The sequence below is a fragment of the Lagopus leucura genome, unplaced genomic scaffold, assembly GCF_019238085.1.
Source record: "Lagopus leucura isolate 7727_CA_CO unplaced genomic scaffold, USGS_WTPT01 Super-Scaffold_702, whole genome shotgun sequence".
Classification (NCBI taxonomy): Eukaryota; Metazoa; Chordata; class Aves; order Galliformes; family Phasianidae; genus Lagopus; species Lagopus leucura.
In genome coordinates this window covers 8,479,020-8,621,800 of record NW_024962254.1, presented here as the reverse complement: position 1 = coordinate 8,621,800, position 142,781 = coordinate 8,479,020, and the positions used below count along the sequence as shown (strand labels likewise).

Sequence of the window (142,781 nt, the reverse complement as noted above, 5' to 3'; positions counted from 1 at the left end):
TACGCATCCCTTCCAACTCAAGATATTCTATGATTCTATGATATCCTAGTTTATTTTTTTTATAAAAGGCAGATTGTAACCTTCATTTAAAAATGCACAGTATAGCTATGTTGGCATGGTTTTCATACCTGTGTGGCAAGAATTCACTTATTACAGCTTATTACACTTATTACTTATTCCTAGCCAAGTTTTATTCTCCCTCAATTTCAATCTTGCCTTTGCACAGGGCTTGAACCACGCCTGACCCTGTGATGGTGCAGAGCCATCTCATGAGGTTGGTCTCAGCTTGGAATCCCATTTGACTCCTTGGAGAGGAGAGCGGGCAACAGGAGGTGTACAGCCCCATAGATCTGCACAATGACCAGTGTCACCTAACTGTACTGCTGCAGGGTAACTGGACATCTCCTGCTCCATTCTGACTCCAGACATCAAGGGAAAAATTAGTTTCTTAATGTGCAGAGACAAAATGATCCAGAGATGTCCAGGTCCTGCACAGAGGCAGTATGCTACACTAAATTATAAAGCACAGGGAACAACTGTTTTTGTTTGTTTTTATGAGAAAACAGTTTGAGGTTATGGGAATTCTGTAAGGGACAATGTCCCACAGTAGTAAAAGATTATAAAACTGAATTACAGTTCAGACCAGTAAGTGCTACATTATGCACGGAGACACAGAGACTGTGAAGCTTAACAATACACCAAAGTCTCCAGCACGAGAGCAAGGCGAAGGGCTTCCTTTAGAAATCTGGTTTAACAGTGCCTGACACAGAATGACTAATAATGTTAAGCAACACAGAATGGACCATAAAACACTGCTATACCCCACAGTTATTATCCTATGTGCTAATCTTCATACTGCACTATTTCCTCAAATAATCCTGATATTGTTCAGGCAGCCCCTTCACTGGATCGCATCCCTTCTCAGACTCACTTCCTTCACAAGGACTGTGGCTCACTCCAGTAATGCTCTCCATGTCCCAAAGCAGCGTGCTCCTATGCACCCGGAGCATGGGAAGCCTTTTTTGGGCCATCAGATTTGTCCTTTCCTTTCACTGCTTCAGTTTTCTCCTTCACAAAATTATGAAGTGGTAGGAGAGATTTTCATGGAACAGCACAGAGAAATCTCTCATTATCTCAAGTCATTCCAGCACTGACCACTTCTCTGTTTTCTCCCCATTTACGTTTTTCTCCTTGTTCTCACTTCCCATCATAGAATCACAGAATGGCTTGGGTTGAAAAGGACCACAAAGATCAACACTTTTCAACCCCCTGCTATGTGCAGGGTCACCAACCAGCAGACCAGGCTGCCCAGAGCCACATCCAGCCTGGCCTTGAATGCCTGCAGGCATGGGGCATCCACAGCCTCCTTGGGCAGCCTGTTCCAGTGCATCACCATCCTCTGTGTGAAGCACTTCCTCCTACTATCTAACCTAAACCTCCCCTGTCTCCGTTTAAAACCATTCCCCTTGTCCTATCACTATCCACCCTCATAAACAGCCATTAACTCCATCAGACAGGTTCCTGAGTTTGCATCTCTCTTGGTGCAGGCTCTGCTCTAACACTGTTCAACATGTACCTGCTGATACCTGTCAGCTTTTACCTTCTACAAATAATAATAAAAAAAGCTTCTTGTCATTATTTTGCCACACTTTCAGCTTCTCCCAAGTAACTAATTCACAACAATAAACCTCTGGTTGCCATTAAAGGCAAGCAGCCAAGCAGTTTAGATGCAATCTTACGTTGTTTTCATAAAGGTTTCCCAAAACCTAATGTGAATAGACTTGGGCTTTGTGACTTAAAGCAAAACATTTGCTTAATTTTATATTCAAAATATTACTACCCAAAGCTGGAAATGTGAATGTAATGACTTGAGGCTCCTATGCCAGCACAAACAAACTTCTTGTGCAGTTCATACAGAGACCCAAGAGTCTTTTAGCCTGCGTGGAATTTATTGAAACAACATCACCTCACTCTTTCTTTGCATCTCTCTATCTTCCCATGTGTGTCCCCTACCATCTGGACTTACATTTCAATGCTTGGCACTGGATCTGGGCATTTTTTGGTAATCTTCACAGGACCTAGCACAACGTCAAGGGAAGGCAAACAATGTGAATTTGGCATTTGAGATCACAGTGGGTACGTGCATCTTCCCTATGGCCTGTGTGTGGTGAAGATATTGCTCCTGCTGCACAGAACGTAAAGCCCTGGAGAGAAGGGTGGGATGAGGGTGATGAGACAGAGGGATGAGGATCAAGACTCATGTGATGTCCCCACTGGGCTGAGGGTGACAAAGCGATTTGGGGCAACATCTGCACAGTGTGCAACCTGCATTTTGAAAAGCTTCATTTTGGTGAGTTCAGAGTGGGCAAAAACATTCCTCACATTTTCCTGCACTCTTGTTTATGGCTTCCATCACAACACCATCCTCCTGACCAAGACGGAATGGCTTTCATGAGACTTTTCTTCCTCTTGTGTTTTTCCCAATTCACTGACACATGGATGCCCATTCTATCCATCTAATGACAAAGCTCTGTGAGTCTTTGCAGATCTCATGCAAGAAATGTGGCAGCCATTAACTTTCTCTCCTTTTGGGCACTTCAGAAGATAAAAATCACCCCTTTCTACTGTAAATTTCTGCTATAAATCCACAGATGAAATTGCACGCAATCTAATTCCTGGCTCCTGGGCCCACATTCATCCTTGTCCAACCATTCCTCTTGACTGAGCTGATTAAATTACAGACAAGGGCAGGCTCTCCAAATGCAAGGTCATGTAGCTTAAATTAAATCTAAAGGAGCTGCAGTAATATACGTAATAGAACTTGTACATCTGTACTATTCAAGATGTGGAAAAAGGGTGCTCAGCTGGCTCCATTCTGGGGTCAATTGGCTTTGAGAAGCGTAGCATGGCTTGGTCCTCCTGTAGAAGCCCTCAGGGACTTGGTTCCCAGATATGGTCATACTCTGTTCCCAGAAACCAGGTTTCTGGAGCCATTTGTTGTTCCTAAAGATAACCTGCAGGCAACAAGTGCTGTCCCCATTACTGTCTTTGGCCATCGGAACAGGAGGTAATGGGATGGACATCAAAAGAGCTGTCTGCCATGGTGTCTGCCATCAAAATACTGTCTGCCATGGTGACTGCTGTGAGAACTGCTCTTCCTGCAGCTGACTCGGCAGCACATCTGGACTGCAGGGTATAGCATCCTGGATGCAGAATGAGTAAACTTGGATCAAAATCCAGATGGTTCTTTCTTTCACACACAGAGGTTCTTGCCTGTTGCAGGGATGTTAAAAGGCTTGCTATCCTGGTGTATTACACAGTTATTTCATCTCACAAACAAAGCAGCTTGCAATTTTCTGGCTATAGTTTTTTTGTTATATTTTTTCTTTTGGAACAAATGGTTGATGGAGTTACACAGTATGTGACACACACTGCTTATTTACCAGGAACATAAAAGGTCTCAATTTCCCAACACACAGGGAGAACTGAACATGTTTCTATGCTCAGTTCCCAGCCTTGGTGTGACCATCAGCCTGAGCACCTCCTGGCCACTGTTCTCCAACTCCTCCTTGGCACAGGTAGTTCTGCTCCTTCGCCCACCACACTCAGCTTGACCCCATAATGCATTTTCACTGTGAGCCCATCTATATTGTCATTGTTAATTAACACTAGAAACAAAAAACTGAGATTTCATTTATGGCAATTAGAATGAGAATAAAGTGATTTGGCAGAACTAGAACAGTTTGAACTGAAGAGTCGACCTACCAAAGCAATGAGAACAAGGCAAGAGTGGCATGGAAAGGATAGCTAAGCCACATTTGTCTAATCTGATCTATCCAAAGCACCAGGAGAAACAGTTCATAAAGGAGAGCAAATGCTGAATGCTCATGCATTTCTGAAACACACCATCATTAGCTCACAGCTCAAAAAAACACTGTTCTGGGTATTTAACCAGAAGCAACCAAAATTCTAGAGCAGGATGTAGGAAATCATGCAGCATGAGAGTTGGGCTGCTGCATAAGGAGTAGAGTTGGAGCTGTAGCTATGTTTTCACTAACATACATGGATGGCCCAGTGCAGGAAGGATGTGGAGTTATTGGAGCTAGTCCTGAAGAGGCCGTGAAGATGATCAGTGTGCTGGAGCACCTCTCCTATAAACAGGTTGAGGGAGTTGGGCTTGTTAACTTAGAAAAGAGAAAGTTCCAGGAAGACCTCACTGCAGCCTTCCAGAACTTGAAGGGTGCTTATAGTCAGGGGGGCACTAACTTTTTGCATGGTCTGATAGTGACAGGACATGGGGGAATGGCTTTAAACTAAAAGAGAGAAGATTTAGGTTAGACGCTAGGAAGAAATGTTTTACTCGGAGGGTGGTCAGGCACTGGAATGGGTTGCCCAGGGGGATAGCTGAGTCACTGTCCCTGGAGGTGTTCAAGAAATGCTCAGATGTTGTACTGAGGGACGCAGTTTAGTGGAGAAATATTGGTGGTGTGTGGATGGTTGGACTGGATGATCTTTGAGGTCTTTTCCAATCTTGGTGATGCTATGATTCCATGTTTCTATGTTGTGGATGTCCTGTTCCTGGAAGGATTCAAGGCCAGGTTGGATAGGACCTTGGGCAGTCTGATCTAACAGCTGGCAACCCTGCCTACGGCAGAGATGTTGGAACGAGATGATCTTTAAGGTCCCCTCCAACCTAAGCCATTCTATAATTCCATGATATGATTCTATGATGTTGCCCCATCCCTGGAGACACTCAAAGTCAGGCTGGATGGGACTCTGAGCAACCTGATCTAGCTGTAGATATCCCCGTTCATTGGAGGGAAGTTGAACTGGGTGACCTTTAAAGGTTCCTTCCAAATCAAATGATTCTATGATTCTATGATTATAAAGTCACAAAACTTACAGAGGAATGTGTCTTGGTTGTCCTTCCAACTCTCATCAGCCCCACCACTGAAAACCCTGAGCAAAAGCCATAATTTCATTTGCCCCGTGTGTAAAGGTCAGGGAGATAGCATGACACATGCTGCCAAAAGGAGAGACAGATTCAACCCAAGTGGTTCACACACAAGTGGCTTTTCAAATTATTATTTATCCCCTTTATGGCATAAAATGAAGATGAACATCTTGGGAACAGCTGATGGCTGCTGCATTGCTTAATGCCATGTCTCTACTACCACATCTTGCTAGCTCCAGCCCAGCCAGCTTGACACCCACCACACAGATGCAATTTAAAACAGCAACAAAATCCTTCACCAGAAATGCTCTGTGTGACCCATTTCATTTTTGAGAATGCTAAATGTTCATCCAACATATGCCTTCTATCAGCCACCAAATCTATTCCTGTGACTGCTGGGAGCACTCGCTTGCAGGAGCAGGACTGCTGGCATACACATGAATATAGGGTCACAGAATCAGGGAATGGATGGATGAGGCTGGCAAGGACCTCTGGGTCCAACCCCTGCTCCAGCAGGGACACCCAGAGCAGGGTGCCAAGGGGCACGTCCAGACAGCAGTGACAGAGATGCCCCTGTTCAGGACTCATTGGCTAATCTTTATGTCCATATAACACGATCTGTGTTGTGAAATCCTTAGTTCCATGTCTGACAGAATATTCGCAAAAAACCTTGAGCATAAAAAACTGAATCAGCCACTGGTATAATTAACGAAAAGGACAGAAGGTCTCCCTGCAATCATCAGCTGTTTCCATCAACAGGTAGAATTTCAGATGCTTCACCACACAGAATCACAGAATGGCTTGGGTTGGAAAGGGTCTCAAAGCCCACCCACATTCAACACCTGCCATGGGATGGTTGACCCCACCAGCTCAAGCTGCCAGGTCCCATCCAGCCTGGCCTTGAGCACCTCCAGGGATGGGGCACCGCAGCTCTCTCAGCACCCTCTCAGTGAAAATTTTTGCCCTGACATCTAATCTAGATCTCCTTTCTTTTAGTTTCAAATCATTCCCCTTGTCCTATCACTGTCTACCCATGTAAAAAGTTGATTTCTCTTTGGAGCCTGTGCCCATGTCTGTTGCAGGTTATCCCTGCAGTGGGGAGTGGAAGAGCCCAAGCTCCTCTTTTGGGGCCTTTGCTCTGTTAAAATGTGCAGAGCTTCATGCCAACTGAAAGGAAGAGAACGGTGAGTGCAAGCATCAGCAGAGATACCTTGGTGCTGCTCTGGGGCAGGTTCTGCAAACCTCCTTGGGAAACCCAGCTGGTCTTCAAGAGAAGAGGCTGGGGACAAGGGATGGCACCAAGCACCAAAGTACCAGAGTTTCCTGGTACTGTGTTCAGTTTTGGATGCCTCACTTCAACATGCTGAGCTCCTGAGTGAGTCCAGAGAAGGACAACAAAACTGTCAAGGGGTCTTAAGCACAAGTCTTATGAGGACCAGCTGAGGGAACTGGGAGCATTCAATCTGGAGAAGAAGAGGCTCAGGGGAAACTTTATCGCTCTCTACCACTGCCTGAACGGAAATTGAGGTGAGATGGAGGTGGACCTCTTCTCCCAGGTAATAGCAATAGGATGGAAGGTAATGGCTTCAAGTTGCGCCGGGATAGATTCAGGTTGGATATCAGGAAAAATTTCTTCTCAGAAAGAGTAGTGAGGCACTGACACAGGCTGCCCAGGATGGTGGTGGAGACACTGTCCCTGGAGATGTTCAAGAAGTGTTGAGATGTGACACTGAAGGATGTGGTGAGAGGACATGGTGGGGGTGGCTTGGTGGTTGGAGTAGATGATCTTAAAGGACTTTTCCAACTTTAATGATTCTATGATTCTAAAGCACCGAGCTCCCCAGTCTCTTTGAAATCCATGTCCTACAGGCTGTGTGTGCATGTTCCTGTCTGGGAAATCCCAAGCTGCAGTCTGACAGCCCAAGCCACCAGCCTTGCTCAGGCACTCTGCACGCAGCTCGCATGATTTGATGAAACACAGCTCAGTTCGTCACGACCCTTTCCTGCTGAGAGTGGGATGATGGAAACAGGCTTGGAAACATTCCTGTCTGCAGCCCCAAGTTCCCCATTGGCTGCAAAGCCAACAGTTTGCTCTCTCGCACCAAGCAGCCCCTGTCATGCTGAGGCTCCTCCTGTTTCAGCCACCCCCCAGCACCCACCCAGCTTGATTCAGGTTAAGGCTGGTGGGAAATGACAGGTCTTTTGCACATAAATCTTAGCCCTGGCTTGAGTCTGACGAGAAACGGTGGTGATTTATAGGGGGATTAACAGATCAGAGTGGAGGAATGTAAAGAGGTTTAGGCTCACTAAGTGGGACGCTTAGAGCTGGGTCACGGAGAATTTGATTCAGATTCAGGACATGGTGTGCAATAAAAAGGAGAAATGGGAAGAAGCCTTTCACATGCCCTTTATCGCATGGGAAAATATTCTCCTGTGATATAATATAGAGAAAAATACTTAGGCAAGCTTCTGTGTGACGCTCTTTCTTGGCTCCTAAAGGCTAGCACAAATAGAACTCTAAAGGTGCACTTATTTTTATTTATTTTTATTCTAAAAGTAGGTGTAGGGATAGGACAATGGGAAGGATAACAGGCAGCGAGTTTCCATGAGATCATTAGACTTTAAAGGTAAGGCAGTCAAGTAAGGGTTAACATCTCCTTTGTATGAGAAAGGAAACGGAGTCTCCTTGTCTCCCCTCAAAAAAAAAAAAAAAAAAAAAAAAAAAAAAAAAAAAAGTAGGAAAGTGCCTTTTTCACTCTGGGAAAGCGAGCATCGACCCTTTGTGCCCCACTTTGATTTTTTCTCATTTGCAATTGCGATTCCTCTGGTGCTCCTTGGAGCATGACGCTTGCCAAAGCCCGGAGCTTAACTCCAAATCCCCGTGCTCAGAAAGCTGCGGCTCCTCACCACGCTGCCCAGCAGCTGCCTCCTGCTGCCAGCTGGGCCCGGAGCCCAGGCACGTTGCAGCCCGGTGCATCACACCCACAGGGCCGCATCCGGACGGGAGAGAACAGGCGCAGGATCCCAGCCCTGCTGCAAAGCGCTTGGGCTCAGGAGGCCACGTGTATGATCACCAACAGGCCAGCTCTGCAAAACTCCTTGCGACGCAGGTTGGTGCAAAGTCATATCGGTGCCAGAAGCCCTGACGGAAGCAGAGGTTTTACTGCCATCATTCACGTGAATTACGTTACGCTGAACCGGACCCCTCTGATTGCGTAGTGTTTATGTATTTTGCTGCCCTGTTTTACAATGATCTATTTATCAAACTGGCGTTTTGCATTTCTGGCGTGTTTTGCAATAAACCTTCAGAACACTGACACGCAATTCTCTTACAGAATTACCTTTTTTTTTTTCTTTCTTGTTTTGTTTTTGCATAAGGCCAAAATTCCCTTTAATTTTGCCAACTACAATACAGAAGAAGAGTAATTAAGTTCAACTATACAAACTTTTTAATGTGGTTTTAGGGGATTCTTTAATGTTTGCAAGTTAGCAGATAAGCCACGCATCCACCCATCCACTTAATTATAGGCCTACTACCTCCAGTCACTCTGTTTTTTAATTTAATTTGCTGCCCAGTTAAAATCTGGAGGAACCTTTGCCGTAACACGTCTACCATCTGCATCTTCCAACTCTTTAACTGCAAACTTCCAGAATGAGCAGTTCTTTACCACTGCCAGACACCGGGAAGGTTTATTTTACAGCTCTTCATCCTTTGTCCTTATCAAGAAATAGCATTTCTGTATCCTGAACTCAGATCAGTGACATGTATCATGTCACTGCTCTGAGATGACGTGTCAGAAGGTTAAATGACTGCCCATCCCCTCCATTCAATATAGCCAAAAGCGACCTCACCTGGCTTTGCCTCCAGGTGTACAACGCAAGGCCCTTTCAGGCGATGGAGTCCTTGAGGCTGGGGCGTTACCAAGGAGCCCTGAACATCTCAACTTGCTCATAATCATCTGAAAACAGGGAGTAATGAAGGAGAACAAGGAGACATGGAAAAGCTAAGTAGAAAAATCCACCTTCTAGGTAGAAGTCCCCATGGGTGGTTGGACAGGGCAGAGCTTCTCTTTCGAGCTGCTCTGAATATTAATTGCAAATAGTTCAGAAAGGCTTTATGGCCAGTGGCATTTCAAGCCATCTTTCAGAGACAGAGCAATGTGCATTCAAATAATAATCTTCCACTCACCATGGACTTTGACTGAGCAAGGTTTCGTAAGTGGATGTCAGCAAAAGCTTGAAGCTGGTGTAATGGGGTGACACATTCATCACCGAGATGTGAAGATCTGTCACTGCAGTGTGGCTATTCGTGCCAACTACAAGAAGACATCCACCACGAGGATACTTAAAAAGACACAGACTCAATTAACACGTGACTCCTCTGGTCACACACAGTGTCACTGCAAAAACTGTCAAAAATTCACACATATGATCCAGAGAGCAGCAGACACAACTTGTTAAAACGTATTTCGCTTTCCCCCAAAAAAAGATGATTAATGCTAGTGGAAGTCATTAAAGAGTGACAGGGTTGGAATGAGGTGTCTGAAAGAAGCTCAGCAATGGGCTCACAGCAATTATATCTCTTACAGAAAACTGCATTTCTACCAGTGCACGGGGAATTTCTGCTATTTGACACCAACGCCAGCAGACCCAGCGTAAAGATGAGAAATTGGTCTCCGAATATTTGGCTGCCAAAGATCTGTGCTGAGAGGCAGTTGTGAGGGGTTTTTGTCCTTCTCTGTATCAGCAGTTCCTGGGGTACTAGTGCAAACTTCATCTAATGAAATGCAAATCCCATACAAGGGAATTCGTACAACTTGGTCATTCAGACCTCAAGTCTGCACTACCAGTGGTAGCCATACAAATCTTGAAGCAGGTCACTGAAGCTTGTACTTGGTCCACTGGGATGGCTGTAGTTCAAGAAGGATTAGGTACTGGATCCAGTGAACAGCAAGGTAAATTCCAGTTCGGCTGAAGTAGGGATGAGACGTGAGGTGCTGCCAGCCCTGTGAGGTGCTACTATAATAAACTTCAGCAAGTGCCACTGCTGGGGAATGTGGAAGGGTCTTGGGGAAGGACCATTGTGCCCTCACTGGTCACACTCTGCCTAGAAGACACCTCGTTACTAGGGCCTGGAATGGGAGAGGGGAAAGTCCTTCAAACAGTTGAGGCATGGCCCTGTATCCCAGGGCACTGTATTCCAGATACAGCAAAGAGGTGCTTTGCATTAATTTTAAAAAGTGCATGGTAAAAGCAGTATGAGCACAGGTAGAGTAGTCCTAATCTTGGCTCTTTTGCTGACGCTGAAAAATCATAAAATCACAGAATATCCCAAGTTGGAAGGGATCCACAAAGATCACTGAGTCCAACTCTTGGCTCCGTACATGACCACCCCAAATTCAAATGATATTTTTGAGATTCCTGTCCAAATGCTTCTTAAACTCTGGCATCTTGGTGCCATACCACTGTCCCAGGCATCATGTTCCCATTCACCTTTCTGACCCTCCCAGACATGTCTTCATGCTGTTGCAAGTCAACAGGGTGTGTTTCCAACAGAGTGGCATCAGGGCCTGACCACCGAGAGGCAAAGCCACCCATGTGCCTGTCACCAGCATGCAGAGGGTCTTACATGCCCAGCAAAGGATGAGATGATCAGAGCCAGCCAGCCAGCCAAGTGCTACCTATCAGGACTATACCCTCTGGTTGGCCTCACTGGGAATGTAGTCAGGGACCTCAAACCGTATTAATTGCAGTTTCCATGTGCCTGAAACATCTTCGCTTTCAGACCTTCCCTATCACTGAACACGTCAGGCTTTAGTACATTTTTCCTTTTTACCCAGGCTGTGAAAGGGGCAATGATGATATTCCCCTCCAGAGATGACTATGTAAATTAAGGCTCAGATTTCATGGATATTCAGATGCCCAGCACCAGACTATGCAAAGTCACATAAAAAACACAGAGTGAGACACGTATGGGGACTCAGAGCAGCACCAGCCAGACCCCAGGTCAGTGCCACCCTGACCAGCCCACCTACTGTTCTATAGGCTGACCCTGCTAACAAATGCAACTGTTGCAGGGTTTAATTAATTGCTATTTATAAAGATCCTTGGAAGAAAGTGTCTCTAGATGCAGATAGTCCCAGATTGGTCCCATAGTTGCTCGTCAGGACAAGAACTACAGTAACATAAGTGTGTTTGCACTGCACTTCGTCAACAGAGCCTTGGCTGCGGCTTGGGATCAGGGTTCTACTGCAATGTAAATACAGAAAAGTAATGATTACCAGGAGAGGGGCTCTTGAAAGACTCCATCCCTCACCGCAGAGATGTCTGACAGCCAGTGACTCAATGTTCTGTCTTTCATAACCGTAATGACTTACAGCCCTAGGATAGAGAATGAGCGAGACAGGGAGTACTATTGTTCAGAGCCCATCAAAATAAGCAAGGTCATTTTCAGCATTCAAAAGAAAATGACAAACCATTGGATTAGTTTGTGGGTGAAAAAAAATGCACAGGGAAAAAAAATAGGACAAGTAAATCTTTAGAGATTAAAGTTCAGAAGGAGATGTAAACTTGTATCTTGTAACCACAAGCAAGACAGAGCAGGAGCTTGACTTCGATAACATTTGCTCTGCTATAAATCAAGATTAACCCCACGTGTATTTATAAAGGGGTAGGTCTGGCATAAAACAAGAGAAGGATCATGCTTAGAGTGCTAAATGCATCTGGGTACCTTCTGCATTGCCTGACACTGCTAGGATCAGAGTGAATGTTCCCCACCACCACGCAGTCTTACAACTTAGAGACACGTCTTAAGATAAGTAAATGATCTCTGTACATGTCGGAAGGATGGCTTAAACACAGGGTGTAACTAGCGTCAGCTGTAACACTCCCTAGAGCATATCCCAAGCAATCTGCAGCTACTAGAATCAGATTGCAAGGTTAAAGTTGAGACAGCTGAAGTGATGCCATTTGGGAGTTGTATTTAAAAACAATGTGTGTAATGACTTGTGTATCAGCTCTAGATGAGAAGCTGGAGACAAACCTTTCACTGGCATGCGGTGGTGTAAAGCCACAGATTTCCAGTTTACCTTAGCTGAGGACACAGAGCGTAGCCTCCTCTAGACCACAGCCAACTCAAGGCCTTGGCTTCCATAAGGTAGTGAGCACTATGCTAGCTGCTGAGCAAGTAAGCTGTGATTTTTAATGCATTCCTACAATGGCAACTCACTTGGCCAAGTGGACAACTTCCTAGAAGGGCTGAGTATGGACCAGGAGGTCACAGGGGACTTGGTTATGGGAGAGTCTTATCATTCAAAGGATGGTGTTAGAGATTAGGCCTTCTTCATTAGGGTCATTTCTGGAATTCTCACCTGATGGGCAAGTTTTCTAAAGTTCTAAAGTTCCCAGAAAAGACGTTTTACTCATGAATGTTCCATATAAAATCACTCACCCCTTTCTACTGCAGTGTTTCTGCGCACCATTTGGTTTCTGCCTTTCAGAGAATAAGTTGCACCAGAATGGGTAAATGACCCATCTCAGCTGATTGACAAGTGGACAATGTTTGTCTCCTTCCTAGAGGACATGTGATACCACCTCCCCATCAGGGAACTCATTCCAGAAGGCATTTCAGCCGAAGGCATCACCAGATAAGTTTACCAGATCACAGCAAAGCTGTTCCCTCATGTTGGTGTCATGTGGCCTGATTCTGCTAGCCTTGCTAAGGCAAAATACCACTGATGTATACTTCACAGGGTTTGAGCTCACCAGGGAGAAGGGAATGCTTTGGAGTGAGATGACAAATACCGAGGGGCACATGCCAGGTATAGTTTCCCAGTTTGGTTAGGAGAGAAAATACAGCCCAGCGTGCCCCAGAGGACTTTGTAATTCTGTGACAGGCAGCTCCCACCAAGGCCTCGGCCATTGCAGAAGCCTTGTTGAACCTCTTACTTATTCTGATACCTCAGAGACGAGGCTAGAAAAAAAAGTGAAACTATTTTACATGGTCACTGATTGAGCTTGATGCCTTTTAGTGTCCCCTGGTGCTGCTGTGGAACAATGAGCCCTGCGCACTGCCCTTTGGAAGAGGAAATAGCACCTACAGATTTTAAACAAGAGGAACGAGGGATAAGTTCGACATTTGATTCCTGGTGATAGGCACTAGCTAGGCAAATATTTGTAAAAGATAGCTCTGGCTCTTTGAACAAGGGAAGCGGAGGGGCAGGCATTGGCCCAAGGTCAGCCAGACAATCTTCAGCAGACCTAGAGACCCTGGGGACCCAGCCTGGCCCCCTCGCTCTAGACAGTGCCAAGATGCCCTCATTTGAATGTGTTATGTTTTCCTTTTTCTCTTTCCTTAGGCCTTGCTTTGAAAACCTGGACGTTCTCCCAATTTCCTGAGGCGTTTCTAATTTCTTTTTATTGTAGTGAGAAATGCTTTTGGGTGTAGTTGCCTGGTATGCTGACACCAAAGCATTTGAGATCTAGGAATAAAGTCTGCCTTCAAAATGTCCAATCAGCAAGTCTTCCCTCTAGACAATCACAATGCTGTAAAGCTGGTAAGGTCCTTTTCTATGGGCAGCTTGAAGTCCTCATTTATCCATAAAGACTGTCATACAAAGAACCATTTTGTGAAAGCCAAAAGTTGTTTCTCCATGACATATGGAGTAGCTCACTGGGATTTCTGAGACGTGGTGCTATACCCACAGCATAAAAAGTGGGTCAATTTCATACCTGGGAACAGCGTTGACTTAAGTTTGCTACTCGCCAGAACTGAGTAGGAAGCAAACTGACGTTTGGGTGATGGAGAACGCAAGCCGTACTTTTCCCACGTATAAGTTATGGTTATAGGTCTAATGTGACTTGACACAATGTTTACTGAAAGTAAAGGATTTTCCTTTGAATTCTCTGGACTTTGGATTAGGCATGTATTCTGGAAGGACAAAATGGTACCAGCATGAATCACAGAATCACAGAATGGCCCGGGTTGAAAAGGACCACAAAGATCATCTAGTTTCAACCCCCTGTCATGGGCAGGGTTGCCAACCACTAGACCAGGCTGCCAGAGCCACATCCAGCCTTGCTTTCAATGTCTCCAGGGATGGAGCCTCACATAAACACTTCAAAACTCCACTGCAAAGATTTTACTTCTGCTTTTTCCTTTAATAGTTTTTCATTAGTGGGAATCAGGTGCTCCAGTAACAGTACATAAACTTCATATAATCCCACATCAAGCCTTGCTAATTTAAATACCAAAACCTGTGCCTGCTCTGCAAAACCTTGTGATCGACATCTTACCTGCATCCTGTAGATAATGTGCTAAGATGCTCTCAGCAATGTGCACCAGCCGCCCACTTCTCCTGCCCACTCTCCAGCACACAGGAGTAGTGATCAGCAGAGAAGAGGAAGAGTTCACTTCTGCAGAGAGGAACCTCCAGAAACAATTCTTTCTCTGCAGAAATAATTGCTGATCAACACAGCTCTCCTTTTCCCCACATTTTTCCTTAGAGCTCTCTTTATTTCCAATCTGACATGCAGAACATCATAATCATGGAATCATTAAGGTTGGAAAAGACTTCTAAGATCACCTAGCTCAACCATCAACCCACCCCCACCATGCCCACTGATCACATCCCTCCGTGCCACATCTCCACGGTTCCTGAACACCTCCAGGGACGGTGACTGCACCACCTCCCTGCACAGGCTGTGCCAGTGCCTCACCACTCTTTCCAAGGAGAATTTTTTTCTGATATCCAAACTGAATCTCCCCTGATGTAACTTGAGGCCATTCTCATCCTATCACTGATACCTGAGAGAAGAGATCACCCCACTTCATCACAACCTCCTTTCAAGCAGTTGTAGAGAGCAATAACATATCCCTTGAGTCTCCTCTACTCCAGGAAACAATCCCATTGATGCTGAGGCAACCGATGATCATTGGGCCATAGAAAATCCTGAACTGGAAAGGACCCACAAGGATCATCGACTCCAACTTGGTTTCTTCATATTTAGACCTTTAAGCTGCTGACATCTGACAGTCTTCCACTTGAAATCAATAAGCGTAATTGACATGACGCTTCCAGTATTTCCGCTCTTCCAAGAGGGAAATTTCAGTTCAGATACTGGAAAGAACTTCTTCACAGAAAGAGTAGTTGGGCACAGGTACAGGATGCCAAGGGAGGTGGTGGAGTCATCGTCCCTGGAGGTGTGCAGGAACCTGGAGATGTGGCACTGAGGGACACGGTGAGTGGGCAGTATTGGTGATAGGTGGATGGTTGGATGGTCGGATGGATGCATTGCTGGTGGCCTGCTGCTATCTGTCATCTGGAACGAGCCATAAAGCCACTGCTGATAAGGCCTGTGGGTGCTCCCAGTACAGGCAGAATGGTGAATAAGGAGACCATTACCCAAAGCAATCAGGATCCAGTAAAAAAAAAGATGTGTTAATAAAATCTGATTTCTGCCTGCCCAAGCTGGGATGATTTAGGGCCAGATCTGAGGAACATCCTTCCAAGATAGCAAAAGGGATCACACAACATTTGGATATTTTTAGAGTATAAATAATAAATAAACATTTACAATATTTATTGCAACAAAGAAGGTAATTTTACCTCTTCATATGGATTTGATGAATTCAATACCATAAAACTGTATAAATTTCAGCTTTTTAAAAGGGCTTTTGGAAAATCATAGAGGCAGCAGAAAATACTCAAATAAACAATGCAAGGGTAAGTAAGTGGCCCTCTCTGTAAGGAGCCTCAGTATGGTAGCAGTGAGGTGATTACTCATCAGCCTGGGACACGCAGCAGAACAGACAATTTTAAAAAAATGCTAGACAGGTTTTAAGGCCAATTAGCTAACCTTCACCTCCAAACCTGCCGTCAGGGATTTCCTCATGCAGTGACAGATGTTGCTGCACAGAGTGGGGTCTGGACGTGGCCAAGAGGAAAAGCAGCCCATAGCACTCCTCCTCTAGTCTTTCTTGTCTTGTAAACACCAACAGCAAAGCTGGGGAAGCAATGAGCAAAGCTTATTTTCTTTTTTTCTTGCCAAACAGTAATGAATATGTTTTAAATCAAGTAGTTGAAGATGTTGTTTACCTGGTAAGGGGTTGTGTTTTGCTGCAGTAAAAAGTGTCTTTGTGGGAAGTATGGGATCTTGACTTCACTGGTATGCATTACATGTTCTTCTTCCAATGAAACTCCAATGAAACTACTGGGCAGCAATATGCACCCAAGTGTAGATAGGGCTTTCAGCATGACCTGAGTTGTACAAACGAGAGCTCAGAGCTTGGCAACCTTCAACTGAAGAAAAATTGATTCTGAGCTAGAACCCTGCGTCTCCAATGGGTGTTATAACCCAAAGCTGAAAGCAGCTCTGACATCAGCTTGGAGAGGCCTTTCACACTGAGATTTTGCTGTGCACTCCTGTATATAACTTCACACAGTCAACATGGGCCACAAAAGTGCAGTCCAAGTACTTGTACAGGTGACAAGATTGGCTACCCAGGCAAAGGGACACCTGATGGCCCAAAGCCTCTTCTTGCATTGGCAGCCACCTGGGCTACATCCCATAGACTGCCATGTCAGCTCCTGTGCTTCTTGGCTGATGGTACTTCACCTCTGTCCTGAGGCATCAGCAAAGAGCTTATGGGGGACCCAAGAGAACAGTGGCCAGCAGAGACTGTAGAATGAGAGGTGAGGCCCTGGCACAGCTGCCCAGAGAGCTGTGGTGCCCCATCCCTGGAGGTGCTCAAGGCCAGGTTGGATGGGCCCTGGGCAGCCTGAGCTGGTGGGGGGCAACCAGCCCATGGTTGGGGCTGGGTGGGCTGTGAGGTCTCCTCCAAACCAAGCCATTCTATGATTCTATGATGAAGCACCCAGATACCTGCAGAAGAATATTAAAGTAGTCATTCCCCAAAGACCTCATCTTTATGGTACTCCCCACCACGCTGCTGGACCACTACGTGTTCATCCCACATAGAGGAAGAATGCACCAACCTCAAACCATATCCCAAACATTCTACCAATTAAATAGCTTTAAAAGCAGCAGTAATAGTGAAGCACTAAGCACCAGATCCTCTGTGACGATTTAACCAAATACCAGACATGTAACAGGATCTCTAACTGCAGTCTACAAAAACATTGGCAGTATTTGCTGAGATCTTCAGTTTATGTTCTCAGGTTGCCATAACACAACAAACTCTTTTTTTTTTTTTTTTTTTTTTTTTTTTTTCAGTAGCACGGAGATAAACCTTGTTTGTGGGAGTTGTTATTCCTGTTCAGCTTTGCACACTGGTGATACAGCCAAGTGGGAAAGCAGAGGGCTGCAGACAGCCTTAATTTCTTGAGCCAAACCTGAGCTCTGTAAAATCAGACTTGAACTGGCAGTGTTTATATAGGACAGCATGTGGTCCTTCTACTCTGGTATGTGAGGTAAGCATCAAGATTTCTCAGCTCTGCAGAGAGGAAATAGGAAATACTTTAAATGTATGCATCTTTGCTTTCATTTCCTTTATTTTTGGGAGCATTATAGGTAGCCACAAATCATTACCTCTGTTACAGCAGAGGCAAAGTCTGTAATGCTCTCGGAAAATTTCTTGACATTTTTTGTTCTTCTAATGTTTCTTTCTTCTTGCAGGCAAAATCTCATCACAACTCTGCAGTGGCTTCATGCATCCTCAGAACTGCATCTTGCCTTCCATCCCTGTCTCACTCAGCCCCACAACTGTAATGCTAGGGTAAATACCACGAGGTCAGCACGGTTAATTACTTTTGGTAGAACTGGGATCAGTATCTGTCCTTCATATACACTTTCCACTCTCTGTTGAAGAGTTCTTTGTGGGCTGCCAGGGTCTCTTCGCTGGTGGGCTGGCTTTAGAATGTTTCTCTTCTTGGTAGTAAACTGCCTTTTCCAATGTTTGTTCTGGTAATATCTAGATTTTGTAGGCCACCTCCATAGGTGGTCTAATTTAGGCCAGATGTGCGCACTTGTTAATGTGTCCATAGTGATATATAAAAGCTCTACATTTAGAAATGTCTAATAGGTTATTTCAGTAGTAAAAATTAAAAAGAAAAAAAAAAGAAAAGTAAATCTCTGTTATTCGAGAACACGTGACACCAGTAAAAGATTAACTCAGAAAAATGTGGTGGCTGCTGAAACCAGCATTGTATCTTTGGTGCAACAAGCCAGTGGGAAGTGATCCTGAGAGTAAAGAGCCTCAAACACTGATGCTCACTTCAGCTCTGTAGGAGATCAGAGAAGCTTTAAGCTGAGATCCAGGCTCATAAAGTCACCCAAGGCAGGTTTGGTTGCTGTGTTTAATGGGTAAGTATTGCAGGAGGCATAGGGAATCAGACTGGTGAATCCCATTGAAGCACTCCAGTTGTGTTCTTAAAGTTCTCTTTCAGACAAGCCATTGCTGGTCACAGGAAAATACTGAAGCTGCTGAAAATGCAGTATTCTTGTTGAATCTACATCCACTAGAGGTCTGGTCCAAGCCTGGCCTCATTATCGGGGAGGAGAATGTGAGCCTGGGCTTATAGAATCACAGATTCATAAATGCTTAGGTTGGAATGGACCTTAAAGATCACCTCATTCACACAGCACTCACACAGCACTCCTGCTGTGGACAGGTTGCAAGCTCAATTTTTGTACCTGTTGAGCTTAGCTACCTAAAGAGATTCATCCTATGTCAGTGGCAATAGGTACGAAATCAAATCAGTGGCATATTTCAGCAAAGTTTTGTTCTGGGTTTTACTGCTGTAAACCTAGAATGTGTCTACAGTGCTTGTGTAACCCAGACCGACTGCAATGAATGGGATATGACTCTTCAAGGAAAAAATGGATATCATTGAAAACATCAGTAGATGTCTACCTGTTTTCTTCATAATGCCCTCAGTGTGTATTAAGCAGGGAGATACTGTGGAGTTTATGTCCTATTTGCAGAGCACAGAAAGTCAGGAGGGTCCCTACATTATTTCAGGTTAATCTGTGACAAGAGTTTTCCTCCTCTGAGGTGGCTCCTCCTCAGCTGATTCACAAGATGGGATTTATTCAGTTTGCAAGAACCACCTCCATTCCTCACCCAGCAGATGTAGCAGTTGTCTCTGGAAGTCCATTAATGTAAAACCCCTCCCTGGTGCATGAAAATCATCTGCAATCCTGACTGAGAAGCACTGCCGTAGGCTTTCAGAGACATCCATCTGGCTCCTGAAGACTGCAGAACAATCCTACCTGCTGCATCTCTTCTGCAAAGATGCTCTTGCGGTTGCAAGGAGGAGTGGGGAACAGCTGCTCACAAATGCATCTAACTCCTGAAATAGCAAACACTTCCCAATGTACAGCTACCTAAGCCCCCACCACACATACGTTGGATGAGATGCCAGAACTCAGAGATTCCCCAACACTATCTTCAAGTCTTGGAAAATCAGAGCTGCCCTCGATAGACGTACTGGTGAGTGCATTTGGGAAAAAGGTGGACAAAAGGAAGAACGTGGGATCTCAGCCCACTTTAGCATTTTAATGATATTCCCGTAAAGACAAATTGACTGCAAAACAAACTCCAGGTAAGAAGTCCAAGGGTTTGCAATAGCTGAAATTCCTGAAAACTTTGGCAATTACTTCTTTCTTCCTAAAGCCAGGAAGACAACTTAAAGCCTCAGACTCACCCTTTCTAACCCCACCTAAGCTCAGATGGCGGAGTCCAAACTTATACCTGGAACACAGCTAGTAATTGGTTTACAAGTCCAACTTCTTTCTTGCCATTGATCTATCAATACTGGCGGGGAGCTGGAAATGAAAACAGAATAAAACCAAGAACCTCATTTCATTTTCTCAGCTAAACTAATCCAAAGGGTGAACTCTCAGCCCATTATTTTTTGCCTTGAAGTGGTCTTAAGTTGCTGTAGTTGGTATAGCACTATCCTAATTTACCCCAGATGGAGATCTCCCTTTTATTTCCTTACTCCCTTCCCTTCACCACAAATCTTAACCCAGCCCAGACTCCAAGAGCCTCTGGCACCATTCCTGTAAGCCTGCAGAATTTACAGTATTCAGAAGCTGCAGTAAACACAACCTGAAGATAGCGATGTTTGCTGCTGATCCAGGAAGGACCCACAGTTACAGTGGGAGCCTTATGATAAAAGCATGTGAGCAGAAGCAGATGACTGTAATGACACCACATCACTACACTGTTTTCTCACATTCAGACTATGATCTGTGAAATACCCAGCTACCCAGCTGGCTCACAGGACCAAAAACAGTCAAAAATACACTTTTAGGATTTTAAAGCAAACTATGCATCATCTACATGATTTTTATCTTTCTCGTTGTTATCGTTGTTTTTCTGTACACATTACATTCAATTGCACTAATATTCCATGTATTTCCTCTTTTACACTGACATTTTACCTCTCTTAGCAATTTACTGCACACGTAGTAAAGGCTGTTTTTTTCTGTTTTGTTTTAAGTCTATCCTCTGTCAGGTTAATCTTGGTATCACTGCCTCAGCTTTAGTGATTTTGCTGGCTGAGAGTTGAGATGACATAGAGAGGAAGCAGAATAATATTGATATTTAGTACTCTTTCTATCCCTCACCAATTCCATAACCCTCCACATTGCTGAAATCACTCTAACAAAGCACTACTGTGCCTTCAGCCCTTCTAAAAACGAGCAGACGCCTGAAGTCCAGCATCTTTTGTAATGGTCCTTTTTGCACATTTTAGCACAGAGCTGTAAATTCAAGCAGCGCTCTGGTCTGACATTGATTTAATTATGATAACACCACTTGCTCTCACAAAGTTCTGCATTTCCACAGGACTGTTTCAGTAATGATTAACTCAGTGCGACGTCAGGTATGTCAGTGTTGGCTGTGACAGCCCGACAGAAGGGAAGTGCAGCAGTGATGCCAGGTGGGTGAGCTGTGCCAATGAACACTCCTATGGTGATGCTCTTTGGTGGTGCAGGGACTTCATGGTGGCAAATGGGGAAACGTCATCAAACGGGATCCCATGAGGTGCTTGGCATTTATCTTCTGTTCCTTAACGTTTTTAGCCATGATCTGGAAAGGAAACATACTTAATAAAGTTACTAGTTTAAATATAGGAGTAACATCAACTAACAGGGACAGCATATCACTGACAGTAAACACCTATCAACAGAGACAAGTGGTTTCACCTACTGGTTGGGGGATGCTATGGAAAACAATGACTAAGACCATGGATCAATAAATAAAAAGTTGTAGCCAAAAAGCAAATGAAAGCAACATGACTGAACAAACACAGAAATGCTGAGTTGGAGCCCAGAGATTATACAGTGTCTGGCATGACTGACCAGCTTTGGTGACCGCATTTTAAGAGTTACCTCAAAAACTGGACAGAATTGAGAGACAAGCTCCAGAAATGACCAAAGGAATTGAAACATGGGGGAAGACTTGGAGCTCAGTCTTTCAAGAGATTAAATAGTGCCTTGGTGATACCTTGCAAGTTCCTTCCACACTAGAATTAGAACAATAAGGGTTCACTGCTTGGAGTCAAATGTGCAGGGTCTATAAATGTCTATAAATTGTCTATTTGACAAATTCAGAGTAGAACACAGATAAATTTTAATAGTGAAAAGATTAATCATTGGAACAACCCACAAATTGCTATGGAGAATTCTCTATCCAAAGCTAATTTAAAATCATGGCTCATGCTTTTTCCTAAAAGTCATGTCCTAATTCTGGTTGATTCATGGGAGTCACAGCTTTTTAGAATCTGGATTCAATGAGTGGTCAGAGCCTGCAATAAGGACTCTGTTATTCAGATCAGATCCTTGATATTGTTTCTAAGCTTTACAGCCACTAATTGACAAACCCAGCAGATGACTGTTCTCCAATAATGTGAGCACTGGGCTTTGTATGCGTAACCTGAATTGTAGCTATCGGCAGCGTAGGACTTGGCTAATCTGCAATAACTCACTTTGTTCTCAAAGCGCTGAAAAACACAGAGATGGGATTTCAGTGGGTTCAGTAAACTGCACTGAGCTTTTTAGTATATAGATTTATTTTTAAGGTAAGAAAAATTCAATCTTTCCGTATCTAAATGTTAGAAGTGGGATGCACATCCACATATGAACTGGGTATCCAAGCTCCTCCATGGCCCACTGAGATCTAAGTTTTGTTTCACAAGTATTTGAGATGCCCTGGAATGTCCTGCCTATGCTTGAGCTGCTGCTCCAGAAGGTCTCGAGTCTGTCTCATGTCCACCCACATTGCAGGTGGCTATCTTGATATCACAAGTCATCTCAAATGGCACTATGTGTCATACATAGGCAACAAAATCCTGCCCCAGTCAGTGGAGTCTAGAAAGTGATTCATGTTACATTAGAGCAGGTATCTGTATGTACCCATCTAGAGCTCGCTCTCTATTGTGCTCCAGTGATCGCCCTGATCAAATCTCCCTTGATTACAATGTGAGTTCAGATGCCTAGCTCTCGATATCTAAAAGTAGATGTCTGAATGTTGGGTTTGATTTGGTGTCCCATCATGAAACCTTACGACACACCATGCGTCCTTGTCTGTCCTGCCTGCTTCCAGGCGCCACTCATTAGGGCATTCATATCCTCTAGCTTCATGCGGGTGCTCTGGGAGCTCTTGGGAGCTTTTAATGGAACCAGATGCTGTTTTCAGGAAATCTGTCAGGACTTATTGCTCAGTATAAGGTAGTTGACTAGGATCTTTAGATCACTGATGAGGACTGACAAGTACATTCAGAAGGTGATCAATCCCACCTGTTTTCAACAACTCTCTTAGGATCACTTTTCTTACAGTACATCAGCTTCACCATGTGCTATTGGTTTAATCTAATCTTGAATATCATATAAGAAACCTTTTGTACAACTGTATTTTGCTCACTTCTTATCCATTTTTTTCTTGTCTGAAAGCTGGCCTCGCATTGGGACAACAAATTCCTGTAGTACAGCAATTGGCCAAACAGTTAAATATGAGTCATCATTTACAGTGTTACTTCCCTGCCTTCAACAGAGCAGGAATAAATACCTGAGTGAGTACAAATGGCTCCAAGCACGTTATAAAGGAGGTATGAAAAAGGGCAACTATTCAACAAAGGGCAAGCATTGGGGAAATATCCATTTCTGTGGTTAAGCCAAAGCTCACACTCGAAAGCAAGAAGGCACAAGAAATAATCCTTTAGCAAGGTGGGAAGTAGCCCTTGGGTGGAATACTTCCTCGCATACTGATGCTCCAATAGGCTGATCACAGCCATGTCACACACCTTTCAGCAGCAGGACTCTGTGGTCCTGACTGGAAAAAGCACCGCGGATCCAGGACAACATTGCTTCTTTCTGCACATAGGATTCACATGCAGTGCTTTACCTTCATGGTGCTCCAGCTGACACTGAACAGCGTTCAGCAACACCCTGACAAGGGAAAATCAGAGGCACGCTCATGGCAATGCCAATCCGGCCCAGGAGCAGTTCAACTACCTTGGCCAGACTCTGAGCTCACTGCCGCAGCCCTCACTGGCTCATTGCAGAGCAGACGTGCCCTGTGCCTTCAGTCCTGGCCCTCGCAGACAGAAATAATGCTGAGAGCAGCTCCATGGCCTCCAGCCAAGAGTTATATCATTCAATTCTTTTTAATAGGAAATGTATGTCTTTCTTCATTCGCTTGCTGGCTCCAAGCTTTTAGAGATCCTCACTTCATCAGTTTTCTCTTCAACTTTAAAAATTAGATGTTCCCTTTAAAACAATCCTTGATATTAATGCAAAGTCACACGAAGCCAGTAAATTAAGCTTTAAAACAGTAGACTTCAACCACTAAAATACTGAACTGTCTGCCAGGCACCCACTGGTGTTGGTGTGGAGGAGGGATGGAAAGAAGTGGGCCCACAGTCCTAACCCCAGGCATGGGCTCATGTGTAAACTGCAAATCTGCTCTCTTTCACCTTCTGAATACTTGAAATACACACACGTGTTTATGAAAGAGAAAAGAGAGAAAGGAAATTTCCCTCCTGACCAGTTTGCTGGGACTAGGTTTTTTTGTGATTAGCAAAATAAGGTCTTGATGAATTACAAAATGCAGTGATCAGAGTTCTGATAATCTGCATGCTGATAGCGACACACAAAGCTAAAAATACAGAATAGAAAAAATCAGTGACCTCAGCACAGCAACTGCCAGTAGGTGAACTAACAAAACTGACAACACAAATGTCAGTTCTGCAGTCCCAGGGCACTGGCAGCAATAGGAAAGATCATTACCAGACTGATGTTTCAACCTCACAAGAACACTTCTAAGACAAAACATGGCAGAAGGGTCTGCCTAGCATGATGCTTCTTTGGTCAGGAGTCTTTGTAGGCAAAATTCTTTCTGGATTAGGAAAATTAAAATGACCAATCTTGCTTTTAGGAGACTCACAAGCACCCGCCTGGACTCTGCTTGCAATGAACACGGATGGCAGTTCAAGGCACAGCGTGAAGGTTTTATTGACACAAATCCTTCATAGCATGGACCATACATGACTAAGGAAGGTTTGGATCCCAAGTCTCTCCGAGTCTATGAAAACTCTTGGCTAAAAGGCTGAGAAACCAACCTGATGATGCAAGGCACCCCAAGGAGGGCCAATACCATCTGATGCCCCTCGGGTCTTCCATTCACAAGAGAAAATCTCTTTAGTTACTCAGCTGGAGGGATGATATTAACATCAGACATTTCTTACAGCCCATTTTGATATTTTAGATATTTTTATGGGCCCTTTCCAACTTAAATGATTCTACGATTCTATGCTGGTACTTCCAGAAGAAAGCTGAGAACTTTGCTTTTCTATTCCTACAAAGTTAAATTCTCCTTTTCAGTCCTGTACGGTCACACAATAATTGGACCTTAACCCCGCTTTTGGCCCAGGATGTAACACTGTCTAGCCTGCATTTCTATGGGTAATTATATGGGGTGGGTGGGAAAGGAATTTCCCAGTGGGGAGGAGGGAAGCAACTCTGCAGCAGGTTGACTTCACTTCAAGGCACGGTGGCTGCTGGCAGCCGCAGGGAGGTTTTGGAGCACCCAGAGAGACGGATTAGTGCAGCAGAGGTGGTCAGAGGTGCACAGTTCATTCATCAGCATCCCTGCCCTGAACTGTGTGCATGTGCACGTACATGTGCATTGATGTGCGTATATAATGTTACACGCTCACATTACTGGTTACAGGGATCACTGCCATCTAGCCAAATATTTCATAATTTTTTATGGTCTGCTTAGCCTTGGATCGGCTGATACATCGACTCAAAGCAGTAAGTGCTGGATAATAGATTGCAGACCTCTGTGAAAAACCACTATCAGTGCTTCAGCAGCGTGCTGTGCATGTGTCGGAGAAGTGCACTGTCAGCAGGATGCAGGCTGGGCATCTCTCCACATTTCCCTTACTTTTAAAAGAACCACTGACCTTCCAGGGGCCTGGATCGAAATGGGATGAATAAAAACTAGGTTAGGCATTGTAGCTCATGGTGCAGCTTCTTTCATTGAGCACAAAATAGGCTGTATGTCCATCTGTGCACAGAGAAACTGAGTTTAAGCACCTCTTGAGCACTTAGCATGAATTGATGCACTGTCAAGCAGTGGGTCCCTGTTGGAGCAGCTGGAGCTGCTCTGCTCTGACATGGAGCTCTGCTGGAGCTGCTCACAGAGACCAAGCCTGCAGCCCCTGCTACCGAAACTCTGCTGCATAAATACAGTGCAACAGTACCTTGTGTCACAAGCTTCCACAAAGCCATCTGGAAAGATACAACATAAACAAGTCCAAAAAAGAAAAAAGAAAAAAAAAAAAAAATCAGAAAAACAATCTTCCAAAGCACAAAACACAGCCCACACATCCAGATTGGCTTTCTTTTTTTGGTTCCTGCTCTCTCTGCTCTCCTGCAGCCTCATTGTGCGAAGGTATGGGCAGAATGTGCCTGCTGCTAAATTGTGGATGTGTGCATAGGATCAAAGAATCTAAGGATAGGATCAAAGAATCATGGAAAGGTTTGGGTTGGAAAGGACTTTAAAGCCCACCCAGCCCCAACCCCTGCCATGGGCTGGTTGTCCCCCACCAGCTCAGGCTGCCCAGGGCCCATCCAACCTGGCCTTGAGCACCTCCACGAATGGGGCACCACAGCTCTCTGGGCAGCTGTGCCAGCATCTTACCGCTCTGTGAGTAAAGAATTTCCTCCTAATATCTAACCTAAATCTCCCCTCATTTAGTTTAAAATCATTCCCCCTGCCACATTACTATCAGGCCACGTTTACAGCCAATGTGTATACAGAAGATATAAATAGTGCTGGGTGCAGCTAACAGCAGTAATGCTACCAGCATTACTGAGAGACAATGCATGCGGTGTGAGGAAGGAAAATTGAGCATGAAACATTCCTTGTGAATCTGGGCTGAAGTCTTCCAGTGTTGGTGGAAATCCTTTTCCTGATGTCACTAACCTTTGGTTTGAGACTTCCATTGCTGAGGAGCACCAGTGTTGTCGATGTTGGAACAAACACTGCAAGATCAATAATTAAATTCAATTTGAAACATTTGTGGACCACATTGCTCTACTGAGCTTCTCCAAGTGGCCCATGTATCTGCCCAGGCTGTAATAGCTGAGGAAAAGCTCTGGCCCAGAAGAGCTTCTTGCTGCTAAATGTCCTGCTCCTTGGCTGGCCATGGCAACTCTTTCTAGCCACCCTTGCTGGGTTAGGAGGTTTCAAATCTCTTACTTCTTGTTCCTGCACCTGGGACCTGTCTCCTGTCCAGTCTCTGCTTCCTCAATTGCTCCACTGCTGCTTCTGGTAGTCCCTCCTGCCCCATGACAAGTCAGACATGACTGCACTGTGTGATTGATCCACTGCCTCAGCACATGGGCAAGGGACACTCGGAGAACAGCTCAAGGTGCTACTAACATGAAACCATCCCAACTGGGTACAGTGCCAGGCACTTACCTGCAAGGAACGGTTACAGGTATTGTGCCATTCAGCTCTGATTGGTTTCCTCTAAGGCACTCTCTGTAAGGATATAGCAAGAAGAAAATAAAGAACGGAAGAAGACTGCAGGTAAAGAGAGTTTTTCAGAGCTAAAACCAGGTAGCAACAAGTAGTGTAGAGCATAAGTTCCCTGGGTCTTTTTTTCCATGTATCTTCAAATCCAATGGTACCTGTGTTCTCATGAGCTGGGTATCACTCTGAGATGGTTTGTGTACTTCCAGCAGTATCTTCACCATTTGTTGGCCTTTGCTAAGAATTCAAGCATCAAGGGAAATTTGTGGATAAAATGGGCATTTTTTTAAAAGGAATTTATTTGTACAATGGTTAAACAACCTGTAGAACTTTGAGATAACTTTATATCAACAAACTTAACAGGAATAAAAATCACAAAATAATTTAATTGATAAATATACTGCCTTCAATTAGCAGAATATTTGCAATTAATACCAAGCATAAACAGCCTCCACCTCAGGATATTACTCTCAAGCTCAGGCAGGCTTGGAAAGAACAGTATTTCTTTTCCTGTCAACATTATAAAATTACTTCATCCCAAACTAGGAGAAAAGACCGAAATCCCAAAAATAAGTACAAATCAATTAGTTTGTACCGGGAAATTCATTCATTAATGGGAATTATGACCTGAGACACTCTTGAAAGTTTTTTTTCAATACTAATCATAATTATGTGCTAAGTCACATCAGTATAAGTGCATCTTCCCTGTACATCATGCAGAACTCTGATGGGTCTGTACTAAATAACATGGAAGAGATACCAGGACTGGACTTAACTATAGAAAATATTCTGATTTCAGGATATGCCTTGACTGGTCAACATGGAAGAGTATCTCGAAACTTAACATAGACCCAAATATCCATGGTTCTTGGAGTGAAGTTCCTCTCTATAGCTTGAGTTGAAAGCAACTTGTACGTCCACTTGTACATCAGAAATAGCTTTTGAAGGTACCATTAACATCTGTAGAGACAAAACCCACCAAAGAGTGATGTCTCCTATCCATCCACGTGGTTGTTACCTCAAGCTGTCTGCTTTCCCCCACAGATGTGGAAGGAGCTCTTCCACCTGACCATATGCAGATGTCACATTTGTGAGTGTCTCAAGTTAGGAGGGGCATGTCCTCTAATTCCATTTCCAGGACATGACAACTAGTTACAGTTTGTCAACCACCAACAAAGATCTTGAAAGTCAGACAACACATTTCAAATCAACACCTCATTTTAAACAGAAAACTCAACCTTCTGACTCCAAATGTGTCAACCACTTGAAAATGTGACTTGGTGCTTCTGAGAAAATTTAGATGACAGTCAGTTTCTGGGAAGTTTTCCGTGGGGAGAAGGAAGATACATGTCAGTGCATACCTATCTTTGTATGAGCACTGGGCCCTGGTTTATGAGGCGTGGGCCCTGTTTCCCATCTTATACATGGGACCCAAACACGGTACTGTAGGGTACTGTATGTGGATATTGTACAGATATTGTATGGATATACTGCAGAATATTGTAATGTGAAAACCACACAGAATAAATCAAGAGGCATTTTGGCACTGTGAGTCAGGGATAAACTTGTCAAGTCTGAGTGGTTTTAACTCTGCTTTCTTGGAAGTCTGCTTTTCACTGAAGTCTATATTCCGGACGTAAAACAGTCAGACCTGAAGAGAAGACTGGGGTATGTGCTTCTGCAGAGCAAACTTGCTGTGCTCTGGGGCAGCTGAGGGTGGCAAGGATTTAAGCGATGCCAGGAACCCCTTCACCTTGCAGAGTCTACTTCAGTCTGACCGGCCGCATTCCACTTGCTCTTTTTCAGCAGAATATACTCAAAGGGAAGCCAGTCTTCCCTTACAGAGCACTTGTCTTCCTCCCCCAACCCCTGCCAAACTGGATGAACTGGATACCTTCCCAAGATACACCCCAACTTTTAAGCACTGTACTGCTGACATTGTCTAATTCACAGCTCTGTTCAGCTCCTCTGAGTACAATGACACAAACTTCCCTTACTCTTACAAGAAAGGACATTATGAGCTTGCCATACAAAACATAAAGGTGTGACCTGTGCCACTGAGAAGAGTTGCCAGAGGAAGATGTGGCCTGGAAATGACTGTCACAGCAGGAGTAGAAGAGTGAGCAGGGAAGAGCAGGGAAGTCCTTTCAGGTAACATGGCCAGGGAGTCCAGGGCATCAACCAGTGCAAGAGGAATATAGAAAGATGGAAAGATGTACTGATGACTGAGAAAACACAGGGGGAAGGAGGGGTTGCAGCATGCAGGCTCTATTTCCTCAGCGTGTTTGGTGCCCTTGACTGGGAGAAGGTGGCTGGTCTCCACTGATGTAGGAACCAGCCGACTGAAACTCAAGGAACAAAGAAGAGTTGCTCTGCAACATCCACTTCTCTTGCCAGGGACAGAGAGAACCCTGCTTTGGTCTCTCCTTGTCTTCTGCACCCAAAGTCCCTGAGGACAGAACTGCAGCACCAACACTTACAACGCCCTGCACAGGACTCAGTCTCTAGACAGTTAAAAATAAACAAGTAATATTTGGTCACACAGCCTCACTACTAACTTAATCAACTGAAGTGAGAAGAAATATTTTGAGGAAAATACGATAGACTGTAAATAATAGCTCTGGAAATTCAATTTATTTATTTTGTTTAGTTTTTGCTATATTTGATCTGTGACAGTTAAAGACCCAGACTGACCTTCAGAACAAACATATTGCAGGTTTAAAACAAAGCAGTGGGTGTACTTTTTCACTCAACACATAATCAAGTTGTGCGACTCTGTGGCAGGAGATGTTGTGGAGGCCAAAAGTTTAGACAAGTTCACAGAAGGCAGATCTACTGAGAGCTGCTGTGTCCACGAACGTAAAGAGTACATTATACAGCAGAGCCACACTTTAAGGTCAGACTTTATTTGCTTGATCTGAAAAGCTATTTGTTTGCCTGGGTTTCGGTAGGTTTTGTTTTGAAGAGTAATGCGGTCAAATAAAAAAGGAGAAGGATGGACTCCTGCATTATTCATCAGTTAGGCAATCTCAAACAGAAGCCAGGCTGGCATTAGTAGGAGTTTCATGTGTTACTCATTCCTCAAGGAGATCTGCTCCAACAGTGCTAATTGGTAGCTTCCACTCCAAGAGCCCATGTCTCTGTCTCCGTCTCTGTCTTTCCCAGGGTATGACAACACAGGAGCTGCTCGCAGCCATCAAGCGTGTGCCACATCATGTCTCTCATGGGTTCTGAGCAGGATGCGGGTACAGTGTGCCATCTAACCCATGCATGGCCTTCAGCTTGTGCCAGATTGCAAGAAAAAGGAGAAGAAGATGAGGTGGAGGAGTGGAATTTTAGAGGAAGCTAGACTCACTAGGCTGTACACGTGGAGTGACAGGAGATGGTCCAGCAGGGAGCACAGGGAGCTGATGGAGATGTGCTGAAGCGTTGATGGGAGATGCAGCTCAGACTAATCCATCCTCCTGCTACTTTGGTGGATCCCCTTTGTTGTCAGGGCAGCAGCATAAGCACAGAACAAGAGATCACACAGCAGTGATTTCAGGAGCCAAGGAGCTGAGTTTCCATTTGAATCAGCCTCTGTTTTCCACGGTCTTTGCTGTGAAGAATAAAGAAGGCTACAGCATGAAATGAACTTTTAAACCCGAGCCGCTCAAGTGGGTTCAAAATTAGGACTTTCTTTGCTTAATTAAAAATGAAAGGCTCTTTAGAGCATTAAGCTACCTTTTGATACAGTTGAAACTGTAAGAAGGGAAACAAACCAGAATCTTAGTTCGGGCTTAGAGATGCAATTTTTCACCTCTGTAGAGCACCAGTTGTTTACAAAACTGATGTTTACCACTGGAACAAAATGCCCTCCGATAAAGCAAGAAAATCCCATTTACCTGCAGGGAGAACTGGCAATGGGATGCCTGAGCTAAAATCCTTAGTTCAGCAGGGCACACTGAAATGAGTTATTTTGTGCTGCTTTCTGTTGATTTAAAATGAGATGACACAGAGACAGATTAGCTAAAACCACAGACATTATAAATTGCAATTTGGACTCAAAAGCTGAAATGCTTTGATCTGTGACTCAGCTGGGGCCAAACTGAAGAGCACTTAGAGAGGGGGAGAAATATGTACAAGGGAAAAAGAACTTGGACGTAAACAACATTTTTTCAAATGGCAGTAGCCAACCTGAATAAGTCTTTACCATTATTGTCATCAGTTTAATCATGTCCACCAGGAGAGGTGCACAGGAGCATCTGCACACAGAAGCTCCTGTAAGACAAAACGTGGCAGTCTGCAGGATGTTCATCAACCACAAGTCTAGAAAGCATTTCTTCTTTGCTGGCCAATCTGGGGCTCATACTGGGTTTGGCCTTCCTATGAGAAGTGTGGTAAGAGACTTTGGAGTTGATGTGTAAGCAATGGGTTTGGCTTTTACTTTATTTTAAATAGAATCAAAGAATCTAGGATTTGGCAGCTTTGACAGTCAGCAAGGGTTAAGAATGTGCTTAAAGCTAAGCACGAGTGCGCGTGCACTGAAGCATGAGCTTGGTGAAGAAGATGCTCCATCTCCTTCTCTCCCCTTTGGAAGGATTTCAGTTCCAATGAGCCTTTTCCACTTTATCCAGCAGACTGTGGTGCAGAAACATGGTTCATTTGCTCAGCAGCATGAGCCTCTCTCACTGCTGTTTATACTGTCTAGCAGTCTCTTTCAACATTTACCTTTTAAAATAGCTTTTTATTTTCACCTTCTGAGCAATCCTCCTTTGTGCTCCTGATGGCCTTGATGCCTGATTGCCTTGTTTCACAATTCCTGCTTTCTCTGGTGCTAAAGGGAAAGTGACACATGGAAGGTTTCCTGCTGGGTACCACTTTTGGCCATCCACAGGAGCGTGGAGGAAACACAAGAATGGCCCTAGGGCAGCATTTCCAGCACTGGATCTGGGGGTCCACATCTTTCCCATCCTGTCAGCAAGTCATGCTGTGCATTCTCATGTTGAAGGGCATCAAAGGGAGCCAACCCGGACCGGTTTGTTTGGTTGGGAGTTTGGCACAGGTAGTTTAAGGTCAGAGGACAATCCTACTTCCTGGTGCATAAACAAAATGCGTCTCTAATCCTTCTCCCATTGGTCTCGTTACTACATAACAGGTGTATGCACAGTGGTGTGAACAACTTTCCAGATCCATCAGTGTTCCTCTGTTCTTTCTCAGACATGCAGTCATCACCTGTGTTCATCTCACACAGAATCACAGGATCACAGGGGCTGGAAGGACCTCAAGAGATGATCAAGTTCAGCCCCCTGCTAAAGCAGGTTCCCTACAACTGGCTGACAGGTAGGCATCCAGATGGATCTTGAATATCCTCAGAGAAGAAGACTCCACGGCTTCTCTGGGCAACCTGTTCCAGTGCTTCATCACCCATACTGTAAAGAAGTTCTTCCTCATGTTTATACAGAACTTTCTACGTTCAAGTTTTAGGCCATTCACGTTTTAGGTACATTCTGTACCACTTTTCAGAGGCTTCCAAGCACAGTGATGTAAACCCTACCTTTTAACCCTTCAAATGTCTTCCCAGATGAAAAAGGAGCAAGCTGAGTTTGGTGGGATTACCTCAGGCTGGAGGCAGGAGTTTTGGCTGATATCTCTGGTGGTGGCAATTGGCAATCCAGCAGTGCCATCCCATGCATGCCGCGGCATGGACTGATCCTCTTCATGCTGCAACTCACTCAGTTATAACGCCTGATCTTCCCTTTGACAAAAAATAAATGGCCATATTTCCCAGGATAATTGCACTGATTAATTAGATAGCAGCCCTTTCCTGTTCTTCTTTAATAGCTCCTACTGAAGGCAGATTCCACTCCAGAGGAGCATGAGCAGGATTTCATGCAGCATTTGCACAGACCTCAGGGATGAAAGACTGCTAGGAAAGTATTTGGATGGGAGACTAAAGATGACTTATTTACAAAAAGGCTCAATCTTGAAAGGTCAGCTTAAATTTAGATACTGATTCAGTATATTGCTGAACCAAATGCTTCTCTATTGTGTGTAATTTCACCCTTACCACTCGTGCTTAAAATTAAGCATATGCTTAAATAATTTGCAAGATGAGATCTTCAGAGCTCCATTAGCACTGTATGTTTTTGCTCTAAATTCACTGTAATTGTTCCTCATTGAATAGATGCTCACTGAGAAAGATATAAAAAGAGCATGGGAACAAAGGGGCCCTCAATCCGAGACTTTGATCCACATATTATTCAAATACATAATGACTGCTTTGATTTATGGATTTATTATTCTACTGAGGCATTCCAGAGATTACCCAAAACATTCCAGCTCAAGTCGATGCTGGAGGGTGTTACTAGAGACCCTGCCTGGAATTAGAGGGATAAAATTTAGCTGCTGGTTTGCTGCTGCGATTACATCACAGCTTGCAGGATAAGGGCAAGCAGCACAGCAATGCATTCAGTTCTATTTGGTGCTAATCACAAAGGCTTTTTCTCCCTGTGACACAAGAAAAGCAGCAAGAAGCACAGACTCTCTTCTACCCGCAGTATTTGGAGTTTTGGCAGTAAAACAAGACAGCAGACGACATAGTGGGTGTGTTGAAAGAAGGAGCAGATGGTAGATTGCTAGCGCAAGGATTTAGCAATGCATTTAGAAAACAGATTATTTTGGAAGATGAGAAATTATGAAGTATGATTATCCCCCTACTCCCACTCCCCTCCCCAAACGCATCCCTACAAAATGTTACTTTGGCCACGCACGATGGGAATGACTCAGCTCAGATGTTCTGTAAGACTTCTGCAGGAAATCAAATAGGTGGCAGATGTAATGAAAAAAATGCCCTGCTGATCATCTGCATCCATACCAGGTTGGATTTTAAAATTTGTTTCATCTTGCACAGCAGACTCTCCCTATTGCTAACAGAGAAGATTACCAGTACAGGGAAGTGGCCTGCAAGACACACTGTTCCCAGATGATGGAGACTGAGCAACCAACTCAGGATCTGCTCCTGCTGTTGTCTGCTCCCCCCCTACCACTGAGGGTGTTTCTCTATCAGTGGGCACTCACAGGCCTTCCCTTCATATCTCCCTGGCTGTGAAACTTCCTTTCTCCCATTCATCACATGTTGCTTATATTAAGAGATTTAGCAGTGGGATAGATTGTGACAGTCCTGCTGTATAAAAAAAATAACAGGAAGAATAAGACTTCATTAAGGGTTGAACATCCTGCTGTGATCCATCTAGTCTGGCTTCTGGGGGAGAATGGGAACATCAACAATGTGAGCAACCCATACCGCTAGACCCCAGGGAGACTTCCAGTTACACAAGGAGTCTGCTCTTTCTTTAGCGGTGGTCTTATGATGGGAAGCAGAGAGATGAAGGGCTCCCATTGTGAATGGGTGAGACTCCTGACAATGTGAGAATAAAGAGTTTTGAGTTTCTCCCCACTGCTGAGACTGGAAATGGGACTTAGGTGTCAGCCAGAGACTGGCTTGGGAAGTGATTGTGTTCATGTTTCTCTTCACTTGGCCATAGTGACAAACAGGTTCAAGAAAGACATAAGAGGGTTGTACAGTCATATCTGAAAAACACTTCAGTGAGAGACAAAGAGCAGGAGCTGGATGAGATATACAAACGCTTTTTTGGTATGGCACTACATTCTTGTTACTCACTTCTCTGCTTGATAGCCACATCTTGTCAGTGGCTGCCATCACTGGGGCAAAAATACGAACACCAGGATTGGAGTGTGGTGTTCTCAGTCCCTGTGACATCTTGAAATTACATAATAGCACACTGGAGAGATCATAACAGATCCTGGACAAGAGTGTAATTTTGGCCCTTTTCAGCTCATCTTCTCAGGACTTCAAATTGTTAGGACACAAGAGAAAGACTATCATTTCGAGTTTTTCAATACATGTCATAAATAAGAGGTCTAAATAAGGTGCATTGCATTCTGAAAGGACTGTTTCTCCCAGCAGCTTTGTAAAGAGCCCAGAGTGATCACCTCAGGTACAAATTATTACTGTGTACATATTGAAGGTGGATGAGATAAATGCCACCCAAGTACCCTGGTTAAATGCACGAAAAGTTCTGCTGGCAGGGAAATTGGCCATTCGCAATCCAAGAAATTAATTTAGTTGGCTACCTATGCATGAGAATAATATTGAATACAGCAACACACCATGACTTAAAGGCCATTAGGGAGAACAGGAGGCTGTAGTGATCACAGACAGAAGATTCTTGTTGAGGATGAGAGAAAATGTCTTCTTAAAGAGGCAGTGCCACTGGGTTTAGTGTGCTGTTTGCCCAGGTGAATCATCAAGTTGGATGTGAGGAAAAATTTCTCCCCTGAAAGTGTGATCAGGCACTGGAAAATGCTGCCCAGGGAGGTGGTGGAGTCACCTCCCCTGGAGGTGTTCAATAAATATTTAGATACTGTATATGTTCAAGAAACACTGAGATGTTGGACATGGTTTGGTGATAGGTGGATGGTTGGACGGATGATCTTGGAAGCCTTTTCCAATCTTGCTGAATCTATGATTCTGCGATTCTATCAGATCACAGATTTACAACACAATTGAATTCTCCAGTGCAATGATGCTGGACAAGTACATTCCTGGTACTTGCAGCCTGTCTGGAGATGCAACTTGAGGAGGCAGCTGAAAACTTTCTGGCCATCAAAGCAGCTACATCTTGGCAATTACCAGCAGCTGAGTGTTCAGATCTCTTTTTTGGGGGGTCAGGAGTGTAGTACAGGAAACTAGATCTTACATCATGCATCTATCAACTATTTAGGAGCTGATGCACATCCCTCTACAAACTACCTGATTTCCATTCACGCTATTCACAGCTAAGGCTGCATCCTTTCCCCTATCCATAATACTGTGCAGAGCTTTCTTGTGATTTTAAGTAAGCCTGGTAAGTCTGGATGTTTTTGATCTCACAGAAAAGCTTAAAAGGAGAAAGGAACTGTTTTTTTTTTACGGATAAGACTCATCTGGTAGCAGAACAAATTCATAAGGTAACACCATCCTCACTTTGTTTAGAGGATGTGGATGCAAGGGGCTTATGAAATATGGTAGACTTTAGAAGAACCTCATCAAACAGCCTTTATTTTGCATCTTTGTCCTGTGTGGTAGTTGATGGCTGTTGATGTTACCTATGTGGTAGTGGATGGTCTGGGAATTGGAGATGGCCAGCACTGCTTTTGAGGAAGGTAGAGTGATTGCTCTGAAGGAGTCAGTAAGGTATTGCTGTTTGGTTGTTTGTTTGTTTCTCACAAAGTTGTAATCCTGGTCATTCTAATCTACAGCATTTTATTTTGGGATAAGGTTGTGGAACAAAATGCCTTCACTCAGCCTCACTATAGCCCTGTCTAACATGCAGAGTTCACTTGGAGACCTTCTTCCAGAGACTTGCAAAAGCCAGGGACACCCTGCTGTTGGGCTGATTTCTGCAAACTTTCCAAATGAGCTTTTTTCTTTTTTTTTTTTTTCCCTGAAAATGCTGATTCGACACAAAGAAAACACCGGGAATGGGATGATTTTGACAATATTCTGACAGAAACCAGGCAAGTTTCCAACACAGCCTACTTGCCAGGTGGGTCTCCAAACCCTTCTTTTTTCTTGTCAGCTCATGTGCACTACTCTGGCAGTTTGCCCTGCTGAATCCCAGGCACAAGGCTCACTGGTACAACAAATTCCCAGAGCTTTCAGCACAGAGCTGAGTCAGGCGAGGGGCGAGTGGGGCTGGGGAAAGGCTGTGCACCAGAGGGCGGTGGGTATGGAACAGGCTGCCCAGGCCACTGGTCATGGCCTCAAGCTCCTAAAGTTCAAGAAGCATTTTGACAATATTCTTAGATTTATAGCTGAACTCTTACATTGGCCTGTGTGGCATTAGCAGCTGGACTCAGTTCTCAGAGGTCCTTTCCAACTCAGGATATCCTATGACTATCTTTGCAGCAGATCTGCTCTTTATCCCTGGGAGATGTCCACAAATGGTCCCTTCCCCACAGATCCTCGCAAGAGGCTCTCAGTGGTGTGGTACCACAAAGTGTTAATTCTGGGGCTGCAAGGAAAGTCTACTCAACAAGGCGCAGTTCTCTTTTACTGGGCCAACGACGGTCAAAGGCTCTGATGAGAAGAAGCCAAAGGGAACTCACACAGATGAGACAAGGGTGATTATAGCAGCCTGGAAACATTGTGGAAGCTTCATCAGCAATTCTGAGTACAGGCTTACACATTCCCATAGTTCGGGAAAAATCTGCAATTCAGAATTGATTTTAGACTCTGGTTTTACAGTGCCTGGGTCTGCCTAACAGGTTGTGAGAAGGAACAGTCCATATTTCCCATGTTCTTCTCATCTGGCCATCAGGTGGCTGCAATGCCTCAATGCTTTCAGTGGGATACTGCAGTCGAGCCACACAAGAGCTGGCTCTGGCACACATCCCCAGTGACTATGTGAAACCTGCTGGTCTTCAGGGAGAACTTAAGAAACCTCAACAACAGCAAAAGTCTGGTGTTTTTAAGCCAGTCAGGAGTTTTTGTGTCAAGGGAAGGGTATGTACAATTTAGCAAGCTGCAGTTCCGAGCATGGCCAGAGAGCATCCCAGAGCCCTCCACCAGTACAGAGCTGGGTGGAAAGCTGTCTGAATGCACTTTGTTCTCTCTGTAAAGAAAGACTGGAAAGGTTCCATCATGAGGGAAGAATAATGCAAAAGCAGTGGTACAAGGAGATAGCTGAAAGGTGCAGAAAGGCTGCAATTAAAAAAAAACAGCTCAATCAATAAGCCTTTTAATGGAGGGAAAGATCAATCTTTTTCCCTCCATGGCTCACTCCCATCCCTGCTTTCTGTTTTTAATTCCCATAGATAGGCAAATTGTGGACAGCTGGAAGAAAGAAGGCAGAATTTAGCCCAGAAAGCTAGCCCTGGAGTAGCATCCTGCTGGGCTGTGTTGGTTATGGTGGGATCCTTACTCCTCCTCCATGGGACCCAGGGCTGTGGAACAGCCAGGTGGTATGGGGTAGGGAGAGAATTGTAGTCATAGAATGGCTTCGGGTGGAGGGACCTTAAAGATCACCCAACCCCAACCCCCTGCCACGGACTGGTTGGCCCCCACCAGCTCAGACTGCCCAGGGCCCCATCCCACCTGGCCTCAAATGCCTCCAGGGATGTGGCATATACAGCTTCTCTGGGCAGCTGTGCCAGGGCCTCGCCACTCTTTGAGTGGTGAATTTTCCCCTAACATCTAACCTACATCTCTCCCCCTAGTTTAAAGTCCTTCCCTCTTACCCTATCACTATCAGACCACAAAAAGTCACTTCCTCTCCTATTTATAAGCTCCCTTCAAGCAGTAGAAGGCTGCAATGAGGTCTCCCTGCAGCTTTCTCTTCTCCAGACTCAACAAGCCCAGTTCCCTCAGCCTGCCTTCGTAGGAGAGTTACTCCAGCTCTCTGAGCATCTTTGTGGCCCTCCTCTGGACCCAGAAACAGAGAGAGGAAGACGCCAGGACATTAGGTGTTGTCATAGTGATAGAAGTTGGTAAAAACTCATACTGACAAATAAGAGGTACAACATCTGGTTTTGGTCTGAGTCAAGGGAAAGACAAGTCCTTCTGATCAATATCTCTGGTCAAAAAGATCATTCTCCCTTTTCCCATAGTTAGCAATGCTGGACCTTCATGAGATGGATACAGAATCTCCTCAGTAAGCAGACAAAGTCTCTGCTAATTTGAGATCAGCTTCAACACCATCATATTGCTTCAGAGCCCTGTCGCTGTCACACACAGAGCAGAGCTCAGCGCTGCCCTCCGCTCCGTGTGAGGAGCTGCAGCCTCCATCACGCCTCCCCTCAGCCTGCTCTGCTCTGGGCTGAGCACACCACAGTCCTCAGCCACCCCTCATATGCCTTGTCCTACAGACCCTTCACCATCTTTGTAGCCCTCCTTTGGATGTTTTCTAGTAGCTTATGTCCTTGATTATGCCTCTCTCCACTGGAAAACTCCCAGGCACAGGGCAGTGTGCCCGCCTGCCTGCATAGCCCCCACAGAAACGTGCAGTGCTCCAGACATGGCTTTTATTCAGAGTCATGAAAATAGTCCACCCAGGCAAACAGGCACAGCTTTGTATTGTTAAGGGCTGGTTCCACTGGGGAATTTTTGAATTCAGCTTGCCCAACTCCAGCCCTGCAAGGCTGGATGCCAAGGTATTTGGGCAGAAAATGGCCAAGTGAGGTTTCATTCTTTTTTTGTAGGCAGACAATATTTTTGTGCCCCGTCATGGCTGGGCAATCAAAACAGCAATTAGGTTGCATCAGCAGATGTGCTTGCTTTTAGTGACTGTGAGTCTCAACAGCGCACAAGCCATTTTCTGTTTGGGACAAAGATCTTTTCATTTCCAAATATAACTTGGACCTTTAAAGTGCTTAGTCAACCATCTGAAAAGCTGGGCAGGGGTGGCATTCGCTCTTAGCACTTTTAGCCCAGGAAACTGCAGATGTTTATCTTTAGCCCTCCTGTAAGGTGAGCAGAAAATGGAGACTTTGCATCTGCTCCACGAGGGCAGGCAGAGAACAGCCTGTGCAATCACTCACAGTGCCGCAGATAAGAAAAACAGAGCAGATTTTGTTTCCACATCAGCACAAAGTCAGCTCAGTTTCCCAGGTCTGCAATCTGGCTTGCCAAAATCCCAGCCTCACAGTGTTGCTCTCCCTTCTCTTTTGGGGCCTTGTTGAAAGCCAAGCACCTTCCCGAGAGCCCCATTACATCCTTCCACGAGTGGTGACAGGGAGGAGCACTGCAAGATGTGCCATGAGCCCTCTCATGCTGACACAGAGAAATGGTGCCTTGCTCCACTCAATGTCTGACACAGATGGGACAAACTGTCTGCCGAGGGCTCCTGGTTTTAGAGAGGGCCGGAGAAACGGGCAGCTGGATTGTAGCACCTAGCTACAACCAGATGCAATCGGCTACACCAGGCACCAAAGCCTGGTGACACGGTTCCTACTTCTCTGCCTGCACATAGCATCCACGTGCATCACTTCCTAAACATCCAGCACTCCCAAATTCAGCAAGCAGCAGCAGAACTTGCTGGCACTTGTCACTTCTGAAAGTCAGGTTTCAGCTGCACCTCAAGCTTCATAGGAATTTTTGCAGGTTGGAGCAAAACTAAGGGATTAGGTTCAACAATATACATGAATTTCACTCAAATTAGCTGAGATAGACATGGCAAGTGATGCTCCTCTGCCTAGAGCTCTGTCTCCTGTTGGGTCAGGTCAACATCAGTGCAGCCACGTGTCCACCCTGGCAGCAAAGGAAGACAGCAACAGGGGCACCCCAGGTTACAGCATGGCATCCTGGAAACACAGCAAGGAGACAGGCAGAGAAATCTCAAGGTTTGAAAAGCATGTAAAAGCATATGTCTCCATTTGCATTTGTGGCCCTATGGCATTAATAGGATGTGAATAGTTCAACAGGATCTTATGTGCTGCAAGAGCATGGTCACCTTCAGGCCAAAGTACTGTTTCTAATGACGTTTCAAACTCAAATATCACCCTTATTTTTCTATATTGCTCTTGCTTCTTTTATATTCAATCTGGTGTTTTTTTCCTTCTTTTTTGTGGTTTACTGATATATATTTGAAGCAAATTCTGGACTTTACACTGACCCCAGCCCATCAGTCTCTGCAGTTGCAATAGTCAGAGCACCAGCTGCATGGAGACCATAGGGTGAACTGGAGATGGGGTTCATGAGGGCTGGAGGGCAGAGGGTTTCCCGCACTGCCCGCACTGCCCAGTGCTGGAGTCACTGGCCTATGTTTTCAAGAATGTGGCACGCAGGGACATGGTTTAGTGGGCACAGTGGTGAAGAGTAGACCCTTGGACTAAATGATTTTAGCAGGCTTCTCCAACCTTTATGATTCTATGATTCTGTGATTTTAAGTATCTGTTTATTGAGCACTAGGGACTGATCTGCCCAGAGCACTGGGGAGACCCTGCAATTTCTTCTATGCTGGGCATCAGGGCATGGCTGGAGCCATGGGATGTCTCCATTCCATGCTGACTGCAGCACTAGGAAGGGCATGGCTGTGTGTGCACAGGGTAAATCCACAGTACTAGCACAGATACTGATGCCTAACCAAGTGGGAGAACCCAAAGATCAGGTCAAGTAAATTCTGAAATGCCAACATACCCTAGGGCTTCCACTCATCCCATATAACCCAGGTACCCAGACTGTGATCCTTCATTCTCAGGATGGTCAGTGGATGATTATGAAAGTTCCTAGAGGTCCTTCAGCTTTCCCATGGGCAGATTTACCCTTTGGACAGGTCAGTCCCTCCAGCTCACTCCAAAGGCAGCCAGGGCTACCTGTGCTCCCAGCACACCTGCTCTGCGCCTCACAGAGGGTGCCTAACACTGCCAAAGAGATACTCGTGGCACAACAAAAACACACACCAAACTGCAGAGAAGGAAAGATTTATTCCCTGATTGTTTCCTAGTGCATACTGAAGCCAGAATCAGCAAGAAATTGAGCTCAAGGAGTAGTAACAGGACACGGAAGGGAGACTGACTTGAAATGCCCAATAGGGGGTCCCAGCGCAGTTGTGTTTTGAAACAGAGGGTAAAAAGTGAGCATGGAAAGAGGCAGTTTGGTTTAGAAAGAAAACCCAAGCTTTTAAAATTCAGCTTTGAAGTTGCTTTTCTTTCTTTTCCTATCTCATTCTTCTCTGGTGAACATGTGGGCAACACGTATTTATACTGCAGTTCCTTCTGAATACTTTGTGAGCCCATCTGTGTCCCTCACCACCCTCCACACCTCTGGAGTTGCAGCAGAAGGGGCTCAGTGCTTACCAGAGGAGACCACAGCAAAGCACTGCCTGTTACTCATGTTTGATAAAAGCAGCATCAGAACATCTGATTTTTTTGCAGACATTTCAAATGAGCTCAAGGACCTGTTTCCCTTGCGACACCACAGCAAAAATATAAATAAAAAATGGTTTCCTGTTACAGTGGCTGTTATAAAAGTACCAACAGTCACAGATTCTGTAAATAACTTTTAAATTATGGTCATGCAGTGTCAACAGGACATCCTGTGCAATGCCCTTAGCTAAGGAGCATCTCCGCTGTGAGTGAGTCCTGCTGGCAGGGCAGTGCTTGCAGCACCACCCAACAGCACCATTGAACCCAATGGTTCTAGAGCACAGCACTGCAGGAAGCTCAGCTCTGAGCCATGCCAATGACACACGGTTACCTCCAGTTCCCATGTCACTGTTAAAGAGATAAGGGGAAAGGCAACTCAGAAAGCAAATGGTATCCTGGGCTCCCTCAGAAGAAGGGTAGCCTGTAGGGACAGGGAGGTGATTGTCCCTCTCTACTCTGCCCCTGTGAGGCCCCATCTGCAGTACTGGGTCCAGCTCTGGGGTCCCTGATACGAGAAAGACGGAGCTGTTGGAGAGGGTCCAGAGGAGGGCTATAAGGATGATCAGGGGGCTGGAGCACCTTCCCTATGAAGACAGGCTGAGGGAGCTGGGCTTGTTCAGCCTGGAGAAAAGAAGGCTGCAGGCTGACATCATTGCAGCCTTCCAGTACCTAAAGGGAGCCTAAAACAGGACGTGAATCAACTCTTTGAAAGGGTAGATGACAGCAGGACAAGGAGAAGCGGGTTTAAGTTGAAGGGGGGAAGATTTAGGTTGGATATCAGGAAGATTTACCAAGAGGGTGATGAGGTGCTGGAACAGGCTGCCCAGAGATGCCCCGTCCCTGGAGGTGTTCAAGGCCGGGTTGGATGGGGGCCCTGGGCAGCCTGGTCTGGTATTAAATGTGGAGGTTGGTGGCCCTGTATGCAACTGGGGGGTTGGAGATTCATGATCTTTGAGTCCCTTCCAACCCAAGCCACTGATTCTATGATTCTCTGACTCATGAGCTGGGAAGATGAATTTATGTCCTACACCAAGATCTGACCGAGCTGCACTTGCAAGGAAAAAAAAAAGAAAAGAAAAAAGGAAGCTTGAAAAGGCAGTCACTGAAGTTCACGCTTTGTAATGGAAATAACAAATACGCAAAGCGGAGCTACTTCGGCTGTGCACAATCAGAGCACGAATGATGCACACGAAACGGCGAAGCAAAGCGCTCCGCAGCGCAGCACGGGCAGCCAAACCCGCGCTGCCCACGCGCACCAGCGCGAAAACCACAGCGCCCTGCCGGGACTGCACCAGCGGCGCGCGCGCGCGCCCGGCCCCGCCCCGCGCCTCTCCATTGGCCCCCGGCTGTGACGTCACCGTGTTGCTGGGTGGAAAAGCGGTGACGCAAGGCGGGCGCGCGAATGCGGCGGGTGGAGAATGAATAGGGCGAGGGGTGAAGGGGCGAAGGGCGCGGGGCGGCATGTGCAGCCCCGAGGGAGCTGAGCTGCGCACGGGAGAGGGGGAGAAGTCGGTGACAGGTCTGCGATCCTCTGCGGGGCGCTCCCGTTGTGTTCCCTGCACAGCTGGGTATGATGCGAGGGTTTATCCTGTGACCCCACCAAGATGGGCAGTGACAGGGAACGTTCTGTCCAGCCACTTTGTGGGGTGAATGAACAAGGCCATCCATCCCACTCACTGATTGCTACCTCGGGAATATATTCCTAATCCAGCGAGTCAGGTTGCTCACTTTGTGCCCAGATCCATCTCACTCAGGAGCTCACAGGCTCACCAGCTCACCTAGTGCCGGGGCCTGTACGGTGTGGCCACCCTGTGCCAGCAGCCAGTATCTCAGCATCTCATTTTGTTGGCATGCCATGCACAACCTATGACATGCAATGAACAGCAGGTTGCCACCTGAACCTTCACACGGAGGAGTGAGAACCAAAATAACAAATGCATTTTCAGCTAGGGCAAAGGCAGCAGCCTTTGAATGGGAACTGCTGGATTAACTCATGACTCAGCTGGCTGCACGCTGCGGCACATGTTGGGTTTAGGGCCGTCACCGAGGCTGTGCTGGCTTTGCTGAAAGCAGAGCAAAACGTGGGCAGGGCAGCAGGGATGTTGTGTGCTCATCCTCCCTTTGAGTACTGGGATGGTGCTGGGAGACACTGAGCTGGGGCATGGTGCAGGGTGCGCAGTGCAGGGCTGGCCAGCTTTGCCATGCTTGTTGGAGTGGGAGGAAGGAGCCAGCCCAGGCGCCAAAACGTCTGCGAGGCCGCTTAGATCATGATCACAATGTTTTTCTGCATAGGGATCCACGTAAATAGAAGCCATTCATCCAGGCTGAGAGGACTGGCAGCTTTCAGAGTCACCCTGTCCGCTGATACACAGCCACCGTAGGTTTTGCCCTCTCTTTGATTTCTGCCCTCCTCCCCCAGCAGCAGAATTCCCAGGGCATCATCCTCATGAAATGGCCTTTTGTTTCTGGGTGCCCAAAGCTGATGCATCTCTCTGACTCTGCTCCATTTCACTGCCCTGGCTGCTGGTGTCACCTTCCGAGCACGTCCTGGCCCGGGTGGCGTTTCAGTATCACTGTTTTTCCTCTGCAGTCCCACTCCTGCCAGCCAGAAACCAAAATCCTTGCACTTGCCTGGCCCCAGCCACCATCAGCGGGCCTCCTGTTGCCCAGCCACTGGCTGTGGGCCAATTAGAGCTGGGAACACACCACCAAGTCATTGGTTCAAAATGCCTGGCTCTTTCATAGAATCACAGAATGAATTGAGTTGGAATGGACCCCAAAGATCACCAAGTTCCAACCTCCCTGCCATAGGCAGGGTTGCCAACCTCTAGATCAAGTACCAGATGAGATTGCCCAGGGCCCCATCCAGCCTGGCCATGAACACCTCCAGGGATGATGGGGCATCCACCACCTCTGGGCAGTCTGTTCCAGCACCTCACCACTCTCTCGATGATAAACCTCCCCCTGACATCTAAATAAATGATAGAATCATGGAATCATAGAATGGCTTGGGTTGGAAGGGACCTCAAGGAACATGAAGCTTCAAACCCCTGCCGCATGCAGGGCCACCAACCTCCATATCTAATACTAGACCAGGCTGCCCAGGGCCCCATCCAACCCAGCCTTGAACACCTCCAAGGATGGGGCATCCACAACCTCTCTGAGCAGCCTGTTCCAGCACCTCACCACCCTCTTGGTAGAGAACTTCCTCCTGATATCCAACCTATATCTTCCCTATCACTATTTACAGGTGTAAAAAGTTGGTTTCCTTCCTGTTTATAATCTCCCTTTTAATATTGGAAGGCTGTAATAAGGTCTCCCCACAGCCTTCTCTTTTCCAGGCTTAACAAGGCCAGTTCCTCCAGCCTTCTGATAATCTTCACGGCCCTCCTCTGCACCCTCTCCAAAAGCTCCATGTCTTTCTGATGCTGGGGGCCCTGGACCTGGATGCAGTACTCCAGCTGGAGCCTCTCATTCAGGTACGTTGCTGTGATCCCACTCACTGTGAAGCACAGTTTTGGCTGTGGTGTCATCTGATCTCACCTCTGCAGGGTCTCCTGGTTTTCTCTTTTTTTCCTTAATACTCTAAGGGAAGAGCCTCTAGCCACTCTAGGTTGCAAGTCTTCAGGATCTTCATTGGCAAGAGACATTAATAAAAGTGCAAAGAATGACAACTATCCATAGATTTTTTCTCTCTATGTATAGTTATGCAATAGCTCACGCGTGTCTCACTGCTTCTCAGGATACTCTGCTTCTCAGTTCACCATGAACATCGAGCTAGCTTCAGCCAGCAGCTGTGAATAGCTCTTAGCATACTGCTTATTTGCCTGAGCCTTCAGCAACGCAAAGAACCCACAGCACATGCTCCTGTCATCCTCCTGAAAAGTGATGAGCCAAGTGTTAGCACTTCAGCAACAATTTGAGTGGGAAAGTTGCAAGCCTGCCACATGTGCATAATACCTGCATGGTGCAAGCACGTTTGCACAAAAGCCATTCAATGAATCTGTTTTGTCACAGTGCGGCTGCACTACATCCAGCCTCTTGCTGCACTGTGGTTGTGCTCAGGTCCGAGCATGAGCTTTGCACCCAGATGCCTGTCCCCACGTGCAGTGCCCCTGGCAGTTCTGCAGTGATCAGTGACAAGTTCCAGCTGTCCTGTGCTTTGCATCTGTCCAAGCAAACACAGGCACCAGGTTTCAGCACAGGCCGTGCCCATGCCTCAGTTACCCACAGCAAGAATCATTCTCCTCGTTTGATAGCTTTCATGGATGGATGTAACCCAGGTGCTGGGGTAGGAGGGGGAGGTGGGGGGGCACGCAGCTTTTTCCTAAGCTAATGAGAGTGGCAGCTAATTAGATGGCCAACATCCCACCAGGCCTTTTACCTCTCCTAAGAGATCCTGCCTTGACTAATCAAGCCAGCACGAACGGCAGGAAAGCATTGATAGCAGAAGAAAATGAGATCACCCCAGAACTATCACACTGCCTTTCTGGGTGAGCAGAACATAATTTATCTCCCTCAGTCACTCAGATAACTCCAGGTATGCTGTGCTGAGCTCTTCCCATTGGTGCCATTCTCAGGCACTCAGTTGTCACATCAGCTTTGTTCTCAATTTAGGCATTTTCTGGCTTTACTTTCTCTGCAGTTTATCAAGTAGTAGGCACTGTTCTTCATAACTCCTAAGATAACTACTTCTTTCTGGACTTTTGTTTTTGCCATTCAACACCTTTCATGAATGGATCTCACTTGCTCCTGGAAGCAAAAAGCCCTGAAAGGGGATAGCAAGAGGCAGGTGGGCTTTAATTCCCCTGCCCTCTCCTTGTCCATTACAGCTTCATAAAGCCTGAAGACCTCCAGAGCAATTCCAGGAGTGGGAAAGGAGAACCCAATCTGACAGAATCACAAATCCATGCTGTGGGTTTATTTCTGAACAGTGTCATCTCTCCATTGTCCCAGTGGGCAGAAGGAAAACTGGCTGCAGAAAGGACGTGCTTAGAATTCATTTTGCCAGATTCCAACTGTGGCACATTTTCTGATGAAAGAAGTGCAGCCTGTGTTTGATCAAGGAGACATCAGTGCCATTTCAACCTCTGCCTTTATGAAGCTTCTTTTGTCCTTCGGCAGGTTTTGGGCAGCTCCTTGTCCACACCTTCAGCTGGCCCATCACTTGCAGCACAGCACTGCTGCTTTACTTAAAGGGAAACTAAATCTCCTGCCTGAGAACTATATGGGAAAATTTGCTTTGCATGAGCTGGCTGTGAAGAAGCAAATTCCCTGCCCAGCAGCAGAACGTGCCTATGAATAGTCCCTGTGTAAACAGGGTTGCACATTGCAGAACGGCATCGGGAATGCTTTCCACCAGCCATCTCTTCCTGAAATTCAATAGACATTGATATTTATATCCAGCCTTTGAGGTTTAGCATGCTTCAGCACAAATATACATTTATTAATACCGCAATACTTTGGGTCTTACTGACTCCCACTGAGTCTTATTTCACTCACAGGTACACTCTTTTTCCTGGACTGTCATGCTTGAAATAAGCTAAGCCAAGAGTGGATGATCTTTCAGCAGAACAAGTAATTTGCTGAAGGCTCCATTCAGCAATATTTTCCTTATTTCACTTGATCAAAGTGCTGTTTAAGCAGAGGGCTATGTTCTGCCCAGCAGCAGAGTGGTGTTGCTGATATATGGCAGCAGTGGTCGCAGCAGCAGGGATCTGAGTGCCCATTGACAAAGCAGAGAGATCAGGAATCTGGCCCAGCATCCTCAAAATAAGAATGCTGCGAATAGAGCTATGCCAAGGAAGAATTTGGCCCATACTGTTTCTGGAATGAAGAAGCCAAATAATACAAAGATGTGAGCGGATCTGTAGTCTGTTTATAAGAAAATCCATGATTTATAGAGCCCAGCAAGAGGAAGGTTAAGCTTCAAGAGCAATACAGCATAACAAAAAGAAGTTATTTCTCCCTGTAAAAAGACACTTTAAAAGAAATGAGGATGAATAAAATTCTCAAGATGTGACTTTGCTGTGGATTACAATCCTGTTATGGATTGTAGATCCTTTGCAGATCACACTGTTGTGCTGTATGAAGGCATCCGTCTGCTTATAAAACAATTGTTTCCCTGATTCTGCTGCCCAGCATCTTCCTGAATCTGTGTCAATATAAATGCTTCTGCAGCAAGAGTAAGTAGCCAGGTCTACATGCCTGAGGTTCAGTCAGATGTGATGATGTTACTCATTTAATTGCCCAAACAGGAGCCAGGTCCCACCATCTCCTGATGCGGGGCTCCACTGCTGGAGCTGGGGCTGCTGGCTCTTTCCCAGCAGAACAAGGTGCATTGCTTGCATCCTGCCTTCCCCTTCCTGCAGCATCATAAATAGAGCTTGTGCGTTCTGCAGAGCTGGGCTGAAATAGGTCAGTCTTCGAAGGCAGATCTGCTTACAGGAGTCACTCTTTTCCGTCAGGCAGTCGGGCAGATCCCCAGAGGAGTGTTTCTTTAAGGCTGAATTGCAGAATTCAAGATTTCTCCTGTCCAGGAATGTTCCTGGCATTTTGCTGGTGTTTGATGAAAGAAGAAACATGCCATGCAGACAAGCCTTCAGCGCTGAGCCTGTTTTGCTGGGGAGGATCCCATGTGCTGACTGCCTTTGCTCACACATCTAATTGCTTCTTGTGGGTACCTTCTGAGAAAACCCTGCTTGCACTGACAACCTGTTTTTTCAGGGTGTAACCGTCAGAAAAATAATGTAGTGGGATTAAAAAAAAAAAATGCAATAAAAATAAGCCAAGTTTAAAACAGATGCAAATGTTTCATCACTTCAGCCCTTTGTCCAGAAACAAAGAATAAAACTGTGTTATAATTCAAACTCATCTTCCAACTTACTTAGATATCCTGGGGAGCTTCAATAGGAAATGGACCTAAATTATGTGCCATATCCCAAAGGCTGCTGAGTTTTGTATTTGTTGTGAAAATAATGAAAGCCATACCATTGCCAGTGAGTAACGGAAGCTAATCTCACTGATCAGCTCCATCTTTAACATGGCATCATGCTGTACCATGTGTTTCATTTGCAAAATATGAACAGACAATTTTTGCTGCTTGAGAATTTCTTTCTCCAGCAAGACAAAGACACACACACACACAAAAAAAAAAAAAAGAAAGAAAGAAAGAAAAAAAGGCTGGCCAGGCACACAACTGAGCCAAAACTCCCTCTTGCTTGCCCTCTTTTTGGCCCTTCGACTTTTGAACTCTTGGCTCCTCAGCTGCCTCACTGCTACAGGAGGGACTGAGGCAAAATAGGGAGTTCTTAATGAGGGATACCTGAGATCTGAAGCCAACAGCCAGCAACATCTTCAGGGAAGTGACAAAATCCTGATGAGTCAGCAGTTGTGCACACCTCAAATCCTGGGTTCATTTGCTCATGGGATTCACATCTACAAGAATACATTACAAGAGATCATTTATAATTCTGAATCAGGAGGAAGAACCACTAACAAGGCTACCTGCGTCCTGCTTTTTGGATTTTCTTTCAATTAATGCATTTCTCCAATGTATCACCCCCCAAAACTGCATGGCCCCAAATACTTCCAAAGTGAACCTGAATATTTCCCAGGTCAACTTGAAGCATAACCTGTTTTTTTTCTAGATGATCCCTATTTACTGTCTCAGCACTGGCCTGTGTGGTCTCAGAAGGCTGAGCTGAAGTAAACAACATGCTGAAATGTATTTAGTGAATTATCACGCAAACCTCAGAAAAGCATAGAGAGAGAAAGGATTTCTTGGTTGGGTAGTGATGTAATGTTTTTTAGAACTACATATTTGTCCAAGAAATTAGGTATTAAAAAAGCCTATTAGGTTGGCAAGCTCAGCTCTCCTGGACAGGCTGTAATTGTTTCATACGATAAACATAATTTAGAGTGCTTTATCTAGTCAGGGTTTAAATGCTGCTAATGAAAAGGTGTGTGCCCCCACCCTCGAGGAAGAATTCCACAAACTGACATCTCGCCTTCTCATGTAATTATCTGAACACTCATTTTGCAAAATGTGTGTGTGTAATTTTGAGGATGGGAAGTCATTTTGTAGTGTCAGGGCACAAACTTTATCTGCTGCCCTTCCTTCCTCTAAGAACACAATAAAAGTCCTGTGCAAACAATGCTAAAATGGTGCACCAAGCCTGGTGTAATGAATGCAGGACTGTCACCTGTTTGACATGCTGGTAACGTGCTGGTTTTTCTGACCTTTGAGAAACCATATCAGTTTTCCTATCTATCCGTGTTTCATATGGCTCTGCTGAATGATTCATGGACTCAAGAAATGAAAGGCATGTAGCATGTCAGTCACCCATCTGACATTTGAACAGGGCTTTTTAGTGGCAGTCAGATGGGGAGAGTGGGTAAGTCTCCAGTTAGGTACTCACATATCCTCTTTTTCTGCTTCTGAAGTTTTTTTTTTATGAATAAAATTTGAGGATCTTTTAATTTCTTATGAAATATCTAATCTTGTAGCAGTCCAGTCTGAGTTACTGCATTGCAGTTGCCCCCTCTTTTCCTTTCTCCCTGGGCTGCCAGAGGTCTTTGAATTGCAAACACATCTATTGCATAACTAGTTCAGTTTTATAGCACTGATCTTCTCAATCCGACCTTTTCAGGAAGCATCAAGCTTTTGCATTTATGTATGGACTGTGAAGGAACTGTGCCCTTCTACAGGAGGTTTGCATCATAGGAAGAACAGATATGGACCTACTGAGCACTCCAGTAGCATCTGCATGCACACCATGGCCAGGTGGATTTTTCCAGGACACAGTCCATCTACACAGCATCTTCTGTCTTAGCCTGCATGGACAGATTGGCTTTCAGCTGATGACTGTTGGATGCAATGCTTTCTGGAAGGCAGTAAAGATGCACCGTACCACTCTCAACTTGCTCATTAGGAAAGTCTAAGCAGAAATATTACATCCACAAAGTGAGTTCAAAAGCTGGTATCCCACCATGGTGTAGGCACTCATTACTGGGGGTGAAGACAGCTTAGTGTTTTGATGGGCTACATCTCTTAGCTGATTGGTTTGAACCAGCTCAAAGGCTGAATAAAGCATTAGGTGAACTCCAACTGTCACATCTCATCCAGTTACTCCTATGGTGAGCACAGAAACCTGTGCCTGGCTGTAATGTGTCTCTCAAGAATGCACCCAAATGCTTGAGAAGGCAGAGAAAACCCTATTTTCCTTTGGAAGCGTGTTCCTCTCTTATCAATTAGTATTACTCTTCAGTAATAAGTAAAACTTCACAAAAGTTTCAATCATCAATGATAAAATTCTGCTTAAACCATTAACCACTTAAGCAAATCTGTCTTGGCAGGTCAGTGATCTGTCTGCAGGGATGTGATGGTCTCAAGCAAGTATGATGCATGCCACTGATACAAAAATTCCCCCCCTTTCCCATACATGGCAATAACTGGCAGCCTCTTTGTGTGACTGCAGCAGAGAAGACTGGTTGTGTTTATAGAATTCACCACCTTCTTAACATTTCTGGGCAGGTCAAGGTGCCAGGCTGCTGGTAACTAAATTATGAGGTAATTTCAGGATTCTGCTTTCCTTTACCATTCAGTAACTGGACAGAAACTGAAGGAAACACAGCAGTACACAGCAACTAAGGTACAGTTGGATCACAGAAGCTAACAGGTAATTGTGAAGGGAGCACCAGATACTTTTTGTAATGTTTCTTTTGTGAAATAAATTTACAAGAACTTTCAGGAATGTGGCTGTATTCACACAGACAGCTTGTGCAAAGACTTTTACACATTTGTTTAACTTGAAATGGAACAAGCCAAGGGCTTAAATTCAGTCACACAATGCACATGCCTTGTCAGGCACCGGGGCCTTGCAGATGGCATAAGTTAAGCACATATACAGCATTTTACATGATCAGTGCCATGGGGATCCCAACAACTCATTTTGAAATACTGCATCTAGACAAAGACCTCCGGTATCTGGACTTTTTTATTTTTAAATTGTCTCTTGTCGATGAATTATTTAATACTGATACTGGATATGCACTGCATCTGGCCCAGTTAAGTACTTTTTTCACTTCCATTAGGTATCAAAACTGATTATAAAAAGAAAAGAGAAGAAAAAAAAAATGAATTTCAGAAAACATATAAGAGAATTTGTTGGGGGGAGGAGGGGGTTGCAGGAAAGAATGTTAGCCGACTTCTACTTGCTGTATTGTTTCCAGAAACAATGAAACACAAAGTGTATGTTTCTCTTGAGAGTTCTCAGACACTGAAGAACTGAATGGCAAGCCTGGGACCCACAAAGGTATTTATTTTAAGGGAGGTAGTTCACAGAGTACTTCAGGCATCTGGGCCAGTACTTCCCACCTCCTCTCACAAGAAGTTTGTGGCAGAACAGAGACTAGATATCAAATTTCTCCAATTGTAAGTTGCCTTACACGTCAGCTTTACTTTAACACTCACTTGGTTAATAGAAAACGTTCCCTTTTGTAATGGGCTTTGCTAAAGGTCTGAAGTGGTCACCCCAAGTGGGAATAATTGTAGTGGAGAGGAACAGGACACAATCATATTTCTGAGGATGTCTAGTCGTGGGTACTTGTCACTGTCAGAATAAAATAAATGAATATTATTCAAGAAATCTGACTATTTGCCAGTACTCGGTGCTAAATATTAGCCCAATTAAAACCATTATCTTACTTGTGTTTCAAGCTTGCCTGCTCCTGTCCTTATCAACAGGTTGAGTTCTGAAGCAGGCCCTTTGACAGCAAATGACTCCAATGGATCTTACTTGTGCTAAAGAATCAGCTGCTGCTCATGGCTATAACCCTGATCCTCTACTGCTTGTTCTAAAGCTTCTCATTTCAGATAATATCATAGACCTCAGCAATAAATAAAAAGCCGTTTACATCATTCATGTTGTTTACTTACATTTTAGCATTACATGCAGATTAGCTGATGGAAACTAATCTGTCTGGCTTCCCACTGTCTTTTCAGTGCTAGTAGCACCATGCTGCAGCATGTGGGATGCAAACATGGCACAGCAACTACCTGCACTCCAGCAAGCAGTGCTTTCTCACATTAGGATCCCATTTCTACCATTCTGCTTGGGGAATAAAAACCTCTTGTATTTATTTCTCTGTGAGCGCTGCGTTCTGTTCTCTGTTGCTGTGTCTGAGTGCTTTCCACACTGAAATGAGTGACGAGTGGCAGTCCTCGCTGCTGCTGACAGCTCTGTTTGAGGTAAAGACTCCTTCAGAAGCTGCTGGAAGGGGCAAGATGGCAGTGGCTGTGGTTTTACTTTGGTGGAGAAGTTTGCCAAGAAACTTTTCAGTAGTTCTCAAAAACAACCAGAGCTGGGTTCAAAAGATGTAAATTACTAATTTCACTGTGCCCTTTTTAGCTCAGCCAGTCGTCTAAACGACACAACACGTGGTTTTGCAAAAACAGGAGGTATTCTAATGGATGAAGGCACACAAAGCAGATCACAGCTCTCAGGCGGGCCACTTACAATTACTTGGACAGGACAAATGTCGAGAACGCGGTATGCAACACCCTAAGTCTTCTTACAGATTTGGGGAGCCGTGATATTCAGCTTCCACGACCAAATCCAATCCTTCTTACCGTAATCTTTCAACATCAGAATGACGCCACGCGGCGTTTCACACACAGACGCCAAAGCCTGCACGCACACCGCTGGGGCTGGAAGAGCACGCGGACCAGGAACCTCAGCGCTGCTCCGAGGCGCAGAGGAGGCGTGTAGCCCGGCTGCCTTCCGCCGCAGATCGCGGCCCTGCCGCTCTGCTGATGACACCCTCCATCTCCGTGCATTAGCATGGAGCCGAGAAAACCTGACTCATCGCTTCTCCCAACGCGGAGAGCCGAGCCGAAGCTCGCCGAAGGCGGCCAAGGGAGGGGCAGGCTCAGCCCTCGCCTCAGGCCTCCACAGCACCATCCAGCTCCCGGCCCTCGCTCCGTGTGCCTTTCGGGCTGCTCGCTGCAGGTCGCGGAGCAGGGCCGATCCTGGTCCCGGCTCGGTACCGCGCTGCGGCCGAACAGACGCGGCCCAAACCGCCCCCTCCCCCCCGGCCACCACCGCCACTCCCTCACAGCCCCGGGGGCGGGGCTTCCCGCTCCTATTTGCATAGGCACCCGATTGGCCAGCAGAGGACACGCGCCGACGCGCTGACCCCGCCTCTCTGCCCAACGCTGCCCAGAGACGCGGCTGGCCCCGCCCCTCTGCCGCTCCGGTCCCGCCCTTTTCCCCGCCCCTTATCTCAGCTTGCCCGGAGATGGGAGCCGGCAAAAGCTCTCCCCATTGGTCGCCGGCGTGTGGCTCTCGTGATTGGTCAGTCGGCGTAGCGGTGGGCGGGGCGGGAGGCGCGGATTGGAGGAGCGCGCAGGGGTGTGTGCTCGGGGGGCAGCGGCCCGGAGCGGGGAGCTGGGGCCGCGGCTGGAGGATGGGGGCGGCCGGCGGCGCGGGCTGCTGAGCGGCACGGAGCCCAGCACAGCCGAGCCTCGGTCCCCACCGCACCCCGGCCCGGCCCCGGCAGCATGAACAGGCTCAGCGCCGGCTCCATCGGCGGCGGCGGCGCTGCATCCGCCGCCGGCCAGTACAGGGTGTGCGGCAATTGCCGGAAGGTGCCGAGACAGGTAGCGGGGGGCACGGCCGTGAGTGCGGAGGGGCAGCGGGGGGTGTTGGATGCTGAAGGTTCGGGGGGTCGGAGTGGGGCCGTGGGGTGCAGACAACCGTGGAGGGGGGAGGGCGAAATGGACGCAGGGTGAGGGCTGGGGACCGGGAACTAGGGGTGAAGGCAGCGGGGTGGGAGTGTCGGGGGACAGGCGGTGCCGCCCCGGGGTCGCCGTGAGGCTGCTTACGAACCCGGGAGTTCGTCCCCAACACCTTTTCGGGGGCGAGGAGCTCCGGGAATCAAAGCTGTAAAAAAATACGCGAAATCACTCCAAAAAGGCCTTCGGTAGCCGCGCGCCGTGCGCTGAGCTCAGCCCCGTTCCGAGCAGCTCCGCCGCCCCCCGCTGTGCCGCCCCGCTCCGCCGCCCCGGCGAGTTGCGCTCCGGTTGCGCTGCGCCAATGAATTAAAAGCGCTGAGCTGTGCAAACGCGACCGCCCCGAGCCCGGGAGAGACTGCGATTCAATCCGCTCCGGCTCTTCCGAAAGGCTGAGAAAGTCTCGAAGTCAGCGAGCTCAAATATTTGCGCTCTTTGTCCAAAATCTGTTTTTCTTCCTCTGTGGGTCAGGCCAAGTGCCAATCAAAGTTGTTTTTCCAGCCTCTCTTCCCTGCAGTACGAGCGCTCTTTTTTGCTTTTTTTTTTTCCAAGGGTTTGGTTTTTGGACAGGAGGTGTGTGTTAGGGGAGGGGGAGGAGAGATGTTAGAGCCCGGTCGGAGGGCGAAGCCGATCTCAAAAATCATGTTTCTAGGCTGTTTGAATGGAAAGAAAATCTTATTAAATGTGCGTGCTTGGTATGCGCGGTTATTTTTTCCATAAACTCTTGGATCATGTTACGGCTGATACTCGGTGCTGGGCTCTGAGCTCAGCCTGCGAGAAATGCGATGGATCAGAGCCGCGCATCGGCGGCTTAACCATTTCCTGGCAGGGCCGAACCCCCCGGGCTGCAGCGCTGCCTTTGGGGCAGCGGTGACACGAAGAGAGGAGTGGGGTTGAAGCCCAGAACAGCTTCAGACCTGCCTTAAGCTGTGCCAAGTATGTGGAGAAAGTGGGGAGGGAGCGTGCTGCCTTCTGCCAGATCATCAAAACGTTTTGTTGACAAATAAAGTGGTGCTTGGCAGCGCTGGCATGTCTGAAATTAAATCGAAATGATTAAGTTGCTGTTGGTTTTTGGAAGCTGCGCTCACGCCGTGCTGGGTAGGGCTGGTTTTGTGTGCTGCTTTGATACTGGGGGGTAGGAGTAGAATTTACAGTCCAGGTAACAGGAAACTTTCCCTAATTAGGTGTTTTTCAGTAATTAGGGAGGATAACAGTAATAGGACGAGAGAGGGTGGTTTTAAACTAAAAGAAGGGAGATGTAGATTGGATGTTAGGAGAAAATCCTTTGCTCAGAGGGCAGTGAGCACAGCTGCCCAGAGAGCTGTGGTGCCCCATCCCTGGAGGTGCTCAAGGCCAGGTTGGATGGGCCCTGGGCAGCCTGAGCTGGTGGGGACAACCAGCCCATGGCAGGGGTTGGGACTGAACGGTCTTTAAGGTCCTCTCCAGCCTCAGCCATTCTATGTGGTAATATTTCTATGGCAAAGCTTAGGAACCTGCCCTGGTTTGTCCATGGTCGCATAAACTGCTGCAAAACTGGGGAAAGAAAAGAGAAAGCTTGTAGCCCACAAAATGCAGCCTGTTCCTTGAGATGTGCATTGTGCTTGTGTTGGTTGCACAGGACATCGTTGCATCTGTTTTTTTTTTCGGCAGGGCAATAAACATAGAAGCAGAAAGCTGCTGACTTCATCTGTAATCATTTAGAAGTTGGTATAATAAAATCACTGTAAATTTTAACCTTTTGCACTTTATTGGCAAGCGTACAAGTAGAAAACAGGGAGAAAACAACAAGACTTAGTGGAAGCGAGATGCAGATTTGGCTTGAGACTCAGAGTAATAATCTTCAGATAAGTGCTGCCTCATCTGTTCTTTTGATGGTACTTTTTTTTTTAAGCTCATGTGATAATATGCTGGAAGGATGATTGGCCTTAAAATGTGCTGAATCTCTTCTGCCCTCCTCAGTCTCAAGCCTTTATCTGGAGGCACTCGATGCCTGCAGCTGGGCAGTGCAGTGTCAGTAAGACACGAGGCCAAAGCAGCCTCCTGCTTGGTGCCACAGGGCGAGACAGCAGATAGCCTGGAAGATTTTGGATGCTGATGGGTGAAGGTGAGCTTCTCTTTCAACAGGAGCAGCCAGATGCAGTACTTCAGGTTTCAGATCATTTCCCATTGATCACAGTGATGTAATGTAACAAAGTTCTGTTGTACTTGCTGAGGATCTTCGAGTTAAATTGTCCTACGAAGAAGATTTTTCATAATAAAAAGAATCATTTCCAGTTGGTTTTCTTGTTAGGGGCACTTCAAGTAACCAGGTATATGCTTGCAGAACAATTGCTACTGATGAGAGGGGTGAGATGGTTGTAGCCATGAGAGCTGTGTTGCTTTTCCTAATCAAAGGATGACACCCAGTGATTGGTGAGGCTGTTCTAGACTGCAGGTGAGCTTGTTGGAAAGGCAGTCAAGGCTAAAACTGCGATTCAGCTTAAAATAAATGGAAGAACAAACAAAATTAGATCAGTAGTTCAGTTTGTGGATGTGATAAGCAGGCTTTTTAACTAAAACGTGGTGTTTTTGTGTATGGGGAGGCACATAAGCACATAAAGTGGTGTGGGAATGTTGGAGCCAAGAATTTCATTGAGGTGGCTGAGAGCTATTGCTGTTGCTTTGACCCGTGTGGTTGTCAGATCTGGAGGTGGAAAGTCCTCAGCTGGCTGCGAGCTGCAGCTTGTCCCAAACCCCAGCTTCTGTACCCAAAAGAAATCTGCATCCTGAGCAAGCCAGAAGGGTGCACACAGGAGGGGCTTGGTAATCCTTTGGACAAATAACTGCCTCAGGAAGGCTTTGTGCAGTAAGCAGAGAGTCTTCAGGGGATGGAAAAACCCCAGCACGTCAGGAAGTGTAAGAACAGGGAGAGTTCACCAGTTGGTGCAGCTCAGTTGCAAACGGTAATGCATAGATAGTAAAAGGATCTTTTTTTGTGCGAGTACAGATGAGATAGAAAAGAAAATGTGTTAGAGTGGTCCCAGAATTAAATACTTGTTTTGTGCCAGGTGTCAGTAAGGGAGATTGAGGGCAGCGCTGGGCAGACGAGGGGAGCCTGAGCCCATCTCCCTCCTGGTGTCCTGGGAGAGCTCTCAAATCCCAGATCTGTTCCCATTTTTTTTTTTTCACAAACCTGCCAAATGTGGGTGATCTCTGGGAGGAAAAAAGCACTGAATGTGAGGGGTGGAATTTTCCATGCTCTGCATCCCCCATGCCAGTCTCCTTCAACATCAATTTCAGCAATAGGCAAGTTACTACAACTGATGTAGAAGGAAAAACATACAGATAAATGAAAAATGCATGTGATGCCACCAAAGTAGGTCACACTAGACTTAAATCGTAGCCTTCTGCTGATGAGATCTGCTGTAATGTCCTCTTCTGAGAGCTGCAGATTGACTGAAACTACATCTCATTCATTAAACATCTGAAGTAACATCACAGGCCGAATTTCTGGCTTCACCAGCAAGTCAGCTGGAAGGAAATGTTGTTCTCAACAGCAGAAAGTTTAAATAGGTTTGGAAAGCATTGGGGTGAATTTGTGACCGAGAAATGGAAGGAGATCTGTCAGTAGGATGTGGTAGCTCTGTGGGCAGGTGCTGCTGTAAGCTGTGCTGGCTGCTGCACGTCAGCTGTGCCAGCCCTGTGGGCACTGCAGACCTGTGGTCTGCCCCATTTTGTCTGTTTTTCTGTTCCTGTAGTGAGCAGAGGGGTGATGGGGCTGGAGATGGTGGTGGGCCGCAGTGATGGAGGCTGGCATTGGCTTTTCAGTACATCGCTTTCAAAACTAATCTGGTTTAACACTTTCCTGAATCGTGATGGAAGTGTGACCATTTCTCAGATACATACAGGAGCGAGAAGTGGTAAATATTGGCCATCTGGTGGAAGAGCAGAGTGTTCCACAGCAAGAGAGTTGGAGTGAGATGCAGTGGCATGGCGTGTAAGAGTCACCTGTAACTGCTCATTACCCATAAGTCTGGTTAAGCTCCATGTAGGGGCCAAGGAGAGGGATTTCAGTGTACTGGAGGACCAGGACAGTCCCACAGGATTTTGCAACTGGGAGGAAGGAAGCCAGGATGGATCACAGTTCAAAAGGTGCAGAATTGAGCTCAGAGAAATAGATGACTTACTTTACAAAAGAAGAGTAAAAGACCTTTGCTTTTTCAATCCAGCAGAAATTATGATGGATGTCCATAAATACATCATACAGTAAGAACCAGCAAGGAGAAATAAGCTGAGGAGCAGATGGATATAAAATGGTCATAAGTACACTTAGGATGGAAAATTACGTGTCCGGGGCTGTGAGGTTCTGGAAGAGTTTGTTCTAGGTCTAGATTGTCAAAAATACACCTGCTTTTAAGATAGAAAGTGTTGTGAATGTCATTCAATGATGTAGTGCTAACAATAGCACTGGCCTAGACTCAGTGAGTTGAGGTCATGTCAAAAAAAAGAAAAAGAGAGAGAAAGAGGAGGGGGACTTTCATTCACTTTAATGTTTCACATGGGTGAATAAGGAAATAGCCCAAAAGTGAACCAAAAATAGTCTGATGTCAGGTCTCAGAAGCTCCTGTAAGCAAAACACCATGAGTCATACAGGTGCTGTCACCTATTCAGTAGAAGTTAGTAGGCCTCTCAAAGACATCTCAACTATTGTAAGGAAAGCCAGCCTGGTTCAGTGGCTTCTGAACATATGCAAACTAAAGCTGCTTTGCCTTTGCTTGAAAAACACCCCTGGTTTTCTGTGATGCAGCATCTTCACATTACTGTTCTGTGGCATGGTACTCCAGTACTGTGGTTGGTGTTGGATAACTGGCCATGATGGTTGGCAGAGCATCTTACTTTGTCAATCTGAACAATGTCCAGTGTAGTTTTGTGCTGCTCTTGGTCACTCTGTAGTTATCTTAACTCATGGTTGCCTTGTAGGCAACTTTAGGTCTTAGGTGGGCTTCTTTCTGAAGAAGTTCTCACAACAGTTTGCAGTCTTTGGCATGAAGAGCTAACTCTTTATCAAATCTGACTGTAGTGACTGTTGTCTGCAACACAATGTGTGCTTCTTGTCCATTCCCTTGGAATGGAGCTGGGGAGAAACCAACTCAGGTGTCTGCAGTGCTGAGCCCATCTGCACGGCTGGGGCAGAAATGGGGAATGTGGTCTGTGAGGGTCCAGAATGTAAAAACCAGGCTGAAGGCAATCAACAAGACTCTCACCCTCATTATTTGGTCCTATTTTCCTGGAAGGATTGGCTCTATAAATAAATAAATAAACAAATCCCTTACGTACCAAGATTCTTCCTTTCAGAATATGTGCATCTGAAAGCCCAGTGATGATTGATTTCTGTCCTCCGTTCTCACAATCTTTTAGCATTTTCTATCTTGTTAGAATCTGATCCTTTAAAATAATTGTTCTTTTGACTGTGTTCATTAATGTTTGGCTTTGGTGTCTGGAATTGGAGAGCAGTACTGTTTCTTTAGCATGTCTGCTCTTATTGAGTGTTCCTGTTTTCTTCTGCTTTGTATCTTAGGTGTCAGTATAAAACTTTTTTGTAGTACCTTTCTAGTCTCATGTGCTAAAAATGAGAATGCAGTTTTTGAGCTGACCTGTAGTAAGAATGACAGGGGTGAAATGAACCTCCAGTGGAGGATGAAGTTTTGCAATGACGAGCTTTGTATGAACTGCGCTCATGTAGAATAGTCACTTGTATTTTAAAGAGTAAAAAAGAAAGGAAATGTATTCTCTGAATTGCAGGGAACTAATGGAGGCAGGAGGGGAATGGGAGTGGGGGGAGGATTTTCTTCAAAAGAAACCTTGAGGCTTAGCGTTGAGAGCAAGTTGGCCAAGTGTGGACGTTGTCCTCTACTGAGACTTACTGTTGCTGGTAGGAGTGGTGCCTTACGTTAGCCAAATCGCAGGCTGTGGTTTGGAGATGTGGATTCTGTGAGCATTTGCTTTAAATTTATGCATATTACTTAATTAGTGCTTCAAACTTCATGTCTCTTTAAATGATGATGTTTTGAAATCTAAACAAAAAAAAAAGATGGCTTGTTAAGCATCCTTGGTTTTTCCTCTCTCACATTGGCAGGGGAAATGTTGATACTCGTTTGGTTCTCTCTTTGAACTATTTTTTTTCTGGCTAGAGACACTTGAGAGAGAAGATAGTGGTATAATTCTCCTCTGGTTTTGCTTAGCTAGGGGAGTTTGTCTGGAGATCTTATTGTCAGAGTTCCATTTCCAGGGCTGGAGAGTAAGAATGGATTGCAGTTTGCATGGCCAGACTGAATATTGGCTTTTGTCTAAATGGGTCAGGATAGACTGGGGGGAAGAGTGGTGTTTTCAGTAGAAAAGAGCTTCGAATTATCAGGAGGGAGATCTTTATTAATGAGAAACGGCACATCATCAGCTTTGGAAAAATCTGCCTGGAAATAATTCACGCTATTTAATTTCCCTGTTCTTTGCAGGTGTTCCAGTTTGTATGCTGAGGGCCTTCCCGTTGCTTTCTCAGCAGCCTAGCCTGGTAGTCTGTGCCTTTTAAGTAGAAGCTATAGGAAGTGTGATGTAGATGACTCAAATATGTTGTAAATGTTTTATATAACATGTATATTACATAAAATACAAAAGTATTTTTGAGGTGGGGATATTCTCTGCAAACAGTTCTCTTTTTTTCTCTGTTTATCAATCAGTGCATTGAATGCGTTAGTGGTGTTTCAACAAATTGTATGGGATTCTCTGTCTGACACCTTGGGCAAACTGGTGTTACTGATAATAAGGGAGACTGTGATCGAGGACTATTAATTTCAAATGTCTCTCTTAACTACTGGTTTCTGGTTTTTATTATAGGATACTTCTTGCATATCAGACATTGGGTAACTATTGGTTGGGATAAAATACCAGAGTAGATGAGAGTTAATATTGCATCTTCAGGATGCTGAGAAACGAACAGCTTTGCTCTTGGTATAGACTGTTATCAATCATTGACTCATTTAAACATCTTCATTTTTGCATCGTATTTAAGTTGAGAGTTAGATGTTCTGAAGTGTAGGCTTTTTTCTGCTCGGGTGTAGTGTTTGTGACAACTGCGGGCTTAACCAAACGCAAGTTAGGGGAGGGCTAAGCAGAGTGTAAATGATGACAGTCAGGATCAGAGATGGAAATTGGTTGCTCATTCTGGAAAGGCGTCTTACATCTTTCCTGAATGTCCCTGATTGCCTGAATTAGAGAAAGATAAGTAGATACAACCTCCTGATTAAACATCTGCTTTCTTTCTTGTTAATGACTCTTATATTTCTCTCAAGGTAAGCACTAGTTTTCGGAGATTAGCAAAGTGGTGACTCAAGGCTGCATGCAGTCCCTTTCCTTGGGGCACTGTGTGGAAAAAAACTAATAATTTTAGAGAAATAGGAAGTATTCTTGGCTTTGTGTCTTATAAATAGGCTGGAAGCGGAGGGGATAAGCCTGTATCACACAAGTGAGTTCCCCATGGACTTGCTCCATATCGTGTGGTTAATGCATGGACCACCCTTAGAGCTGTGTTTTAAATCTTCCAACATAACAAGTGTTAGATTAACACATATGAAAGCCAGAAGAAACCACATTCTTGAGTGTTATGTGGAACCATAGGTTTCTATAATCTCTTAAAGCACAGAAGACATTTGGAAGATTACTTTGAACACAAATTTTCATCTATTTGGAGCAAGTAAAAAACTCGTAAATACATTTAATGTATCTCAGTTACTGCACTTCGCAATCAAAATACATAGTTGTGCATCTGTTTCTAGAGTATTAAATTTGAGCTTGATTTTGACATGGAACCAGAGAGGACTCCGCATTCTTACAGTTAGGTGATACTTTTAAAAGATTCTTCCTTGGAAGGGAATAATGATCACAAAGAGGTCTTGCTTAACATTTTCACGTGCAGATGAACATTAAATGTGACTTGGGGATAGGTAGCTTGGGAATTGAAGAGTTTACGCCGCTGAGCTACTCCACAGAACCAAAGTCAGAGTTACATTGATAGTATGAAGGTCTCGCTGTCTTGGTGTAAGCTGTTCTTAGAGCAGTATGCTTGCCTACTCAGAATCGCCTTTTGTTTGTCTCTGCGTTATTACTGCATTGGATTTGCTTTTGCTGATACTGATACAACGACTGAAAGCCAGCATATGTTCTCTCTTCTATATGGATTGTGCAGTTAAAATTATTAAGTAAAACACTACCTTAACAGCAGTGAAGCTAATTCAATAGCATGTGCTTGTAAATATGTTTAATGTCTCCTGCTTTAGCATGTGGCGAAGGGAATATAGTTATATTATTGACTGAATATATCTGGAGGTGTTTTGGCCATATGCTATTAAGTCTGTTTTAATGTATTTCCATTAACTTTAAAACAAAACAAAAAAAAAAAACAAAAAACCCACCTCTTTTCGAGTTGATTGACATCGTTCTCAGTAAAGCACCCTCACTGCTGATTAGAGAGGTGTGGAAATAGTAATTTGTTCTAGCATTCAGAAATTTGATTAGACCTCTAATGAAATGGAGCGCCCACACACTGTCTAAATATTCTACCTGACACCAGTTGGATCTCATCCACATTGGAAGAACCCTTGAAATGTTGCTTTACTACAGTATGTTTTGTGTCTTGAAATCAACTGCTTTCCTGCAAATACCCACTGGGTGTTCAACCTGCAGGATGAACCTTGACCCTCCTTGGAAATCAGCATCAGGATTTGATTATTCTGCTGAGTACTCATTGCCTTACTGCAATAATGAAGGTAGAACTAGGAAATCATAGAATCATAGAAGGCACTTGCTTCAATGGAAGCACCCATATTACTGAATAGACTTCAGAATTGCTGTGCACGTGCATGGTAGGCATTGTATAACATACAGATGTTGTCAAAGTATGCTGGTTAAAATTCACAAGCTATTATTGTTCCTGGGAAGCAGTAAGTTGATATGAGCACACTAAACGAAGATTAAAGTTGCAGAACGATTCCAGCTCTCCCCATGATGAGAAGGCTTATTCTGTTTCCTCCAAAAGTTGATCAAAACAACCTGCAGGTGCCCTGACAGTTGTTGTAGCGCCTGTCTTTTAAGCCCTCTTAACTCAGTTGGATGCAGTTTTTGTTCAAGGGCACTACTGTCAGAAAAGTCTGAATCAGGACTCTTCATTAGTATCTTGCGGTGGAAAATTCCAGGTTTTTCTGGTAGGAAACACATGAAAACATGAAATGCATGGTGTCCACTAGTCAGCAGCTCATTGTGACTGATTAGCTTGCAGAAGATAAGCTCTAACCTATCTTTTGTATTCTTCCTTCTAGTTTTTTTCCTCTAACCTATCTTTTGTATTCTTCCTTCTAGTTATCTCAACCACTGTGGTCTTCAATTGTTTTACTTTTTGCAGACCCTACTTGTGAGCAGATACCTTGGGAGGGTGTTGAACTGAAAGACTGCAACTGATTTTTGCTGTTTCGATGCATACTAAAACTCAAGGTTTTTTTTTTTTTTTTCCATCTTACGCTCTTTCCAGAAAACCCAAACAAACTGTTCAATTACATCAGTAGCTTAAATTTTGCCCATGATGTTACTGGGGGAAGGCAGTAACATAAGGGATCATTTAAGTAGAACCTGTCTTAAGATAAGTGACTCTTATTCCAGCAATTTAAAACTTGTTTTCTGACTTCAGTGTGGGTGCTTCACAAGCAGTTGGAAGAAAGGGCGTGTTGGTTGAAAAGGTCAACTGCAGCGTTATTGAAGAGTGAAGGAACCTGCAGGCTGCCTTGCTGTTCTTCAGAGGAGATGGAGCCTCGTACGTGTTAGACGTGAGCAGAGGACAGGTGGAAAGAGAGCAGTCTTCAGCCATGCTGGAGCAGTGTCTTACCCACAGCTTTGAAAAGCAAAATGAGAATGGAGGCAGAAGGAGGGTTTCCCTCCATGCCCCTGTTCTTTAGGTGACTTATGCAAAAGATATTTTAGATAAAGCTGTAGTTCCTTGACCTATTTATCCAACAGAAACTTGCAATACAAGCAAAAGCAGTTTGACTGTGTAGTGCTGTTGCTTTTTTATATGGGACACTCCTTTGGGTTAAGCTGTGCCTCATGAATACTTAAAGCAGCATTCAGCCATCCAACATGAGTAATTCTTGGTTTAGAAGCTAGGTCTATGACTTCATATTTCTTAGAAAACTTGGGATACCCATTGCGTGGTCTGATTTCTGTCCATGCAGAGGTAAGCTGGATGCAACTAAAGGCTGTCAGCCTCTTAGGAGCTGGGCCTACTCCAGTGCTAGGGTCTTAGTGTGGATTTGGTTACTTCATACAGGAGGGCTCGTGGACTGGAACATAGTGGGAGATCTCAGTAGATAATCTGTGTTAACCACTCTTCCGTCCCTACAGGACAGGACACAGAATAAGTGGCTTTATCATTTCTGCAGGACTTTCTGGTGTTTTTTTTACAGCCATTAAGTCAGTAAAATGCAGCCAGAAGTCCTCTTAGTGGAAGTATAGGCAGTAATCTGAGGAGACAGTGGAGCCTGTCAGCTCTGAGGTTGGAGGTGGATCTGAAGTTCTGCCAACCTGCCGGCCTGGATGGCTACAGGGAACAAGAAAGCTCATCTGTACTGGCACACGTGCTTATGTTTAGGTACAGTGCATTTTCTGTACCAGTTACGAATCTTCATTTTTGAAAATCGGCATCTCTTTCAAGCTTCAGCAGAAAAACAGAAGCTGTGTGCCTTACGTCGTTACTGCCACCAGCTCAGCTGCGTTAAATCAGCGTGCTGTGGAGATGGTGTCTCAGCAGTGACTCACTCTGGTAAGACCTAGGTTAACATGAAAAAAGGAAAAGAAAAGAGGACGAAAATGGAAACTGCTCGACTGCAAGTAGTTACAGTCACTCCAGCAAGTTGGTGGCCTTCAGTTGTGCTACTGAGATGAAGCCTTTTCTCTGTCAGTCTCCTGTCCAAACCTCTCTCAAACTAATGGAGCATGAAATGGTTGGTGGGTCAGCTCCTTGCTTGTTGCAAAACAGGCTGCAGTCTTTGCAAATCAGACCATTTGGAGAAATAATTTGTCCTAAGTGGTGGCTGTGTTAGGATTTCCTGTCAGGTGAAGAACCTTGAGGGGCACCCTCGTGGTTCTCCCATCTGTGGGCCCAGCACCCGTAAGGATTTTGGGGACTTCTTTTAAGGAAAGCTATGTAAGAAAACTTAGTCCAGTGTAGTCATGCATGGTATAGATAACAGCTATAACAGCTCCTTCTGAAAAATGCATAGGAGTCAACTAATCAAAAAAGCCTTAAGCCCCTGTCTTAGACAGCGAGGTGCTTGCTCTTGGAAACTGTGCCCTTAGGCTAGAGGTAAAAGTGTGTTAGTCAGGGAGATTTTATTTTTCATCTGGCATATTCTTTCTGTTTGAGTCACGGACCAAATTTAAATGGCAGAACCCACGCTTCTCTGAAAGCAGGAGGACATTGTTCCTGTTGGGCATCCACAGGGACTGTCCTTTTCCTGACAGAGCTGGGAGAGCAGCATCAGTATTTCTTACATTATTTGAATTGTAACAAAGATGCTCAACAGTCATGAATTGTAAATGAGCATTGGACTGAGAAACTGGTGCTGAGAGGGTTTTTCATTGTTACAGAAGCTTTTCAGTGGATTAACTTATGAAATTCTGTGGGTCATGTTAACATTTCACTCAGTGGAATTTTAAGGAACCATAGCCACGAGTTCTGTTTCCTGTAAACTAGAAAATTTATGCCAGCCTTGTATGTTAATATTTTTATGCTGGCTTGCGTTCTGATGGGAACAGCTTAGCTGGAGGCCATCATGGTGAGGTAGCATAGCCGAAGTCTGTATCCTTCCAGGTAAATATCAATCTAAGCAAACCTTCCTATCAGTGAGTACAGAGTGTACATATGTATTTTCTTTCTGCTTTAACTTTCAGTTTTTTCTTCACTTTTTTTTAAAATCTAAATGGATGTCACTTCTGATATGGCATGTTCAGAAAAGGAAAAAACATTTTTTCCTAAAACCAGTATTAATAAACAAAGTGCAAGTTATGCAAAATTATGAGGTAAATGATGCAATAGTTATTGAATAAATATCCCAGTAATGTGCTCAGCCAGGCTCCTAAGGAGTTATCTGATGTGGGCTGCATGTTTTAGACCAGAGTAGCATGATGATTGTTTCTGCAACAGTCGAGTATAGCTAAAATTGCTTAGGTAAAGCCAATTCATACCTGTATTATTATATACCTTTTTTTCTTAATGGCTTGCATAGAATAAATTGTATTTGGGAACCAAATCTGTCTTAGTATTGCAGCTTGTCTAACAACATTGGAATAGCTGTAGTGGACCAGATTGAAACCCAGTGTCCCAGCAGCAGCCAGTGGGAGGAACCAAGGAGAGAGGACACAAAGCAGAGCATGGTCATGGTGGTGCTCCCATGGAACTGTCTCCCAATCTATAAGTGTCTGCAACTTGAAAACTTCCCAAGCTAGAGGCAGTTTCCCAATATTTAATGAATGCCCCTTCATTCTTTCTTTTCTGTTAGCTCCAGTGATTTGCTTCTGAACCCATACAGAGTTCCACAGACTCTTACAGCAAGGATTTCTATGCGTTAGCTGTGCACTGTTGAAGAGTTTTAGTACTGTTATTTGGCCTTCTCATCTGTGACTTGATTTGAATCCCAGCTCTCTGTGGACTGTGGCAGCCAGGAAGCCATCAAATAAAATATCTTGACGTGCATCTGACAGCAAGTACATGATTTCAGTTTCTTTCCAAGACCCAAGCTACTGAAATCCTACATGGAAAATATGGCAGGAAGGTAACCCAGCTAAGCACATCTCCCTCTTTGTAATGGTCTGGATGAGAGGATTTGTTTTTCTGAATTTTAGCATGTTACTTCCGTGAGTCTTAAGATAGTTCTTGCACATAGATTTAAAATAAATCGTGTGATCATTTTGTACATAAAATCTGTGGAAAAAAGTAGTTTGAAAAACCATGTTTCTGCCATCTGTGTGACTTTCCTCTGTCTCGGAATAGATTGAGTTTTATATAGTACCTGGTAAGTGAAAGGTGCTTGAAAGCATTTTCCTGCAGCAGCATATTCTGGGATACCAATTGTTTTCTCTGGAATACTTTTTATCCCCTGCAAACGCTGCAAGGACATGGAGTTACCAAGCTGGAGTTTTGGCAGGGACACATGAGGAGCTTATTCCTGGATTCTGCAATTTTACTACCTCCTTGAGATGCAGCTATCTGTGATACATTGCAGGTAATGAATGCTGCTTTACAAGAGCATCAGCCAGCACAGCTTTGTTACTTCATATAGTCAGTCACTAGCAGTTAAAGCTGGAGAGGAAGCAATTTCAGCGAGGTGGTGCAGAGGTCAGAGCCCAGCTTGTTCCCCTGCAACTGCAGGGAGATTGAGATGCTAATCAGAGGAGGATATTGTTGTTATTTTTTCCATTAAAGTGCAAAGATAGGACGTAGAGATCTGTTCACAGCGAACAGAAGCTGTCCAGCTTCATTGCCTAAATTTTGTCTCTCCTTTTGCTGTAATCTTTGCTGAAATTGCAGCATTGCTAAAAGAGAAGAGATGACAGGATGCGGCCTTGATGCCAACTGCTGTTTAAACAGTTCTCCCAGTCTGTTCTTATGGCAGCTCCCAGTGAGGTGCACCTTCCTCAGAGTCCTTGGTGGTGATGAGCTCTGCTGGAGTGCTGCAGTGTTTGAAGATGCTCTGGCATGGATTGCAAAGCCTGTTAATGGTTTTCTTCAGAACATACATCATTGGAGCATTTTGATGTTTGCTGCCCTTGTATTTATCAGCTTTCAAACATTTTAGCATATTTGAAATCCAGTTTAAAACAAGTCAGCTGCTTTCTTCACAGTAGAAGGATGCTGTTATTGATTTACGATACGGATGAATACCATTCAATCTTACTTGCTTACAGGGCATGTATTTCCAGACAATACTTCTATTAAGAATTGAGCAGAGCATTCTTAGGAAGCAGCTCTGCCAGGGTTACACAGCAGATTTACATAACCCTGGGCGTCTTTCTCTCTCTCTTTTTTCATGTCCACCAGTTATGCCTCTCCGATTGGCGGCACACCCAATAACCGTGCGTGCATTTATGAATTGTAGTATTTAACTGTTCAATTACTGTATGCTAAAGATAATGTGATATCTATTGGTGGTTAATTTAGGCATTAATTCAGGCCTGCTGAAGCAGCTGCCGCTTATCTTCATGTTCTGTCAAACATTTGCTCTACCCGTTGGCTATCCCAGCTAAACCACTGACGTTTTCCAATGTAACTTTTGCCCTTGATTCCTGATGCTGCTGATACAGAAAATACTCTTCTGCCATGCTGGTAGGATTTTGAGTCATCCTGACCATCACAAGATGATCTTCTGTCCTGAGGGCATTTCTGGGGAGTGTACAAACCTCCAGTGCAGGGAGGGAAGGAGGCACGGTTGCCTTGTCTGCTCCTTCAGGCACTGGTAAGAGGGGAGTTTTCTTTATTTTTTCTTTTTTTCTTTGGTGGCTGAATTAGACCAGAAGACCACTTTGGTAGCAGTGCAAGCCTTGCCACTTAGCAATGGATTTCTGTTGATCTGCAAAGGAAAAGCAAGCCGTGCTGTGACAAAGTTCAGTTCATCCTGAGTTGGACATCAGCTTTCTTTTTGGGTTGTAAACAGCATCCAGCTGGCAAATTGATTTGGGTGCCAATGTTTGGTTAGTTTTGTTATCTGATAATGATGCAGCATGAATAACTTTTATTTTGAGGTTTGTCTTAAATTAGATGGAAGTGAATATCTAGCAGCAAGTAAACTGAACGATCTCCTTTTCATCTGTTAATAATGTTTAGGCTTGGTTATTGGCCTCTTGAAGAAATCTTCTCATAGATGGTTTTCCATTTTTTGGGTCAGGAGCCCTGCTTTCTCAGGTAGAAATGTGCTCTGTACTTACCGTGACTAAGTTATAGATAGGTCTTTTATGTCATATATTCGGTTTGGTTTCTTAAATAAAGAACTGTCTTGCAGCAAACTCATTACTTGGATGTTTGACTTGAAGTCATTGCCTGTTAGATGCCAGGTGCAGCTGAACGTTTGTTTTGGTTACTAGCTGTCAATAACTTGGAAACTAACTCCAAGATAGAGAAGGTGCCCCAGCACAAGTGGGACTAAAAGAGGAAGTAGGTGTAGGTAGGCTTTCTTTATGAAAAAGGACATAGACTTTTCTGCCAGTAACTGCACATTCACTTCTGAGTTTTCCTCCTGTAGGTTGAGCGTACTTTCAGAGATTGAGGAACTGCTGTTGAATTTCTGCTGCATGGCCATCCATCTTGGATTGGGTAGAAATTGCTGCCCTTTGGTTTCTAATTAGTGTGGGTTGTGTTCTTAATAGCTGGTAGAGGGATGGGAACTTGGGATAGGCTTCCTTTTATTGTACGGAATCCAAAAGGGCTGTAACCTGTTACCAAAGCAAAAGCTCCACATCAATTGTACTGCACTGGCTCCCTTCCCAGCTCCTCGCACCGCTCCATCAGCTGTTAGGCACAAAGACGGTGAATTCTTAACATGAAGGGTGGCCTTTAAGTATTTCGAAATGCTGCTCCACAGGGAAAAAAAAGATACTTCCTACAGTTTGACTTCCTCTGCGAATTTTCATCTTTATCGCTGAGTTGCACATCCTGTTAAGAGGAAGAAAGCGTTGCAAAACCACTTGAAGTACCATTAACAAATGACTGTAGGCCAAGACTTCTACTTTGTGAACTCTAACATTGTGACATTGTCTCCACTGAATATCTCTTTTATTAATTCTGGACATAGGCCTAAATTGAACCATTTTAGGAATGCGTCAGTCCTAAAGAGGAGTTCCACACTGTCAGCAAACGGTGTTGTGTGTTGTTTGTGTTCAAATTATTCCTCTTCACGTTTTCTCTTTTGTCTTTTGGCTTGTTTTCTGTTTTTCTTTCTCTTTACAGAAATTGCTTTGAGGAAGAGAACAGCAAGTTTATGCTTCTAATGTGCATGCATCCACATTTTTGAAGTTACAACAAAAGTTAATTTGACATGACTTGCAGATATCTTCTGAAGCTGTAAAACTTCTGATTTTTAACTCATTAAATGCTGTAAACAGATTTCATTTCCTTAAAAATGATGCACCAACGAATGTCAATAAATTTCAAAATGACACAGCTTTAATGTGTAAGTTTTTTGTCTTTGTCAATTGGAATCTCCCAGGAGTCCTGAAACGCGAAGACAAGTAAACTGTCTGTCTTTCCTTTTAGTCAGCGAGACTGTATGTAGTTTTCAGTATAATACTAATTCTGTGTAAGTGCATGAGAAGCATTCGTGTTTCTGCCTCAGATGAATCAGGAGTGTCATTAACTTCTGCCACATTTCTGATCTGTTCTTCCTTTTACCTATTTAGGTGGATAAAGTAAAATGAAGCTTGGCTTATGTAGATGTAAACAAGGAAAGCTTTGAAAAATAGTAGAAGCTAAGAGTCAGTTTCAGGCAACTTTCAAAATGTTCATTCTTTTTCTTTCTTCTGTCTTCTATGAGGATGGAATAAACTGGTAGTCTAGTATAACCGTAAATTTGTTAGGTGTTGCTGAAATCTAGAACATTTGGCACATGTGAATGAACCCTGCTCACCCTGCTCTTAGCATCCAAGAGCCAGAAGTGGAAATGTATCCGATGTATTCAGTAAGCAGTAACAGACAGTAGGATCCAGTGTGGAGGTAAAGTCTTAACCAGAAGCAGCAAATAATGCTGCCTGTGCCATGTGAACTAAAATGTGTTTGTGTACACAAAGCTGAATCCAGAAAGTGGGGTTCCACAGCATCAAGTCTGAGATTGAATGAGTATATTTCCATTTTGAAGAATTGTAAGATAAACGAGAGGCTTTGCCAAAATTGATGTCTTCAGGATGATTCAGTCCCAAACGAGGAGTCCTAAAACCAGTTTCCCACTTGTACCCTCAGTATTCAAACACACAGTGTAGCCAGCCAGGCCCAGCAGCTGACTTGGCACACTGGTAATGAACTGCACTCTGCGACCCATAACTAGTACCATGATCTCAGTGTAGGCACTGGGTACCACTTAAGATATCTGAGAGTATCCACAGGGATTTATAGATACGGTAAGGGCCTGTGGGAAGCCCATTCTGGTGTGGTGGTTTTGTGCCAGGCAAGAGACCCCAGCGACACTTCGGTGGCCCTCAACTCTGCTTTTTAATGCTGCCATATTTGCTCTTGCTGTCTGCTGGGAAAAGAGTTGAGGCTCCTTGCTGAAATGGAGGCGTCTCAGTATAGGTGTCCTAATGAAATATAGGTGTCCTCAGCTTCAGCTTATTTCCTCAGATGCTGGTGTGTGTTATAAGGAAAGAGATCGCAGAATTTAAGTAACAAAGTTCCTGAGAAATGCTAGATGGCAGCAAAATTACTGGAAGATGATAATGCAAAAGAATATTTAAAAATCTATGAAAAAGGAGGGAAAGATGAAGCTTATGGCTGGATGTTGTTGCAGTACATCCAAGACTGACCGACTATTAATAAAAAAAATTGAGTCCAGGAAGCTATTAGAAAACTCATATTGAATTGGCTGAACTTCTTCAAGTGCTGACCAAGAGCTGAAGCACTTTGTTAGTGCTATAAATAATGACGTTTCAGAGCAGCAAGTCTTGGTACTTGGAAGATGCAGCTGTAGGATTACTGGGAGATAACCGACTAAATTATTTTTCGTTCAAAGAGCAGCTTTCTGAATAGTAGCTATTGAGATGGAGTAATGAGAAAATGTATTACTCCCTCCTTCAAGATCTCAGAGAGAAAACGAGAAATGCTCTTGACTGGACAATGTCAAATTGCCAAAGAAAAAAAAAGCAAAGCTTTATTCTGCAGTTAAAATTCCAGCATGTCAGAGAACTTCCTGGCTGTCAAATATATTTGAATTTTTTAGTGTATTATTCCTTCTAAGTAGCAAGCAGAGGCACATGTACAACGTGGATGTAGAAGCACAGTGGGCAGCAGTGACAGTATGGGTTTTTGTTATAAATGAACGTAATGTTCACAAGATAGAGTAGCTGAGAGAAATTCTTAAAGGGCACTTGCTGGATAGCTAATGAACAGATTCTCAGCATGCTCAATATAGAATACAGAGTAGCTTAATAGTGTAGTAAGTTGAATTGAAAATGTATATTATTTTTATGATTTTATGATGGGGAGACAGTAAAACATGAATGGGTAAATAATCCAAAGCTAGAAGCATTTATAATATCCTATGGTGGGAACTTTGAAGTATAAAAAGTGATTTATACAAAGTACCTGGAAAATGCAAAAGAGAAAGGGGAAAAAATAATGCAGGAGTAAAATCCAGAAAGAAAAGTTCTTAAAAGGAGCAGATGAAGACTATTGAACTTACAGAGATTTCATTGACTCTTTGTACTTCTGTGGAATAGGAAAGCTATGGAGACTTTCCTGTTCCAAAGGTACATTCTGTGCATGGTCAGAGAATGGCCTTGGCAGAGGGAAGCATCTGAGGAAGAAGTGTCGTAAAGCAGTGGAAGAACAGAGTAATAGGGCAGAGGGTGGATGGTATTTGCTCTTTTGGAAGCATTGGAGAGCAGACATGAAGCAGAACATTAGACAACCTGGGTATTAAGCAGGAGGTGGGAGGGCATATCATTCATGTTTTTTTAAATAGGTAATGATTAGCTGAATGCCAGTGGAGAGTCTAAGAGATGGCTGGAGAAGGATAACCTCAGCACAAGCATGGCTTAAAGTCAGAAATAAAACCCATCTTGGCTTCCACAGTGTGGGAGAAGTATTAGAGAAAGTCAGTAAATACAGTGAGTAGAAAGTACATTTTCTTAGCCTTCCATCACTACTGTACCTGCTTATCCAAGGGAAAAAAAAGTTTACGCCTCAGGAGAAAGTAATTTTGGGATGCCCTTGGGATGTATGCGTATGGGATCCAGTGCTATTTATTGCCCCAATGTCTTTCTGGTGATTTTTGTGCAAGTGATGGCTCTCAGCCTTTCACCAGCCGTCCTGAGCCACTCATGCTGTTCTGGCAGCTGAGAAGTTGCAGAATTCCCTCATGAGGTACAAAACGTTTCTTTCCAATGATTTGGTTTCCACCCCACAGCCTGACCATCTTGATGTGCAGGATGAGTTAGCTTGTATGCACAACTTCTGTGCAGAGCTTCCATACGCCCCAAACGCTGCACCAGCCTGTGCTTTGCACATTCATAAGGAAAGAGATCACAGAATTGAAGTAACAAAGTTCCTGAGAAATGCTAGATGGCAGCAAAATTACTGGAAGATGATAATATTCAACAAAAAAGTATTCAAAAAAAGGTATTCAAAAAAAAGGGCTTTCTAAGCCAGCTGTTTGATCAGCCCTGCCAGATAATGGCTCCATTTTCTTCTGTTTCAAATAAAATTAACCTCCTTTTACAGCTTGCTAAAAATAGTCATTTCTTTGCAGCCTCAGGACACAGTGACTCATGTGATAGCGAAGAGGAAGAAGTTGAATTTCTTTAAAATTCAGGCTCAGACAGGAGGGCTGCTGCAGGCCGGCTGCACTCTCAGCTCGCAGGTGTGGCTCTGGACCATGCTCTCAGCTCTGGCCCTGTCCTCACCAAGGCAGCTCAGCAATGCTTCTGGTGGTCAGAGGGAATCTCCTGTGTTCCAGTTTGTACCTGTTGCCTCCTGTCCTGGCACAAGGTACAGCCTTTGGTATTGGCTTTGGCAGATCACATCCAAGGAGGAAGATGCTTCCCACTGTTGAGTGTGAATTGCACATTCACAAGAAAAATAGATCCATTTCACAGCCTTTCAATTCTCGGTGTTTAGCTCATGACGAAGTGCAGCTTAAGGACAGAAAGCAAGTCATGGATGAGACCCACTCAGGACTGTCTTTTTGTGATTTCCAGCGGCTCTTCTGCAAACACGTGTGTTAGTGTGTCCATCACACCACAGCAGGCCACTGCGGAGCTTGCACCTCAGCATGAATTGGGCCCCATCTCATAGAATGATAGAATAGCTCAGGGTGGAAGGAACCTTAAAGATTATTGGCTTCCAATCCTTGCCATGGGCTGGTTGTCCCCCCCCCCCCCCCACCAGCTCAGGCTGCCCAGGGCCCATCCAACCTGGCCCTGAGCACCTCCAGGGATGGGGCAGCACAGCTCTCTAGTCAGCAGTGCCAGGGCCTCACTGCTCTCTGAATAAAGATTTTTTTTTCCTGACATCTAACCTACATTTCCTCTCTTTTAGTTTAAAGCCATTCCTCTTTGTCCTGTCACTATCAGATAGTGCAAAACCTGAGTTCCCCTTCTGCTTATGAGCTCCCTTCAGGTACTGGAAGGCCACAGTGGGGTCTCCCCAGAGCCTTCTCCAAGAAGCAGCAGCCTTCTCCCAGCAACCTTCCCTGGCCTGGTTCTCCTTTCTCATCTTTGAAGCTCTTCATTATCTTTCTCTCTCCTCATCAGCACTTCCAAAAAGATTCTTTTAATTTTAATGTAAATGATGTTGGTTACAAGCTTTTAAGATCACGTATTCATACTCCAACAATGTGTTGATAGAGGAATAGCAGAAAATGGCTCATGGATGTGCATATGGTATCTTGGTTGCTGAGCAACCTGTTCTTGGTTCATTTAGCATAAGAATCCAATTTCAAATAAGATATTTGGGACCCCACTTGACTTACTTTGCAACAGCCAGTGTAACATGCAAGGATGAGTTGAGCAGGAAATTGAATCAGCTTTTCTTGGGAAACAGAAAGCTTTGCAAGAATGTCTCATCTTGAAGGACCACATATCTGAAGCATTGTTTGCTAATTCCCATATTGGGTAGGTTTTAAACCCCTACTTATATACAGCTTGTCCGGGAGAAGTGGTTTTCATCTACAGTTCAACAAAGCCACTGTTATCTTACTTAGTGGTTGCAAACTTCCCATGTTTGTATTAATAGCGTCCTGAGAACTTGTACAGCTTGATCATATTTGCTGTTACGATGATGAGCTTGTGTTAACTGGTTTCAGTAAAACAGAAGCTTTGGTGTAGAGGCAGCAAAATATTTTCTGTTGCTAGAAGGGAATAGTCTACACCACTAGAAAAAGTTCAAGGCAGCCATGCTGAATGGGGAAAGTAGGTAATGGAGGTCATAGCCTCTTAAAAGTAGGATAACAGTGCTCTTTTTTGCTCCAGTCTGACCTAGATGACCCACTGGGCAGTCTGGCAAAGTGGGCTATAGCTCAGAGGGCACTGATACAGTGATTCAGCTCTGCTTTCAACCTGCGCTTTGGCCAAGGGCTGTTAAGTCATCTCCCTCACACAAACTGTTTCTTCCAGGTATTTGATGCAAAATGAAGGCTTTCAAAGACTTGATGTCCAAAAACCCTTCCTAAAACCAGTGATGTACACCATTAATATTCATCTTGGAAAGCGTTTCTTTTTTGAAGGTTGACCAAGATGATTGCTGGCAAAAGCAAGCATTTAAAACTAAGAGAAACCTTCTGAGCCTTGAATAGCTGTATGGAGAAGAGGTTATGTGGGCAGATACCCAGTCTGTACTTTTTTCACTACTTTAGATGTGTTACGTGTGACTCATAAGGAGTATTTTACAATGCTGTGGGGCTGTGACAGCAGGCAGTGGTCACAGTGAGTTGTCTCCTGACTACTTGTTTTCACGCAGTGGATTCTGGTCAGTTCAGAAAACGAGCAAAAGCATGCATGACTGCATTCTTCATCATTTAACAGCTAATTACTCCAAAGTAACAAATTTAATTGTCAGGAGAGAGTTTGTTTTGGAACATCTTTCCTGAATAATCACTGCTGATTTTTGCATGGTTTTGTTTTTTTTTTTCATACTCTAATTTAAAAGGGAAAGGATGTTCTGAAGACACAGAGCAGTTATGCATTTCTAGTGTCTTCATTTCCCTGTGTGTACATCTGTGGCACTTTCAGACCCACACTGATCTTTGTGTATGTGGCCGCTATACATAAGCCTGCCCGGTAGAGTCACTGAGGTATTTAAGGGTCATTTGTTATGGAAAACCTCAGACTTTTATGCTTGGGACATGAAATACTTGCCATGCAGATCTGATAGTGCTGTTGATGGGTAACTTATTAAAAGTGACTTCTGCTGCAGTGTCATTAGCGACCTGAAGAAATGCACAACCATAGTTTGCAGTTACATGGGATACAGCTGTAAAGAAGCAAAGAAGAGAGGCAGGTCCCTTCCCAGCTTCTCTTTGTCAGTGGCAACAGATTGAAAATCTCCACAACTCCATTTCTTATCCACTATTAAACAAGAAGTCCGCTTGCTCTTGTTAATCTCTGCCTATTATCAAAGAACATGTAATAATTGTTGGGCTCCAGCTCTTCTTCTAGCTGCAATTGGCACACCAAGAGGTATATGGCATGCTTTGTTCTTTTCTGGACTTGGCAACTGAACAACATAGTATTTTTGTCTTTCTTTTTGGATGGAGTCTTTACCTGGGCCTTGCTGGTGTATCTGGAGGGTGACTGGGCTTTTCAAGCCACTGGCAAAACAAGTGCATGTACTCTGCTAAATGCTTAGAATCTGATTAGGCTCTTACATTGAAGAAAATGGCTTCTTGATTATAATTTCTCAGGTGTGGCCTTTGTGCACATAGTGGTAAGGACAGCTTTTTTTCCTCCTTTGCTTTCAAAACTCCTGTTCAATCCAGCAAATTGCCAATTTTAGCATTGTGCCACATTTTTTATTGTTGTTGTCCACATATCTCTAATTGGACCAGTAATTTTCTTTCTGGCCTTGCCAGAATTCATGCCATTTGTTTGAGCAAAGCACAAGGGATGCAAATCCAATGTGGGGAGATGGCTTCTTGTGTACTTGACTGTAAAGCATGCAGGTGGCCTTGGGAAGAGAACCAAGCCAAGGCCTTTAGATCTAACTTGCAAGATAAAGTGGGCTAATGTATTATTCCTCAGACTGATTGAATTGTATGACTCTTCTGCAGGAAAAAAGAGTCCAAGTCTCTCCACCATTAACAAGAGGACCAAGTGCCTTTATACCTGAGAATGAGGTAAGTTTGCAGTTAGCTGGGCTGACTGTGAGGTGACTCTTAGCATGGAAATACTGAAGAACAGTTTTACCATCCTGCCTGCCCAGGGGAACCTGAATGAGTCCCTTTGGGAGCAACAAGAATGGTTTAAGAGAAGCAAGCTCCAGCGGATAAGAGCCAAGCTGCCCTTTCCTGCATGTGCTGACAGTGGAGTTGCTCACAGTTGCCCACACTCCCCATGCCAGCCCTGAGTGCTGCTCTGCTCTTTCCACAGGGGATGATCCGTTCTTATTGTTAATGTCAGGCCTAAGGGGAGACCTGTCCATACTGCAACAGAGCATTATATAGCTCTCAGGGCAGTACCTGACCTTCAGTTTAAGTCAGCCTACAAATATGACCAACTTCTGAGACTGTAACTGTGGTTCTTAAGAGAATTTATGGTTGAAAGGAACAGTTTGATTTCAGCCTGAAGATTTCTGTGCATGATTTAGTGTTCAGCTTAAGCCTTGATTTGCACCTCGCCACAGTAAATAGAAGCTTTCCTGTGCAGTAGTTCCCTTGCCCTGAAATTAATCTTCACAGAGTATTATTTATTGATTGACAAATTGTTTGGGATGGCAGATTATAAAAATAGGGCCTTTTTTTTTGTTTGCTTTTAAATACTTAGTAAAAGCAGATCATTCACATGCTATAAGAGCCAAAAAGAAATTTTTGAAAGGTAAGATATCTGCTGTTCTCTGAGTCTCTGTTTATACATGGCGAAGATGTGAATCTAAAAACAGAGTAAGAGTAAAGCCTGGCAACAGGAAATATAATGAAGTAAAAAGAACCCCAACAAATATCAAAATGAGCCTTGCAGACTGGAGAAAGAGGAAGCAGAATGAGTTTCAGCCAGCCCAGCTTGTGAGAAGTACTTCCTTTATGTATATTTCTCTTGTTAAGAGAAAAATTGCATGAAAAGGAGAAATGTGATTGTAATTAAAATAACAGCATACAACATTTTGAGTGGGTTCTTAATGAATTTATTTTACAACTGATACGCTTGGTAGTAGTTACTAGCTAAGGGTACAGGAGGAAAGCACTGAGTAGTCTCCAGAAAGGAGCAGCAGTAACTCAGGGCTGGAACCTCCCTCTACCTGTAGGAATGAAAAGTTACTCAGAATCATAAACCAATTTTAAATATTGTTTGTTGAGCAAACAACTGCTTTTTTCCCCATTCTGTGACATTAAGTAATATAGTAGGTAGGAAAGGTGTGGTTAGAGCCTGATCGTATGTTCAGTGTCTCACAAAGTTTGGTAAAAACACAGGTCTTATCAAAGTTTGGTTTATTTTCACAATGTATATGGGCAGGTAATGAGGAGGAAGTACATGTGCAGTGTGAAGAGATTTGCAATATACATAGGGATAAATCTTGGAAGCAATAATGCTGCATACTGCTGCGCCTTGTATTGCAACCGTGCAGTCCTACAGGAGTGTATTTCAGTTTTGTCAGCAGAATGTTTTCTCTTTAACTTCTGCTAAGATAGATGGAAAATGCTTGCCTAGCTGGAGAACAGCACACCAGCAACACAGCAGGCTGAAAAGTAGAATTGCCTCAAGGAACTGCCGCATGAGACAAAAGTCTCTTACACATCAGGAAAGTAAAGTTGCTGAAGAAATTGGGGGATTCCTTAAATGGAGTGAGGGGTGTAAAAAAACTAAGTGAGATAGACTGATTTCTAACTCATGAATAAAACACTGATGGCAAAAACATTCCAGAGAAAAACCAAATTGACATGATTTCTGGTGCAAAGCAAAGAAAGCTGTAATAGTGAGGAGTGACACACACAATAATAACGGGGTTGCCAAACTGCTTCTCCACTTTGTCTGTGGGCCCGTAAATTCAAACCGGGAATACAGTCGTGAGAAATGAAAGGTGGTATGTTCATAGAATCACAGAATGGCCTGGGTTGAAAAGGACCACAGTGATCATCACGTTTCAACCCCCTGCTATGTGCAGGGTCGCCAACCACCAGACCAGGCTGCCCAGAGCCACATCCAGCCTGGCCTTGAATGCCTGCAGGCATGGGGCATCCACAGCCTCCTTGGGCAGCCTGTTCCAGTGTGTCACCACCCTCTGAGTGAAAAACTTCCTCCTAATATCTAACCTGAACCTCCCCTGTCTCAGTTTAAAACCATTCTCCCTTGTCCTATCACTATCCACCCTTGTAAATAGCCGTTCCCCCTGCTGTTCATACGCTCCCTTCAAATATTGCAAGGCCACAATGAGGTCTCCCCACAGCTTTCTCTTCTCCAAGCTAAACAAGCCCAGTTCCCTCAACCTTTCCTCATAGGAGAGGTGCTCCAGCCCTCATCTTAGTGATCCTCCTCTGGACTTGTTCCAAGAGCTCTGCACCTTTCTTGTGCCGGGGGCCCCAGGCCTGGACACAGTGCTGCGGATGGAGCCTCACAAGAGCCGAGTAGAAGGGGACAATCACCTCCCTGTCCCTGCTGGCCACCCCTTTTTTAATGCAGTCCAGAACACAGTTGGCCTTCTGGGCTGCAGGCACACACTGCTGGCTCATGTCCAGCTTCTCATCCACCAGGACCCCCTCCTTCTCCACAGGGCTGCTCTCAAGGAGATCTTCCCCCAGTTTGTATAAATACCTGGGATTGCCCTGGCCCAGCTTGGTGGAAAAAGATTTGGTACACAATATGTTCATCAGATCATCGCCAAGAATGAAAACATACTTTGAATGGAGTTGCTCAGCAAGAGTTGTGTCTTCTTGGTTTTAGGCACGTTTTCTGTCTCTGTACAGTAAATCTGCTAAAATGGCTTCCCATTTCATAGTGCTTGCAGCAGTAAGCTGGCTCGTCTAAAACTGTGCTATTTCAGGATAAATACTGGGTATTTTAGCCTTTTGCTTGTAGCTTCAATGGTGAACATGTTTAAAATGGCAGTTCTTGGTGATAAACACTGAGTAATAGTACTAATACTGTGTCAGGGCTTGCAGTTCAAGAGCTGCTTGCTTGTATTGTTTCATTTCATCTTGTGCCCAAGGTTTGGATCAGCTGGAATAATTAAAGAACAGTTTTTGTTTAAAGAAAGCATTAAATTCCTATTCTAAATAATACTTGAATGTTACAGACAAATTAGCATTTGATCTCCTCTTCAATTATACAAACCCAGCTGTGGTAGACTGCCAGACTGTTTCTGTAATTTGGTTACGTAACCCCACTCTTCTCCATTAGTTTCAAAATTGGTTTTAGGGCTGAGTGTTTGGGTAGTGTGTGTCTCTGCAGGTTGACATCCATAAAGACTTTACTTTCCATTTTTGCTCACTTCCAAGTCTCCACACAAATTTTACATGAAGCATCTGAGAGTTTAGCCGTTTTGGAAAGCTCTGCAGAAAATGTTCTGGGTTTTTGTAGTCAGTTACTAGAACAGCAGTCATATGGTGCTCAGTATACGAGTAACATCTGCGTGCATGTTCACTTATTAACAGGCACATGTATACATCTAGATCTTCAGAAGTTTTTTACACAAGCCAACATTTCATACTACAGTATGTTTCTCTCCAGTATCTTAAGTTTCTCCGTCTTATTTTGCAGGTGATGCAAGCAAATGGTTTGGATGAACGTACTAATCTTCTTGTGGAAGAATACTCCACATCTGGCCGCCTGGACAACATCACACAGGTCATGAGTATCCACACGCAGTACCTGGAGTCTTTCCTCCGCAGCCAGTTCTACATGCTGCGCATGGATGGGCCCCTTCCTTTGCCATATAGGCACTACATTGCTATAATGGTACGTACCAATGAGCTAGCCATTTTCCCCCATGACCTTGACTTTCTTATTAAAAAAAGAAAAAGGAAGCCTTTAGAAAGAAGATGCTAGTATGTTCTAGAGATCCCCTGCAACCTCAATTAGAGCTTGTGTTGCAAAGTAATCACACTTACAGGAGAACCCTCCCTACTGTGTAGAAATGCTTTGCAATATAAAACATGGCCCTTTGCAATCAAATTGTATTTTTGTTTTGTGTTAATATCCTGTTTCTACCTGCAACAAAATCACATTACTTGCTAATGTGCTGATCTTTTCCCTCTGTGTTTAATTATCTTAGGCCGCTGCCAGACATCAGTGTTCCTACCTAATAAATATGCATGTTGATGAGTTTTTGAAGACTGGTGGGATTGCAGAATGGTTGAACGGTTTAGAATACATTCCCCAAAGGCTGAAAAATCTGAACGAAATAAACAAACTCCTTGCACACCGGCCCTGGCTGATCACGAAAGAGCACATTCAGGTATCTGTTGAATTGTGCCTTATAATAGCAGTGAATGTCCAGTAATAAGAACTGCTGAGAGCTAAGCTGTGTCTGGTTAGACTTTTTTTACCTTGAGTTAAAACATTCGGGGAAGTTCTAGAGCATCGAATAAGCCAATAAATTCTGCTGTGTGACAAAGGCAACAAGATCTATTTTTTAGAAGTAGCAATGACTAAAATAACCCTGGGAGAATCGAGATGATATATCAGGCCTCTCTCTTTTAATCTAGTGAGTGTTTGTGTGCGAGAGGAGTATGGTATTTATTGGAAGAAAGGAATTGATCCCTTTTTAAAAGTCATGCATAGCATCTTATACAAAAGCTGGGGGCCAAAAGAAATTTTATATTTACACTTTTTTTATTCTCATTTCAGAAACTTGTCAAGACTGGGGAAAATAATTGGTCTCTTCCTGAACTGGTGCATGCTGTTGTCCTGTTGGCACATTATCATGCCTTGGCAAGTTTTGTATTTGGTAGTGGCATTAATCCAGAGAGAGATCCGGATACATCTAATGGAGTCAGACTTATAGCAGTCAACAACTTCTGTGTCTGTGATCTTGCCAATGACAACAACATAGAAAATGCATCCCTCACAAGTAGCAACTTTGGGGTTAGTGTTGCAAGAAGATTCTTTTTGCTTGCCTCTGTTTTGCATTAGAAAGCTTTCTTCCATTCTTTCCTGTTTAAATTTCAGGGTAGTTTGAAAGTTTTTGTCTATTTTCTGAAATGCTTGGGTCTGGTTACTCTTACATTAGCTTTAGCAGTTGCTGTGTAATCCTTTTCAAACCACACTGAAACAGAGGATGATAGTTAAAGTAATGTGATTTTAATAGCTAATCTCACAACCCATTGAGCAAGACTAAAACTATGCTTCCAGTTGGAAACTTAAAGTGCCAGTGTCTGCAGATGGCGTATCACTGATAAGAACACGGTGTTACCCATGTTCCGACCATGTGGAATGAAAAAAGAAATGGGAAGAAAGCAGCAGAGGTTGCATTATTTGTTTTGACTTCACGGTCTGTGATCACAAAGCAGGTTGATTTTGAAAAACACTTCCATGTGGCTGAGAGGAAATGTCTGAAATAAATGGCATGGTTCTTCATGCAGGTGTTCTGGTCTTGAGTGAACCAAGAGAGGACTTAACATAAATGCATTTTTTTTCCTAAAATTGCCTTTGAAGAAAAGCCCTTGAATTAATATCAGTTGGTGAATTAGCCCCATCTCCTTTATGGAATATAAGGATTGTGAGCAGAGTCAGTAGATGCATTTTTCCAAACCAGCAGTCAGCTTGCAATGTGAGTTTGTGATCCATCAGTTCCATTAGCGCATCCGAAGCGAAGTTTTTGGGCTGTAAGACATGCCAGTTTAAATCACCACAATGTGTTACTCTGCATTGGTAGTGGGCAGAGGGCTGCTGCTGGCTGTAGGTAGCTTGGTAAGCAGGCAGTGCTACACTGAGAGACATTCACAGTTAGGGGCAGAAAGCTGGAATCAAGAAGAAAAGGTGGAAAAGAAAGACCAGGCAGTTCACCTTGTGGAAAATGGTGAATGCAGATCACCAAGCTCCAAACTTTGATGTATTTCTGTTGAAGAGAACAGTTTTCCACACAAGAACAAGAAAAAAGCTCCATGTAATAGTTGTTCTGAGCACACAGAATGGATAGAAATTAAAAAAAAAAAAAAAAAAGGAAAACTCTGTTTTTCTGTCTCAGGTTGTGTTCCTGTATTGCGCTGTATCTCCTCAGTAAGATATTTTGTATTACCAGTAGATTGAGTAAAAGTACCATAAAGGTTGGCTTCGTATGCATGTAGGGCATTTAGCTGTCTTTTCCTGAGCAATCTTAATGGGGGAAAATGCACTTTAAGCAACCGTGTTCTCCATGTTCAAACACTGCCTCTTCCACTGTTAATCGTGCTACAGTGTGCTGTGATAGCTGAGAGCAACACCTGCCTCTTTCCTTCTCCTGATTTTCTGAAAGCTGTTTGTCTACACTCTGTATTACACGAGGAATTCTGGCTTAAGCTTTCATATTTGCTGCTCTTTTTTTTTTGAGAACGCTTATTGTTGAGCATGAACTGTGAAGATGACACACTGTCTGTCTTCTGATTTTAAAGAACGTCTTGATGTTTTTGCAGATTGCAGATTCCTTAAGTGAGCTGGAGGCCTTGATGGAGAGGATGAAGAGGCTGCAAGAAGATAAAGAGGATGAAGAAGCCTCTCAGGAAGAAATGGACACTCGCTTTGAGAAGGAGAAGAAGGAGAGTCTGCTAGTAATTAGTGGAGGTATTTATGTATTTATGCTTTTTCAGTTTAAGTTGGATTTTTTGGGGGCTTTGCATAAAATAAACAAAGAGTAAAGTTCAATGCCTACAGCATTTTTGCCCATTTCTTTGTGCTGGATCTTGGCTTAGTAAAAGCGTGGTAAGGTTCACTTGGTTCGTCTCTTTAACCTTTCCTTATTGGCAAATACCAGCATCCATTTTGCTTCTTGAAATTTAGCTTTTGTGTGTTTAGAAAAATAAAACAAAAAAAACCCATAGGTTTCTGTAAGAGTTTGAATGTAAACTCCACTTTCTTTATATGCTCTGTGTTTTCAGATTTATTCATTCATGCCTCCTCTCTAACTTGCTGTTTTTAGTGATCATTCTTCTGTGCTTTTCTGTTACTGGTATGATGTCAGAGATTGCTTAGCGTTCAGTTTATTTCAGACTATTTCAATTTTCATTTCCAACAAATGATGCAATGAAGTATTCTGCACTGACACCAAGGTTTTTTTTCCCAGTGCTTTTTCCCAAAGCATTTTAAGAAGATTGTTAAGACAGTCAGAATCTCCAGCCATCTCTTTATGTTAGGGGTTGCCTGAATATCATAGCTTTATCTCTTTGAGGAACAACTCATAAAATGTCACAAACTGTATGGACAGTATGAATTTAATGATATCAGTCACTTCAAAGAGAATCTGGTAAGAAAGCCAAAAATATGCACTAGTGGTGAATTGCTTCTTCTTGTTCAGAATACTAGCCAGAACAAACACATCTGAAGTACTTCAGGTTTTGTGCACCAAGCCCAAAAGAGAGGAAGAGTTCTGCGAGTTGGCACTGATTGTTCTGTGGCTTTCTAAGAATGTCCAAAAGCTCTGAGGCAGATTTCCACCAACGTCATTGTTGGATGTTCAGAAGCAGACATTGTCCATTCTCACTTAGACAGACTCAACTGTGTTGATGAACTGAGACCCACTGCGGTTGCATTTTCAAATTTGGACTTCCGGAAGTCTCTGCCACTCAAGCTTTTAAGCATGAGGTGTTGTTTGGGCTAGGAGGGATTTTTTTTGCTAATGTTGCTGCCAGTCTTTCCTTTGCTGGGTTTGAGGTGAGGAGTCTGCATGCACCATGTCTTGTATCCTTCCACGGAATCCAGCACTGCTGGGGAGAGGGGTGTGTGAATGCAGGTGTTAAATTCTTCACTGAGGATTCGCTTTAGCAGATGCTGCTCAATCTTCTTCCTACGCAGTTATGTTTTGATTGTTTAATGAGGCAGAGAGGAGATAAAGCACTTCTGCAATTCTTAGGCTAACCGACTTTGTAGTGGACATATGGCAACTGTTCTGTCGATGCACGTGGAAGCAGGCCAGGATTGTAACATCAGGGTCAAATGCAGTCATCTATGCAGTAGTCAACTTCTGCAAAGGTAGTTACACAACCAGACCACCTGTTTATTCGGGAGGGAAAGATTGATTCCTGATAGTGAACCACACTTGCTTAGTGACACATTTTGGAGCTCTTTGAAGATGCCTGGTTACTGGGGCTTCTGGCAGAATTTCAGCCAGTGCTATAGAGCTCTTCACTTTCATGTAATTTTCTGTTGATATTTACAAGTGCAGAATTGCATTGCTCTCTTGTTGTTCTTGTTCTGGGTTGTTACAGATCACAGCTGATGTAATTCTGGACACTGTACCTGCTCGTACACAATCTGCTCAGCATAACAATCTGGTTGTCAACAGGATTATTTTTCTGTCTCTTATTCTAATCTAATAACTTTACTAACAGGATTCATCTTGTCTAAGATACCTAGCCTGTCTCAGAAGTGAACTGAAAGAGGAGGACCTCTCCAGAAGTTTAGCTTATCTCTTCCCATCTTGGAGAAGTAATCTTGATGTCCAGTGTAGGCTGATAAGTAGGCTCCAGGAGAAGGATGGACTCCGTAGAAGATGAAGATGGACTTTTTTCCTTCCTTCATACCACACTTTTCCTTTGCACATTGTTAAGTTGCCTTCTAGCTGCAGTAGAGTGGTAATTTGAAGTCAGAGCTGACTCCTGTGCTTGCCTAAAGCAAAGCGTTTTGCTGTTTTTTTCTCACAGCATTTGATGATGAAATAGTTTCTACAGATGTCTCCCGCTACGTTGAAGATCCTGGGTTTGGGTACAAAGACTTTGCACGGCGAGGAGAAGACCATCTGCCAACATTCAGAGCTCAGGTAGCGTCTCTTTAAAGCACGTTCGCTCAAAGGATATATGCAGCTGTCATTGCAGGACAAGGTGAAGTAGTGGGGCATGTTTGTTACATGTGCTTTTTCGTGTTATGGTCCATTAAATAATTTGGAATCCTCTATAAATTTACCAGCAATGAGTCTTTTACAATTTGTAAATCTCAAACAAGAGGAGATTTCATTTTCAGTCGTATTCCAAGTATTAGCAGAATTAATACTTGAAAACTGTAAAGCGTATCACTTAGTCTGGAATAAAAGCAAAAGGTAAAAAAGAAAGAATCCTTTTCTGTCCCTCCAAATGTGAAAGAGACCATACTGCAAGAATACTTTATTCCTGCCATTTGTTTCAAGTGCTCTCTGCCTGGAGTTATCAGTGAATAGATCTGTCTGTGTCTGTGAGAGTGATTGGGTGAAATCCTTCCTGCAGATGCACCACAGCACTGAAATTTGAATGTCTGAAAAGAAAAAGAGTTCTTAAATATGATTACTGTAACACTGAGGTTTCTGACTCTTTATGAATATATAAATATTCAGTGCTGTTGAAAGAACTGTCTTCTGTCTGTACCGTGTCTTACATATGGTATCTTTGTCCATGACCAGACTCATAAGCCTTTGTGTAATATATGATACAGCAGAGACCTTCTAGATGGTTCTGTTCCAGGTTATAGAGTAGATTCATAAGCAGTCTAGTGATAAATTGTAAGGAATGGAAGAAATCTTAAACCGAAACAGAGAACTTCAAGTAAATCACAGTAGGTGCAGTATAACTCCATGGTCAGAAGATGTATCCAAGACTTTAAAATAAAAAATCTGTGATCACTTTCAGGAAATGTATTTAGCTATATAGCAGCCATTGCTGGTCTGGATAATTTACTCTGTGGTCTTCATATGAGTCTGAAGTAAGTAGATACTGCCAAAAAGAATAAGGCAGAGTCAGAGCCTGTAAATCAAACATACTGCTTAAATACTTTAGGAACAGCAGGCTCCCATGGAAAAAAACTCAACCAAAGTTGAAATTGGAACTAAAATGTCTCTGCTCTTAAATCAACAAGACAGCTTCTGGCCTGTATTCAAAGGAGTCACCTTAGCAATTTAACTTTATTAGTGTGGCCTACTCCAAAGTAGTTCGATGTACATACCCACAGCATCCAAATACTCTGCTATTAATGCTGCTTAAATTGAAGCAGCATCACAAAACTCTGCAATAAATCCAAACCTTATTCTGTTGAAACAAGACTATCATTTGTGTCTGTGCATTTAAATTCTGTGATAGAAAGAGGTACTTCACACACAGCAGAGTGTCTTAAAACGTTACCACGATTGCTATAAATCAGCTGTTGTCAGTAAGCACTGCTTTGCCCCATCCTGGGGTTTCTGTTTTTGAAGCATTTGTGATGTCCCTTGGATGTACTTGACATCTCTGCAGGGCCAGGTGGATAAGGCATAGCTCCCAAATTTTGTGGTTGTTTGGACTGGCAACTGGAGGTCAAGTGGGACCTGGAGCATTTCAGATGTCACTGAATTCCAATTTTAAGCAGCTGAACGTTATCCTTCTTGATACTTCCCTTAGTCCTAATCAGGGATTCAGTCTGGTAGATGAGCTCTAAAGCAAGTGAGTGAAGCCCTTGCCCCACAGTACTTCTGGAAAACAGCCAGGCAAGAGAAGGATGTGGAGATGATGCCCTCAGTTGTAGAGAGTCCGTGATGGAGTAACGGAACACTTGCCAAGGATGTGGGCAAACTAACATGTTCTGTATAACCACAACATGGAGAGTGGTTGTATGCTGCTCTAATGCATATAGGGTCATTCTCCTCTGCTGCTGATGCCATGCCGTCACCATGCAAAGATTTCCTATTCCTCGTGCAAACAGGCATACTTTTGCTCTTGCAATCTAGCTGCTTGGCTAGGACCTGGATTTTATTACTTTGTTCAAAGATTTTTCAGCGCTTTGCCCAGTGATTGTACATCCTGGATGGAAGTGCATACTCTGCTTCTGCTTGGAGTTAAGCACTAAAACCCCCTAGAGGAATAAATTTCTAAGTTTTGCAAGTCTATCTTGTTCAGAATGGCACTGGTCAAAGCAGCAGAGCAGTGAAAAATTGCCCCTGCACTTCAGAACAGGCTTGGGGCTTTTTTCTCACATAGGATGGTGATAGCCAACCAAAGATGGGCAGTTGTGATGTGACTCATGGAGAAGGAGACCTGGCAGAATGGAGCAGGTGATACCAACGAAAGATTCAAAATGAAAGATTCTTTGGAGGAGAGCAAAGCTACTCACAGACAACAAAAAAGTGTTGAGCTGTTGAAAGAATCACAGGGACTTCATGTCCCTTGTATATTTATTTCTTTCCTTTTTCTCCTTCAGGACTATACTTGGGAAAATCATGGCTTTTCCCTCGTGAACAGGCTTTATTCTGACATCGGGCATCTCCTCGATGAAAAGTTCCGGATGGTGTATAACCTCACGTATAACACTATGGCAACACATGAAGATGTTGATACAACTACATTAAGAAGAGCTTTATTTAACTATGTCCACTGTATGTATGGAATCAGGTATGGAAGAAAACCCCTGGCTAAGGAGTACATTCAAAACTGTCAGCACCAAATGAAAATTGAATGGTGTGAAAAGCATCATCTTAGACTCTGGGTGTAGAGGTGGAGTTAGTACCTCAGTCTGGAAGTTGAGTGGTTTCTCTGCCGTGTCAGTAAAGCTTTTACTTCCAGTGAATTATGATTATGAGTCATATGAATGATTATGAATCGGGTTGAAACCAGCCTGTATTCTCTGCTCGGAAAAGACAGCATCCCAGTAGTGAGCCTTTCCCCTGTTAGCAGAATGCATTCTAGCATATATAACAAGTGCTTGAATTCCTAAGCATAAGAACTTAATGTTGCAAAAGATCAGAATCTAATGCTGCAAATGACCGTGCTTTTAAGAATGCCTGTCCAACAGAATTCCTGCCTTTGTTATGTAGGTATGATGACTATGATTATGGAGAAGTTAATCAGCTACTTGAACGCAGCCTGAAGGTTTACATAAAGACAGTGACCTGCTACCCAGAGAGAACTACCAAGCGCATGTACGACAGTTACTGGCGTCAGTTCAAGCACTCGGAGAAGGTACGTGTTGCACAGCCAGACTGGCTGCACAGAGGCCCACATGCTGTTCATAGATGAAACTATGGTGACTCCCTGCCTGTAGCAGAGGGTCAGAATTAGAGGATCTTAAATTCACTTCCAGCCCAAACCATTCTATCATTCTGTGACTCCTAAAAGTGGCTGTATTTCCCAAACTGTTTGTAACTAGAGAAAAACAAATGAGATTAATTCATTGAATGTTAAATATCAATCTTATGAAAATACTTAGTAGTGTGCTGGTGGTATTGATCGTTTTTTTGTGTTTTTTCTTGCTTTGAGTGACTTCTGCATAACATTGAACTGACATCTGTAATAGAAAAGTGGATAAACTTGGGAATGCAGATGCAGATGCAGTCAACCGTGCCAATGCTTTGGATTTGTGGATCAAAAAAGAGCTTACTCCATATAAATATAATCTTCACAGTGCTTTTCATCAGTGAAATTGTCAACATGTCTTCAGATATCTAAGTTAAATATTTCCTGACAGGTTTAGTGCTTTCATGCCTGCCTGTCCGGTGTATAAATTGTTCCTTATTCTATGTTCCTATATGGCATTCATAAGTGGTAGAAAACCAAAGAAAGTATGATTCTTGAAGAGCTATGCCATTAGGGTACAGAAGTGGTTTTGTTGGGACTTTTCAGATTGAAGGTCCCTTAAAGCAGGCAATGTTAGTTCGTAGGACATCGTCCCAAAAGGAACTGGAGTCTTGCAGCAGGAGCAGGGAGAAAGGACCTCATTTCTTGACGTGATACTTTGCCAAAGGTTCCAGATGGTGGCATAAATAAATGAAATAAATGATCCTGCATTCAGCAGTGAACTGAACGTCTGATTTAATTTCTAACAGGTTCACGTCAATCTACTTCTAATGGAAGCTCGTATGCAAGCAGAACTTCTGTACGCCCTTCGTGCCATAACTCGTCACTTAACCTGAAGCATTCACTGGGAGGGAGTAAAGGAATTTTTACTGAGTATGTAAAGACCTTTTGAAATAGATACACACCAGAAGCTGTTTGTGATGTAGCATCAGGTTATTCGATTCTATAGTGTCAAAGTTAAGCCGTGTTTCTTGACGGCTGTAATGTGCAATGACGTGTTTTATTTTCTTGATGCTTAACATTACTAATGATAACAAAAGTAACACTGAGGAGCACTACTCTGCATTGTTTCCGGTTGGATTTCTGCACGGTGGTCAGAATCCTAAAACTCTTTTTATTATATTCAATTCTAGCGCTTTGTTCTTTAAGCAAGGGAGTGAAGTGCTTAGAGACTTCTTTTCCAAGCAATCATTTTTCAGTTTAGTGGAGTCCAGCAGAAGATTGGTTCTGCCTGTTCTGAGAGCGTGCCACCAGCTCATAACTCTGACAGAGATGCACGTGCTGTGTTGCATTGAATTGCCCACTGGATTCTTCTGTGTCTCCTGGAGACTGCCTGCCAGTCACTGTCTTACTACAGCAATTGAAGGTGATGTGAAATGTGGATGCAAACCTTGACCACGCTTTAATGTGAAATTAATCATGACAAATTCTACAGCATGCTACTGAAGTGCAAAAGTCATCTGCTTTATCGTGTCTCTTCCCAAGAGGAGAGCCCTCACAATTTGCCATTTCAGCTACACTTACTGTGTTTGAATCATGCCTAATCTTGTTTTACTGACAACCACCCTCAGTTGTCTTTACAATGTCCATGCTCATCACACGTTGCAGTTTGTTGAGTTGGCACCTATAAAGCTGATACAGGCTGACCAAAAATAGGGTTGTGGGGTTCTTGCACTCTCTTCTTTCTCAATGTTTTAAGTAAGGAAAGTAAAGGAAGGCTAGCGTATCTGTTCTGTCGTATTGGATGTATAGGAATTTATTTCCCATAACTTCTTCATAGCATGAAATGTTCAAAGCTTAAAAAGTTTCTATGCATTAGTGTGGGTGAACAAAAGAAAAGTGCAATATTAAAAAAAGCAAGCTTTTTTCCCTATCATGTCACTGCTAAAGTGTCCTTCTTCTATAGCCATAAAGAAATTGTAAAACCAAATTTCTTTATTGTCTAAGGCCTAGCAGTTTTGTTTTAGCTTTTGTGGCTTAAGACAACCTGATACTGAGATGCCAAAGCATCCCCAAAACAAAGCATTCTTAGACAACTGGTAATATTGGGGAAGGGAAGAAATAAGCTGCCAAAAATGTCACACTTTTGTGCTGTTTTCTGTTGCTTTTGACTAGTTTTAAGAGCACAAAATGCTGATATTTATAGCTTTATTTTGTATTGCATTTAATGAACCAGTGAAGTGCCTAAAGAGATGCTTAAGCTTACCCAGATGGATGTAAGTTGTCACTGCATAAACTTTTCTCTCAGTTTGGACTTTCTGTAGTACTTAGAGGAGAGTGACCTTTCTTTCCGTTGCATACACGCAGAGCTCACTGGATAGATTTACTTTTAATATTCCGTGGTATTTTAGGAGATAATACAGGATTTCTATCTGTTGATGACAGAATAGTTTCTGAAAATGATAATATTACCGGTGCAGTCATACTTTTCATTGAGAAAATCGTGGACCAGTGTGCATCTGAAATGGGTTTCTTCCCTTTTCCCGAGGCAGTGCCGTGACTTCGCATGTCGGTTTACCCGCTCTGTCCATCTGCTCCAGCTGGGAAGGCTGAATGATTGTACACTTGGCTGCACTTTCCAGCTGCAGGTCCTGCATGTGGAAAGCTTTTGAGGAAGAAATCAGTGATTTTTCTTTCTTTTCTGAAATGTAATGTTGGCTATTTAGACAGCTGTCTGATAGACAGCATCAGAGTCTCTTCTAGAGAGATCACTGGGTAAAACATCAGGTGTGTTTATTTTTATAGCTGACTGCAGAGATTCCTCAGAAGCGTTAGGACATGAAGATATATGAACTTAGATTAGCTTTCTTATTCCTACCTATTGTAACTGTAGTGGCCACACCGAATGGCTTTTGTGCATACAGCAGGTCTTCTGAGAGGCCTTTTCATGCAATACTTCTTTCTTTTTCCAAGTGATGACAACTGTACAGTACTACTTTAAATTCCTTTGCTTTGAAAAGTCAAGTATTTCTCAAGAAGCACAGCTGAGCTCTGGAAAGGAGGTGAAACTGCATTTGGGTAAGGAATATGACCTCTTAGTTTCCCTTCAGAAATGCGAAGGCCCTTTGAGTAGGTTGGGTTTTGTGTTTGGAAACATGAGTGCCTTTACTTCTTTCCTTATGAAATATACTTGCCAACTCAGATGCCTTCTGAGCAAAGTACACGAGCAGATTTGAAATACAGAAACCATAAATGGATTGCTCCATAAAATTTGTAGTAAGTCAGAAATCTTTTTCTTTAAGTGCCATATCAAGTCACATATGGCCTGCGAGACATTCCGCTGCAGGAAATGTCAAGTAGTTTGCTATTCCTTTTTTTTTTTTTTTCTAATATTAAAAGCAAACTTGAAACTTCTGAAAATGTTTTGGATGTGGCATTTATTTTTTCCAGAGTATGGCATTTACAGCATAACAGTTTAGAGCTTAGTTTTTATACTCAGATTTATGATTTTTAATAGGCGTTTGTTCAGAATAGCTCTTTAAAGTCGTGCAGTTCTACCATGTGCTTCATGCATGCTTTGGGTCGCACTGTGCCAAATCTTCACATGCAAGTGTTCTTGGACTTTTTGCATTTTGAAAGCACTCATGAATGTGAATCTTCACGCTTTGATCATTAATATTATTCTGGGGAGTACAGTAATTGTTGGAAGTGTAGATAACTCTCCATCTGTGTTCCTTTATTGGAATTGATATTTACCAGCATTAATGTTAGTGCACAAAATCCCAGCTGTGACCATCGTAACACAAAGTGTGCAGTCTCCTGTCTGTGAAGAGAAAGCTTGTTAGGTACAAATTAAATAGCTAGCATAGGGAATGTAAGTAGGGAATGGAGCTTTTGAGCTGGGACAGCTTCTTGTCATTGCAGAATCACTGTAAAATGTGTGTTCTGATTGATAGAGTACATTATCACTGAAATTGTTCCTTTTTTTTCTTGGTAATGAAGAGAAATGGAAAAGATACTAATTGGGAGAAACATTTGCATTTTCCAGAATATTCTGCCCACAGCTGAACATCACAAGAGTGTCATCATGCTGGAGCAGAAACTATTTTAAACGAAGGTAGAATTTGGGAGATAGCTATTGAAAGTGGTGTTGAGATAGCCTATGAAAATTTTGGTAAGCTGTAGATGGATTTATTTTTAGTGGTTCAAAAATCCTAAAGCCTTCATTAAAGTGAAGAGGATGTACTTTCAGCTTTAAGAACTAGCAGATTGCCACATCAGCTTTTCCCGTGTATTAAAGAAGTCCTTAAAGCACAGGGAAATCCGTGATTATGAACAACTACAAATGTAGAGCTCAGTACAAATGTAGAACAGATTAGAGCAGAACACAGAAGAACACATTTTGCTTCTCTCTCACTTGAGTGCAGAAGGTCACAGCACCAGATTCCTCAGTAGTAGCTCTGTTCATAGCAATGCTGAGAGATGCTTTCATGGGATTGGGGAAGAGCAGCGTGTTGCCAGAATTTCAGTGGGAATTTAAGCAACTCAGCACTCGGCAAAATTCTACAAGGTGCCCACTTGCATTTTTGAGTCAGTTTTTTAAAGATACTTAATCGCCTACGATCAACAGAATACAAGCAGTTTCCATAGAGATTGAGGGAATAATATGAAGCAGATCCATGTGATTTGCAGCAATTGTTAACAAAATGGGTTTCTGGGGAGGCTTAAAATAGAGCAGTCTTTCCAAAAGAAGTTAAACTGTAAGCTGATGCTCTTGCAAAACAGGTTTTTGTTTCTCATGCATGTGTGTTTTCCATGGACATCAACATGCATTTCAGGTTCATATTCCAGAGTTTGGACTCCCTTTTTGAAGAGCTGGATTATTTCACCTCTGCTTGCAGAAAAGATCAGCTGCCATTAGCAAATGGATAGCTTGTGCCAGGACTTACGAGTTTTGGCCAGGTGAATGTATTCCAGATCTTCTTAAACTCAGCTGATTTTCTTTCAGATGCTTTTATTAGGTGTTCAGATTGTTCTCCCCTAAATAAGGGATGATGTTGCACAAAATAGAGGTGGGGTTGAATTCACAGTAAGGGAACTTTCCCAGTACTGATCTGAATATATCTGTTAGAATTGGTTTGCCACTAACCTGTCATTCCAAGAGCTGGACAAAAATGTCAATTTTCCCCACCTGAGCCTTAGATTTATTCTTCCTAATGTAGCCAGCATGGTATGGTGGTCTAAAGAGATGCACCCACCAGTTTTTTCACCTTTGGAAATTTTAAATGCAGCTTTTTATCTGCAGTTGAAAATTAATTTGACATTTCATACCTACTGCATGGATCACAGTGGTGGGAGGTGGAAATACACAGTGACATGAGGAAACTGGAGGTGCATCTTGAACGGTGATAATTTATTTCTTAGAGCAAGTTTTCTTGCCAGGCCATCATGCAGCTGCCCACTCAGTGCACATCAGATCTCTCTTGTAGACATTTAATTCTGCTGCTGCTCACCAGGGGCAAAACCTGTTGTTTTTCAGCCTGCTGCCACCACCCCACCTTACATGCTTCCTATCATTCTAACTCACAGCCCCCAGCAATCTTGCAGAGACAGCCTTACAGCCATAACCCTGTAAAACAGTGTAGAACAAGGTGCACTTCTTAACATTACCATTCATTGCTGAGTTCAGAGGACCTTTCTCCTGTTCAGAAACACTTAATTCCAGGATCAGGTTATTTCTGGGTAGGAAATATCTAGTGTAAAGTATGGCACTTAGTACTTGCTTAAAACATTGAAGTAGTTTTTGCTAGTATTGCATCATGTTCCATCTGTGGAATTAGAGGAATAATCCAGTGGATCCACTGGCAGAATGCTTTCTTTGGCAAAACACACCTGTTTGAGCCTTGGAGCTGGGCAGGCTTCTTACAGGGAGTTGTCATGGGAATTCTGAGTTGCTCATGTGCAGCGTGGATGGGTGCAGGGCAGGCACCAACAGGGCCTCCCAAGCGGCGTTCCCCATAATCGGACAGACACAGGTGGCCTTCAGAACAAATGGGTTTGGGTTTTTCATTTATTCGAGGGATAACTCTGATTACAAACTTAGTTACTTGAGGTGCAGACACATTTGGATGTTGATCAGAGTCCATGGAAGGTAGGAATTCAAATTCTGCCCTTGTTACAGTAGGTAGAGCCAGTATTTAAGTTGCCGATGAATATACTAAATGCGGGCAGAAGCTCTTGCTGTAGGAATCAAAAACGGGCTTTCTGGAGGGGATGCACCTGGTACAGGAGGATGTTGACACTTTAGTCAGTTAGAGAAGCTTCACTGATGTGTCTGAAAGGTTCATATGCATGTCCATGCGTAGAGGAGGCAGTAAGAAATACCTTCTTCCAAGATTTTCTCAAGGATGAAACCCCAAGCTGCTCTGGAAAGCTTTTTCCTTTTCTTTCTCCACGGATGGAGAGCAGAAGGGAACCTTTCTCATGTGGCTGCATAAAGCATGCTCCTCATTCACCACTCCATGCTCATGCCCTGCCACCAGATGCAAACCAGCCTTCCTTTCTGCTTCCCTCCTCATCCATTGCCAGGCCAGTGGGGCTGCGGAGGGCTGGAGGCCCAGAGAAGTTGTGGATGCCCCATTCCTGGAGGCATTCAAGGCCACGTTGATGGGATCCTGGGCAGCCTGATCTGGTGGATGGCAATCCTGCCCGTGGCAGAGGGGTTGGAACCGGTGGGCTTTAAGGCGGCCTCCAACCTGAGCCGTTCTATGATTCGGCTTTCCTATGAGACACTCCAGCATCCAGGGCAAAAAGATGTTCCCACAGGGAAACCATAATGACTAGGCTGCATCCCTGGGACTCTGTGAGGAGGCACAGGCACCAATATTCCACGGCTATTGATCGGAACTGGATATAAACGGTAGCTTAAAAAAATAGGAATTCTGTAAACTTGAAATCTCTCAGTTTTACCCTTTCTCCTTTTGCTGGAGAGCTATATAATGAATGTATATGCTTTATCTTTCTATCTGACGTAACTGAAAATCAGACTGCCAACTTCTTGTTTTGTATTAGCCTCTTTTTTTTTTTTTTTAAAGGAAAAAAAAGTTTGTGAGCAATATATGTAGCATGCTGTGAACGTCTGTTTTGATCTTTATAGTTACTCTTTAATTCATCAGTATTAACACCAGTTCTTTTTTGTGTTTCCCTTGGTACTTTGTATGCAGTGTAATCAGAAGCTGTGATGGGCTCTGCAGTCCCGTGCTTTGTTACTGTAACTCCTTGATTTCTATGAAGCACCTGACTGTGGGCCACTGGGCGGGCAGTGCGGCCGTACACCACTGCCACTTTTCAATCTCTTGTACTATGTATAGTTTTGAGTAGAATAAGCTTTTTAACAGAATATTGATGCGGTTTATGATTCACACCGGCTGCGAGTGTCTGGTGAGTGAGAGTCTTTGTATTTATAGTTGTTGGGGGGGGGTTGTTTTGTTGTTTTGTTTTGTTTTTTTAAATTCATAAGGTAGCAAACTTGATAAACATAGCCACTTTAAACTGCTCGTGCTAAACAGACCCTGCTGTAGGTGGAATACCACTGTCCATGCAGGAGGAGCTCTGGCAGCGCTGAGCTGGCAATGCCCAGCCATGCTGAGCCATGCCTGCGCAGGCCATAGCTGCAAGGCCCGGCCCTCCTCGCCCCAGCAGGTCACTTCATCCCCTCTGCACACAGCAACCCAAGTGCGGAGGAAGCCTTGCTGGCGAGGAGGGACAGACAGGCAGACAGACAGATGGCCCAGCGCTGGGTCAGCCTGCCAGGCCAAGGTGGGGAGCGTAGCTCCCAGGCCTCTCTGCTGTACGCAGATGGGCTTCTGGTCCGATGGCCACAAAGGCTGGCTGCTAAGGGCAGGAATTGCTCCCCGTTCGGGTGGTTGTCCAGAGATGGCCTTGGTCTGAGCCTCCCATCAGCAGCACGGTGCAGGGCCACCCCAGCAGGCAGGCAGCTCCCTGCTGACTGCAGCTCTCCCGTCTGGACAGGGAGCGCCTCGTTCCGTGGCTGCTGCCAGCTCTGCCCTGTTTGGGGACAGAAGAAGAGAGACAAAGCTCTGATCCTGCTGCTCCGTCCCACCACGTCCCCTGCAGCTCTGCTCTGCTGGGCGATGGGTGGCACAGGGACACGTCCCCGCATTGTCCCTTGGGCTGCCGCCTGCCCTCAGCTCTGGGCAGAGCTTGCAGGGTCTGTGCTGTAGCGGAGGTTTGCCTGCAAGGCATGGCAGCTGCTAGGAGCGAACTGTGGGTGTCCACAGCAGCTTTTACCATTTTTTGTTCTATTTTTGCTGATTGGTATATCTTTTTTTTTCTTTTTTTGTTGTTGTTGCAGAGGACAGACTGACCTATTGGGATGGGTTGATTTTTTTTTTTTTTATTTTTTTTTTGGTGCGTGTGATTTTGTTTTTTTTTTTAGTTTTTAAGTTACCCGACTTGAATTTATCTGAACAGATGCAGAAGGAACTTTTTTTGTGAGTTAAGAGACAAAAATGCATTTTTAAACAAAGGAATCATGTATTAACATTTTAACAGCAATTCACAAATCTGCACTTTTTATGAGGTTTTGAAAAATCTATTTATAGGTACGGAACAATGGGGTTTGTTTAAAACTGTATTGCATTTATACTTGCTGAAATTACTTTCATTGTTATCAGTAGGAATTTCATTGGTTAAATAAAACTGATAAAACCTGCCTCTTCTTCAGTGCTTTATTTACCGAGTGCTCAGGACGGGGTCAGCAGAACACTTGGGGAAAGCTCTAGTCCTGGAAGTGTTACGCCCCTCTGTGTACTTGTCCTGGTCCTTAGTGCAGGTCTGTACTGCAAACACAGGTCCTGAAAAATCTATTGCTCTTGCTGAAGGTCATGTCTTTTCAATCTGCAGCTCTCAGTGATTGCGGTTGAGGCAGTGGACATGGCGATTCCATGGACATGGCAGTGTGATGGACATTGTGTCATGCCAAAGGAGGATGCCAGGTTTCTCTTCCAGTAAGAAGCCCACGGACTGTGCTGCAGGGCACTTTGTTAAATGGGATGGGTTTGGGCCTTGTACTTCTCAGTCTCTGTTTTTTTAACACTGCTTGCCAGAGAAGCCATAATTTCAAACACAGCACTTCAGCTTTGCTTGGGCACAGTCTGGAACACAGGCGGTTCCTTCTGGCCTTCAGGAAGCACTTCTGTGCTGTGTGGGTGATGGAGCACTGGCACAGGCTGCCCAAAGGCTGTGGAATCTCCTCTGATGATGTTCAAAAGCTGATGTTCAGACATGATCATGGCCAGAAATCCTGACCTGCTGGCGACACATTGCCTGATGCAGGCAGGAATGCTGTTAGCTTTCTCAGCAGCAAGGACACATTGCTGACTTCTGCTCAACTTGGTGCCCATTAGGACTTTTGGGCCCATTTTATCAGAGCTACTTGCCATCTGGGTGTCTCCCACATGTCCTGGTGCCTGGGGTTGTTCCTCTCCTATGCTGGACTCTGCACTTCTGCTTGTTGAATGCTTATGTGCCATACTGGGCAGATGTGAGATGATTTCACCATCCCCTGTAGGCAACTCCTGTGTGATGCCTAGTAGGATCTAGGAAGGGATGAGGGCTGGAGCGAGGTGGGCAGCCCCACATGGGTGGTACAGAGATATTCATCTGGGCTGACCCTGAGGCCAAAAAAACAATGTTTTTCAACATAGAAAATAAAAGCACTGGATTTGTATTTGCTGTTTAACTTTAAACTACCCAGGTTTGCTTTCTATGCTCTGGTTTTCATCAGGACTTTCAAGCAAAACCTGAACATTCCTGACCCATACAAAACTGCTTTTCCAGAAGGGAAGTCCTCTTTCTCTTCCTGCCTGAGCATAAGTAGAATATTAACATTTCTTGGGAAAAACGGTGTCCAAAAACAGGGCATGAGAAATACAAGAAAACTGTCATTTTGACTACAGTTGGGTTGCAGTGTTTATCTTACAGAAAAATGGACTCCTGCTCACACCTGCAGTACAGCACAGTGAGATTGAAAAGGTCAGATCAGGTAGCAGGTTCTCAGGCACATCCCACTCCACAAAATCCCACTTTTCATTGGGTTCGGGGGATGATCCATGGAATGAAAGGATGTGAGGATGAATTCTCCTCCATTGCTGGAGTCCTTGTACCCCTTCCCCAGCCCTTGGTGATGCCACTCACCTGAATTGTTACCCTGGTGGGGAAATGAGCTTCTAAGATGCTCTACCTCTCTGACATCAGGAAAAAAAAATTGTTGCCATTCAAAGTTCTTCCGCAGCCAGCACAGTCTGTGCTCTGACAGACTCTTCCAAAGGCAACCCAGCATGAAACACCACACCTTAATTCCACAGAGACAGGTGGGTCTTTTTTCAAGTGTATGCTGTTATCTACAGCAGTGCAAAGGTGTCTGCTTGCACCAGAGGTCCCCGCCCTGCCAGCTCCTTACAGGTGGAGGATGTGCTTGGCCACCCCACAAATGTGCATTCAAAGCACTCTAGGTCAGGTTCTTGGCAGAGTGGGAACGCTCAGTACAAGTCAGGCCAACTTGCAGGGTTTGAAGTTTGATGGTTCAGCCCATCCATTGCATCAGGACTGCACACACAAATGCAGATCTCCACCCAGATGGAACTGTGAGCGCTGAAGGTTTCCAGCAGCACTCAGGTGTTGGTCACTGCATCCATCCTACCCACATGGAAAGGAAGAGCAACCCAACAGCTCTCCAAGAGGATGTGGAGAAGACCATCTCACCTGGGGGACCTGAGCCAGTGGGCACCTCGAGGTTCCGAATGGCTGGGACAAGTCCCATCAGCCGCCAGCCCCAAACTAGGCTTCACTGACCCCAGCTTTGGGCACCTAGCTGAGGCATCCACAGTGAAGCCTGGATAACTCATCACCATGGATCACTGATACACCAAATAAAGGCATGCAGGTTAAGAGATTCTAAATGCCCACACTTAGGTGCCACAAATCCAGATAGCATTGGCTCCTCCAACCCCTCATATGTCATCCCTCCATGCCCATTCCACTCAGCTCTATGGTTTGTTGGCATCAGGACCAAGCAGACTATTTCTTTGCCATTCTCATTGTTGAGCTCTGGCCACTTGTTTTGAAGCATCCATCTGCCATCTTTCCTCCACCAGAGAAGAGCTCTCACTGCTCCTTCCATGCCCATGGGCATCTTCCTGCCCACCTGGCTCCATGGAAATACTGGGCTGGGCTTAATTCACCAGAACAGGACGGAACAAGGCTTCTGCCCCTCAAGAAAATGATTTAATTTCACAGTCTCAGCACATTTGAAAAGGAAAAGGGGTCCTGAAAATAAAAGAAAATGAGGTATCAGGCAAAGTGTGTGCCTCTCTGAGATGGAGACACCCACATTCACATGTCAGGCTTGCTTGAGGAAGGAATGTGCTGAATGTCCACATCCACACCTTGAATCCAGAGCATGGGCTCTTCTTGGATGTTCCTGGTCCTTTCAGCCTAGGCCTAAAAAGACTTTTCCACTAAAAATGGCAAATTACTATGAAAACAACAACAACAACAAATGAAAGAAAGAAAAAGTCCTGTTTGATACATCAACCCTTTCTGACAATAAATTTCCTTGGAGGTGTTCCAACCAGCTGTAATACTAACACTGCTGGGAAGTCTGCAGGCCTTTCTGCTTGGCTGAAAACACCAGTTCTGCTGAAATCAATGGCAGATGTTACCCTGTGTTAGGCACATTCACAAAGTGAAGCAAGCCCAGAACTGCGCAGCAAAGAGCAATTGCTCCATGCTGAGTGTGTGGCATTGCAATCTCTAAGATGCACACCGCAGACACGCCTTGCACTTTGTGCTCCCAGGCAATCCTTTCTGGCCAAACAAGTTACACTTGTAATTATTTTCCAGTGCCTGTTTCTTTTGCTAGCACTGCCTAAGTGGAAGAGAGAACTTGTGGACAAATAGGGCTCAATTCCCCTCCAGATTGCAGCAGCTGCCTACCTTGAGAGGTGCCTAGCAGAGGATGGAGCTCCAAAGTACACGATGGCAGCAGAGGTGGGAGCAGAGGACCTGACACAGGGCTGGGCCCCATGGGCTGTGCTGCTGGAGTTGCTGTTGTTCTAGACACATGGCTTGTTTCTCTGGGCTCAATCCAGAGTGAAGATAACAGAGGTGAAGGTCACCTTGAACTGCACAGAAACTCCTGCAGTGATGGCAAAGGTGGCTGGGTGATCTGGTTGGGGCAATTTCAACTCACATTGCTTTCCCTGTCCTGTGAGTGACTCTGAGCCTGGAGTTATCATGATAAAGATAAGGAAGACCAGCCCTTCCCCCTTTGTCCCTCTGCAGCTCGGGGCAGCTCTCAAGCACACAAGACCTCTGAGGGATGAGCTCGAGGAGAGGTGTCAGCACAGAGCAACCTGCCCAGAGGCTGGACTGGTCCCAGCCTTTTCTCCTGTCCTAAGACCCTCCACCCTGGGCAGAGGGATCCCATTCCCAGCAGAGCAGGAGGTCCTGACCCCCTATTCCCTCACATGGAAACTTCCCCTCCTGCTTCAGTCCCTTCCCACCACAGACCAGCCTGTCTTGGCAGGGAACTCTTTAGGCACACACAGAGCTAAACATGTTGCCTGCAACCCCCAGCTCCAACTTACATATTCTATAGCTTAATGAATTAATTCTTTTTAATGTACTTTGATAATGAAAAGGTGTTTTAAAAGCACAAAAGAACCATTAATATCAGATGTCAAGCCATAAAAAAAGAACAACTATGCTGCTGTTACTTTCTCGATTAACCAGAGCTCTCTGGGCTGTGTTATCTTATTTGCAGTTGAGACAGAAATGTGATAGCCATCCCTCTTTGCAAAAGTAACTTTTATTTTGTTAAAGCCATACATCTCCAAGGACACAGTAAAGCTCTCAAGCCATAAATCATGCCCAGATAAGAATAATCTGAAACAATACTCTGCAGCAGGATGTTGCTTGTTCTGTAACAATTACTGGGTGTTTCAGGCAGATTTCCCACTGCCTGCTCAAACATGCAGCAGAGAAGAAAAATGACCTGTGCTGGTCAGGGTCCTTCATGTTGGAATCCCAGCGTGTTCAGACAACTTTAATAGTATGGCTCCACATCTGCCCAAATCCGACACTGCCGCAGTTTCCTGGATGGAAAGAACTGGCTGCTCTGCACCCAGGGCTGCAGCATGGAGACGTGCCCGTGGGCTGGCCTCAGCCTCTCTGGGTGACAGTAGTGATGGAGATGTGGTGACACCAACTCCACAGTGCACTGGGATATGAGAGCAAGTTAGAGATAAGGCCATGCTTAAGGCACAAGAGAGGCATGTGGGGGGCAGCTGGAGCTGCATTTGGACATCAGTGCCACCACGTGTGCCCCCTGAAGGTACCTTGGGGCACTCATACTGGTGCCCACCGCTGCACTGACAGCTTCAGCACAAAGGAGGGATTGGTCAAAATGTTGCTGATTTTGCACGATTAGACTTTCCCTCTTCTCTTGTTCCCACAAAGTCACATCCATGGGAATAAGGGCTGAAGAAACAGGAGCAGTGAGGACAGGGAGTGCAGAAAAGGGGACAGGTGCCCTTCTGGCATGAACACTGCTCATAAATGAGTCACTGGACAGAGATTTTAGCAGAATGCATACTGTGCCCCAGGCCTCCCTCACCTCCACCTGTTCTCCAGGCAAGGTCTATTAAGACATAAAATCTGTGAAAGAAGCGAAATTATCCACAGTGCTCCCTCGCTCTTCCCCTGTCATGTGTTCCCCCTGTCCCCCTTGTAAGTACACCAGTGCTGCCACCAACCCAGACTGGCCCTACAGGAAAACACACGAGGATCATTTTAGAATGATAGAATTACAGAATGGCCTGGGTTGAAAAGGATCTCAAAGATCATCTAATTTCAACCCCCCTGCCACTTGAGCTGCATTTTCGCAATAGGCCTAAGAAGGATAACCGGGACAGTACCAATCCCCAGCCTGGGCACAATCCAGCAGAGATCTCTGGCACAAAGGATCACCAGTGTGTTAGATGAACCACCAGCTCTGAGCAGAGGCAGGGCAGGCTGGTCACTGACACACAGGCTGATTCAAGGCCAAAAGCACCGTCCACATGGCTGTACTGGGCTTTGGAGCCCACCAGCCAGAGCAAGGAATTTGGGGTTGATATCTTGACTGGTCACCAGGGAATAGTTTGGGGAAAGTGCGCTTGGTATGGTGAAGGGAAGGAGTTGGCAGCTGGTCCAGAGAGCTGTGAAACACACCCAGCCAAATTCCTTCCCAGGCTCTGCTGGCAGGACTCCAGCGCAGTCAGCAGCGCAACCAGCAGCATGACTTGAACCCATTCCCTTCCTGCTCCCCATCTTGCCCCTAGCCCTTGCACTCTGCCCACCTTTTCTCTTTCAGAAACTGAAGTCCTTCCCCAGACCACCACCTCCGCACCACGAGGGATGTGCTTCTGCAGAGATCACTGCCAGTGCACAGGTCTCAGTGTTGTCTCAGTGGGAAAGAAACAACCTTGTACCACATTTAGAGAGCATCTCCCAGAGGAAGCAGCTTGATGTCTGCAAATCACAGGAAGTCTGTGACCTGCACTGATAAAATCCGAACACTTTGAAACGGATAGAGCTTGAGTTGCAATGGTGATGTCCCCTCACGAAGTTACCTTGGCCCTCCCTGTTACTCCCCATATTATTAATGTCACTTACAATAAATACCAGAACAAAATCAACAGCATTTGGCCACATATCTTAAAGCATTTCCCCGCTCCTCGTTCACTTTTTGTCTTTGCAGCCTTGGTTTCCACTCCTATCAGTCAGCAGAGGAGCCCTTAGGGACAAACCGCTTGGCTATGTGACTAGCCACATAATAAAAGCCGTGCAGGATGGAGGCTGTGGCATCAATGGCCAGCGAGAAGGTGCCACCGATCCCAGCAGCCATGTCTTTGACAACAGAGGGAATGGCACAGATGGAGTAGTAGGGGAAAGAAGCGAGGTGAAGGACAAACCCCATAGGGATGCGTAGAATCCTATAGGTGATGACTGCCACATCTTGAATAATTCCCAGAAAGCCCAAGAAGATATTGGTGATGACCCTCCCCACATCACAGGGGATGCTGATGAGCACCATGCTGATGGCTTTAAGGTAGGACACCATCCCGTTCCACATGCTGTAGACTCCATCCAGAAGAGTACTGACAACTCGCTTGATAACAAGCCACAGAAAATAAAACATAAATTTCACCAGCTCCACAAGCAGGTAGATGAGGAGTTCTAGAAGTTTGATGAATGGGGTAGCAATTATGCCAACTATTTTCCCCACCAAGCCAGTGTCTTTGGCCTCCTTGTCATTTGTTCCTACTTGCTCTCCAGATCGGATCTGACTGACAGCTTGCAGTATTGCTTCCATTTTCTCACTGCTTTCGTTGTCTTCTCCGCAGTTGCCCTTGAACAAGTCAAGCCCTGCTAGGAGCTGCTTCTCCAGCTCTCCCACTGTGAGGTCTACTAAACTGCTTTCATCATTGACTTTTTTCACCAGTCCTAGAGACCATCCCTCTGGAGCATCACAGCACGCTGCCAGCCAGAGGGTCTCTGGCACAGACACCTTGCCTTTAACTCGGACACTGGAAGGAATCGCTCCTGCAAGGAGATACAGCTGGTCCTTCTTGGAACAATGAGGGATCAGAGCTTGCTCCACCACCCTCCCGATGTCACTGTGCCAGGTTTTGCTCAGAGAGGGGTGCAGAGGCACAGCATTTGTCAATGTATAGGTGGCCATTTGGAAGTCTTCCTTGTTGAGCAAGCTAGGGTTCAGCAGCCCTCGTTCATAACCAGAGCCCACATAGTCTGAGGTCAGAGCTTGATTTGCACCAAGGTTGGCCAAAGAGCCAACAACATCAGCTTCAATCACCATCTCATGCTGGTCATTCTCTGGATCATCTATCTGAAATAGCAGAGAGAAGAGTTAGTGCGTGCAATTCACCTTCCTGCAAAGCAATGTGTAAAATAGGTTTTGAAGTACGTTTTCCATGAGGACTGCTACTACACGCTGTGCCATGGATCCATCCTGCATCCTTCCTTACTGTCCTTGTGGCAATGGTTTCAGAGGGGTGTGCACTGCCTTTGCTGTCCTGCTAAACATGTCAGTTCAGACTGCCAGTGCTGACTGCAACTCTCCAGTCCTGCCTGCAGCACAGCACGGCCTCCAGCTGCTCACCAGCCATCCTCCATTAAGCTTCAAACTGGTGTTTATTTTCTAGAAGGGATTTTTGGTATTCCTAGGAGAAAACCTAGAAGGGATTTGTAATAGAAGGACTGATTTAAGTCTATGTTCTCACCCCCTATGGTGAAGGCACTTCCAGTCCTTTTAAGCATTTGCTGTCTCATCTTCAGTCAAATCCAAGCAACGAAGAATGAAAGGCATGATCTGTAGGATGCCTAAGGTAGGCATTTACCTGTCTCCACTAATTGAGTAAGTTGGACACCACGGCAGATGACCTGAATTTCACTGCCTTTAACACGGTCATTTTTCTGAGCTAAGGGCTTGTCATTAGCAGTCTGAACCTGATCTTTAATGACCTCCCAGAGTCCTGTGGGTGAGGAGACTTTGTCATCACAGGTCCTCAAGGTCCTCAATGGAATCTGTGCTATGAGCTTGTGTCTGCCCTTGCCACCGCGTGGAGCCAGAGGCAGTAAGAACCCCTCCCAGCACCTTGCACAGAGCTATGCAAGGAGCTCATACACAGCAGGAGCTGGAGCACTGGGGCACCATGGTGTGTTCAGGGCTTTCTCAGGTGACTGCAGCTCTCCCTGCTCCTTAGACACTCCTCTTGACACTGCAGCCTCTCCAGGGGGGTGCGCCAAATTGCTCTTTTCTTCCCCAGATCAGAGGGCAAGCGTGTTGGTAGGAACTCTGTGGCGACAGGCAGCCTCTGGCAGTCGCTGCCTCCTGAAATCTGTTTCTTATCCCAGCACTGCACTGACCCCATTACATCTGCTCTCTTTGCTCCTGGCCTCTAGGCTGTTTACTGCACTGTATAACACGTTTTGGAGATGTACACAGCAGACAGTTCATATTCTGCCCTGAATCAACCCCCCAGTCACCCTCCCTGATGCCTAGGATCTCCTGGAGTGTGCTTGGACACATGCCTACCATCCATGTCCTTGAAACCTTACACGGAGCTGGCACCCTCTCAGAGCTGCAGCTCCCTGCATCCCTTCCTCTATGCTCTGTGCTCGGTGCGTGCAGCTATCCATCATCCTCACTGCACGAATCGAGGTCTGGCTGCTTCTCGCAGCAGCCAAGTCCCTGCAGCCTGGCCTCAGGGCTGTCTCTGCAGCAGGGCTGGATACAGTGCCAACATGAACCATTTCCGAGGGCTGCACTACCCCCGGCTGCCTGCTAGGAGGGATCTTGCTTCGTCTTGAAGGCTTTTTGCTTCGGGACTGGAAGAATTTCTACGTGCTGATGCACAAATCTCAGCGGTTTTTGTTTGTTTGTTTGTTTGTTTGGGCTTTTTTTTGCTCAGGCACCTACAGCCTTCTTGACAGAATAAGAAAAATGGTGAGGGGAGACTGAGGTGCTGTACTTCAAAGGCATACAGACCTGAGACTGTGCAGCTGTTTCCTTGCACAGATTCCCCAGCTGCACGGGCATAGACTTGAATTTCTCTGGTTATGGGCTGATGCATGCATACCTGGAGGTGCCTATCAAGCAAATATGTGCTTGCTTTGCTGTTCAGCTCCAGGGCTTTGCACATACCATTGGGATTGTTTGTATGCAATTAAGAAAGAACATAAAAAATGTGGCTGTGTGCTGTGCATGCGTAAGACTCTGACATCAGTGAGTGCTTATAATAATTCATATCATGGTCTGTAATAACTCACTTTTCATGCCTCCTGTAATCCAGCTCCAAAGGCAAGCTGTCTCTAGCACTGTATCTAACCTGCACACACGCTGCCTTCTGATTCCCACAGCCTTTGGTTTGTTTTGCAGCAAGAGCACATCTGCATCCATGGGCCAAACGTGAATCCACCTGCCAAAATACCCTGCAATAGCTTGGGGCGAGGCCCCAGCAGACAGGTAAACAACTTGACCCAGCGAGGATTTAAAAATAAATTATGCATCCAAGCACCTGTTTGGATTAGAGCCCAAGCACTATCAATACAATACGTGCTTCATGAAGTGGGGGTTGCCATTCTACAGAAGGGAGTGAACCTCATGCTCTCTCATGGTCTCTGTTACAGGAAGCTCAAAGTGGTTCCAGAAGCACGTTTCTCCTAATGACCAAGGCTGACAAGAACAGCAGGTCAGACGTAGCTGTGATACAAATCCTGCCTTGGTTCTCTGGCTGATGGAAGTCACCAGATGAAAACACCAGGACATTTATCCAGCCTATCCTGGACTAGAAGAGAAGAAGCACCTCCAGTGTCCTTCATTTCTGCCAAGTCAAGATTCAGACCAAACTATAAGCTTTTGGACCGAAGTGGCTTGCTCTTAAACCTAAGAATCACAGAATCATTAAGTTGGAAAGGATCTCTGAGCTCCCCTAACCCAACTGTCAACCCACCCCCACTATGCCCACTGACCATGTCCCTCAGTGCCACATCTCCACAGCTTCCGAACATCCCCAGGGATGCTGACTGCACCACCTCCCTGGGCAGCCTGTGCCACTGCCTCACCACTCTTTCTGATAAGAAATTTTTCCTGATATCCAACCTGAACCTCCCCTGGCACAGCTATTGCCTCCTGTCCTAAAAGAAGTCAGCAACAGAGCAGGTTTGGGGACCCAACTCTCAAGGCATCCCATCAGTATCCTGATAATCCTCCTGCCCTCTCATTTTTTAACAGTCCTGGTTGCTAGATTAACTCACTGTTTCCAGCTGCCAATCAGCTGTGGGTTGTCTTGACATTCCTCTTACTTCTCATCTGATGACTGCCTCAGTATTACATTTGTATCTGGTACACACATTCCTGAGGAGGTAGGCATACAGGGTGTGAGACAGAGCCCTTACAACTTATATCCTGATCTATTACCAAAAAAAAGCATGTGACAACCTTGAGTCACTCATCAGAGCACAGAGAGAATTTTTATAGCAATTTTCCTCCTGCTTTGTCTATCTCCATGTGGGTGTGCATTCACACATAAAAAAGCATATGGCACTGTGCTGTTGGTACCTGGCCATCTCTGTGTCAGCCAACGTAATCCTTAGGGCCTTACTGCAGAGCAGGTGTTGTGAAGACCTTTCTTCGCCATTTGACTTAGCCCAACACGAGGAACGTGAGTGACAGACAAGAAATCTCTTCTCCACTTTCTCCTCTTGCATCAATCTGGACTGCAGCCTTGCTGCCCAGCGAAGGCATGATCCTTCTAGGCCAGAAAGAGCACCAGTGCCCTGTCCCACCACCAATAGTCTTGCTCTAGCCTTCATCCCACCTGCCTCTGCAGCCCCATAAAGGCTTCAGCGTTGAGTGAGCAATGGGCACTACATCCATTACATCCACTACATCCACTACATCCACTACATCCACTACATCCTGCTCATCAAAACCTTGGGTGGGGGATTATGGTAAGCAGGAGGGAGACAATCTCTGTCCTCTTTCCCTCCATAATGCCACCTGCTGTAGCACAGTTTCCTCTGTGGTGGCCATACTGGGACCTTTCCTTAGCTGACTCCTTCACTGTGGTACAAAAGCACATCTTGTTTAGGAAGCCTTTCACTTTCATAAAATCATAAAATGGGAGGACACTCAAAGCTCACTTCATTCCAACCTTCTGCCATGGGCTGGTTGCTCCCCACCAGCTCAGGCTGCCCAGGGCCCATCCAATCTGGCCTTGAGTACCTCCAGTGATGGGGACCCACCACCTCTGTGGGCAGCAGTGCCAGTGGCTCACCACCCTCCGAGTTAAAAATTCTTTTTAACATCTAACTTAATTTTTCCCTCTTTTAGCTTAAGGCCATTCCCCCTTGTTCTGGCACTATCAGACCATGTAAAAAGTTGGTTCCCTTCCTGCTTGTAAACTCCTTTCAAGTACTGGAAGGCCACAAGGAGATCTTCCTGCAACCTTCTCTTCTCCAAGCTAAAATTTGTGATGCTTCTTTTGCCTGGAGCCCCACATCCTGACCACCAGTCAAGCATGGCTGTACACGGAGCATCCCTTTGAATGTGCATCATCATGTCAGCTGGGAGGCTTTGTAGTTGAAAAAGAAGGAAGCAGGCAAACAAACAGCTCAGAAAACAGCAGCCAAAGGAGTAGAGAAGGAAGCAAAAGAGTCCAGGGGATTATATTTTTTCTGAGCACCTGATCCAGCTGTAGGTGTCCCTGTTCACTGCAGGGGAGTTGGACTGGATGGCCTTTAAGGGTCCCTTCCAACCCAAACAATTGTATGATTTTTCCTGCTTAGCACTAATGGCAGCAACTCCATAGAAGAAAAGTCCTCAAAGCTCTCAGCAATTTGATGCTGTCACCATCTGGCATCACCCCAGAACGGAGCCACTGCCTCCCATGGGCTACACAAGGTGGGAGGCCACAGCAACTTGAGGCAGAGCCAGCCGATGGCTTCTGGGGCTGAGCAGATTTCTGAGGCAGGAAGCACAGAGCGTGGGGAGCAGGGTGAGCGTGAGGCGGTCGAAGCAAGAGGGCTGGAAAAGAAGGGAAGCCGCTGCTGGAAAGCCTCCAGGCCTGCCCGAGCAGGTGGGTGAGCCAAACCGAGGCTCAGCAGGCGGCACGTCTGCCTCAGGTGCTGCAAGTGTCACAGCAGCCGACCCCCCCGCGCCAGTTGTGTCCCCGCGCAGTGCGGGGAAAGAAACTCCAGGCTCTGCCCGGCACGCAAAGGCAAAAGGGCAGCTGGGGCAGGGAGGGCTCTCCTCTCCCCCACGCCGCCCTCGCACCCAGCTCTCCCGACGAGCTCTTATCCATTCACTTTCAAGCACAGAAAAATCTAAGCTCGGCATCTGCCGGGGGGTTCACGAGCATCCGTGGGGCTCCGTGGCTGGGAGCAGCCCCGCCGCGGGGGAAGCGGACCTACCTGCGGCTCCAGCAGCCAGCTCTCGTCCGCCTCGCTTCGGGCTGCCCCCGTGTACTTGAATGCGGAATAAAGAGGGATTTTGTCCTTGGTGCTGTAGAGGGTTGCAAAGCGCGGCTCCCCGTTGTACTGCTGACAGATCTTCACGTGGAAAGGCTCAGTGAATCCTTCCGGTGGGACTCGGCCGGGGAAGAACACGTTACACTCGGCAAAGCCGGCTTCGTCCTTGCCGACGACTCTGCCCAGGGAAAAGCTCGGGAAAAGCGACAAGCAGAGCAGACACAGCGCTGACATCTTCACGGTCCGCTCCCCCGGGCCGGCCATCCGGGCTGGGTACGGCGCAGGTCTGGCGGTGCGGAGAGAGGCGAAGGCCGGCGGGCGGCGGTCCCTGCGGGCGGCGGGCGCTGCTGCCGGCGGCGGCCACGGGCGGTGCCGCGCTCACGCCCGCTGGAACGCCGGGCAAGCCGAAATCATCGCGGCTGACTGGGAGGAGGAGGAGGAGGAGGGAAGCCCTCGGCTGTGCCGTATGTAGCAGCGGGGTGTGGTGTCTGCATTGCAGCACAGTCCCCGGGAGGAATTTTGGCTGACGCAGCCAGAACTGTTCCTGGGGCTGCCGGGGGGGATGCCGCAAAGTCAGGTTCGGAGCCCAGAAGAAAGGGTGAGCTGCTGTGCGAAGCAACCAGCCTGGCCGAGGGACAGCGAAGAAGGGAGAGAAGGAGGAGGCAGCGGGGTGTCAGCGAGGCTGGGAACACGCTCTGTGGGGAGAGTAGCTCCGTGCCATGCTTGGCCAAACGTAGAGCTGGCAAAAAAAAAAAGATAATGCAAGGACTGAAGCCACTCCTCGAGTTTATGATCGGCTGTTACCTGCCTGTGAGCCTACAGCAGCTACTGCTGGGTTAAAGAATGACTGTGCTAACTGGGAAAGTTAATGTTTTCACAGCAGTGGAGTGGAGAGACTACGGAGTATCTCAAGATCAAGAAAACCTGCCTTTCCCCACCCTAGAAAGTGCGTACGACCGGATATACTGCCAATAACTCACTCCCGCAACTTAAAAAAGCCAAGGTGCCATAAAGGACACTGTCACACAAAGCTGTCGCATTGCTACAGCGACTTCCAAGCAGGAGTCCCCAAGTGCCACCAATTCTCAGCTGCTCTGCAAGAGGCTACATGACACACAGCCTGTATTGCGAGCCGTGCCATGGGACGGATGTCAGGGAAGGAGCCTGTAAAAGTGCTACAAATAGCCCGGGCTCTGAGACTCACTTCTGCACTCAGGGATGGATTCCTGAAGCAGCATAGCAAAGAAATACGTCAGTGCCTTTTCATGTGATGTTATCAGCTCGGGGAGACAGAGACAGGCTGGACAGGCTGGGGAACGGCAGGAAGTGCAGCCAGTAGCTTGTTTGGTTTCCAGGCAGTGGCCTGGTCACTCAGCCCTGGCAGAAAGAATTAGTCATGTGCAGAAAGATGATGGGAATGGAAACACGTGCGTGGCTCAGCCAGAGCACAGCAGCTCCAAAAGACAGGCTCAACATTTCATTCCCCTGGGTGTAAAAAAGGCTACTGAGAAATTGAATGCTGAAGCTAACTTGAGCTGTTTGGTGTTCATCAGATCCCAGGCTTGCAATTATCTGGGCAACAGAAGGAAATATTTTCCCCATGTTCTGAGCCATGTTCTACAGGGAAAGCAAGGCAATGCAGCACTTCTAAGCATCCCACTCTGACTGATCTGCATTATACCAAGCTGAGCATGGTCCCAACCCAGTGTGAAAGCAGGTTGAGATGCCTCATGATGGGCACAACAACCAGCAGCATGCTGAGCAGAGGGATCCTTCTGCCAGGAAACGGGGATGTCCTGCCTCCAAGGGCACCTCAGCCTCAGTGTGATGCATCAGCATTCTTTCCAGTCTCAAGGGCCTCTTACATGCTTTTGGGGAACTGCCTTTCCGGGCTGTGAGGCTGCTCTATGCCTGCCTATTTTTTGCTGCATGTACCAGCATGTAAGTAGCACTAGGGATTCTGAAGAGTGTTCAAGGCCAGATTGGATGGGGCCCTGGGCAGCCTGGTCTAGTATTAGATATGGAGGTTGGCAGCCCTGTGTGTGACTGGGGGGCTGGAGCTTGATGATCCTTGAGGTCCCTTCCATTCCAGGCCATTCTACGATTCTATGATTCTGTGATTCCATTATTCTATGATTCCATGATTCTATGAAGAGTGCTCAGGATCTCCTGTTCCATGCTGACTACCAATATGGGCACCAGCATGGATCAAGGGATGATGATACTGCCATAAACCTGGTGAGGCTGGCACTGAAGGCAAGCAGTTGTGCTTGATGTGATGGAGAAGAGGGAGCCCATGGAAGGTAAAAGAGACATACTCATAGTACCATAGAATCATTTGAGTTGGAAGGGACCCTTAAAGGCCATCTCCCCTGCAATGAACAGGGACACCTACAGCTAGATCAGGTGCTCAGAGCCCCATCCATCCTGACATTAAGTATCTCCAGGGATGGGCATCCACCACATTTCTGGGCAGTCAAAGGGACAAGAGAAAGGTGATGTATCAGCAGCAGGTAAAGGTGCATGGGAGGAGAGGCTGCACAGCACAGATTGCATGCATGCTGAATTTGCAAGGCATACCAGAGAGAAAGTGGGGAGAAGTGATTTGTGACAAATTTTGGAGAAAGGACAAGAAAAGAGACTCTAGAAAATGATGTTGACCTGGAGGAAGAGAAGGAGATTGAGCAAAAATTAGTTGATGAGATACTAAGGAAAGCTTAAGAAGGGAAATGGATAGAAATAGATGTGAAGAAACCCAGAGGGGAGAATGGGAGGGGTTAAATGAACAGATGGGAGAGAGCTGAGGAAAGCTGTTTTCTGTGAAAAGAAAATGAGGAGAACAACATGAAGATGGGGAGACAGAAAGGAGGCTTTCATCCATCTTCATTGACCTCCTCTTCCTGAGAGTCTCAAGCACAAAGACCAAACAATCCTGAAAAACATGGCAGTATTCAGCCCTGTAACAACAGGAGGCCACTGGCTTGTCTGCCCACTTTCCCACACTATGCCTCCAGCCCGGTCTCTCTGTTCACATGGTTGACACTGAGTTTGCTGCAAATAACTCCTTTCTCCTCACATGCCTGACCCTGCTAGCCTAGGCTTCCCAAACATACTTGACTCCAAGTATTTCTCCAGGGCAGATCTCTTGTCTCCAGCTATGAGCTCTGGGTGGGCTGCCAGACTGCATGTGACTGTCCCATTCTATTGGGAACAAAAAGGAAGAAGAAAGTGATTCAGTGGAGACACCACTGTCAAAGATTTGGCTCAGAGCACGGCAGTCCCAGCAGACACGCCACTGCATGTCAGAGAGCACATCTGCCTCTTCCTTGTCTCATGGGGATGGAGTTTCTTGCTAAAATTAACTCAAAAGCGTGGTCTGGGAAAGGAGCCCAGTGCTGAGCTAGGGAGAAAAGAAAATCTGAAACAGTTTCTGTGTTAAAACGAAGAGATCCAAGGATGGGAGGAAGAGGGGTAGAAAGAAGATGATCATCTATTTGGGGAAGCAAGGCACTGTTGCAATTTTGATTCCCAACTTAAACCAGGTCTTTGTGCCACTCTCTGCTGCCTGCTTGTTAGATGCTCACACAGACAACTTCACACCTTCCCCATGGCATCCCTCACGCTGGTCAGCATCACCAACAGTGCTGCTTCACTGCCCTCCTCTTGCCATGATTCTCACAGCACAGGGAGCACCAGCAAGAGTAATGGCCTTAAGCTGCACCAAAGGAGGTGCAGGTTGGAGATCAGGAAATATTTCTTCTCAAAAGAGTGGGAGGCAGTGGCACAGGCTGCCCACGGAGGTGGTGCAGTCAAGAACCATGGAGCTATGACAGAGGAACATGGGCAGTGGGCATGGTGGGGGTGGGCTGATGGCTGGACTAGGTGATCTTAAAGGTCTTTTCCAACCTTCCATGATTCTATGAAAGACCACCAGACATCTCAAGGTCAGGGTGTCAGGGATGCAGACTTGCACGTATAACAAATAAAAGCGATAAAATCCTGAGTCCATATCCTTCAGCACTTCATCGTTAGTCTTCAGACTCAAGAAATCTCTATTAATTGAAGGAACTAGAAAATAAGACAAGAGGAGTGACTGAGAAATTTGGGATTGTTTAGTTTGGAGAAAAGTAGGCCAACCTCCTTACTTGCTCCTTCCAATTGCATGGAAGGAGGCTGCAGTAAGGTGGGTATTGGTCTCTTTTTTCAGTTGAGAAGTGACAGTGATGCAAGGAAATAGCCTCAAGTAGCAGCAAAGAAGGTTTAGAGTGGATATTGGGAAGAATTTATTCACAAATAGGGTGGTCAAACATTGGAATGGGCTGCCCGTGCTGGAGTCGCCATCCCTGGAGGTATTTGAGAGCTATGTAGATGTGATGCTAAATGATGTGGTTTTGTGGTGGGACTCAGTAGGTCACGTTGATGGCTGGACTTGGTGATCTTGAAGGTCTTTTCCAACCTGGATAATTCTATGGATCTGGACAAACTCCAGGCTGTTAGAGACTAGCACAACAAATCTCCAGTGTTTGACAGCCCAAGTCCTAGAGGAGAGAAGGCTGTGGGGTGACCTCACTGCAGACTTTCAGTACCTAAAGGCAGCCTATAAGCAGGAGGGGAATCAACAAGGTAGATAATAGCAAGACTAGGGGAAATGGTTTTAAGTTGAGGGAGGGAAGACTTAGGTTGGATGTCAGGGGGAGGTTCTTTACTATGAGAGTGGTGAGGTGCTGGAACAGCTGCCCAGAGAGGTTGTGGATGCCCTGACCCTGGAGGTGTTCAAGGCCAGGTTGGATGGGGCCCTGGGCAGCCTGGTCTAGTATTAAATGGGGAGGTTGGCAGCCCTACTTGCAGCAGTGGGGTTGGAGTTTGATGATCCTTGAGGTCCTTTCCAACCCAAGCCATTCTACGATTCTATGATAAGTTGGATAGATTTAGATTTTGAAAGTACATGGCAACATTTTTAATAGTGTGAATTTTAACTACAGAAATGAGTTATTTAAAGATGTGCCGAAAGCTCAACAATACAATTTTTTAAACCAAGATTAAAAGAGATGATACTTTGTGTGACAGTCAGTTTGCACAGCCACAGCAGTTCTTTCACATCTTAAATTTGTTTGGGACAAGAAAGTCACTCGAATGCTGTTCTTCTAGGTGCTACTACTTACTTTTCCTCATTGCCAGCATTCGATCTTTTCACAAGCGCGGTGTGGCTCAGCCAGTGCTGAGGCTGTGCTGTGTGGAAGCCAGGTGTGAGACGGCTCCTTACAGGCTGCACTGGCAGAAAACCCACGGGTGGGACCACAATGAGAGGCACAGGCTTGTTGCACTTGCATCATCTCTGAAGAGGGAATGAGAAAGCCATGATCTTTCAGAAAGCTAAACCTGCTGGGGGGGCCCAGCTGTAATCAGGAGGCAGACAGCAGCCGCACCCAGGGCTGATTGTCTCCAGCAATATTTGGCACTGAGGAGTGGGAGGAGGAGCGAGGAAGCTTTTCTCCATGTCTCGTTGCTGCAGTGCACCTCGAGGCTGCTGCAGGCATATGTTAGCATCACATTTTCCACACTGTACTTCTGGCTGTGCTACTCTTGGGCAGCACTGCCTTGGGATGGATTCAGACACGAAGAGCAGAACCACCATTCCTGGGATCCTGTCACTGCCCTGAGCACAGGCGGAGCTTCAGCCATCTGTGTGTGCACGGCAGCATGTGTGCAGTGGGGATCTTCCTCTAGAAAACAAAGGCAGCAATGCTTCTGGACACAATAACTGACCACAGTGAGGAAGGAAATTCTAGTCTTAAATTAGTGCTTTAAATAAATGAGTGGCTGTTTGAGAACACAGGTTAAAATAGAAATGCAAAACTCCAGGTCTCTGGAGAGCAAACCTGGCAGAGCTGTGGTTTTAATTTATCTTAAAAGAAGAAAAGGATTTTGCAGCCTCTGTTCTGGGATCTGCTACAGAACTGTTACTGATTATTTACACTGCCTGTTTTGACTTTCTTTGGAGGTGTATTAACATGTTTGTGGCTGTGTACACTTGTCATGCTTTGCAAAGGGCATGAAAACTTTGCTTGTCCTCATCTTGTGCAGCCATGAATCCTTTCCTTAATGCAGGCAGTCGGTGCAAGCCTGTTCCTACTCTCTTAACTTCAGCATCAGCAGCCAGGAGGCCAAGGTTTTAGTCCTTCCTCCTTCAGTAGACAAGCAGGGGTTGGGGCCAACCCTCCTTCTCCACTCTAGTGTTCCAGTCACGGTCGTGCTGCTCTGAGCAATTTCTTGTGCTATTGGGCTGTGCATGAAGCCTCCTGTTCATATCATTAAAGTACTTAAATTCTCTATTAAATGTGCAGTAAGGACATACTCATGGCTCAGCAGGGACCACTGCAGTCCCATTAAGCATCAGCCTCTGTACCATGACATGATGCTCTCCAGGTCCTCTGTGCAGCACCCCGGAGGACAGAAGCCCTGTGTGCACACCTGATCCTCTGCACCCAGCAGTGCAGTACCACTGCATGGGACATCACTGAGCCATCCTCGAGCACAGCAGGACAGAGTTGCTAAGTGCATGCTAATGCGGTAATGAGTGAGAGCAGTAAGATCAAGGTGCTTCGTGTGAGCTTTTGCATGTGAGCTGCAGCACAGAAGTGAGATGCGCTGCTTGTACTGTGCTCATTTCAGGCAGTGGGCCAGGGAGAGCAGGAAAGGGAGGGGAATGCTAAGCTCAGTTTCAGTTGCTACTACTCAGCAGCGGTGACACAGAAGCAGGCAGCATCTCGCCAAGGAGAGGCAAACGTGCAGAATGCCTGCACAACGCCCTGCTGGGGCACCTCCAGCTCCCACAGCACTGTGCTCAGCTCTGGCTGGGGCAGCTGGCCACTGCAAACCCTGAGCCAACCATCCATACAAGGCTCAGTGTCAAGTCTAGCTCAGATGTTGCGGTTCTTATGGTAAAAATACAAATGGAAGCACCCTCATGAGCACATCCCTGCAGCACTATGCTCAGGCCTGGAGCCCCCAGCACAGGAAGGATGTGGAGCTGTTGGATCGGGTCCAGAGGGCCATGAAGATGCTCAGAGGGCTGGAGTACAGAAGACAGGCTGAGGGAGCTGGGCTTGTTCAGCACAGAGAAGAGACACCAAGGAGACCTCATTGTGGTGTGACAGTACCTAAAGGAACCTGCAGGCAAGATGGGGAGGGACCCATCATCAGGGAGTACAGGGATAGAACAATGTGAAATGGCTTTAAATCAAATGGGGTAGATTTGGGTTATACATTAGAAAGATTTTTTTTTGCAGTGGTGGTGGTTATATGCTGGCACAGGCTGCCCAGAGAAGCTGTGGGTGAGCCATCCCTGGCAGTGCTCAGGGCCAGGCAGGATGGAGCTGTGGTCAGCCTGGTCCAGTGGAAGGGGTCCTTGCTCATGGCAGGAGGGCTGGGACTGGATGATCACTACGGTCCCTTTCAATCCAAACCATTTTAGAATTTGGTGATTCAGTGATTCTGTTATTCTATAAAAGCTCTCTGGGCTTCGTAACACAGGAAATCAAACCACACCCTGCTGTTTTATGGGATATTGTACCTACAGGTCTCAGAGAAAAAGCCTTTGGTGCTTTATCCACCTTTTTATAAAGAAGGAACAGCGCAGGACCTGGGGAGCGGGGGTTAACTTTTGCAAGGTTCCCAAGCTAGTTGCTGTGCTGGGAGGAAATACAAGTTTCTTTTTCTTCTGCTTATTGCAGGCCTCCATAAGCAAAGGCTCCCCAGAGGTCTCAGACCTGAAATAATGTGAATTGGAACAAAGAAAAAAGGAAGAATCAACCTGGCATCTCTTCACTTCTACATCAAGAGCGCGTTGTTTTCCAAGCTGTTGTTCTTTGTTTTCACTTGACTCCGAGTGAACTGATTTCTGCCCACACCCAAAAGGAACAATGCGGGCGTTTGAGACTGCTCCTGACTCTGCATTGCCTCCAGACTGAACAAACACGTTGCAGAGTGCAGGGTCAGTAGCTAAAGGTGGGCTGTTGCAGGTTAAGAGGGATTGCTGTTGGTTGACAGCAGTTGGGATCCTCTTAGTTATTAAATTGTCATAAATTAATATGGCATTTTGGAGGACGTGGGAACTGATCCTATGGCTTACCTTGTTTTCAGTGAGCTTGAGGGCTGCACTACTGAAATGCTGCTGGAAAAGAAACTCAGCCAGGTTTTAAATGGGTCAGGATGATGCATGGCTGTTTGCTCTTCTTATAAACTCTTCCTTGCATTCCTGGTTCAGAGACTCACTATAAACTAGGAGAGTCCATGCTTTCATGCTGGCTGCTCGGTTCCTTGCAGCCCCATTTACAAAAAATACTTAGCTGCACCTTGAATCTTCCAGTAACAGAAATTTTAAATCCAGAAGAGTCTCATCCAACTGAACTTGTCTGGTCTGGAGAAGAGGAGGCTCCGTGCAGCTCCCTGAGCAGGGGAGGCAGACAGAGGTGCTGGACTCTGCTGCTGGGAACTGGTGGCAGGACAGGAATGGCACAGAGCTGAGCCAGGGGAGGCTCAGATTGGACATTAGGAAACATTTTGTACCATAAGGATGGTCAAACACTGGGACAGGTGGCTGATGCCCCATGCATCCCTTCTCCATTCTGCCTAATAAGCTGCTTGTGGGGTGTTTCACTGGTATTCTTTGTTCCATATCTACACAAACAGTGAAAAAACCCCAAGAGAGTCCACAGCAGTGTGTGGGCAGCAGGCCCTTGCCTCCTGGATGGGCGATACAATGCTCGTTTGGGTGTCTGGGCATCCAGATACTGAAAGTCCTCCCAGACAAGCAGGGACTGAGTCATTGTCAGCCAGCTGAGAAAAGGATAAAATTAGCTTAGTCCTTAGCAGAGCTGTTTGGCTAGTAATTCACAGTGAGGTATTTTTGCCTAACGCTGGATGCAGCTATCGAGAGAGGTATCGCCCAGCAGCTCATCTGCATATAAACATCACAGGGCTAAAATTAATTGCTTTGTCCGAGCTCAAAGAAATTATTTGATTCTGCAGAAACAAGAATTCCTCCACAGGAACGAGCGTGTGCCCAAGATAGAGAGCAGCAGAGCTGTGTGCTCTTCAGTGCCACCCATGCCCCCAGCACCCTCCTCCCTCCCTTGCTGAGTGCCTTTGGGCTGACATCACCTTGTGGGTGGGGAATTGCTCCAGCACAGCCCCATGGGCAGCAGCTCCCCCAGCCCTCCTGCCCCACTGTGGGCTCTTCTCCATGGGCTGCAGCTCTAGCCTGCACTGCTCCTGCAGGGGTATCCATGCGCTGTGCCTCCTCAAGGCCTCATCCACTGCTGCACAGTGGGCTCCTTTATGGCTGCACATGGAGACGTGCTTCATGTGGTGCCTGTGGGCTGCAGGGGGATGGTATGCTCCTCTGTGGGCCTCTCCTGAAAGCTTAGGAAGGGCCTAGCTCATGTTCTTGCCTGTGCCTTTTCTTGCAGGGAATTCTTGCTGACTCCTGGATTTTTCTCTGTTGAGAATCATTATAAAGTCTCTTCCTCATTGCAAAGCCATTGTCAGATCACGCTTACTTCAAGAAGCAAAGACAGATAGTAGTACAGGGGCTGTGACTGAGCACAGAGGCAAACAGCCAAAGAATCAGTGGGGTGGGAGGCAGATGGGAGGAGTCTGAGAGCTGGGATGATTCTGTAAGCACACAGAATAGCAGCAGCACAAGGGTTTCATAGCAGTACAAGAGTTTTATGGCCCCACAGCAGCACAGAGGGCATGATGGTGAGCAAGCCCTTGGAGATGCCTTCATCGGAAAACAGCGCCATGCTGCCTCACCAGCTGAATCACAGCCCAGCCAGACCTCTGTTCTTTTCCCAATCAAGGAAACAGAGACTTCCCACCAACTTCTTTTAAGGCTGCTGTTTGGATGCTGAGCATTCCTGCGCTGGGCTGCCACTGCTGACAGTTCCCTGCAACATCACCAGGGCAGTGGGAGGCTCAGTCCTTGAAAGAACACATGTCCCAAGGAAGGAAATGTGCTGTGGCCATGCAAGCCACGTCCTGAATGGCAAGACACAGGTTCTTACAGGAAGGGTGGCAAGGGGAAAATTCCAGCTCAGACATTTCCATTTGGGCACAAATCTCTGCTCAGGTCGAGGACATGCTGGTGTACTGCTCACAGTCCCACAGGGCTTTAAAAGCACAGATCACATGCAGTGTTGCTGTACCTGAGGGTGGGCAGAAGGTGATCTCAGAGCCTACAGTGCAAGAGCCAAGGATTCAGAGAAGGAAGTTCCCTTGTTTAAGTTTCCACCCTGAAAAAAAAAAGAAAAAAAAAAACAAACAGTGGAAAGCAACAATTAAATCTACAAGTAATGTTAAAAATGGAAGAAATGAGGAAGAGATGGCAAAAAGTACACATAAGAAACTTTAAAGAACAAAAATTTGACACAGGAAAGAGGGGGATAAATCCCTGCTTTGGCAAGACAAAGAGGGGCTTTTTGAAGTCCATTAGAAACGCAAGAAATCTTCATAATGTCAAAGGCCAAGAAGCAGATGAGAAAAATATTAATAAGTCTCCAAACAGGCACAAGGTTTATGCAAATGTTTTTGTTCTCTTTTAGGAAGTGATGCATTCTGCAGTTCTTTGGTAATCTCACAGAAGGACCAACATTTAAGATCCATACATATTTGCAAAAGTCCCAGCATCCTGGAGCACTGAGATAACCAGAGAATATTGGTCTCTTGGTATGAACCTTTAAAATGTCTCCGGATACAGGAAAGCTGCAGAGAACAGAAGCCCACAGATTCTGGGGAGCTGCTGTTCTTCAGCAGGACTTTGAGTTTGGTCATAAAGAGGCCCTGTAAATGTAACAAATGGAGAATTCATGACATGTTTGATTGGTGGTGTCATTATGATTGCAAAACAGGCACTTTGCTGTAGGAGCTGCACCCCTTGGTGTGTGTGTGTCAGCGCCCAGAGGAAGTAACGTGGTGGTCTCTGTATTCTGCATTTGCACTGGTGATCTACAAATGAATACAACATTGCAGTAAAAACATTAACAGGTACCATCAAGAATTTGGGAGGGTGACTAAGAGACCATGGCAGTGATACCACAAGGGTGTTTTTTTTTTCAAGCCAGATGCATTTAACACAAGTAAAGACGTCAATTCATCTAGGATCAAAGACTACATGACTTTTTTTAACCAGGAAAGCAACAGCCCTGGAAAGAATTTAAGAATCAGCAAGACTTGCATCTACATTGGAGTGCCCAGAGCAGTGGTGTGGGGAAGAAAGCCAGTGTGATTCTTGGGTATATAAACAGCTGCATAGAAAGCTGGGGGGGAAAGGATCTTAGATCTTCAGCTCACCTCATTGGGGCTGATGTTGAAAGAGTTCTCATACTTCTGATGATGATAAGTTAGAAGGAGAGGAAGAAAGAGCAAATAACTGGTGGGAAGAAGGAAAGGACTAGAAGTGGCCAGTCTGCTTACCTCATGCAAAGGTAGTTACAGGACTAGCTTACAAAGTGTAAATACCTGGTGGGAAAATGGGCTTTTCACATTGTGCACAGCAGATACCCAAGGCTGAGAAGAAAGACAAATGATCTGAAATTAAAAGTAAACAAACAGCCATTTTGAACTGTGAGGATAATTAATCACTTCAGGAAATCGTTAAGGGAAGCAGTGAATTTTCCTGCTTTTCATGTTACCCGTGCAATTCAGAATCTCTCCCTAAGAGTTGCCACAGCCAAATTGCTCAGCAGAGGAATAGCCAAGGGTGTGTCTGTGGGGAAATAATTGGTGCAAAGAGGTACAAGGCTCAGGAAGACAGCAGTCTTTGGTCATGATCTGGTCTGATCAGAGCAAGCACAGGAAGGTAAAAGACCTGGGATTTTGTCATTGCTTTTTTTTTTTTTTTTTTTTTTAAACCTTATCTGATGGTTCACGACCATGAAAACAGGGCCTGGAATGCAGAAATTCCCACTTACAGACAAGTGGCTATACCACTGAATTTTATTGGTGTTGCCTTCTCCATACATGCTCTCATGAATGAATCTTTCATTCTTTCCAAGAGAAGCTATGAGAGAGCTCTCCCAAGGCTCCATCCCTCTCTCTGTGCAGTGAAGCCCCAAGGCAGGGCCGTGCTGCCCAACAATTCAGGCAGGCCCATGTTCCTCATCCCAGGAGACCACGAGAAGGCAGAGGAGCTGCCAAGGGAGGACCTTCACCAGTGCAGAAAAAGAAGAAAGCCATGCCAGGTTGCTCAGGACCTGCTCTGGGGGTCCCTGCTTGAGCAGGAGTTGGACCAGATGGGCCCAAATGTCCCTGTAAACCACAGCCATTCTATGAGTCTGTAAACATACAAAGTTTGGGCCACTCTTGAACATGTTTGGGGTTAGTTCAGATCTAAGAAGCTTAGCATCCTGCTCACGCTGAAGCCCAACAGAAATGAGATATATTCCCCAGTTCAGTGAGCAGGAAGCTTTCATTAATGATTTAATGATTATCAATAAAGAAATTAATTAATTATTAGAGACCTTTAAGATCAAAAGTTGTGGACCTGTGAAGGTTCAGTTCCACTGTAGCAAGACTGAGGTGGGATTTTTATGTAGTCCAGACTCAGGCACCTCAAATCCTCCAGAATCTCTTCTTCAGCACATCTTCTAAGGAAGACTTTGACCACAGAATGTGCCCATAGCTGTTTTTACCTCACATCTATACTCACAAACTGGGAGGAAACACCTCAGGGTTGCAGGGAACAATTCTGGCCAAAGACACCACAGCTTTCCTTTATTCAAAGATCAGAGCAGTCAAATTAGTGTAAGAGCTACTTCTGGTTTAAGGCTCAAAGGTAGATATTAATACATATACAATTAACACCCACCATCAGAGGTGAATGCGCTGATTCAGCTTGGAAAGCTGGGCTCTATCAGAGGAGGGGTGGCCGGCAGGGACAGGGAGGTGATTGTCCCTCTCTACTCTGCCCTTGTGAGGCCTCATCTGCAGTACTGGGTCCAGCTCTGGGGCCCCCAGTACAAGAAAGACAGGGAGCTTTTGGAGAGGGTCCAGAGGAGGGCTATAAAGATGATCAGAGGACTGGAGCACCTCCCCTATGAAGACAGGCTGAGGGAGTTGGGCTTGTTCAGCCTGGAGAAAAGAAGGCTGCAGGGTGACCTCATTGAAGCCTTTCAGTACCTAAAGGGAGCCTAAAATAGGAGGGGAGACAACTCTTTGAAAGGGTAGATGACAGGAGGACAAGGGGAAATGGTTTTAAGTTGAGGGAGGGAAGATTTAGGTTGGATGTCAGGGGGAAGTTCTTTACTAAAACAGTGGTGAGGTGCTGGAACAGCTGCCCAGAGAGGCTGTGGATGCCCCATCCCTCGAGGTGCTCAAGGCCAGGTTGGATGGGGCCCTAGGCAGCTTGGACTAGTATTAAATGGGGAGGTTGGTAGCCCTGCTTGTGGCTGGGGAGTTAGAGATTCATGATCCTTGAGTTCCCTTCAATCCTGGTCATTCTGTGATCCTGTGATTTCAGGTTGCTGTGATTCATAGTCTGCAGCCTGACACTGATGAATTCCTCACAGGAATTCAAGGAGGTGACACTATTTCTCTGTACAGCAGGGCCCACTTCTTCCAAGGGCTTTCTCCGAAGGCTCCAAAGGGTGTGCTCTGCCATTAGGTGCTGTGGCTCCTTGTGTAGTAGCATCTTTGGAGACCTCTCATGGGCTCTTTTCAAAGTCGCATGCTGTGTGAGGGGCTGCCCAGGAAGAAGTTTCCTTTGGAGATGTATCAAAGTTTGACATTGCACGAATCACCAAAGTCTGATAAGCTGAAAGCAACAGCAAACACAAGAGAGAGACTGCATTTCAACTCTGGGTGATGTGCTCCCACACGATGGCTTTTTTACAGACAGCAATGAACATACCCCAAGTTAAGGGCATCAGCTGTGGGGAGCTGCTAGCTGGGAGACAGGCCCAGGTGACGCTGCTGACACAAGGACTGGAGGGCCCTGCGCCTCCCTCCAGCTTGTGGCCTGGACTCGTTCCTACCCCTCAGTTCTCAGATTCATTTGTGACAGGGGCCCTGACAGCGGCTTGTCTACACGGGGGAGGCGGCTGGAGCTCTAGAAAGGGTGAGAAAGGCGCGAGGGGATCGGCCAGGCACAGCCTAGATGGCCAAAGCTTGAGGACAGCGGGGCAAGGAGCAGCTCGCACCGCAAGCCCAGGCCGCGCGGCAGGGGAGGCGGAAGAAAGCCGCCATCGCTACTCAGGCAGCAACAGCGCGTACTTCCGCCTCGGTAGCGAACATGGCGGACGCGCTTCCGCAGAGACGTAAGAAGTCCTTCCGGTCTCCATCTCTATGGTAGGTTCTCCTTCCGCCGCTCTGCTCTATGGCCGCCGCGCAGGGCCTTGTGGGTAGTGGGCGGGATGATGGCGGTGGCGTAGGGCCTGGCTGCTCAGCGAGAGGAGATCCTGAGGTCAGAGGCGGGGGTTGAGGGACCGAATCGGGGGTTCTGGGCGTGGGGAGGCGGTGGGCGGCCCGGTGGGACCGGAAGGGAGGCTGAGGCGGTGGGGTGGCCTGGCTGGGCCGGGCGTGTGCCGATGGACGCGGCTTGGCCGGCCCGGCGTTGTGCGGCACTGCAGGGGCTGCTCCAGTGCTGCGCCGCCGGAACCTCAACGGAGCGAACGGGCCCGAGTGGCGTCAGGAGGAGTGCGGGTCCCTTACGGCCCAGATGAATGGATGAGCCCAGAAAGATGCTGCAGGGGCAGTTTCCGTGGGATTTGGTAATTCTCCATGGGTGTACGCAGTCGGGCCGGGGCTTGAACTCGGAGATCCCTTCCGTTACCTATAAATAACACAGATAAGTCCTGGGGTCACGTCTTTCTCTGGTCGTGGCTCTGCACCAAAGCCAACAAAGCCTGCCGAGCTCCGGTTCACCTGCACAGAGTCACTACAAGTGTCTGCAGTTCAGGACAGTGAGTGCGGGCTCGTGCTGGCTGTCTCCATGGAATCATAGAATGGATTGGAAGGGGCCTCAGAGCCCACCCACATCCAACTCCTGCCATGGGTTGATTGCCCCTCACCAGCTGAGGCTGCCCAGTGCCCATCTAGCCTGGCCTTGAGCAGTTCCAAAGATGGGACATCACAGCTCTCTGGGCAGCTGTGCCAGGGCCTCATCACCTTCTGAATGTCTCTTGGTTTTAAGTCCTTAGGCTGTGCTTATGGATGTGTGTGTGCTGGTGAGGCAGAAATGTGTGTAGTTTCATTTAACAGACTGAAGGTGGCACTGATGGATCACCCAGGATTTTTGTTTGTCTGGTTGGTCTTATTGTTTTGGTTTTTTGGTGGGTTGTTTTTGCCTTGATGGAATGCCCTAAACTTTTGGCTCTATGGTTTGGGCCTGCAGGGCCTCTAGCTGCTGTCTGCAGTGCTGAACACAGTGTGTGCTGACAGCTGTTGTGTAGCTGAAACTGAGCCCCTTTCAGTCCTCTGCCATACCTGCAGTTCTTGGCATCAGTTATTTCATTATTAGATCCTGTTGGTGCTGCATGAGTTTCTGTATTTTCTGTAAGAGAGTTGGTGAACTTCTGTGTTTGTCTGAGGAAGGTGTTTTGTTAATTGCACTTAATTCACATAAGCACTTCAGAAGGTTTGCTGGCCAGCTGGAGCTCTGCTGCATTACCAGTGTTGATGCTGTGCCTGTAATGGAGAAATGAACCAGGCCAGGACAAGGACTGAAGTTTAGAATGTGTGACCATTGTCACTGTTCAGTTATCAGCACCAGCACGATACAGTCCACGTTGGCTGGCATTTGTGGTGATAATGCTAAGAAATGCATAATTGAGAGATCATTTCCAATAGGCTCTCATTTTTGGCTGTGTTTTTTCCAGAGGGGAAAGAGTTATACTTCTACCAAGACTTAAGGATACGAGACTGGCTCCTGGTGTTTTATCCACTTTTATAAACAGGACCTCACATTCTTATTGTACTCTCTACCATCTTTCAGACATGTTGGAAAAGACTTCATTTTTAGAACATCTGAGTAGAAGCTGCCAATTAAAAAAGCTCCTTAAGCTTTAAGGCTCGTGTGCCAAATGATAGTTTGTATTGTGTAGTGGAATTTGCTGTTGCTGCAACAGTTCCAGGAGCATCGTAGCTTCTGGTGAATGTCTTTAAGTTACAGTAATGACTGTTTTTTGCCCTTGACTCTGTAGTTACTAAAATGACGACAGCGGCAAGGCCAACATTTGAGCCTGCAAGAGGAGGAAGAGGAAAAGGTGAAGGAGACTTAAGTCAGCTGTCCAAGCAGTATTCCAGCAGAGACCTTCCCTCTCATACTAAAATCAAATATAGGTAAGTATTGTTATTGTCTGCTTGCAGCAAAGCAGGCTGGGGATGTTTCACTGATCTCTTTCTTTTTGATGTCACCAACACTCTGAATTTTTTTTCACCTTAGATATTCATTTGCTTGACATTCAGCAGACACAGATATTGTGCAGCGGTGCTGAAACTGCACATCTCAAAAGCAGACTTAGGAAACTGAATGGCTTGCAACTGATTTGGAAGGTTTAATTTTAGTGGTGTGGATAACTGCCTGTGGAAGTGAATCATGAGGAGGTGATGTGTAGAGATAAAGCATTTCAGGTAGTGGAGTGAAAAGGGTTGGGAGCATACCGAGATAGCTGAGCTGATAAGGTGCTGTTACTTGCTGAACAAGATGGGATAAGAGGTATTAAGTTGAAAATGACATGGTTTTCCATCTTTTAAGACATATGTTGGCAAAGAACTGCTGGAAAAGAGCACTAAGAAGAGGCAGGGCAACATGAAACAGCACTTGGACATTAGTAGGTGTTGGAAGAGCTGATGTTAAACACTGGAAGAGGTTCTAGAAGAGTCATTTGATTCAATTGGTGTGAAAAATAATGGGATTTTGTATGATTATTATCCTGTGTTTGGAATGCTTAATAATTTGTTTATATTCTTTTAAGATAGCATGAAATCTGTAGTCAATGTGCCACTTGGATTTAACTGAATTGTATCAGCCTAAAAATAGTGTGGTTTTTTTTTCTAGCTTAAACTATTGCTTGGGTTTTACTTTCTTAATGCAGATGTTCACCCTTTCACTGCTTCCCTCCTGCCCATTTGAATAACTTTGAAGGTGACATGGATATGGGAGTTGGAATGTTTGGAGAATACCAAAAGCAGGAGCACAAAACGTGCTGTTAAGGGAAAAATGGCTGGTGGTTTGTCTCTTTAAATAGAGCAGGAGTGTGGAACACCAGTCTTGTTCTGAAAGGAGTGTGTGGGGAGAAATACATACAGGAATATGCAGTGTGTGTGGTAACAGATCCCTGTGAGTCTGTGTGTGTGTGAGGGGGCATTAAGTGTCTTAAGTTCATTCTGGTAAACATGTGATACAAAGTTGTCTTTGCTAATTTGCCAGGACTGCATCACTGCAGGAAAGATTTGGTATTTCAGTCCCACTCTCCCATGCCTCATTGGCACAGGGCCTGGGGGGATTTTTGCAGCCATGTCAGGGATTCTGAATTCAAGTTTTTAATTATAAAAGCAAATGAAATGCTTCAGCATAAAGGCAGCTTGTGCACACTGTGTATTTATAATGACTGGAGCCTGGGTTTCTTCCAGGCACTCTTATTTCCAAACCTGAGTTCACAGTAAGGTGAAAGGAATTGCTGCTTGTTTTTATTCATCAGTTCTTCTCAAGTCTTCCAGAGAAGTTCAGCATGTTCTACGTGGAACTTAGTGTGACTTGAATATAAGTAGTCTGTTGATTTTTGCCTGTGTGTATTATATAAAAGAGGGGAAAAGATGCATTTGCAGTGTATTTCACTAAAGCTAGTGTTGTGCTCATTCCCTTCATATTCCCTCTGTATTTCCTTTTTTTTTTTTTCTTTTTTTCTTTTTTTCTCCTGCAGTGGTACATTGTCTCTTCTGTTTTATGGGGAGAAAAGATTAGAGAACAGCAAGCTCTAATTTTGGTCTTGCAAGCCTGGGAGATTTGTTTGCAACAGCAGTGTGAGATGACAAAATGGCAAAGAGTAAACCAGAGTGTTGGTAGGTGTCAGGTTGGGCACTGAATTTGTGCTGCAGAGAACGGATGTAGAACCACCTGCAAAGATCTACTCAGCATGGCTTTGCAAAAATGTGTGCAGATCTTTAAAATTCATTTGAGAGCCTCTGGAAGGAGTGTGTGTGTGTTTGGTGCTCTTGTGTGTGTACAGACAGAGAAAGAAGCGTGTGTGCACATGGTACCCAGCTATGTGCAGAGAGTAGAAACGTTCACCACTGGATTTATTGGCCTCATTTGATAAATTGCTCTTAGTTCCTGATTGTCGTCTTCAGCCTTTTCCCCTCGTTGCTGTTTCAGACAGGCCACTCAGGATGCTCCCGAAGAGGTGCGTAACCGTGACTTTAGAAGGGAGCTAGAGGAGAGAGAGCGGGTTGCTGCGAGGGAAAAGAACAGAGACAGACCAACCAGAGGTAAAGCCCAACCCCTAACAACCAGATCTCAGTACCTTCACGTGACGCTGCTCTCACACAAAGTTCCATGTTGTAAGTTTCTGAGTTGGACACTGTTAGGAGAGCACAGTGTGGGATATTGGCCTGACTTTTTCGAGCTGTGGACCTGCAAGGGAGTGCTCACTGGCTTCGTGCTAGCAAAAATCCTAGGCCAGCCAGCAGGGAAGCATCAAGCAGGCCAGCTGATACAGAATGGCTGTAATGAATTGACAGCAAGTATGTACAGTTAACAGAGAGCTTTTTTTTTGTGCTTGGACAAACAAGACAGGAAGGAAAAGGGGAATGACTCATCTTCAACTGTTAGAGCAGCAGAGAAGTAATAAATTGCTTTTTAAAGTATCTGATTCAGTTCATGTGCTGTGAAGTGAGAATTAAAACAAAAACCAAAGTTGTTTGTTATTTGTTTGAGAAATATTCATTTTTTTAATACAAAGCTTGACCAAATTTAGGTACTTCAGTACCTAAATTCTGAAGTGTTCAGAATCACAGAATCACAGAATGGCCTGGGTTGAAAAGGACCACAATGATCATCCAGTTTCAACCCCCTGCTATGTGCAGGATTGCTAACCACCAGACCAGGCTGCCCAGAGCCACATCCAGCCTGGCGTTGAATGCCTCCAGGGATGGGGCATCCACAGCCTCCTTGGGCAACCTGTTCCAGTGTGTCACCACCCTCTGTGTGGAAAAACTTCCTCCTAATATCTAACCTAAACCTCCCTGTCACAGTCTACAACCATTCCCCCTTGCCCATTCACTGTCCACCCTCACAAACAGCCGTTCCCCCTCCTGTTCATACACTCCGTTCAAATACTGGAAGGCCACACTGAGGTCTCCCTGCAGCCTTCTCTTCTCCAAGCTAAACAAGCCCAGTTCCAGGCTAAAAGATAAGGTTGGGGATGTTACTGCTTTGTTTGGGGATGCCTGCATGGGAGGAATTGGCATAGGTGTCAGTGCTGAGGGGTGAGGAGAAACTAAGCATAAGCTCGTATTTCTTACTCTAATGCAAGACAACTTATTAATGATTTTTTTTTTATCAATTTCTGACTTCAGATGCTGTTAAATTAATTAATTAAAACAGCACAAAGCCATTTTCACTTATTTTAATCTTATAGAACATACAACATCATCTTCTGTGTCTAAGAAGCCTCGGCTGGACCAGATTCCTGCAGCAAACCTCGATGCAGATGACCCTCTAACTGATGTATGCATTCTTCTCTGTTGTCTTCCTTTCATTGTCCTGTTTTGGGGTTTTGCCACTGATAGAACATGAGCTTCTAGATATTGAAGAATATATATATAAATTAAGAGTTGTAACTGAGAACTGGTTTGGGGGTGCTCTACATCCAGTTCCTCTATTCTGATGGAAGTCCATAGTAGTTTTACACTGCAATCAATGGTCTTTTTAGAAGGGGGGAAGGATGCTGTGGCTACTAGCATACAAGAACTGGGGAATTGAAGGTACTGCTTAAATTATTGGTGTTTTTTTAGCCTCAGTCTAAGTACTGGGTCAGTCAGAATTCCCCAAAGGTAAAGCAGTTGAGATACACTGATTGTCTGCATGAATAAGGAGTTCTTGGCTCCTTTCCTTGTGTTGATCTGTTGGAGTTGTTCAGGTACTGACAGCATGCTGATGTTTGTTTTGTTTCTAACAGTGCTATATTTGGTCCCAGCAATACTGGATGAGGTATTTAGGCATACAATTATAATGACTTGTGTTTCAGTGATTCAGAGTGCCAGCTCTCTGGGATCTGTCAGGAACATGGCGTTTGAATGATTAAAAGATAAGAGCTGCAGTCATCTAAAAACACAAACGCTTATATTTTTCTCTTTATGGTGTAAGAGCAAACGAACCATCTGTATTATATTTGCTGCTCCTACGAGCACTGGTCCCAGCTTCAGAAGTCAGCCTTAGCTCAATGCACCTGAACTGTCTGGGGAACTTCTCATAGTTCTTTTTTCTCAAACAAGAGGGACATCTCTGCAGTCAGTGTTCAGAATGAAAAGCTGTGTCTATGAATTTCGTGTAATAAACTGTTTCTTCTCTGCTTTTGTTGCTGATAGGAGGATGATGAGGATGATGACCTGGAAGACAGTGATGATGATGACACTGCAGCTCTTCTGGCTGAACTGGAAAAAATAAAGAAGGAGCGAGCTGAGGAGCAGGCTCGGAAGGTAACATCTCACTCATTCCCATTAAGGAGCATCTGGTTGTTTTTGCAAATGTGCTTAGTAAAACTGTTGTGCCTTAAATTCTGAGCACAGGTGAGAGCTGGTAAAGTGAGTGCCAAGCTCAGAGCTGGCACAGTACCTCAAAACAAGCTTCTCGGGTCAATCTGATGGCTTTGTTCTTATGTCTAATGATATATCAGAAATTCTTTCTTTAGCAGACATGTTTATGGGGGAGTGTTTTGCTAAAATGTTTTATTTACTTTCCAAATGCTTTGTAGAGGCATTAGGGTTAAGTTAATCTTGCTTTTGATGTGCAAGTCTTTCTCTGAAGACAGGTGTCATATCAAACTGCAATTGTACTGGTGACCTACCCATGGCATCATCCAGTGGAACATTTCCTTTGTTAATCAGCTTTTTTGAAGCAAGAAATGAGATTTTTATAAAAGAATTAAAAATACCAGCATGTTCTTTGATGCTTTTGATCTTCTTATATTACTACTGTGTTGCCTTGGCAAGGAATGCCAATTGAAACTATAAAACTGGAACTGTTTTGATATGATTATACACAGGTGACTGTATTTTGAAAATATATCCACAAAAATGAAATGAATTAATTTCCATAGCATAATAGACAGCCTTGTAGTTTAACTGCTGGTGTGGTTTTTCAGGAATGCTCTCCACTAGAGACAACTGGCAGTAAACTGGGCATGGTGTACAGCAGGAAGTAGGAACAATTAGGAAAGAATAGTGTTTGAGCTGCTGTAGGCACAAGTGGCCACTCTTGAACCTAGGGAGTTCTAGGCCAGGTTGGATGGGCCCTGGGCAGCTGGTCTGGTATTAAATGTGGAGGTTGGTGGCCCTGCCTGTGGCAGGGGGGTTGGAGCTTCATGGTCCTTGAGGTCCCTTCCAACTCTGTGATCCTGTGTAAGGAAGTCTGCAGTGGTAAAACACTTCAGAAGGTTAAAATGTGTACCGTGCTCCTTCAGTATAGAAGCTTTCCTGTAGAAGTCTTTTGATTCTTGAAAGTAAATCACATTGTGCAGAAACAAGCACCTTTCTCCATTGGCCTGTAAAAATCGGGAGTGTTACACCTACAAAACTCTGAACTTGTCACTAGAGGGTGCTAAAAGCTCTGAATTCTTTAGTTTGGCACTCGTTCTGTTTTGCTGTGGTTTGACTGGTGTTGCTGTTTGCTTTCCTGGCTGTTCCCCACCCACCAGAGGTAGGGCTTGTTACAGCGCCCAGGGCTACATGCAAACTCCATACACACAATGGCTCCCCTATTTCATCTGCAAAGTGACCATTAGCCATTTGTAGTAGTGCATATTATTGCTCTGGTCGTTTTTTCATTGAGTGACAGTTAATTAAAATTAACCTTAAAAATTACCTCATGAGAGATGACGTCTTGTTGAATAGTGGGCACTGTGCTGTAGTTGGAGTTGTATTTTCCTGGGGTTCTTTGGATTGTAGAGAACAGTGATGAAAAGCAAAGACCAAAGCAGAGTGCAGCACTGGAGTCTTCAGTAGTAAGGCTCTCCTGAGAGAAGGTCTGATATTTATGCTGGCTTTAAGGGTGTGATCTCTAGATTATGCTGTTACCCCCGTCCTTAGCATAAGGCATTACTGACAAAAAGCTTTGTGACCAATTTGTGTAAATCTTTTTCCCCATGATGTATGTGGATTTCACATTATCGTGTCTTGCAAACTGTGATTTAAGCCTAATTTAGTAGGTAACTTTATGTTTGTTATCTGGTTGACTTCAGGATAACATCTCATGTAAACTCTTATGTGTAGCTGCTGTTAATCCTAATCCACTTGGAAAAAAAATGCTTCATCTACTGAATAGTAGGCAGCTTGGGTAAAGCAGTGGCAAGGCCAAAGGGAAAGAGCAGAGTGAGTTCTTCTTCACATTCTTACCTTGTTCTCCAATCTGTGCTGTTCTGTGGGCAGATGAGTTTGCCTGTGAGTGTTCTTGGAACAGGACAGAACGGGTTGAGTATAGTACTGTATCCCAAATTTGTGCTGTATGTTATTTTTTTCCCTGATAATTACCCTAAAATGCTAGTGCAGTTATTTCTGAGACTCCATTTAAGGTAAATGACTTATTTTAGTGAGCTCCTTTCGCTCATTGCTTTGGTGTCTCCTGCTTAAGGATCCACGGAAGAAGGGCTGTTTATTCCAAAACACATTTCTGCTCAGGAAGCTGAAACTGGAAGCCAGAGGCAATGCTGTCTTTCACTTTGTCGTGTTCTCTGGTCGATTCTCTCCTATGGTAGTACCAGTTTTCCTCGGAAACCTCTAAACCTAGTTTTGGTAAATGCTAGTATTAAGAGATTCTTTCTTCATGGCATAAACAGAAATACCGGTGTGAAGGAAGTCGTTTGTCAACCAAATAAGAGACTACTCAAAACCTGCTCATTTCTCAAATTCCTTTGCATTCTTTAGAAACATAAAATAATCATCACAAATTAAAAAGCTGATGGAGAATGGCATTTGTTCTGGCTTTCTTCCTGCCCTCCGTCGCTTCAACCCCTCTGGTTGTTCCCAGTGGAGATGGAGCCGACCAGAACACTTCAGTTCTGGGAGCTGTTTGTGTGCAATAGTTCTGCACTTGTCTGGAACTGCCCAGCGTGAGGACTGCTGTGTGTGCTGACCATCCATGGTAGGGTCTGCTGGGAATATTCCAAATTCAGCATTGCAGCAGTCTTAATTTTCAGTTCTCGAGTGTTTCCTTAAAAGGTAAATTGAAATAATTAGAAACAAACTCAAACCATTGAGCAGCTGAGCACATGTGCTGCTCCAGCAGAGCTGTTTCAGCTTCCGATCCGTCTATGCTTATCTGAGAACAGACTGAAAGTTTTGGCTTTGTTTTCTTGCAACTTTATTTCACAAAGTGCTGTTCCCAATGTAAATGTAAATGTCCCACTTTACTGATGGCTGAAACAGACCTTTGCTCTGTTCTGTGTTTTAGCCACATCCTCAACTTCTTCCATCTAAAACATGAAATGAATTCCTATGCATGAACTCTTTCACTTAAATTAAAAGTATATAATTAAAACTAAAGTATAAGGTAATGATTAAGAAGGATTTCAGTGAAGAGGCCAAGGAGATGATCAGGTGTATTTCTTCATAAAGTGTTTGTGAGATGTGCCAGCAATCCTCATCCTTGTCAAGAAGTAATGGTAATGGCCCATCTTTTGTGGGAAGGATGGCATCAACTCTGCATAGAGCCACCACAGTTTCAAGTGCCTCGTATGTTTATTTTGTGGAATTTCAGTCCATTATTTGAGTAGAGTTAGTGACTTACATAGGATTATATTACTGGCATGGATTAAGTCTTTTATTAGGTATTATTAGATCTTATTCCCCATTGCTAAAGGCAGTGCTGTTGTTTGTTGGTCAAACATGAGCATTGGAATAACATTGTGTTGTGTGAGTTTTAGCCTTCAGTGCAGTACAGATATTTTGGGTTTTTCTTGCAGCAATTCAGAGTCTGCAGAAACTGAGCAAGGTAACTCATGGTAATACAGTGGAATAATTTCAGCACTTTCCTTTGCTCTGCACTTAGGATTGGAACAGTGCTAAAAAAAAAAATAAAAACTGTGGTAACTATGTTGTTTTTCTTTATTTTGTGGTCAGAAACAAATATGCCATGGGACTGTTATTCTTGCAGCAAGATAAGGAATAATTTCGGTTTGGATTTAGTTTGGATATTGCGGGGAAGTTCTTTACCAAGACAGCGGTGAGGTGCTGGAACAGCTGCCCAGAGAGGCTGTGGATGCCCCGTCCATCCCTGGAGGTGTTCAAGGCCAGGTTGGATGGAGCTCTGGGCAGCCTGGTCTGGTATTAAATGGGGAGGTTGGTGGCCCTGCATGCAGCAGGGGGTTGGAGCTTCGTGATCCTTGCGGTCTCTTCCAACCCAAGCCGTTCTATGGTTCTGTGAATAACTGTTCAGTTAAGGTTAATGTAGTTCTGTCTGCTTTTTCCCTAACTGATGTTGCATAGCAAGTTCAGCTGCAATGGATGCTTGCTGTGACGTCCCATCCATGTGGCATCATCTCCATCTGCTTCCTTGGCTTGTGGGACTCCCTCTGCCTGCTGACCCCTCACACTGTAATGCTCCTGTTCTGTTGCCTTTACCACCTGCACAGTGGCAGCAGAGGAAGGAGTTACTTCCCAACAACAGGGCTGATTTCTGGTTCATCCCTGCACGTGGTTGGTACAACACACTGCTGTTGCAAAGCACAACGCAATGGAAACGCAGACAAAGGTGTCATTTTAAAAAAGGATGATCTGAATAGGGATGCACTGTTTGCTCCCTTAGGCCTTTCTTCTGTTGTAGGCTTGCTGCATCCATAGCGTTTTAGCTTAATATGCCTTTGTTCCAGCACACAAAAGAACAGTGCTGGCTTTGGAGCACCCTGAGCCTGTTTTACCAGCAGCTGTGCTTTATCTGCCCCAGAGGTGTGAAGCTTAGACAGCTGGGAAGGTTCTGTCTGCTCTGTTCCATTTGATACAGCCCGTGCTGTACCACTGGGAGCATCCCAGCTTTCAGTAGAGGAGTGGGCAGTGCATGATTTATGTGGAAAATTCTGAAATGTAATGAAAACCTTTTTTGGCTGGAGGTGAGGAATTCTACAGCTTTGGCCAGAGTGCATAAATCAGTTTAAGTGCAAATGTCAACTTTACACCACTGTGAGTTATACCTTGTATTTCCTCTGTGTCATGTCTCTAGGATACAAGCTTTAATAAATAACCCATTTCTTAATTCTTGCATACCTTCTTTGGGAGGTTTTGCTGAAGGCAAATAATAGAGAACTCCTGAAGGCTAATCTTCAGAGTTAGCCTGCTGTCTAATGCAGCAGCTCTGTTGAGATGTCATCCAGCCTTGTGATGAGTGAGCTAGCAGGAGTGCTGGGACGTCTTTGTTAAGTGACTGAACCTCATGATGTCTTACTCAACACCTCTGTTCTCTGTGTGCTTCCAGACTCCAATCTGTTGGCCTTTAATCACAAAGATAAGTCAGTGTGGTTTGTTACTGCTTCTGGTTGTGCTGCCTCTGCAGGTCAAAAGGAAGCTGGGGTCTGTGTGTGAGCAGAGCTGGGAGGCAGCCAGTGGTGGCACAAAGTGCCACGGGGCTCTGCAGCATCCCTGTCAGCAGATATGGAAATGGATCTTTGAAAATAAGATCTGTACATGTTTTCAGTTACTGCCATCACTATAGAAGAGCCAAATGGGGATGCACATACAGGTTGTTTCTGCAAGCTTCCGTTCCACTGCGATGGAGATGCAGTCAGCGCAGCGGCAGAGCCTGGAGCACAGTGAGCTCCTGGTGTGTGAAACTCATGGGGAGCAGCACAGCTCCCTTAGAACCTCATTGTATTGTACTGCTCTCTGCTGAGCTGTGAGCTTGGGTGCCTGCAGGCACATAGCTGGACATCCATGTCTTCCTCTGGAGCTGCGTCCTGCCCTTTGACCACTGCTTGCAGCATGGCACTTACAGGTGCTGTGGCATTCTTCAATTTCAATTTTTTTTGTCACCACATTTTTACTCTTGAGTCTGACAGTACTTCTTTCATTATCAGAAAGCAAACTCCGTGATTGATGGAGATGGAAGGATATTATGTGGGTTATGCAAAACAGATAAAGTTATGATGATGCCTGGCATGCTGCTTTAATGTCTGATTATGGAAAAATGAGACATGCAGCTGTGTGACTCTGGGTCAGTAACTCTGGGTCACTGCCAAAGTTCATGTCACAGAAACCTGATGTATCGTGCTCTGTGTGCTGCCTTGAGAAGAGTTTCCCTACGGTTCAGCTCTAAGACAGGCAGCTGCTGTGGCAGCTTGAGAAAAGTTCTTTCTGTAGAAGCATTTGTCAACTGAGAAATACTGAGTTCTTACATTGAATCATATCATAGAATCATAGAATGGCCTGGGTTGAAAAGGACAATGAAGATCAACACATTTCAACCTGCTGCTATGTGAGGGTCACCAACCACCAGACCAGGCTGCCCAGAGCCACATCCAGCCTGGCCTTGAATGCCTGCAGGCATGGGGCATCCACAGCCTCCTTGGCACAGGGCAGCCTGTTCCAGTGTGTCACCACCCTCTGAGTGAAAAGCTTCCTCCTAATATCTAACCTAAACCTCCCCTGTCTCAGTTTAAGACCGTAGGAGAGGTGCTCCAGCCCTCTGATCATCTTAGTGGCCCTCCTCTGGACTCTTACTGCAGCCAGTTTTTCATGAGTATTGTCCAGTATGATACTGGACAACACGGGAGCATTTGCATGTTAACATCCTGCTGTAGGTTTACCTAATGGCCTTAACAAAGAATCTGATCACCTCTACCTGTAAATCAGTACTGATTTATTTTATTTGTTAATATATTTTAAATCCAGCCATGGATTTTCTGCACTCAGAAAATCACCTTAATTTATTGTCTCCATCTTTTCATTTCTATAATAGATACAAGCAATGCATTGAGCTTCCTGCTGCTCTAATGAGTCTTGAGGATATTTTTTTAAACTGGATGTAGGGAAGGGGAACGTGGTCATCCCAATGAGAGAATTCTGCTTTCTTTCTTGTAATCCCTAAGAGCAGCCCTTGTGATGCATTTCAAAGGGCACTGAAAAATGTATTGATGTAAAATGAATGTTACACAATCATTTTGAAATCTGTGAGCGTGTAAAGTCACCAATTTAGTGATACATCTTGAAATGTGGGCAGTGAAATCCAGTTTGTGTTGCCAGTAGTGCAGAGCTTGGCTTACGCCTGAGATACACTTCTAACAGTCAATCTTTCTGATCCTTAATGTTGGAACTCTTAAGTAGTTTTTATTTATCCACTTAGTTTTCACCTTACATTTCCTAGTATTCTTTTTAATTGGTCCCTGTGGAACTGGTACTTGTCAAAGCCAAGCAGAGTGCTCAAGGTGATAGCGGCGTTCCACGTTGCTGGAAGGTTCCTTCCACCTACTGAATATTGTATAATGCATCTTCTTTTCTCATGAGGATAGGGAAAATCTTTTAATCTGTATGCAGTTTTTCTTATAATAAAAATGTAAATGGTAAATCTAGGATTTGACTGAATGCTTGATGGAACATTCGAAATAAGTAGAGCAGAAAAGAGTACTGCTAGATCAACAGTTTATTAGCAGTGTTAAGCTCTGTAGTGTATCTTCTGTCCTTATTCTGCTCACGTGCAAGTGTCACATGCTCTGAGAAGGCTGAGCTGGGAATTAAAGCTATGAATGTATTTGCAGCTAAATTATGTTTATCTTTCCCTATCAACTAAATTTAAAAAAAATGGCCCTGAAATGTAATATCTGTCAATTTCTGGTTCTCAGGAGCAAGAGCAAAAGGCTGAAGAAGAAAGGATTCGGATGGAGAACATCCTGAGTGGGAACCCACTGCTGAATCTCACCGGCCCAGCACAGCCCCAAGCAAACTTCAAAGTGAAGAGGAGGTACAGTGCAGTCTGTGCTGTGATATCCATCCCTGATTCTCTCTTGTTGCTCTGAGAGTCTGTTAAATGTCATCATTTCCTTGCTCGAGTCTTGCAACAATGTGATGTGAAATGAGAACACTGCATATAGTGGTTTGTCCTGCTCATTTCTCACACGTTGTTCACATTACTATGAAAAGTAGGAGGACCAGTTTTCCTCAATTTGATGTCATGCTTCCATTTAAAAATACTACTTTTATTTTTAGAGTGACCAGAATTAGTAGATAATGATCTTTTCCTAAAGAGGATTCTTGTTTACACGTTACATTACTTTTGTGTTTAGTAGAAATCGGGAGCATTGAAGGCTTTCTCTGCTCTGTTCAAGTGCCTGCTATTTTCTGCAAAGTTAAGGTAACCTCCAGTGCACTGATATTATTGCTTCTAACTCGAGACCATTTAGGAGGTGACTCGCTTCAGAAGAACAGATCTTTTCTTTTTGAAGCTTACAATTCTCTCCCAATGACGAATTGCTTGTAATGCATTGAAATAGGAAAGCCAAACTGTTCTTAAATGTTTTTTGTAAATAGCGTCACGTTGATTTACCAAAGTTAAAAACGTCTTTCTTTTCAGGTGGGATGATGATGTTGTCTTCAAGAATTGTGCCAAGGGGATAGATGAAACAAAGAAGGACAAGAGGTTTGTGAATGACACTCTGAGGTCAGAATTTCACAAAAAATTCATGGAGAAATACATCAAGTAGTACAGTTTTATGTGCTGTGGTGCTGACGGATTCGGCAGGTTGTTCCCCCACTCTCCCTCGGAATTCAAGGCTGAATATTTGGTCATAAATTCCTAAATGCTGTATCGAAATTGTCAACAGCTTCATAAATAATAACTGCTGTGTATGGAGTTTTATTCCTTCAGTATGCTTTCCTTTTTGTTTTAATTAAACCAGTTTGTGTTTCATGAGCGTTCTTCTGTTCACAAGAATTTACTTCTACTGTCCTTCTTGTAAATGGTGGCAAAAACTGTTTTGCGGTACATATTGCAGTTGTGTGAAGTGCTTTCCACAAGTGCCTGCATTTGTGGCAGTGGTGGTTTGTAATTGTGTGAGTGCTGCTCTTAACAGGGAATCGCCGAATGTGATGAGCAGTGTGAGCAAAGTGGCCTTGCTTTCTCTTAATACCTACTTACACACAGTTAATCTTCACTTTTAGTTTCTTTATATTAGCAACCAAATCATAGCTGTGTGGGATAGCTCTAAGTTCCCAACCCTGCAGCTTCTGGGCTGTCTTGGCTCAGTGCTTCTGGGGCAAAACAACATAGTGCTTGGGGCAGCACTGAGTGCAGAATTCTCCTGGGGGCCTCAAAGGCTTTTCCTCTTTGCTGAATGATTCCAGTCCTTCAGGCACAGCCCAAGCTCAGTTGTGTGTGTGTGGTTCAGTCGTGATGGCGTTGTTGGAACCTTGAGTGGGTGATCTCATCGAGATGTCATAGTACAGTGAAATATTGAAGTGGACATTTTAAAGATGACAACATAACTCAAGATTGATGGAAACACCTCAGTTGTGAAGGGATTTCTTTCTTTTCCTCTCAAGTCACTCTGGTTGTGTTTCGAATCTTGGCCAAGTGACGCGCTGGATACAAAAACAGCCTTTACAAAAGGTGGTGTAACACTCAGTGTAGTTCATTCTTACCATCTTTTATAGTAATAGCATTCTTTGCAAGCTTTTAGTTTGAAAATACACCTGATTTTACTTTTAAGTGAGTAAAGGCTAAGAATAAATATATACTTGTATCCTGCGAGAGTTTTTGCTCATTACAGCTGTATTTCCAGCCCCATGAAGCAATGCACAGCATACTCTTGCCAACAGCTTATACCCATGTTTACTTGGAAGAAAGATTTTCAACATGCTTAGGGTCATGTGAGCTCCTGCAGCTACTGGAGGAATATGTGCTTGTGTTACACGTGCTACCTGCCTCGTGACAGCACCGCTTCTCGAGTCAGAAAACACATTCATAATACTTCATAATTCTCTCTTTCCACTACAGCCACTAAAACCTCGGTATACAGGCAGTGTGATTAGAGGGAGGGGGGGAAGAAAGTTGAGAGCTGCACTTGTCCAAGTCTGGCATTGGGGGAGCAGCTGCTGCTCTAGGTCTGACCTAACAGCACTGCTGTCATGGCAACTACAAAAAATAATTGCTGCAGCTGTATTACGAGATGTAATCCTTGTGCCAAAGTCAGCGAGTAAACATACAGCTTCACTGGAGGGGTGCATAGCTGAAACACCACAGGTCAATGCATTCATAGAAACTGTAAGTGCATAAGCTGTCATTTCTATTCCTGAGATGCTGCATCTCTTTTTGTAGAGAAATCAGTACTTCTGGGAAGTGGGCTGGGCCCTGCTGGCTGAGCTCCTGCTCTGTACACAGCTGTTCCTGCAGGTGGAGGAGCACCCGTCCCTTTCTTCTGCAAAACACAGAGGTGTGCTTGGCCGTGTTTTCCTGTAGCTCTCTCCCTCCTTTGCTCTGGAGAAAGAGCCCCACAGATCCTGCACCTCTGTGAGCTTTTGTGTTTGTACTGCTGTTCAGCAGCACCACTGAATTTGCAGATCTTGTCTCTCACCTCCTCTCCCAGAGCTTTTGCACACAAGTAGGCAGCTAAGGAGTTCCAAGCCTTAACCCTCCCAGGGTTCTGCATGGTTGACCACTGAGTTTTCTTTATCAGTTGGGAAGTTGTAAAGCACTGGGTAGAGCACCGTGCTTTCCAGATTTGTGCTGTTACTGATGCTTCATTTTCTATTGTGCTTCTAATGCTCATCTGAGAGAAGTCAAACAGTTTGTTGACAAGCAACTGTGAGATCTTTAAAAATAAAAACAAATCAGTTCTTGAGGTTCTACAGCTCTGCTCCTAGCATGGATTTTTCCAGGAACTTCTGTTTGGTGTGGCAGATAACTTCCAACAAAGGAAGTTTGTTGTTACAGCAACAGACGTGGGAGACAGTGAATGTTGTGCACTTGAAGGAGTAATGTTTCTACACTTCTAAACGTCAGGACTGCTTAATCATGCATGTTTGCAAGCACCACCTCAATGTACTGTAACTGGTGGCTCAGAACAAAGCTATGTGCTTTATCAGCTGTTCCCCTCTTGCTTATTCTTATCTCCAGCAGTACAGTTATCTTCACAGAACTGAACTATAAACTGTAAATGTAGAACTGGAACTGAAAAAGAGAAGCCTTTTTCTGCAGAGACACAACAGGAAGTATGTGGTATTTTGTTGTTATTTTTTTGATTCATTTTGTTTCCTAAAGCATTGTGTTTGAAACTTTGTCTTGAAATATGTGAAGGGGTTGTTAGCACCAGGGGTAAAATGTAATGATAGTCCTGCAGTGGGGTCAGCTGTGCTGTGTCCAGACAGAATTTTAAAATGTTCAGCATCTATTTTTATTCCTTGAGCAGATGAATGAATATTAAAGGCTCTGTACTGCGCTCAGCCACGTTGTGATGTGCATTTGTCACAACATCACCTCATCAGTGGCACCGCTGAAGCAGAAGCATCCAACACTGACACCCCAAGTGTTCCTATCTGTGGCCGTGCTGCTGGACCTGAAGGTCAGAGCTGTGCCAGAGGGGCTGCTGGCATTTTCTTTCTTTCTCAGCATTAAGTGCTCTGCACTGCAGACTCTGAGCATGGTGAGAAAATGCCCACAGAAATGTTCTTTGTGAGGTTCTCCGTGCCACCACTGCGACCTTCAGAACGAGATTGAGCTAGCTGCTGCTCAAATACAAGCCTTCCTGA

At 45.0% G+C, this 142,781-nt stretch overlaps 3 protein-coding genes and 2 long non-coding RNA genes across 9 annotated transcripts; 3 read left to right on the top strand and 2 right to left on the bottom strand.

Annotated features, from left to right (window-relative positions):
- Positions 1-47,674: 47,674 nt before the first annotated feature.
- On the bottom strand, positions 47,675-53,885 carry LOC122175149. The gene is made up of 3 exons (XR_006177321.1): positions 53,503-53,885; positions 49,195-49,307; positions 47,675-48,584 (listed from the first exon to the last, which is right to left on the bottom strand). It is a non-coding gene; the product is annotated as an uncharacterized LOC122175149 (long non-coding RNA).
- A 551-nt stretch (positions 53,886-54,436) lies between these two features.
- SESN3 (sestrin 3) lies at positions 54,437-99,420 on the top strand. 4 transcript variants are annotated; one of them, XM_042862503.1, is made up of 11 exons: positions 54,437-54,531; positions 77,706-77,771; positions 81,343-81,540; positions 81,857-82,039; positions 82,432-82,668; positions 84,195-84,342; positions 86,418-86,533; positions 88,912-89,102; positions 89,525-89,669; positions 90,533-90,656; positions 98,649-99,420. In XM_042862503.1, the coding sequence occupies exons 3-10, from the start codon at positions 81,346-81,348 to the stop codon at positions 90,617-90,619; spliced, it is 1,302 nt and encodes a 433-aa protein (XP_042718437.1). In that variant the 5' UTR covers positions 54,437-54,531; positions 77,706-77,771; positions 81,343-81,345; the 3' UTR covers positions 90,620-90,656; positions 98,649-99,420. The 4 variants fall into 4 exon arrangements, with proteins under 4 accessions (XP_042718437.1, XP_042718438.1, XP_042718439.1 ...); XM_042862504.1 differs by lacking the exon at positions 98,649-99,420 and adding an exon at positions 92,276-98,457; XM_042862505.1 differs by lacking the exon at positions 98,649-99,420 and adding an exon at positions 92,272-98,457.
- A 3,177-nt stretch (positions 99,421-102,597) lies between these two features.
- On the bottom strand, positions 102,598-111,165 carry ENDOD1 (endonuclease domain containing 1). Its single transcript, XM_042862498.1, has 2 exons — positions 110,784-111,165; positions 102,598-105,696 (listed from the first exon to the last, which is right to left on the bottom strand). The coding sequence occupies exons 1-2, from the start codon at positions 111,102-111,104 to the stop codon at positions 104,566-104,568; spliced, it is 1,452 nt and encodes a 483-aa protein (XP_042718432.1). The 5' UTR covers positions 111,105-111,165; the 3' UTR covers positions 102,598-104,565.
- A 44-nt stretch (positions 111,166-111,209) lies between these two features.
- Positions 111,210-122,000, top strand: LOC122175184. Of its 2 annotated transcripts, XR_006177330.1 has the most exons (3): positions 111,210-112,781; positions 118,574-118,833; positions 121,445-122,000. It is a non-coding gene; the product is annotated as an uncharacterized LOC122175184 (long non-coding RNA). The 2 variants fall into 2 exon arrangements; XR_006177329.1 differs by lacking the exon at positions 121,445-122,000 and having other exon boundaries at positions 118,574-119,094.
- Positions 122,001-125,214: 3,214 nt separating this feature from the next.
- On the top strand, positions 125,215-139,944 carry CWC15 (CWC15 spliceosome associated protein homolog). The gene is made up of 7 exons (XM_042862601.1): positions 125,215-125,301; positions 127,040-127,178; positions 129,214-129,326; positions 130,478-130,566; positions 131,427-131,537; positions 138,881-138,999; positions 139,609-139,944. The coding sequence occupies exons 2-7, from the start codon at positions 127,048-127,050 to the stop codon at positions 139,736-139,738; spliced, it is 693 nt and encodes a 230-aa protein (XP_042718535.1). The 5' UTR covers positions 125,215-125,301; positions 127,040-127,047; the 3' UTR covers positions 139,739-139,944.
- Positions 139,945-142,781: the final 2,837 nt, after the last annotated feature.

Bases quoted from the DNA above. Each gene is read 5' to 3' on its own strand.
- CWC15 (XM_042862601.1), top strand. From the start codon at position 127,048: ATGACGACAGCGGCAAGGCCAACATTTGAGCCTGCAAGAGGAGGAAGA. The intron at 127,179-129,213 runs GTAAGTATTGTT...TTGCTGTTTCAG, and splicing joins CATACTAAAATCAAATATAG to ACAGGCCACTCAGGATGCTC. The intron at 139,000-139,608 runs GTACAGTGCAGT...CTTTCTTTTCAG, and splicing joins AACTTCAAAGTGAAGAGGAG to GTGGGATGATGATGTTGTCT.
- SESN3 (XM_042862503.1), top strand. From the start codon at position 81,346: ATGCAAGCAAATGGTTTGGATGAACGTACTAATCTTCTTGTGGAAGAA. The intron at 82,040-82,431 runs GTATCTGTTGAA...TTCTCATTTCAG, and splicing joins TCACGAAAGAGCACATTCAG to AAACTTGTCAAGACTGGGGA. The intron at 89,670-90,532 runs GTACGTGTTGCA...AATTTCTAACAG, and splicing joins AGTTCAAGCACTCGGAGAAG to GTTCACGTCAATCTACTTCT.
- ENDOD1 (XM_042862498.1), bottom strand. From the start codon at position 111,104: ATGGCCGGCCCGGGGGAGCGGACCGTGAAGATGTCAGCGCTGTGTCTG. The intron at 105,697-110,783 runs GTAGGTCCGCTT...CTGCTATTTCAG, and splicing joins GCTGGCTGCTGGAGCCGCAG to ATAGATGATCCAGAGAATGA.